This window comes from Saccoglossus kowalevskii, chromosome 5, assembly GCF_978046115.1.
Source record: "Saccoglossus kowalevskii chromosome 5, keSacKowa6.1, whole genome shotgun sequence".
In the NCBI taxonomy this organism is placed as follows: Eukaryota; Metazoa; Hemichordata; class Enteropneusta; family Harrimaniidae; genus Saccoglossus; species Saccoglossus kowalevskii.
Genome location: NC_140645.1, coordinates 18,848,731 through 18,992,909, shown reverse-complemented (window position 1 = coordinate 18,992,909; position 144,179 = coordinate 18,848,731). Strand labels below are relative to the sequence as shown.

The following is a 144,179-nucleotide window of genomic DNA, read 5'->3' as shown; positions in this document are numbered from 1 at the left end:
TCGGTTTGTGTGGTTTTCCCGGGGTGTGGGAAATGTCCAGTTATTCATGGTGGAATTCAAACAGCGGGTGACTGAAAAAAAAGACTGGTATAGTGGAGTGTGTGCTAGTAAGAAACCAAGTACATATTGTAATTTCAACATTATACTAGAGCCAGAAAAATTCTTATTGGTAATCACAAATGTTAAATGGCTGTAGTCGTCGCGCCACGCATGCGCGAGATATACGGGTCTCATATAAACAAAGATGGCGACTTGGACGAGTACAAACTGTGACGTTACCAAGCTTTAATTAGGTATATTTCAGGTGATTGGAAGGTACCGAAGGAGTCACCGGCGGTAATTAGTGCAAGTCGCGTCCAGGTCAAACCTCATACTTGCGATTCCCATTGGAAGAGCGCGTTGGATTGTGGGAAAATCAATGTTTATTGCACATGCGCAGCGCGACGACCTCTGCCCTTTAAGCACAGATATGCCCTTGCCTGTATTCTGTGTGCATGCCATAGATGACGTATTGAGGAGGTGCAGAATTTACATGTAGTGAGTGCAGAGCGAACATGTGCGTTATGCTCGTTGAAGGCAATCGAGAACGAATTCCACATTGATTACAAACCATTTATGACATATTCCTAATAGTGGCAAAATAATGACATCCAACTCAGCAACAACGATTATTAACTTTGGAAAATATATACAAAGCCAACCAAACAAGGAATGAAGCCCTCGCATGGAATTCATAAAATTAGCTATGTACCGGAAATCTGACAAAGGACATGAACTTGAACGCACTAAACGATATTATTTCTATCGGCACCATATTTGGTTGTTTACATTGCCTTATAATCCTTGAGAGATATTTGCTGACGAGTTGCAGTTGATATTATTTAAATCGTCGTCCATTTACTGTGAAGATAAACACATAGAAGGATACGAGAGCTAAAAAAAACACTAACAGGCGTGAGAATTCAACCGTTACGATATAAAAAACCCACAGGTTAAAATTGATATATTCACTCGCCACGGTATATTTTTTTTTATATCCGAGTCTAGTTTGTATCCCAGTTGGTTGAGGAAACTACAGTTACGTTTGCGTAGACATCCAATACTTGAATACTTGCAATCCACTGCAATGTGTCCCTGCCTAGCTTTCAATTAATAATATGGCATTGTGTTCTACATTTAGTACTAACCTGATTAAAACAAGGTCCTACTTTGGGTTTTATTGTGTTCATCCAAAATTTATTCTTCTTATAATTTATTATTTAATATTATTTATTTGCTAGCATTTTTTTTTCAAAAGTTTTGATGAATACGAAAGCATAAATAATACAACATATTATGTACGCAATAAAATTGCAAAATAATAGCAAATAGAATTAACATGAAATATCCAAAATTTAAAATGATACACGCTATTTATTTATCAGATTTCAATCATATCTAACTGAATACTTAACACATCATTCATCGATAGATTGTTTATTTTAAAAGGTGAATAAGGGCACTGTTACCATTTCAACAAAGGTCTGAATAGAAAAAAAAACAGCAACACATTTTTGAACCGCATAATCTTGAATGTAAACAACGCTGGTGCGCTGTTATACCTATTCCGCGAATTTGTAATAAAGCTAAACACTAATCCAATCTCTTGTCGCTGTACAACGGTGATGTATAGGCGAGCTGTCATGGGCATGGGGATTTTGAAAAAAGTAAACAGTAAATAAAAAATTTTTTTATTTTGATTGATTAAATGTTACTTCTGTATTTATTTATTATTTGTTTTTTATGAGTACTAATAAAATATAAAAAAAAAAGAAAATGTCGATCACAGGTAAATTTTAAATTGTGATTACATACCGCCGATTCATCAATTGAAATTACGCCAAAAACCCAAATGTTAGATTCCAGAAAATATTAGAAATTCACTTGGCATTCATTACCAACGAACCCAACAACAGTTGAGTTTAATACACCCAGTATACACACAGACCATTTGAACGCTTATTATGTGTACTTTAAGACCATGCAATATGGCGCGGGGCACATCCACCAATCAGCTAGCGTACTTTTTCTATTCCAGTGTTATCAGGAAGTAACTACCCAAAGTCCACTTACAAACTGGCATTTACAATTTAACCAATAATCAATGCTTATAGTATATTACAGGCATGTGAAGAAAAAATAGCGAATATTTAAAATTAATTCCAAACTTAAGATAAGCCTTTAAACTAGGAGCCTTGCGACTATAAGGTATGTCATTTGGGATAGTTGAAATTTATAGGACTCTCAAAAAATAAAAAGTATGAATTTGGTTGAAAATCTGTTGTTTTGCAGTCTGATTTATCTTTTACTTTGCATGTCAAACGTTTGAACAAAGAAATAATGTTGCTAGAAAATAATAAATGCCTAAAGTGGGGGTAATTAGTTTGATGCACCCAAAATACACACATGGGGGACCTAAAACCAACTGCATAAAAACAAAAGAATTTCACAATGTCGAAAACGGGAACTCTTTATCATAATGCTTATCATTCTGTCCAAGAACAGCGAGGTCATGGTAATTACTTAAACAAACGATCGAGCTCTATTCGGTCTGTCTTATAAGAACACGATTTGACAGAAATGAGCTGGAATTGTTCACGAACAAGTCAAACATATTCCCTAAAAATAAATAATATCTTCACGAAATTAACAAATCTAATAGAGATCTACGCAAGATTATTATGAAAATGTTATGAATTTCAAAATTATGAGATCGTTAAAAGTTTTCTTGCTAATAAGAATAACTTCACTGCTAATTTGCGAAGTCACGTGACTTTGCAGCAACGCAAGCTTCCAGCGGACATCCGACTCTGTAGCAAGACTAGAAAATGGTTTTTAAAAAAACATACAAGTTTTATAGAGTTTAAATAAACACACGTGCACAAGAAACGTTTCAGCGACTCGGGCAACAACGATGACAGGCATCCACCCTATCATATACTTTACTCACAGTCCCTGGGATAGAGGGACTGTGCTTTACTCCTCATTTAAAGCGTGGCAGTCGTCGTGCCGCGTCCTGTTCGATATGGGACTCATAGCGACGTATACAACGCGTGTAAAATACATTGTTTATTTACATGAAATTCGAACACGTGCTGCGCGACGGTTGATTTGGTAATATTTATTTTTACAATTTAGCGATTTGAATTCCATTCGAAAATGTGCTAACACTCAATATCATGTGTGTACGAAAAAGTCGTTGGAAAATACAAATTGTATAACAAGCGGTTCACAAATGACTGAAAACACGTTAACTTAGCTTCATTGATATTAAAATACATGGTATATGGGTTATTTTTACAAATGAGAATAACGCGATCATGATGGAAGCACTCTCCGACTTCAGTGAGTATCACTTATATACCTGTTATAAAACGTCGATCGTATGAAGTCATAAGACGATGTTATGTAAAAAAAAAAAAACAAGAATAAAAGCAAAAGAAATAATATCGTACAAAAAAATCATTGCAATCAGGTTCATTGTTTAATAAACATAATGACAACCTGACCACTGATACTTAAAATATCATAAAGTGTTGAATGAAGAAAATATATCAAAAAATCAGAAAGAAAGATTTGAGAGAAGTAGAAAATAAGTCAAATAATAGAGATAGTTTATAATAAATATTAACCAGTCATGATTTCGCAAAAACTGACGAATTGCATAACAGTACTAGTGTGGTCCCGTGGTGTCGCATACGACTTATTTACCACTTCCGTGTCACTGAGAATATTCTAGAACCGTACTGTGTCTGGATGGAATATTCTAGATTTTTTTTAGAAACTGGTTGAATAGGTAATAGAACACTGTAGGAGGCAATAGAAGGTAATTGAACATTCTAGAAATTTGTAGTAAGTGCCAGACTCATTATGTATGCTGATGTAATGGTCTATTTATAGACAGTGTGGGTATATATAGGGGAGTTGTTCAGCACTGATATCAGATCGGAGATCTCGTTGAATTGTATTGGAGTTTAAGTATCTAGTTATTGGAGTAGTGGAGTTTTACCGCATCATTGTACTTGATGTTTGCAGAGTATAATAATACCCGTACCAGTTGAAACCTCATCTGTTGGCTCCGTGTTCGTATTTTATCATCGCCGCCAGGGAAGTCTTTCTGTTACTGTTGCCATTTTGGTGTTTGAACCATCACACGTTGCGTGTGACACGCGGATAACCATGGAAATTGAAATACAACATTACAATATGCGAAGACAACACTTTCTCAAATTATTAGGAAATATTGACAAATGTATATACCTGATTAGACTAATGGCAATGAATACATTAGCCAATGTTTCACATTATATTCACTTTGCGTTATTCATTTTTCATTGCATATTTATGCACTAGAAAATCATATAAAAGTCAATGCTCTATCTCTATTCAGGTCATCGGGGTCATGCAAATCCTATGGAAAAGTGACGCGTCGACCAATTGGCAATATAATAATTTCAGTGAACATTGAACTTCCATGGAATACTAGTAATTTATTTGAAATTCGTCAATTCATTAAAGCGGAGGGGGGGGGGGGTCGTCACCTACGCATGCGCCAGATGGCCATAGCGCGTAGCGTGTCATTGTTTACAAACGAGCGTCTACCCATGGACCTTTGCGTATTTAGCGTGCAGTATCTATGTAGATTATTCAAATAACCATTGTCTTCTTTCGTCTTACTTTCTAACGATCTCCAGGTGCGCATAAAAAAACGGTCAGAAACTTAGCTGGCAATGTTTTGATATTCGGAGATTAACCATTATACCAAGGAATTATTTTTATTATATCATTGCACCGTGACATTTGCACCCACCCACTCTATTTTGAAAAAAAAACAAGCTTGAAGGGAGGGAATGAAAAATCCATTCCGTTTTAAAAAGACAGTAATTTAAACTGGTATATGATATTGACAATATTTGCATGGCAATGTGACATTTACTGTCTTACACTTGTGATTTTGTAATTGAAGCGTGGCTCCGCAATCCCAGGGATTGCACCATGTAATTTGCATGGTCCGCCCAGTTGTTTACTTAGTACACAGCTGTTATCATTTCAACCGAAGGTGTTTTTTTTTTGTTTTTTTTCGCCAGTGCGCCCAGCTACGCGCTTTGAGACATTCGATCTGCGATCTTGACTGGTTCCCGCCTCAAGTGTCATGGCGTACCAAGGTAACCAAGCCATTCGCAAAGGACGCCGGGAACCAGCGAATCTGCGATCGCGCAGTTCGTCTCCCTAAATAAAATTGAGAGTCGTGGACTTTGTCTTGTGATGGCGCTGTTTTGTTTGATTGTGTTACGTGCTTTGACAGTATAGTCTTTACTAGACTCGTCACATCCGACAATGTACAACACACACTTACATATCGTAAGGTTCATGCGCATGCCAGGTGCGGCCACGTATGTGCAGTCGGTCCGGCGAACCATTTATTTAACAAAACACACTAATAAAGCCGACCAAAAACGGCTGCCATTACATTGCATGTAGTGTTCAAATTGAAATAAACTAAATGAGAGAAAAAAAGACTTGCATGGACTGCAAAAAAGATCGACTATTGATGCTCGGCAAATGGCATTAACATTACTCTGTCAAAGAAACATTTAAAATAACTGACAAAAACATCGACAAAATAGTAACCCCCGTTACTGGCACGCCGACCGCCCAGGAAAAAACAGGAATAAAAACCCTCTGGGGACAAAAAATACTAGTACCTGGAAACCTGTATCCGTCGCACTGTCGAACGTGCACGCGGTTAACATTATTTATACACAGTATATTTGTTGAAAGAGAATGGTGTTGACATAAACCTATACTCAAGCAGTGCGCAGCTCGTTTCGAACTGGAACGCAGTGTACTCTATAGCTGCACACAGGATTTCCGAAGTTGTATGAAGTGAAGCAGTAGTAGTCAATTATTCCTTATTGATTTCGCAAATGGCCACCGACATCTTATTCTGAGCGCCTAAAAAATCATTAATCTAGGGGGTCGGTTTTAACAAAGCTAGAATGTCAATTATTATTATTAATTTTTATTATTAGACGGTTAACCAATCTCATAATGACTTACAATCGGTATTGTATTACCTTTGTTCATACTTGAGTGGAAATAAGTGGAGTGGAAACAGTCTAACACACCTGTGTTTTAATGTCCCCTGGAGGTAGATAAGTCATCTCTCGAGCTCGATTAAAAAATCCACTGTATTCCGTCAATTTATTAAACACAGAATACCAACCATCCGAGACATGATTACCACAATAAACCACGCTAGTTAGTAACATGTGAAGATCTAAAAATGTGTATTTAGCATTGGCGGGGGGTGGGGGTGGGGTGGGGTGGGGGTTGTGACTGATGCAAACTAAATTCGAACGCGCTGTGTGTGGTGACAACTACTCGTTAAAAGCGGGGAATCGTCACCTGCGCATGCGTCAGATGGCGATAGTGTGTCATTGTTTACAAACAAGCGTCTACCCATGCGCTTTTGCGTTTTTAGCGTGTGTTGTAATCGTCGCTTGGGACTCAATTCCCGCGCGTGCGCAGGTGACGACCCTCACGCTTTAAAATTAAACAGACGATACCGGGTAAAAAACGCTCAAATGGCATATATCAAAATTTATAACTGAGTGTCATTTTTGAAAATAAAAATTGGTACCATTTCAGGTCAAAATATCCGCGAACAATCTTCACAATACCTGAGATTAGTCAAGTGAGAAACCTTTTCACGCGAGTACAGCATTATGTTTTTTCTCATCAATTAGGTATTCTGACTGTATGTACCCCGTTTTTTAAAAATGTTTTATTTATTTTTTATATTATAATTATATTTATAATTCCTGGTGTATTAATGTATAACATCTATAACCTCCCCATATTTCCAGAATACGCTCAGAATTCTTTCTCGCAAAAATTACCATAGTATATTCAAGCTTACTAATATATCGTACCTCGGCTTTGGGAGTAATAACATATAACTGTTAATTTTACTTATGTAAATATACTTTTAAAAAACAAAACAGAATAATGTTTTATATTCGGAAATGCGTCAAGTGGTTTACAGTAGAACACTGCAAAATGTTCCCCCAATGATCAGACATAGATTTTCAGATACTTTCTACAAACTGACATATGCACAATAGGCGAGTTAATTTTTTTCTTGATTCCGTGACAAAAAATACAACTATCGGATGTGATAATAGTGTACAGTCCGTCATAGGAGTTCACATTAGATTTTTTAGGGTATTGCAATCTCAATCTCTTTATTTGTTATGAATATTTATAAATTTCAACGGCAGTTGTAACCGAACCAGCCAATCAGTGCGTAATGACTTCAGTTAAAACAGTTCCGATGTCATTCCATCGGCCAATAGAATCCTTTCATTTCAGTTTCAAGTTGAATTGTGGAATTCATAAATATTGTAGAAAAAAATACCGGGCGTGTGCGTGTATCGATCTAAAAGAGGAGTTCAAAAAAAAACAAAAAAAAACAACAAAAAACAGTAATGTTACATGTGGTACTGAATATTTAGACAGTGCCCTGAACTTTGTTTAGGGAACTGACATCAAACCAATCCGCCACCGTGACACCACCTGAGGGCGATGGGAGTCAATTCAATTCAATTCAAGTCAATTCCTACTGCTATAACAGACATTCAAGACACGAATTATTCACTTCACGGTTCTAACTTTTTATTGAATAACACCTTACTAGATAAAATACTACAAGACAGTTCACACAAGTAATAAATGGGTAGAAGGGAGTAACTCTCACCACATGATTCAAAAGACACAGCAATGACACCATTCAAATAATTGTTGACTCCTCTTTCAGTCAGAGATTTCAACTATAGTTTCCGCTTTAAGGTATAATCACTAGCAATTCCCGTCCAAGTACACCTCGAAATAGTGCTGCGTTACGTGGTAACAGTCAGTCGTGGATTAGACACTTGACGGGCTTCGGACTGAATTTATAATGAGCTTGTGACGATGGTTATAAACGCTGTATTCCAATTGGCTATTGTAATATCGATCACGTGTAACAAATGTGGCCGGCCCTGAATGGAATGCGTCGCCTTCCGATCTTAGTTCCTGCCACTCACAGAAGGATGATCATAATTTTACGAGCACTTGGTGGCATGTCAAAGCATAGTTTCTATCTCTCACAATGCATATACAAATATCACAATTTAAATAAACTGAGCAATTTGTGTGATTCAAGACGCTGTCTGGCCAATCGAACGAAGTCCTGACAAGATTCAGTGAAATCGGTTTGCGATCCGGCAAGCCCCCGCTCTCCTCTCGATTTTATTTATATACAAGAAAGCACCACGTTGCCTTTTTTCACGTATACGCGGCGTGACTTGTTACCTCAAAACTATGACGAAATAATTCAGGACTCCTTGAGTAGTCACCACAATTTCATGGGACGTACCTATAGGAATGAACATAAATGGTGTTGCTATTTTTCTACAATATTTATAGAAATGAAGGATATGTCGATAGTACCAAACAAGATATAAAATATTGCTATTATGTTGTTATGATATTTTCATTTGCGGCATTAAAACATTAGTTCATACATAATTGAAAACACCGTTCTCGTGAGTAGCGCCCCCTTGCGATGACGGGTTGTTAAGGCGTAAATTAGTCGAATATTACCCCCAGGTTGAAATGAAGGCCAATCTACAGTCATCAGAAAAACATGGTTTGAGATATTTCTTATAATTTAATTTTCGAATGGCTATAACTTCAATAAAATGGTAGTTTTGAGCAACATAACATCAACATGTTACGCTATATAACCACTTCGCCGCAAGAGGGCACCACTTCTACGAAAGGTATATTATTTATGGTTTTCCGGTTGTCCCGCTGTCGTATTCGTGTGTGATGGACCGCCTTGACTGAAATCCAAAGTTCCGACTTTAAATTTGGACCTGCAGAATATTACTACAATTCCGTTTCGAAAAGATTTGTTCCAAACTGTGTAAATAAACGGATTAAGACATGAGTTGAGGCCAGCTAAAATGCGAGTAAAATTATATATGACATCGCTAACGTCTGTATCTGGCTCGATATTGAGAATTAGAAAAAGAAATTGATTGGGTCCCCAGCAGAGTAAGAATGATAGGCAAACAACTATGAACATCTTAATAATTTTTTTCCTTGTACGTATCCTGCCTGGTGTTGCGTTACCGTGAGCTGCGGCGCCTTGTACAACTTTACGTTCACTTTCACGGAGAGCAAGTAGAATTCTAACAAACGCAACCAATAGGATAGCCCCTGGAACGAAGTATGTGGCGAAGAATAAGCCAACACCAACGAACGTTTGGTACCAGTCGTCAAATGGCCACTGGTAGCGGCAATTTTCTCTTTCGGGATCGTATGAATTGTTGTAGACATTAAAACTCTGCACGGTGAAGGCTAGAAGCCAGACACACACGATGACTGGCAATGCCGACATCTTTCCCTTGTATCTGTTATACTGCAACGGATGAACGATGGCAAAATATCTTTCCAAGGCAATCGCTACTAAAGTGTAAGTAGAAGCCACAAAACTCACCCACAGAATCATAGCTCTGACAGTTCGACAGTAAATCTCACCAGCTATTCCAGACGGTACAGCGAAAAATCCTCGTAACGTTCGCGGTACAAGAAAGGCGGAGGCCAGTAGGTCTGCTACAGCCAGTGACGCAGTGAGCCTGGACGTGAGATGTGATCGAAGAGACGGCGTGCCAAGCATAACGATAATAACCATCAAATTGCTTAGAATCCCGACGACAGCGATGACTGTCTCAGTTGTTTGTACGTAAGTCCATGCCGGACCCAATGATAAACTTGAATTCGTCTCTTCCGTTGTATTGTCCGGTGCTGTAGTATTCATGGTGAAAATGCATTAATTATATCATACACTGGCAGAGTACGTGTGCACTCTAAGCAGATATGGTAGCTCACCTTATTAGAAAATAACCTGTAGCGTAATTTCTGATTGGTTGATTGTCCAACGAGAACTGAACGCGATTTGAATAGTGGGTTGGACAGATGTATGATGGTATACGACTGTGACGGGGGGGGGGGGGTATTTTCGTTCAACGTACATGTAATTGCAATATTTTTTTGTTCGTACAACGTAAATTAAAAAAATAAATTCCGTAACTCTGTAATCACAGGCTAGACGTACAACGTAATCAATCAAATATTTTTTTCGTACACTGTAAAAATGTGTCATTTTTCTCGGTACGTACAAGAATTTACATCCAAATAAAACAAATCGTAAAGAATAATCCAGGGAAATTACATTTTAGAAACTGTAAAACGACTAGATGACACAATTCACTGCAAAATTGAATGTCAAGACGTAAAAGACCCTCTAACCGAATGAAGAGCATTACGAGGGTACTATGCGCATGTGCCTCTACACACGGCGCAGCAATGGCGGAGAATTTTAGTCGGAGAGCTCTTCGGACCATTCAATGTTCCATTTTTTATCACTGTAATCTGTAAAAACGTCTTTTTTTCCTTGTAAATTGTAAAAAGCCCGTTTTATTTCCCGTAAAGCTACCAGCTACCCCCTTGCCCCCCCCCCCCTTCGACTGTATATGTCACCTAGCAGCCCTGGGATGAGCTCTTCTTTGACCGGGTATGACCACAGACGATTGTTTTGACCAATAAAACTGTTATATAACTCGAGTCGGACATTATGTGCTGACCCATGAAAAATAGTTAGGAAATGATACGCCATATTTTGTCCGGGTACCCACCAAAAAAAACCCGGATGTTATTATATATTATCAGAGGTACATTACTTGGGGTTTGCAACTCGCATAGTACTGTATGGTGACATCATGTCAAGATCCCATTCAAGTCTCTTCTCGTAGATAGCGAGACTGAGGCTACGACCTTCTGACATGACGCATATCAATGTTCAAGGTTTGTAATGAAAAAAATAAACTTTTCTTGTCACTATCATAGTGAAAAATGTAATACATCGAAAATGTACAGAAAATATAGTTCTCGTAATCCGTCATATCGTGGGCAGCTATTTTGATCCACCTGGACATCCCAGTATCCTAGTTACCTCGGGCATGCGCATTCGCATTTTTTCTGAGTTGGAACGCTTATGCGAGAGCGAGATTGTGACGGGATCTTGGTATCATGTCACCGTAGTTACAAACCCCAAGTAATGTACCTCTGATATTATATATGTTATTATATATGTTATGATATCAACACATCGATATACCTCGTTTGAACTTTTTGAAATACCAACTCAGCTTGAGTACAATCGTGCAAAAGTGGACAATATTAGCGGATTTTGGCCACCACTGTGACAAAACGATGTTATGACTTGGTATATAAACAACGAGCGCGACTAACTCGAAGTAACCACAGATTTATCTGACATCACAGTTGCCGCGAATTCTCAGGGCCGGACATCCATCACAGTGAAAACAAAGGCCGAAAACTCCCAGAAAACGATACTTTGGGATTGGGATTTGGTTGTTGAGACTCCCCTGAACAGCGTAACAACATATATAAATTTGGTTGCTCAGGATTACTTCAAAGTTGACTTTGTGCTGTTTTCTCGACTTGAGCTATTTTCACCGGCTCTTCGACCGACGTTCCACACCAGATCGCGCAAAGCCCATAGAAATGCATGGTACAATGGTGTCACAGTCACTTTGGGGCTGAAAATTAATAAATACTAATTATTGTTTTAATCTTCCGCAAGTTAAACAAGTTGTGAAACATGGCATCTAGTAAATCGACACCTCGTCGGTTTCAAATGTTGATTTCTTACCTTAAAATGCGAAACAACAAGTTCAGAGGGGATCGGGTGTTACGTTAATAACCGTTGTTCATAATCGCTAACTTGTTTTTATTCAAAACTGCACAAATACCGCGTTTTCTGGTGATATCCGACGATTTCTTGAACGAAAATGGACAGCATCCAAAATCATGGGGGATTCGCACAGAGTTCTGGGTAAATCAAGTGCCGCAACAGCGAGTATTTCCTTGATTGTGACTATGAGTGGTGCGCGTCTTAGCAACATGGGACAACTTGTGACGTAGCTCCGCCCACGAGAATTGGATATTTTTCGACTAACCCGTGTTTGTGAGTAAACGAACATAGATGCCAATTTGAGCATATCACATATACATGTAGCATACCATAACCTGGTTACGTCACCTACTCACGGAAGCTCAAGAATACACACTAACCAATTCAATACATGCGTGGTACGGCGGCAAAAAATGTTGCACGAGGCCGCGAGATCTGCCGCGAGATCTGAAGTCATATGTAATTTAAAGCGGGAGGTTCCAAGCCTTCCCAAGCGACGATGACAGCACACGCTAAAACGCAAAGGCACGATATGGCCATCTGACGCATGCGCAGGTAACGACTCACCTGCTTTAATTATATTCTGAATGGTTATATGAGCAGATGTTGTCAGAGGTTCTGCTATGAATATGCTAATATGCTTCATTACCGTAGTTGTATGGTACTAGTAATATATGCAAGCGCGTACATGATATCTTCTTTCATTGACACCGCAGGTAGTCGTCCACTCTGCAACCGTCAGGGTCTGGGGCATATCGAGCAAGGATTATGTACTTGTTATTGTACTGACTGTTTTGAAAATTACTTTGCGCTAAAATATATCGACTTTGTGCGCAGCATTCTTTTCAAATTCCCACACAGCATTTCTGACCTTCGACGTAAGTTTACTGACTTTGCTCACAACTTTACTGTATTTGTCTTGCGAACTTTGCATTCAACTCTGCAAACTTTGCACTGAGCATTACGGAATTTCACATATCTTAAAGACTTTGCACGTAACTATGCCGTCTTTGCACATGACTTTATAAGTTTGCATTTAGCTTTACGGACTTTGCACCCAACCATACAAACTTAGAACGTATCATTGCAAGTTTTACATGTAACTTTACCGTTTTTGCACATCGTTTTCGCACGAAACTTTACTTACTTTACCGTCTTTGCACATCGTTTTCGCACGAGACTTTACTTACTTTACCGTCTTTGCACATCGTTTTCATACGAAACTTTACTTACTTTACCGTCTTTGCACATCGTTTTCGCACGAGACTTTACTTACTTTACCGTCTTTGCACATCGTTTTCGCACGAGACTTTACTTACTTTACCGTCTTTGCACATCGTTTTCGCACGAGACTTTACTTACTTTACCGTCTGTGCACATCGTTTTCGCACGAGACTTTACTTAGGTTACCTTTATACGTCGCATTACAAATATCTCACTCAACTTTACCGTCTTCGCACTCACGAACTCTGCACGTATTATTACGTACTTCACGTGCACATTTTCAGTCTTTGCTCACAAATTTACCGTTTTTGCACTTAGCATTACGGACTTTATATGCAATCTTATTATAGAACTTGTTTAGTTTACGGACCTTTCACACACTTTTACCGACTTTGCACGTAATACTATCTGACGTAACTTTACCGACTATGTACGTAACCTTACGGGCATTGGATTTAGAATTATAAACTTTGTATGCAACTTTACGGACTTTGCACGTAATTTTTCCCACATGCATGGAGCAACACGGGCCTTCCACATAACTTTACATGACTTTTCACGTAGCATTGCCGAATTTGCACGTAAGTTTTCCACTTTGCATGGAGCATCATGAGCGTTCCGCACAATTTTACTGACTTCGCACGTAGCATTCTTTGCACGTACTTTTTTTCCACTTTGCATGGACCATCACGGACCTTCCACACAACTTTACTGACTTTGCACGTATCTTTACCGACTTTGCACGTAACTTTACCGACTCTGCACGTAACTTTACCGACTCTGCACGTAACTTTACCGTCTTTGCACGTAACTTTACTGACTTTGCACGTAACTTTACCGACTTTGCACGTAACTTTACCGACTTTGCACGTAGCATTACGGACTTTGCACGTAACTTTACCGACTTTACACGTAACTTTACCGAATTTGCTCGTAACTTTACCGACTTTGCACGTAGCATTACGGACTTTGCACGTAACTTTACCGACTCTGCATGTAACTTTACAGATTCTTCACGTAACTTTACCGACTTTGCACGTAGCATTACTGACTTTGCACGTTACTTTACCGACTTTGCACGTAACTTTACTGACTTTGCACGTAGCATTACGGACTTTGCACGTAACTTTACCGACTTTACACGTAACTTTACCGACTTTGCTCGTAACTTTACCGACTTTGCACGTAGCATTACGGACTTTACACGTAACTTTACCGACTTTGCACTTAACTTTACCGACTTTGCACGTAACTTTACCGACTTAGCACGTAGCATTACGGACTTTGCACGTAACTGTACCGACTTTGCACGAGACATACGTCACATGCCTTGCACGTAAATTCACCGACTTTGCACGTAACTTTACCGACTTTGTACGTAACTTTACCGACTTCGCACGAAACATACGTCACACGCCTTGCACGTAAATTCACCGACTTTGTATGTAACTTTACCGACTTTGCACGAGACATACGTCACATGTTTTGCACGTAAATTCACCGACTTTGCACGTAACTTTACCGACTTTGCACGAGACATACGTCACATGCCTTGCACGTAAATTCACCGACTTTGCACGTAACTTTACCGACTTTGCACGAGACATACGTCACATGCCTTGCACGTAAATTCACCGACTTTGTACGTAACTTTACCGACTTTGCACGAGACATACGTCACATGCCATGCACGTAAATTCACCGACTTTGTACGTAACTTTACCGACTTTGCACGAGACATACGTCACATGCCTTGCACGTAAATTCACCGACTTTGCACGTAACTTTACCGACTTCGCACGAAACATACGTCACACGCCTTGCACGTAAATTCACCGACTTTGCACGTAACTTTACCGACTTCGCACGAAACATACGTCACATGCCATGCAAGTAAATTCACCGACTTTGTACGTAACTTTACCGACTTTGCACGAGACATACGTCACATGCCCTGCACGTAAATTCACCGACTTTGTACGTAACTTTACCGACTTCGCACGAAACATACTTCACATGCCATGCAAGTAAATTCACCGACTTTGTACGTAACTTTACCGACTTTGCACGAGACATACGTCACATGCCTTGCACGTAAATTCACCGACTTTGTACGTAACTTTACCGACTTTGCTCGTAACTTTACCGACTTTGCTCGTAACTTTACCGACTTTGCTCGTAACTTTACCGACTTTGCACGTAGCATTACGGACTTTGCACGTAACTTTACCGACTTTGCTCGTAACTTTACCGACTTTGCACGTAGCATTACGGACTTTGCACGTAACTTTACCGACTCTGCATGTAACTTTACAGATTCTTCACGTAACTTTACCGTTTTTGCACATCGTTTTCGCACGAAACTTTACTTACTTTACCGTTTTTGCACATCGTTTTCGCACGAAACTTTACTTACTTTACCGTTTTTGCACATCGTTTTCGCACGAAACTTTACTTACTTTACCGTCTTTGCACATCGTTTTCGCACGAAACTTTACTTACTTTACCGTCTTTGCACATCGTTTTCGCACGAGACTTTACTTACTTTACCGTCTTTGCACATCGTTTTCGCACGAGACTTTACTTACTTTACCGTCTTTGCACATCGTTTTCGCACGAGACTTTACTTACTTTACCGTCTTTGCACATCGTTTTCGCACGAGACTTTACTTACTTTACCGTCTTTGCACATCGTTTTCGCACGAGACTTTACTTACTTTACCGTCTTTGCACATCGTTTTCGCACGAGACTTTACTTACTTTACCGTCTTTGCACATCGTTTTCGCACGAGACTTTACTTACTTTACCGTCTTTGCACATCGTTTTCGCACGAGACTTTACTTACTTTACCGTCTTTGCACATCGTTTTCGCACGAGACTTTACTTACTTTACCGTCTTTGCACATCGTTTTCGCACGAGACTTTACTTACTTTACCGTCTTTGCACATCGTTTTCGCACGAGACTTTACTTACTTTACCGTCTTTGCACATCGTTTTCGCACGAGACTTTACTTACTTTACCGTTTTTGCACATCGTTTTCGCACGAGACTTTACTTACTTTACCGTCTTTGCACATCGTTTTCGCACGAGACTTTACTTACTTTACCGTCTTTGCACATCGTTTTCGCACGAGACTTTACTTACTTTACCGTCTTTGCACATCGTTTTCGCACGAGACTTTACTTAGGTTACCTTTATACGTCGCATTACAAATGTCTCACTCAACTTTACCGTCTTCGCACTCACGAACTCTGCACGTATTATTACGTACTTCACGTGCACATTTTCAGTCTTTGCTCACAAATTTACCGTTTTTGCACTTAGCATTACGGACTTTATATGCAATCTTATTATAGAACTTGTTTAGTTTACGGACCTTTCACACACTTTTACCGACTTTGCACGTAATACTATCGGACGTAACTTTACCGACTATGTACGTAACCTTACGGGCATTGGATTTAGAATTATAAACTTTGTATGCAACTTTACGGACTTTGCACGTAATTTTTCCCACATTGCATGGAGCAACACGGGCCTTCCACATAACTTTACATGACTTTTCACGTAGCATTGCCGAATTTGCACGTAAGTTTTCCACTTTGCATGGAGCATCATGAGCCTTCCGCACAATTTTACTGACTTCGCACGTAGCATTCTTTGCACGTACTTTTTTTCCACTTTGCATGGACCATCACGGACCTTCCACACAACTTTACTGACTTTGCACGTATCTTTACCGACTTTGCACGTAACTTTACCGACTCTGCACGTAACTTTACCGTCCTTGCACGTAACTTTACCGACTCTGCACGTAACTTTACCGACTCTGCACGTAACTTTACCGTCTTTGCACGTAACTTTACCGACTCTGCATGTAACTTTACCGACTTTGCACGTAACTTTACAGATTCTTCACGTAACTTTACCGACTTTGCACGTAGCATTACTGACTTTGCACGTAACTTTACCGACTTTGCACGTAACTTTACCGACTTTGCACGTAGCATTACGGACTTTGCACGTAACTTTACCGACTTTACACGTAACTTTACCGACTTTGCTCGTAACTTTACCGACTTTGCACGTAGCATTACGGACTTTACACGTAACTTTACCGACTTTGCACGTAACTTTACCGACTTTGCACGTAACTTTACCGACTTTGCACGCAGCATTACGGACTTTGCACGTAACTGTACCGACTTTGCACGAGACATACGTCACATGCCTTGCACGTAAATTCACCGACTTTGCACGTAACTTTACCGACTTCGCACGAAACATACGTCACACGCCTGGCACGTAAATTCACCGACTTTGTATGTAACTTTACCGACTTTGCACGAGACATACGTCACATGCCTTGCACGTAAATTCACCGACTTTGTACGTAACTTTACCGACTTTGTACGTAACTTTACCGACTTTGCACGAGACATACGTCACATGCCTTGCACGTAAATTCACCGACTTTGCACGTAACTTTACCGACTTTGCACGAGACATACGTCACACGCCTTGCACGTAAATTCACCGACTTTGTACGTAACTTTACCGACTTTGCACGAGACATACGTCACATGCCTTGCACGTAAATTCACCGACTTTGCACGTAACTTTACCGAATTTGCACGAGACATACGTCACACGCCCTGCACGTAAATTCACCGACTTTGCACGTAACTTTACCGACTTTGCACAAGACATACGTCACATGCCTTGCACGTAAATTCACCGACTTTGTACGTAACTTTACCGACTTTGCACGAGACATGCGTCACATGCCATGCAAGTAAATTCACCGACTTTGCACGTAACTTTACCGACTTTGCACAAGACATACGTCACATGCCTTGCACGTAAATTCACCGACTTTGTACGTAACTTTACCGACTTCGCACGAGACATACATCACATGCCTTGCACGTAAATTCACCGTCTTTGTATGTAACTTTACCGACTTTGCACGTAGCATTACGGACTTTGTACGTAACTTTACCGACTTTGCACGAGACATACGTCATATGCCTTGCACGTAAATTCACCGACTTTGTACGTAACTTTACCGACTTTGTACGTAAGTTTACCGACTTTGCACGAGACATACGTCACATGCCTTACACGTAAATTCACCGTCTTTGTACGTAACTTTACCGACTTTGCACGTAGCATTACGGACTTTGTACGTAACTTTACCGACTTTGCACGAGACATACGTCACATGCCTTGCACGTAAATTCACCGACTTTGCACGTAACTTTACCGACTTTGCACGAGACATACGTCACACGCCTTGCACGTAAATTCACCGACCTTGTATGTAACTTTACCGACTTTGCACGAGACATACGTCACACGCCCTGCACGTAAATTCACCGACTTTGCACGTAACTTTACCGAATTTGCACAAGACATACGTCACATGCCATGCAAGTAAATTCACCGACTTTGTACGTAACTTTACCGACTTCGCACGAGACATACATCACATGCCTTGCACGTAAATTCACCGTCTTTGTACGTAACTTTACCGACTTTGCACGTAGCATTACGGACTTTGTACGTAACTTTACCGACTTTGCACGAGACATACGTCATATGCCTTGCACGTAAATTCACCGAATTTGTACGTAACTTTACCGACTTTGCACGAGACATACGTCACATGCCATGCAAGTAAATTCACCGACTTTGTACGTAACTTTACCAACTTTGCACGAGACATACGTCATATGCCTTGCACGTAAATTCACCGACTTTGTACGTAACTTTACCGACTTTGCACGAGACATACGTCACATGCCATGCAAGTAAATTCACCGACTTTGTACGTAACTTTACCGACTTCGCACGAGACATACATCACATGCCTTGCACGTAAATTCACCGTCTTTGTACGTAACTTTACCGACTTTGCACGTAGCATTACGGACTTTGTACGTAACTTTACCGACTTTGCACGAGACATACGTCATATGCCTTGCACGTAAATTCACCGACTTTGTACGTAACTTTACCGACTTTGTACGTAAGTTTACCGACTTTGCACGAGTCATACGTCACATGCCTTACACGTAAATTCACCGTCTTTGTACGTAACTTTACCGACTTTGCACGTAGCATTACGGACTTTGTACGTAACTTTACCGACTTTGCACGAGACATACGTCACACGCCTTGCACGTAAATTCACCGACCTTGTATGTAACTTTACCGACTTTGCACGAGACATACGTCACACGCCCTGCACGTAAATTCACCGACTTTGCACGTAACTTTACCGAATTTGCACAAGACATACGTCACATGCCTTGCACGTAAATTCACCGAATTTGTACGTAACTTTACCGACTTTGCACGAGACATACGTCACATGCCATGCAAGTAAATTCACCGACTTTGTACGTAACTTTACCAACTTTGCACGAGACATACGTCATATGCCTTGCACGTAAATTCACCGACTTTGTACGTAACTTTACCGACTTTGCACGAGACATACATCACATGCCTTGCACGTAAATTCACCGTCTTTGTACGTAACTTTACCGACTTTGCACGTAGCATTACGGACTTTGTACGTAACTTTACCGACTTTGCACGAGACATACGTCATATGCCTTGCACGTAAATTCACCGACTTTGTACGTAACTTTACCGACTTTGCACGAGACATACGTCACATGCCTTGCACGTAAATTCACCGTCTTTGTACGTAACTTTACCGACTTTGCACGTAGCATTACGGACTTTGTACGTAACTTTACCGACTTTGCACGAGACATACGTCACATGCCTTGCACGTAAATTCACCGACTTTGTACGTAACTTTACCGACTTTGTACGTAAGTTTACCGACTTTGCACGAGACATACGTCACATCCCTTGCACGTATAATCAGCGACTTTGTACGTAACTTTACCGACTTTGTACGTAACTTTACCGACTTTGCACGAGACATACGTCACATGCCTTGCACGTAAATTCACCGACTTTGTACGTAACTTTACCGACTTTGTACGTAAATTTACCGACTTCGCACGAGACATACGTCACATGCCTTGCACGTAAATTCACCGACTTTGCACGTAACTTTACCGACTTTGCACGAGACATACGTCACATGCCTTGCACGTAAATTCACCGACTTTGTACGTAACTTTACCGACTTTGCTCGTAACTTTACAGAATTTGCACGTAGCTTTACCGACTTTGCACGTAACTTTACCGACTTCGCACGAGACATACATCACATGCCCTGCAGGTAAATTCACCGTCTTTGTACGTAACTTTACCGACTTTGCACGTAGCATTACGGACTTTGTACGTAACTTTACCGACTTTGTACGTAACTTTACCGACTTTGCACGAGACATACGTCACATGCCTTGCACGTAAATTCACCGACTTTGCACGTAACTTTACCGACTTTGCACGAGACATACGTCACATGCCTTGCACGTAAATTCACCGACTTTGTACGTAACTTTACCGACTTCGCACGAGACATACGTCACATGCTTTGCACGTATAATCAGCGACTTTGCACGTAAGTTTACCGACTTTGCACGAGTCATACGTCACATGCCTTGCACGTAAATTCACCGACTTTGCACGTAACTTTACCGACTTTGCACGTAACTTTACCGACTTTGTACGTAAGTTTACCGACTTTGCACGAGTCATACGTCACATGCCTTGCACGTAAATTCACCAACTTTGTACGTAACTTTACCGACTTTGCACGTAGCATTACGGACTTTACACGTAACATTACTACTTTTGCATGTAACTTTACCGACTTTGCACGTAACTTTACCGACTTTGCACGTCACTTTACCGACTTTGTACGTAAGTTTACCGACTTTGCACGAGTCATACGTCACATGCCTTGCACGTAAATTCACCAACTTTGTACGTAACTTTACCGACTTTGCACGTAACTTCACCGATTTTGCACGAGACATACGTCACATGCCTTGCACGTAAATTCACCGACTTTGTACGTAACTTTACCGACTTTGCACGTAGAATTACGGACTTTGCACGTAGCATTACCAACTTTGCTCGTAAGTTTACAGAATTTGCACGTAGCTTTACCGACTTTGCACGTAACTTTACCGACTTTGCACGTAGCATTACGGACTTTGCACGTAACATTACCAACTTTGCACGTAACTTTACTGACTTTGCACGTAGCATTACGGACTTTACACGTAACATTACTACTTTTGCATGTAACTTTACCGACTTTGCACGTAACTTTACCGACTTTGCACGTAACTTTTTCCCCTTTTCCTAGAACATCACTGACCTGGCACACAATTTTTCGGACTTTGCACGTAACATTACAAACTTTGCACGTAACTTTACCGACTTTGCACGTAACTTTACCGACTTTGCACGTAGCATTACGGACTTTACACGTAACATTACCAACTTTGCATGTAACTTTACGGACTTTGCACGTAACTTTACTGACTTTGTACGTGTTTTTTACGGCTTTGCACGTAACTTTACCGACTTTGCACATAGCATTACCGACTTTGCACGTAACTCAACCCCCTTTGCACGTAACTTTACCGACTTTGCACGTAGCATTACGAATTTTGAACGCAACATTACCAACTTTGCACGTAACTTTACCGACTTTGCTCGTAACTTTACCGACTTTGCACGTAGCATTACGGACTTTGCACGTAACATTACCAACTTTGCACGTAACTGTACCGACTTTGCACGTAACTTTCCTGACTATTCCTAGAGCATCACTGACCTTTCACACAACCTTACGGACTTTGCACGTAGCATTACTAACTTTGCACACAACTTTACTGACTTTGCACGTAACTTACCGACTTTGCACGTAACTCAACCCCCTTTGCACGTAACTTTACCGACTTTGCACGTAGCATTACAAGTTTTACACGTAACATTACCAACTTTGCATGTAACTTTACCGACTTTGCACGTAACTTTACCGACTTTGCACGTAACTCAACCCCCTTTGCACGTAACTTTACCGACTTTGCACGTAGCATTACGAATTTTGAACGCAACATTACCAACTTTGCACGTAACTTTACCGACTTTGCACGTAACTTTACCGACTTTGCACGTAGCATTACGGACTTTGCACGTAACTTTTTCCCTTTTCCTAGAGCATTACTGACCTTCCACACAACTTTACGGACTTTGCACGTAGCATTACGGACTTTGCACGTAACTTTACTGACTTTGCACGAAACTTTACTGACTTTGCACGTAACTTTACCGACTTTTCACGTAGCATTACGGACTATGCACGTAACTTTACAGACTTTGCACGTAACTTTACCGGCTTTGCACGTAACTTTACCGACTTTGCACGTAAATTTACCGACTTTGCACGTAGCTTCCCCGACTTTGCACGTAACTTTACCGTCTTTGCACGTAACTTTACCGACTTTGCACGTAACTTTACCGACTTTGCACGTAACTTTACCGACGTTGCACGTATCATTGCTGACTTTGCACGTAGCATTACGGACTTTGAACGTAACATTACCAACTTTGCACGTATCATTACGGACTTTGCACGTAACTTTACCGACTTTGCACGTACCATTACGGACTTTGCACGTAGAATTACGGACTTTGCACGTAACATTACCAACTTTGCACGTAACTTTACCGACTTTGCACGTAACTTTCCCGACTTTGCACGTAACTTTTTCTCCTTTTCCTGGAGCATCACTGACCTTCCACACAACCTTACGGACTTTGCACGTAGCATTACGGACTTTGCACGTAACTTTACCGACTTTGCACGTAACTTTACCGACTTTGCACGTAGCATTACGGACTTTACACGTAATATTACCGTCTTTGCACGTAACTTTATCGACTTTGCACATAGCATTACTGACTTTGCACTCAATTTTACTGACTTCTCCTAGAGCATCACTGACCTTCCGCACAACTTTACGGACTTTGCACGTAACTTTACCGACTTTGCACGTAACTTTACCGTCTTTGCACGAGACATACGTCACATGCCTTTCTCGTAAATTCACCGACTTTAATGTGTACGTATTTTGGACGCATTGAAAATACACAACTTAGTATAACACAAAAGCAATGTTCAAGCCGGTTCCAAATTGTACGCATTTCAGAATAAATGAAATTGTCAAATTACGCACTTTAGTGACACAAAATACACGTACTTCCGGTATACCATATAAGGCTAGTATGCAAAATATTTGTACGTAACTTTACCGACTTTGTACGTAACTTTACCGACTTTGCACGAGACATACGTCACATGCCTTGCACGTAAATTCACCGACTTTGCACGTAACTTTACCGACTTTGCACGAGACATACGTCACATGCCTTGCACGTAAATTCACCGACTTTGTACGTAACTTTACCGACTTCGCACGAGACATACGTCACATGCTTTGCACGTATAATCAGCGACTTTGCACGTAAGTTTACCGACTTTGCACGAGTCATACGTCACATGCCTTGCACGTAAATTCACCGACTTTGCACGTAACTTTACCGACTTTGCACGTAACTTTACCGACTTTGTACGTAAGTTTACCGACTTTGCACGAGTCATACGTCACATGCCTTGCACGTAAATTCACCAACTTTGTACGTAACTTTACCGACTTTGCACGTAGCATTACGGACTTTACACGTAACATTACTACTTTTGCATGTAACTTTACCGACTTTGCACGTAACTTTACCGACTTTGCACGTCACTTTACCGACTTTGTACGTAAGTTTACCGACTTTGCACGAGTCATACGTCACATGCCTTGCACGTAAATTCACCAACTTTGTACGTAACTTTACCGACTTTGCACGTAACTTCACCGATTTTGCACGAGACATACGTCACATGCCTTGCACGTAAATTCACCGACTTTGTACGTAACTTTACCGACTTTGCACGTAGAATTACGGACTTTGCACGTAGCATTACCAACTTTGCTCGTAAGTTTACAGAATTTGCACGTAGCTTTACCGACTTTGCACGTAACTTTACCGACTTTGCACGTAGCATTACGGACTTTGCACGTAACATTACCAACTTTGCACGTAACTTTACTGACTTTGCACGTAGCATTACGGACTTTACACGTAACATTACTACTTTTGCATGTAACTTTACCGACTTTGCACGTAACTTTACCGACTTTGCACGTAACTTTTTCCCCTTTTCCTAGAACATCACTGACCTTGCACACAATTTTTCGGACTTTGCACGTAACATTACAAACTTTGCACGTAACTTTACCGACTTTGCACGTAACTTTACCGACTTTGCACGTAGCATTACGGACTTTACACGTAACATTACCAACTTTGCATGTAACTTTACGGACTTTGCACGTAACTTTACTGACTTTGTACGTGTTTTTTACGGCTTTGCACGTAACTTTACCGACTTTGCACATAGCATTACCGACTTTGCACGTAACTCAACCCCCTTTGCACGTAACTTTACCGACTTTGCACGTAGCATTACGAATTTTGAACGCAACATTACCAACTTTGCACGTAACTTTACCGACTTTGCTCGTAACTTTACCGACTTTGCACGTAGCATTACGGACTTTGCACGTAACATTACCAACTTTGCACGTAACTGTACCGACTTTGCACGTAACTTTCCTGACTATTCCTAGAGCATCACTGACCTTTCACACAACCTTACGGACTTTGCACGTAGCATTACTAACTTTGCACACAACTTTACTGACTTTGCACGTAACTTACCGACTTTGCACGTAACTCAACCCCCTTTGCACGTAACTTTACCGACTTTGCACGTAGCATTACAAGTTTTACACGTAACATTACCAACTTTGCATGTAACTTTACCGACTTTGCACGTAACTTTACCGACTTTGCACGTAACTCAACCCCCTTTGCACGTAACTTTACCGACTTTGCACGTAGCATTACGAATTTTGAACGCAACATTACCAACTTTGCACGTAACTTTACCGACTTTGCACGTAACTTTACCGACTTTGCACGTAGCATTACGGACTTTGCACGTAACTTTTTCCCTTTTCCTAGAGCATTACTGACCTTCCACACAACTTTACGGACTTTGCACGTAGCATTACGGACTTTGCACGTAACTTTACTGACTTTGCACGAAACTTTACTGACTTTGCACGTAACTTTACCGACTTTTCACGTAGCATTACGGACTATGCACGTAACTTTACAGACTTTGCACGTAACTTTACCGGCTTTGCACGTAACTTTACCGACTTTGCACGTAAATTTACCGACTTTGCACGTAGCTTCCCCGACTTTGCACGTAACTTTACCGTCTTTGCACGTAACTTTACCGACTTTGCACGTAACTTTACCGACTTTGCACGTAACTTTACCGACGTTGCACGTATCATTGCTGACTTTGCACGTAGCATTACGGACTTTGAACGTAACATTACCAACTTTGCACGTATCATTACGGACTTTGCACGTAACTTTACCGACTTTGCACGTACCATTACGGACTTTGCACGTAGAATTACGGACTTTGCACGTAACATTACCAACTTTGCACGTAACTTTACCGACTTTGCACGTAACTTTCCCGACTTTGCACGTAACTTTTTCTCCTTTTCCTGGAGCATCACTGACCTTCCACACAACCTTACGGACTTTGCACGTAGCATTACGGACTTTGCACGTAACTTTACCGACTTTGCACGTAACTTTACCGACTTTGCACGTAGCATTACGGACTTTACACGTAATATTACCGTCTTTGCACGTAACTTTATCGACTTTGCACATAGCATTACTGACTTTGCACTCAATTTTACTGACTTCTCCTAGAGCATCACTGACCTTCCGCACAACTTTACGGACTTTGCACGTAACTTTACCGACTTTGCACGTAACTTTACCGTCTTTGCACGAGACATACGTCACATGCCTTTCTCGTAAATTCACCGACTTTAATGTGTACGTATTTTGGACGCATTGAAAATACACAACTTAGTATAACACAAAAGCAATGTTCAAGCCGGTTCCAAATTGTACGCATTTCAGAATAAATGAAATTGTCAAATTACGCACTTTAGTGACACAAAATACACGTACTTCCGGTATACCATATAAGGCTAGTATGCAAAATATTTGTACGTAGTTATGCACGTGTTTGTAAATCCGGGCGCATGCGTACTATCGTTTTCTATGTAACATAGCACACATTCATCATCATCATAATATACAAATTACTGAAAAGTGTAATCTTTGTCGGCCAAAAATTCTATTTCCAGCTGTCAAGTTCTCGTTAGCTATGTTTATGTAAATCGATGATTGACGTCTCTGTAATATCAGTTGTTATTCGCCCTCGGTGTCCGTCAGTGTTCGATCATATAGTAGAAGTTAAGATGTTTAAAACAGAAAGGTCGTCATATGCGCACGCGCGGGAAATTAAGTCCCCTTTTCCTAGAGCATCACTGACCTTCCACACAACTTTACGCACTTTGCACGTAACTTTACCGACTTTGTACATAACTTTACGGACTATGCACGTAACTTTACAGACTTTGCACGTAATTTTACCGGCTTTGCACGTAACTTTACCGACTTTGCACGTAGCATTACGAACTTTATACGTAACATTACCAACTTTGCATGTAACATTACCAACTTTGCACGTAACTTTACCGACTTTGCACGTAGCATTACGGACTTTATACGTAACATTACCAATTTTGCATGTAACATTACCAACTTTGCACGTTACTTTCCTGACTTTGCACGTAACTCAACCCCCTTTGCACGTAACTTTACCGACTTTGCATGTAGCATTACGGACTTTGCACGTAACATTACTAACTTTGCATGTAACTTTACCGACTTTGGACGTAACTTTACCGACTTTGCACGTAACTTTTCCCCCTTTCCCTAGAACATCATTGACCTTCCACACAACTTTACGGACTTTGCACGTATCATTACGGACTTTGCACGTAACATTACCAACTTTGCACGAAACTTTACCAACTTTGCACGTAGCATTACTGACTTTACACGTAAATTCACCGACTTTGTACGTAACTTTACCGACTTCGCACGAGACATACGTCACATGCCTTGCACGTAAATTCACCGACTTTGTACGTAACTTTACCGACTTTGCACGAGACATACGTCACATGCCTTGCACGTAAATTCACCGACTTTGTACGTAACTTTACTGACTTTGCACGATACACACGTCACATGCCTTGCACGTAAATTCACCGACGTTGTACGTAACTTTACCGAATTTGCACGAGACATACGTCACATGCCTTGCATGTAAATTCACCGACTTTGTACGTAACTTTACCGACTTTGCACGAGACATACGTCACATGCCTTGCACGTAAATTCACCGACTTTGTACGTAACTTTACCGACTTTGCACGAGACATACGTCACATGCCTTGCACGTAAATTCACCGACTTTGTACGTAACTTTACCGACTTTGTACGTAACTTTACCGACTTTGCACGAGACATCCGTCACGTGCCTTGCACGTAAATTCACCGACTTTAATGTGTACGTATTTGGGACGCACATACAACTTAGTATAACACAAAAGCAATGTTTAAGCCGGTTCCAAAGTTTACGCATTTCAGAATGAATGAAATTGTCAAATTACGCACTTTAGTGACACAAAATACTCGTACTTCCGGTATGCCATATAAGGCTAGTATGCAAAATATTTGTACGTAGTTATGCACGTGTTTGTAAATCCGGGCGCATGCGTACTATCGTTTTCTATGTAACATAGCACACATTCATCATCATAATATACAAATTACTGAAAAGTGTAATCTTTGTCGGCCAAAAACTCTATTTCCAGCTGTCAAGTTCTCGTTAGCTATGTTTATGTAAATCGATGATTGACGTTTCTGTAATATCAGTTGTTATTCGCCCTCGGTGTCCGTCAGTGTTCGATCATATAGTAGAAGTTAAGATGTTTAAAACAGAAAGGTCGTCATATGCGCACGCGCGGGAAATTAAGTCCCCTTTTCCTAGAGCATTACTGACCTTCCACACAACTGTACGCACTTTGCACGCAACTTTACTGACTTTGCACATAACTTTACCGACTTTGCACGTAACATTACGAACTTTGTACGTAACATAACCAACTTTGCTCGTAACTTTACCGAATTTGCACTTAGCTTTACCGACTTTGCACGTAAATTTACCGACTTTGCACGTAACTTCCCCGACTTTGCACGTAACTTTTTCCCCTTTAGAGTACCACTGACCTTCCACATAACTTTACCGACTTTGAACGTAACATTACCAACTTTGCACGTAACTGTATCGACTTTGCACGTAACTTTCCTGACTTTGCACGTAACTTTTTCTCCTTTCCCTAGAGCGTCACTGACCTTCCACACAACCTTACGTACTTTGCACGTAGCATTACGGACTTTGCACGTAACTTTACCGACTTTGCACGTAACTTTACCGACTTTGCACGTAACTTTACTGACTTTGCACGTAGCATTACGAACTTTACACGTAACATTACCAACTTTGCATGTAACTTTACCGACTTTGCACGTAACTTTACCGACTTTGCACGTAACTTTCCTGACTTTGCACGTAACTTTTTCTCCTATTCCTAGAGCATCACTGACCTTCCACACAACCTTACGGACTTTGCACGTAATTTTACCGACTTTGCACGTAACTCAACCCCCTTTGCACTTAACCTTACCGACTTTGCACGTAGCATTACGGACTTTACACGTAACATTACCAACTTTGCATGTAACTTTACCGACTTTGCACGTAACTTTACCGACTTTGCACGTAAGTGTTCCCCTTTTCCCTAGAACATCACTGACCTTCCACACAACTTTACGGACTTTGCACGTAGCATTACGGACTTTGCACGTAAATTCACCAAATTTGTACGTAACTTTACCGACTTTGCACGAGACATACGTCACATGCCTTGCACGTAAATTCACCGACTTTGTACATAACTTTGACTTTGCACGAGACATACGTCACATGCCTTGCACGTAAATTCACCGACTTTGTACGTAACTTTACCGACTTTGCACGTAGCATTACGGACTTTGTACGTAACTTTACCGACTTTGCACAAGACATACGTCACATGCCTTGCACGTAAATTCACCGACTTTGTACGTAACTTTACCGACTTTGCACGAGACATACGTCGCATGCCATGCACGTAAATTCACCGACTTTGTACGTAACTTTACCGACTTTGCACGAGACATACGTCACATGCCATGCACGTAAATTCACCGACTTTGTACGTAACTTTACCGACTTTGCACGAGACATACGTCACACGCCTTGCACGTAAATTCACCGACTTTGTACGTAACTTTACCGACTTCGCACGAGACATACGTCGCATGCCTTGCACGTAAATTAACCGACTTTGTACGTAACTTTACCGACTTTGCACGAGACATACGTCACACGCCTTGCACGTAAATTCACCGACTTTGTACGTAACTTTACCGACTTCGCACGAGACATACATCACATGCCCTGCACGTAAATTCACCGACATTGTACGTAACTTTACCGACTTTGCACGAGACATACGTCACACGCCTTGCACGTAAATTCGCCGACTTTGTACGTAACTTTACCGACTTCCGTCGCACGAGACATACATCACATGCCCTGCACGTAAATTCACCGGCTTTGTACGTAACTTTACCGACTTTGCACGTAGCATTTCGGACTTTGTGCGTAACTTTACCGACTTTGCACGAGACATACGTCACATGCCTTGCACGTAAATTCACCGACTTTTAATGTGTACGTATTTGGGACGCACATACAACTTAGTATAACACAAAAGCAATGTTTAAGTCTGTTCCAAATTTTACGCATTTCAGAATGAATGAAATTGTCAAATTACGCACTTTATCGTTTTCTATGTAACATAGCACACATTCATCATCATAATATACAAATTACTGAAAAGTGTAATCTTTGTCGGCCAAAAATTCTATTTCCAGCTGTCAAGTTCTCGTTAGCTATGTTTATGTAAATCGATGATTGACGTTTCTGTAATATCAGTTGTTATTCGCCCTCGGTGTCCGTCAGTGTTCGATCATATAGTAGAAGTTAAGATGTTTAAAACAGAAAGGTCGTCATATGCGCACGCGCGGGAAATTAAGTCCCCTTTTCCTAGAGCATCACTGACCTTCCACACAACTTTACGCACTTTGCACGCAACTTTACTGACTTTGCACATAACTTTACCGACTTTGCACGTAACATTACGAACTTTGCACGTAACATTACCAACTTTGCTCGTAACTTTACCGAATTTGCACTTAGCTTTACCGACTTTGCACGTAAATTTACCGACTTTGCACGGAACTTCCCCGACTGTGCACGTAACTTTTTCTCCTTTTCCTAGAGCACCACTGACCTTCCACATAACTTTACCGACTTTGCACGTAACATTACCAACTTTGCACGTAACTGTACCGACTTTGCACGTAACTTTCCTGACTTTGCACGTAACTTTTTCTCCTATTCCTAGAGCATCACTGACCTTCCACACAACCTTACGGACTTTGCACGTAGCATTACTAACTTTGCACACAACTTTACTGACTTTGCACGTAACTTTACCGACTTTGCACGTAGCATTACAGACTTTACACGTAACATTACCAACTTTGCACGTAACTTTACCGACTTTGCACGTAACTTTACCGACTTTGCACGTAGCATTACGGACTTTGCACGTAACATTACCAACTTTGCACGTAACTGTACCGACTTTGCACGTAACTTTCCTGACTTTGCACGTAACTTTTTCTCCTATTCCTAGAGCATCACTGACCTTCCACACAACCTTACGGACTTTGCACGTAGCATTACTAACTTTGCACACAACTTTACTGACTTTGCACATAACTTTACGAACTTTGCACGTAACATTACCAACTTTGCTCGTAACTTTACCGAATTTGCACTTAGCTTTACCGACTTTGCACGTAAATTTATCGACTTTGCACGGAACTTCCCCGACTTTGCACGTAACTTTTTCTCCTTTTCCTAGAGCACCACTGACCTTCCACATAACTTTACCGACTTTGCACGTAACATTATCAACTTTGCACGTAACTGTACCGACTTTGCACGTAACTTTCCTGACTTTGCACGTAACTTTTTCTCCTTTTCCTAGAGCATCACTGACCTTCCACACAACCTTACGTACTTTGCACGTAGCATTACGGACTATGCACGTAACTTTACCGACTTTGCACGTAACTTTACTGACTTTGCACGTAACTTTACTGACTTTGCACGTAGCATTACGGACTTTACACGTAACATTACCAACTTTGCATGTAACTTTACCGACTTTGCACGTAACTTTACCGACTTTGCACGTAACTTTCCTGACTTTGCACGTAACTTTTTCTCCTTTTCCTAGAGCATCACTGACCTTCCACACAACCTTACGGACTTTGCACGTAATTTTACCGACTTTGCACGTAACTCAACCCCCTTTGCACGTAACCTTACCGACTTTGCACATAGCATTACGGACTTTACACGTAACATTACCAACTTTGCATGTAACTTTACCGACTTTGCACGTAACTTTACCGACTTTGCACGTAACTTTTTCCCCTTTTCCCTAGAACATCACTGACCTTCCACACAACTATACGGACTTTGCACGTATCATTACGGACTTTGCACGTAACTTTACCGACTTTGCACGTAGCATTACGGACTTTGCACGTAAATTCACCAAATTTGTACGTAACTTTACCGACTTTGCACGAGACATACGTCACATGCCTTGCACGTAAATTCACCGACTTTGTACATAACTTTGACTTCGCACGAGACATACGTCACATGCCTTGCACGTAAATTCACCGACTTTGTAGGTAACTTTACCGACTTTGCACGAGACATACGTCACATGCCTTGCACGTAAATTCACCGACTTTGTACGTAACTTTACCGACTTTGCACGTAGCATTACGGACTTTGTACGTAACTTTACCGACTTTGCACAAGACATACGTCACATGCCTTGCACGTAAATTCACCGACTTTGTACGTAACTTTACCGACTTCGCACGAGACATACGTCACATGCCATGCACGTAAATTCACCGACTTTGTACGTAACTTTACCGACTTCGCACGAGACATACATCACATGCCCTGCACGTAAATTCACCAACTTTGTACGTAACTTTACCGACTTCGCACGAGACATAAGTCACACGCCCTGCACGTAAATTCACCGACTTTGTACGTAACTTTACCGACTTTGCACGAGACATACGTCACACGCATTGCACGTAAATTCCCCGACTTTGTACGTAACTTTACCGACTTTGCACGAGACATACGTCACACGCCCTGCACGTAAATTCACCGACTTTGTACGTAACTTTACCGACTTCCGTCGCATGAGATATACATCACATGCCCTGCACGTAAATTCAACGACTTTGTACGTAACTTTACCGACTTTGCACGAGACATACGTCACACGCATTGCACGTAAATTCCCCGACTTTGTACGTAACTTTACCGACTTTGCACGAGACATACGTCACACGCCCTGCACGTAAATTCACCGACTTTGTACGTAACTTTACCGACTTCCGTCGCATGAGATATACATCACATGCCCTGCACGTAAATTCAACGACTTTGTACGTAACTTTACCGACTTTGCACGAGACATACATTACATGCCTTGCACGTAAATTCACCGACTTTAATGTGTACGTATTTGGGACGCACATACAACTTAGTATAACACAAAAGCAATGTTTAAGTCGGTTCCAAATTTTACGCATTTCAGAATGAATGAAATTGTCAAATTACGCACTTTAGTCACACAAAATACTCGTACTTCCGGTATGCCATATAAGGCTAGTATGCAAAATATTTGTACGTAGTTATGCACGTGTTTGTAAATCCGGGCGCATGCGTACTATCGTTTTCTATGTAACATAGCACACATTCATCATCATAATATACAAATTACTGAAAAGTGTAATCTTTGTCGGCCAAAAATTCTATTTCCAGCTGTCAAGTTCTCGTTAGTTATGTTTATGTAAATCGATAATTGACGTCTCTGTAATATCAGTTGTTATTCGCCCTCGTTGTCCGTCAGTGTTCGATCATATAGTAGAAGTTAAGATGTTTAAAACAGAAAGGTCGTCATATGCGCACGCGCGGGAAATTAAGTCCCCTTTTCCTAGAGCATCACTGACCTTCCACACAACATTACGCACTTTGCACGTAATTTTACCGACTTTGTACATAACTTTACGGACTATGCACGTAACTTTACAGACTTTGCACGTAACTTTACCGGCTTTGCACGTAACTTTACCGACGTTGCACGTAGCATTACGGACTTTATACGTTACATTACCAACTTTGCATGTAACATTACCAACTTTGCACGTAACTGCACCAACTTTGCACGTTACTTTCCTGACTTTGCACGTAACTTTTTCTCCTTTTCCTAGAGCATCACTGTCCTTCCACACAACCTTACGGACTTTGCGCGTAGCATTACGAACTTTGCACGTAACTTTACCGACTTTGCACGTAACTCAACCCCCTTTGCACGTAACTTTACCGACTTTGCATGTAGCATTACGGACTTTGCACGTAACATTACCAACTTTGCATGTAACTTTACCGACTTTGGACGTAACTTTACCGACTTTGCACGTAACTTTTCCCCCTTTTCCTAGAACATCACTGACCTTCCACACAACTTTACGGACTTTGCACGTATCATTACGGACTTTGCACGTAACATTACCAACTTTGCACGTAACTTTACCGACTTTGCACGTGAGCATTACTGACTTTACACGTAAATTCACCGACTTTGTACGTAACTTTACCGACTTTGCACGAGACATACGTCACATGACTTGCACGTAAATTCACCGACTTTGTACGTAACTTTACCGACTTCGCACGAGACATACGTCACATGCCTTGCGCGTAAATTCACCGACTTTGTACGTAACTTTACCGACTTTGCACGAGACATACGTCACATGCCTTGCACGTAAATTCACCGACTTTGTACGTAACTTTACCGACTTCGCACGTAGCATTTCGGACTTTGTACGTAACTTTACCGACTTTGCACGAGACATACGTCACATGCCTTGCACGTAAATTCACCGACTTTGTACGTAACTTTACCGACTTCGCACGAGACATACGTCATATGCCTTGCACGTAAATTCACCGACTTTGTACGTAACTTTACCGAATTTGCACGAGACATACGTCACATGCCCTGCACGTAAATTCACCGACTTTGTACGTAACTTTACCGAATTTGCACGAGACATACGTCACATGCCTTGCACGTAAATTTACCGACTTTGTACGTAACTTTACCGACTTTGCACGAGACATACGTCACATGCCCTGCACGTAAATTCACCGACTTTGTACGTAACTTTACCGACTTTGCACGAGACATACGTCACATGCCTTGCACGTAAATTTACCGACTTTGTACGTAACTTTACCGAATTTGCACGAGACATACGTCACATGCCCTGCACGTAAATTCACCGACTTTAATGTGTACGTATTTGGGACGCACATACAACTTAGTATAACACAAAAGCAATGTTTAAGCCGGTTCCAAATTTTACGCATTTCAGAATGAATGAAATTGTCAAATTACGCACTTTAGTGACACAAAATACTCGTACTTCCGGTATGCCATATAAGGCTAGTATGCAAAATATTTGTACGTAGTTATGCACGTGTTTGTAAATCCGGGCGCATGCGTACTATCGTTTTCTATGTAACATAGCACACATTTATCATCATAATATACAAATTACTGAAAAGTGTAATCTTTGTCGGCCAAAAATTCTATTTCCAGCTGTCAAGTTCTCGTTAGTTATGTTTATGTAAATCGATGATTGACGTCTCTGTAATATCAGTTGTTATTCGCTCTCGGTGTCCGTCAGTGTTCGATCATATAGTAGAAGTTAAGATGTTTAAAACAGAAAGGTCGTCATATGCGCACGCGCGGGAAATTAAGTCCCCTTTTCCTAGAGCATCACTGACCTTCCACACAACTTTACGCACTTTGCACGTAACTTTACCGACTTTGTACGTAACTTTACCGAATTTGCACGAGACATACGTCACATGCCCTGCACGTAAATTCACCGACTTTAATGTGTACGTATTTGGGACGCACATACAACTTAGTATAACACAAAAGCAATGTTTAAGCCGGTTCCAAATTTTACGCATTTCAGAATGAATGAAATTGTCAAATTACGCACTTTAGTGACACAAAATACTCGTACTTCCGGTATGCCATATAAGGCTAGTATGCAAAATATTTGTACGTAGTTATGCACGTGTTTGTAAATCCGGGCGCATGCGTACTATCGTTTTCTATGTAACATAGCACACATTTATCATCATAATATACAAATTACTGAAAAGTGTAATCTTTGTCGGCCAAAAATTCTATTTCCAGCTGTCAAGTTCTCGTTAGTTATGTTTATGTAAATCGATGATTGACGTCTCTGTAATATCAGTTGTTATTCGCTCTCGGTGTCCGTCAGTGTTCGATCATATAGTAGAAGTTAAGATGTTTAAAACAGAAAGGTCGTCATATGCGCACGCGCGGGAAATTAAGTCCCCTTTTCCTAGAGCATCACTGACCTTCCACACAACTTTACGCACTTTGCACGTAACTTTACCGACTTTGTACATAACCTTACGGACTATGCACGTAACTTTACCGACTTTGCACGTAGCATTGCGGAATTTATACGTAACATTACCAACTTTGCATGTAACATTACCAACTTTGCACGTAACTGTACCGACTTTGCACGTTACTTTCCTGACTTTGCACGTAACTTTTTCTCCTTTTCCTTGAGCATCACTGTCCTTCCACACAACCTTACGAACTTTGCACATAACTTTACCGACTTTGCACGTAACTCAACCCCCTTTGCACGTAACTTTACCGACTTTGCATGTAGCATTACGGACTTTGCACGTAACATTACCAACTTTGCATGTAACTTTACCGACTTTGGACGTAACTTTACCGACTTTGCACGTAACTTTTTCCCCCTTTCCCTAGAACATCACTGACCTTCCACACAACTTTACGGACTTTGCACGTATCATTACGGACTTTGCACGTAACTTTACCGATTTTGCACGTAGCATTACTGACTTTACACGTAAATTCACCGACTTTGTACGTAACTTTACCGACTTTGCACGTAACTTTTCCCCCTTTCCCTAGAACATCATTGACCTTCCACACAACTTTACGGACTTTGCACGTATCATTACGGACTTTGCACGTAACATTACCAACTTTGCACGTAACATTACCGACTTTGCATGTAGCATTACTGACTTTACACGTAAATTCACCGACTTTGTACGTAACTTTACCGACTTCGCACGAGACATACGTCACATGCCTTGCACGTAAATTCACCGACTTTGCACGTAACATTACCAACTTTGCACGTATCATTACGGACTTTGTTCATAACTTTACCGACTTTGCACGTAACTTTACCAACTTTGCACATAACTTTACCGACTTTGCACGTATCATTACGGACTTTGCACGTAACATTACCAACTTTGCACGTATCATTACGGACTTTGTACATAACTTTACCGACTTTGCACGTATCATTACTGACTTTGCACGTAACATTACCAACTTTGCACGTATCATTACGGACTTTGCACGTAACATTACCAATTTTGCACGTATCATTACGGACTTTGTACATAACTTTACCGACTTTGCACATAACTTTACCGACTTTGCACGTATCATTACTGACTTTGCACGTAACTTTACCGACTTTGCACGTAACTTTACCGACTTTGCACGTAGCATTTCGGACTTTGCACGTAACATTACCAACTTTGCACGTAATTGTACCGACTTTGCAGTGTTCGATCATACAGTAGAAGTTAAGATGTTTAAAGCAGAAGGGTCGTCATCTGCGCACGCGCGGGGAATTAAGTCCCAAGCGACGATAACAACACATGCTAACAACGAAAAGGCTCATTGGTAGACGCTTGTCTGCAAACAATGACACGCTACGGCCATCTGACGCATGTGCAGGTGACGACTACCCCGCTTCAATTTCAAATCAGGTGAAAGGAAGACATGTAGACTGGCACAGTCTGGGCGATTTATTTCATTTTAAATTTAAATTAAATAAAAAAAATAGCGAAATGGAGGTGTTAACGCGAAACCACCCAGACAGAATAACAGGCAATAACGTTATCCAATCAGAGTAATTTGACCTTTAAACTATATCCAGTTAACCTTAGTACCTGAAGACTTCACTTTTCTTCAAGTTTCTCGATCGTCAATTAGAACAAACGAATTAGTATTTATAACGTTCCGTACAAATTATTCTAATGGAGAGAAGTAGCCTGCGTATAGCTTTATCTCGCCTGGGTTACAATGAACCGCGATCTGCACAGATAAGAAAATAATTTCGTTGCTTTTCCGACCGGAGGCGGCAAATAGTTTGCATTTGAAGTTGCTCCGTTCTGTTTAGATGAAAAACAGTTTGGCACTGTCAACAAGTTGACCATTAACGCGACCCATTATGTTTACCTCATTTTGCAGCGCGCACGCCCCCACTCCTTTTCTATATCCATCAGTGATGTCACTGCATATCATGAATACATAATAGCAACAGATTAGCTGCAAATAAGACCAGTCTGTGGTGGTTTCGCGTTCACCCCACTTTTTGCGAAACTATTTTTTTCGATTTTTTTTAAATCACCACAGCTGGGCCAGTATAGAAGACATGATAAACCGACACAGTAGCACGCCCCCAGCCACGATTGCGGGGAGATGAATGACGTATGAAGTAGTATAGAGCACTTTCCCGCAAGTAGCAAAACTGAGGTACACAAATACTTCTGCTTTGTCATGGCGGAAAATACAACCATGTCAGTTTACTGATAGTCGATAGAAAATAATTTTATTTTTGTTACGTCAATTGGTACACCCAGAAGCACAAGCCGTATCTTCGACTTCCGGGAAAGTTGTCCATGTATAACAACGGTATTAGAAAGTAATCTGGACCAGAAATTGTTCATTTGGCTGTGCTCAAGTTTTCAACATCTTAGGACATCATCAAGTCCATCGAATCTCACGTGAAACTGATGTCTCTCCTCTGTAATGCAACAATTCTTGAAAAGTTGTTCGTTATCGAAGCCTTGGTAAGCGACGAACACCGCCCTCTACACCCGGTAGTCTCAAATCTGCATGTATTTTGAGATCTCTGGGATATGTACGTTATTGTTTTTTTGTGGGGGGAGGGGGTATCAATGGTAAATTTGTTATATTTTCGGAGCTTTTTAGAATAGTTTGGTATATACTCCACTTATGCCAATCAGATTTTTGTTAAAAAAGTCGGGTAGAAGTCCTGATAATTTTGTAACAATCAGTTTCATGTCTTACAACTGTCTTTAGACAACTAGTCTAATTTATTACCTGCCTGAGGGCGGTCTAATCCCATACGTACGTCGTAGTTGTCATGACTACGAGGTTTAATTCGGATATTGAACATCAATAATATATATGATATAATCATGACGTTATAACACAACAGCAACGGCAGCGTGGGAATAGCATTCCGGACGTCACAGCGCGTTTTTTCTAAGCAAAATCAGTAAGTTGTAAATAGCGCCACCATCGGTCAAATTGAGTAATGCTAATGTACCGGTGTCATTCGAGCCCAGTGGGCGGACCAAAACGAATCGTTTTAGGAATGGAGGCGTGTACACTAGAATTAGAACTTGTTTCAAGGTGTGAGGTCGCGAGACATAGGCAGCCTTAACATGTTAGGGGAAGAACATTTAAAATCATGAGGGGTGGAAAGCTGGACAGCAATAGAAAAAAAATTGCATGCATGGTGTTGCAGAGAAAAACATGTTGCTACATTCTTGAAAAATAAAAATGCTCGAAAAGGCATTGTTGAAAAAATTGCACTGGTTCAGCCAGCATCCTCTTCCAGCCCCACCCCCCGTGATTTGAAATGTTCGTCCCCTAACATGTTCAGTAGTGTAAAATTTCAGTGATATCCATGTGGTTTTGAAATGGGAGGCTGACAGAGTTAGGATGTGTGCATCGTCCGCCTGCACGGCAGCGTTCCGTTCGGACATTCCTGATAGTGGAGTGCTTCGCTGGAACATTCACCTTGAATATTCAAGATGGGATGTGTGCTAAGATTGGTAAACGTTCAACATTAACAAGGTTAAATCTGTTTTATTTTGAGGACTTTCAGGTATTGTGCACCAGAGCACAGCCAAATCTAATCTGACAACAAGAACAAGCCAGGTGGCCCATGTATTAAAACTCCACACAACCTTCTCTGCCGTCTCTTAGCAATAATTTGTAATTTATGAAACAGTTACCAAAATATCACAGATTATATTGTTTGAATGAAAAATAAATTTTTCACATTGCATGGGAATCAAGTCGCATCTCACTCTAAAAACACAAAAGCAAACAGAAATGTTCGTTCATAAAGCACAATTACACAAATACCGTGCACACACTTGTAATTTTAAACATTTCATTTATTTTATAAGATTTTTCAAAACCTTTCTCTATAGTTTACATCAGGGATACAAAATCCTCATGTACAAAATGAATTCTTCTTCTTCTTCAAAAAAAAAAAAAAATTGATAAACATAAAGTGGTGAATAAACCTCAAGATTTAGGCAGCCATGTTGGATTTAAAAACTGTAGTGACCTTAAGTTCAAAGGTTAAATAATGTATACTGGGGTGACAAATCCAACATGGCCGCCACCAACTACCATTTTCAGCGTTTCCTGTACAAGCTATGCTAAATTTTCAGCACACAATAAATATATTACAGCTAGAAATTTGTTCTAAATTTTAAAAAAATACAAAATTTATTTACAAAAAAATGTCATCTTGTATATAGCACCACCAAGTGGTGTTTTAAAGAAATTTTTCATGCTAAACTTTACTTGTAATAAAATAATATGTGATTGAATACATTAGCATTTCGAGTGGGTCATCCATTTGACCTGGGAAAAGAGCATTTTGTAGAGGTGATAACCCTCTACATATCATATCATATGGTTTGACCCTGAAAATAACATGCCATAAAACAAGATCATAGGAACAACGATTAGGATAAACATTCCAATAAGGATTGTTTAGTTTCTTTTCTTGACTATTTATTGTGTTTATAACAATAAATGGTTGTCATGGCACCCCAATTTGTCAGTATGGAGCAAATATTTTCACACAAAAAATATTGGCTTTATCGTCATGGATATGTTTGTCAGCCATGATAAAAATATGTTAATATTTAAAATTGACCTTTACCCTTTGACCCTGGTACTACCATTACAAAAACAATTTTTCTGAGAAAACACAACTTGTAGGCAATATATACTCTTTTTTTAAATTAAAGCCCTCAAAATGTTGTTTCCCGAACATTTAATTTTCACAAAATACTACCTATATGACCAAAGTAATAAAGTTTATGTAAACCATGAATAAAATAAAAAATTGATTGTGATCAGCTATGTATTGTAATGCAATGAGATAAATGTTGTAAATTTAACCAATCAAGCACATTACAGATGTCACATGATCCAATTTAACCAATCAAGCACATTACAGATGTCACATGATAAAATTTAACCAATCAAGCACATTACAGCTGTCCCATGATTGTCATGTGACTAAACCTTATAAAATAAGTGTTTTCAGCCTCATTAAAAGTTTGAATGTTTTAGTAAAAAAAATATGCCTTTTTTTTTTTTAGCTTTTTGAACCATATAGTTAGATGTTCTAGAGAAATTATTTAAAAATGAAAAAAAAATTGAAAACAGCTGTGCAAAAGGCAGTTCCTATTAGTAACTAATTTCCGGCAGAATTTTTTCTGATTTCTTATAATTTCAAATCTACATTGTGTTTCAAGAATATAAAAATCAAATAGATTACACAACTTTATAAATAGTGATGCAAGTTTAAGTAATATTTACAACTTTTTTGAGAAAATATTATAGATCGGCAGGAAATACAGCAAAGGTGAGAGTTACTAGCAATGTCATTTGACGGCTTGTAAACTTGTAACATTGTTTCCAGTTTTTAATTATGTAAAAATTTGTTGAAATATTCCAAGTAAGCATAGGGTTGACAAGGTGAAAAAAAAATGCATCAATAACACAAAACCACCTAACTACATGAAATTATTTAATAATGAGACCACTTAAGTACATGGTGATAATGTACCCAGGTAGATAAAAACAACATGCCGAAGAGAATTAATTAATCTACAATTTTGTTAATTTTATTAACAATACATTTCATTTGAAAAAAAAAAACTTTTGCAGATTATCACAACTGCATCGTGGAAACCCACCTTGTCCCCCCTATGTAATCATCAATGGAACATCCCAAACACAGGAAACAATGGGTCATAGCAAATTAAGGCATTTCAAAGGTAAATACATCCCTACACATAGACCCCTGAATTTGTCCTGTATGGGGAGTCTTTTGGAAGGTTTTCATCACTGATTCTGATTGGCGTAAAATGTAGATTCTCATTGGCACTGGACGTTGACGCGGACGGGGAATGGCTGCTTGTTGACGGTGTAGGCATTCGATCACGCATCATATTTTGGTAGGGTTCGCCGAATCCTCTTAGATCCTGCCAATCAAAAACAATTAAAAAAGTGGAGTTAATCACAGTGGAAAAAAAGTCAACTTATAGCCGAAACATACAGATTACCCTAGATTCTTTGTGAGTTTTCAACATCTTAAAAAGACATCATGTCACTGAATCACACACAGAATTTTCTGATCAATGATTAAAAATAAGCATATCACCAAATCAAAATTCAATCAATCATAATTACAAACTTAACATGATGGGGACAAGCATCAGTAAATTTGTTGTAATTTCCACGGTCGCTAATAACTGACACTTGTAATGGCGAAAACACAGAATAATCAAGGTACTCAAGGTGCCGCTCAATTTTGATTGGCAGATATTGTACAACATTTACGAACACAATGACTGTTTTTTTTTTCATAATGACATTTCTGATTTCTTTGCTAAGGAAGGGGTTACAGCCAAGTTCAAAATTGCGGCAATTTCCTCCTTAAACCATGCATATTAGTTGCGCTCTACTGAATATTAACAGGGAACAGGAAATATTAATAATCTTATCCTGATAGAATTTATGTTTAATAATCAAGATTACATTGTCACTACAAGAAGCCTGATTTACAGAGGAACCAAAGGGACCAATAAATCAGAATGTAGTTCCGAGATTTGTATGTGCTATATTCAGTACAATCAACAGGTGTTTGAAAATATGGATGTGTATCTGACATGGTGATCATTTTTGAATTTGCAGTTTTTTTTTTTAAAATAATTCAGATAATCTAATGCGAGTTTGTTCTCCCAGAAAGTACCAGGATGTGTGACCTTTAGGGGGGGGTCATGAATAAGTACCAGGATGTGTGACTTTTTGGGTTATAAATAAATACCAGGACGTGTGACCTTTAGGGGTCATGAATAAGTACCAGGACGTGTGACCTTTAGGCGGTCATGAATAAGTACCAGGATGTGTGCCCTTTAGGGGTCATGAATAAGTACCAGGATGTGTGACCTTCAGGGGTCATGAATAAGTTCCAGGATGTGTGACCTTTAGGCAGTCATGAATAAGTACCAGGATGTGTGCCCTTTAGGCAGTCATGAATAAGTACCAATATGTGTGACCTTTAGGGGTCATGAATAAGTACCAGGATGTGTGCCCTTTAGGCAGTCATGAATAAGTACCAATATGTGTGACCTTTAGGGGTCATAAATAAGTATCAGGATGTGTGACCTTCAGGGGTCATGAATAAGTACCAGGATGTGTGACCTTTAGGGGTAATGAATATGCCTATATGGTGCGTGATGACAATTTCATGTTTTTCTGCTGAATGCCCAAACATTAGTTAAGTGCTTATAATACATGCACATAATTAGCATATCAATTTCAGTCACATGATGCGAAACAGCCAATCACTGCATGTCAGATCCATGCAAATGAATCATGATTACATGGGTTCAGTTCATGCATTGAAATCTTTAGAAAGTGTTATATTTATATATATATGAATAAAATAAATTATCACTAACTTGATGAGGTAATTGGGGTGAAGCATTCTCATATGGGGGGGTTAGGTTACCATACGATGGTGGTGCCTCGTCGTCGTCAGGCAATTCACGTTGGCCGGGCACTTCACTGTACACATTCTCTGGGAAGCAAAAATCAAGGTGCAAAAAGACAATCAATGCATTGTTAAAATATGTGCAGGGAACATTATTAACGTGTTAGTTTTTAATCGCACCCCTCTAGCACACGAAAGTTAGTATGGCCCAACTGACAGTTATGAGTGGGTGGGTTATACCATTGTTGCAGAAAGGGGAGTCAACAAGTAACTGTACAGACAAATTTATGAATGAGATTTGTGACTATAACAACATAGACATAACAGGGATGATGAAGAACAGAAATACAACAAAAAGTTAAATTTTATGAACAAAATCAAAATAATGGTTCAATTCTTACCTTCTTCGTAATTTGAATTTTTATGTTGTCTGTGTGGCATCATAACTGGCTTGACTTCATATGCAAGGGTGTTTGGTGTAACTGAAACTAAAACCAGTGAAGATACAGTCAAATGTTATAAACAAACAATGTTGAAATAGCGCCCTCTAGTGATGGACATGAGGCCCTCTGGTGGTGGGAACGAAATTATTGATTTACAGCATGACATACCTGTTCTTAGTGGTGGTTCCGGTGGCATAGACCGTGTAAAGTAACTTAGTGATAAACTGGAACAAAAAGAAAATGTATCATTATTATGTTTTCTAATTGACAAATTGGTAGCAAAGTTAACTCATTTCGAGAGAATCAATCTTGTTGGTCCAGCTGTAACTGCTAGAAATTAAATACTAAATCTCACTAACAGCAAAAAAGTGGCATTCTTTCACCTTACTGTCACACTTTTTGTCTGTATGCTTTTCAACATTATATTTTTTCTGTAACATATTTTGCACATTATTCTGTATTTTTTAAGAATACTAGTCTTAATTTTGGACTAAATGAACATAATTTGGTATTATCAAAATTTTTGAAACAAATATGAAAAAAATTATGTTTAATTTTAATTTTGCTAAGGGTTAATATATTCAATATATTTGTAGCCCCAGAATTCCATCTTATATGATGTTATTAGTACTACGCCCTCTATGTCCATTTTATGTACGCAAATAACATTTGAAATAAATGACTGTAGCTACAGATGATGAAGTTTCAAGTTTTGATTGTATTTGGAGATTTGTTTTCATACCAATTTAATTCAGTTCTGTATTATTGTAAGTATTTATCTAGGGGTTCTATAATTGTTTGAAAACATTTTCTTGTATTTTGTGTATGATAAATAAAATAAGAAAAATAAAAAAAATGTCAGCATCGTCCGGGAAGTCTGAGCAGGAATACTTATGCTGAAAACCACTATAATTTCATAAGACAAATTTCCAGGTGTTAGTGAAATTTTGTAGTGAAGATGCCGAGTATTGGAGACCTTCATTACAATGTATGCACTATATTCTTACTGATACCTTTTTTCAGCTTGAAACAAAATAGTAGTTTGTACATTATTTATTACCATATCCTCATCATGCATGCGAGATGGAAAGTTTGAATTATTATCAATTTGGAGAATTTTATAAAAATTACTTATAAAAGTTCCTTGAAGGCAAAAACAAAATATAAGTAAGCACCACTAGAAACAGTAAATTGTAAATAAGTAAGTTTAATAGTTAGTATAGTTTTTCCATCACAATTTGGTTTGCTTATGCAGTTGGGAAGTAATCCCAACTATTTCTTACTCAGGGAAACCTTTTTAACATTAATGCATATGTAAGAGTTACAAAATACTATTACTCCTTAAGTTAGGGATATTATTTAACATTACTGCATAAGTTAGTGATACTAGATACCATTACTGCATAAGTTAGGGATACTCGATACCATTACTGCATAAGTTAGGGATACCAGATACCATTACTGCATAAGCTTTTTTACTAGTTTTTACACATTAATTGTCATTTCCAAGCAGAGTTTTAGATCATTCTAGTGACATTTGCAAAAATGGCTTTAACACTTTAAACAAATTACTATTTTCTGGCAAATTGTGCAAAAAAGTGCAACTTTTAGCATAATTTTTATGTATTTATCTATAATTATTAATTTTGATCCGAATTGTCATAATTTTCCACTGCCAACACAAACTAATCAAAATTTTTGAATAAATGACTTTGGTTTTGGAATTCAAAGGATTAATTTTGACAAATGCCTGAATCTTCCAATTAGACGAAAAACTCTGGTTGGAGAATGAAAACTCATATTTAGAAAAAACAACATTTTCAACCTATTGATGATTTTTCAGTTGTTAGAATAGCAGAAAATGTCTCTTTTTCAAATTTTTTTTATAATTTTGAATTTACTTACTCGTTTTGGTCTATTCGCCGGTCAGCTGCATTTGAACTCACTGAAAAAAATGTGAAATCTAAAACAATGTGAGTATATATTCAAAAATAATTACATTTTTACATTACAATTATTTTCTAAGATTATGTTTTCCCAAAGCTACTTGTCTATTAAAAATGCAAGTCTTGTTATCTCTTTGTTTATTGGCTAGAAGCCACTATAATGTACATTATTGACCAATCACATACAATTTAACAAACCCACCTGCAGATGGTTTTTCTGGTTTCCTGATTGTTCTACTCCTGCAGACTATAACAGTTATGATAATGACCACTATGAGCGCTGCGAGCACAGCGACGGCGACACCGATGGCAACACCAATCTGGGAAGGATCGTCTCTACTGGGACTGCGTGTACCGACCGTTGTAATCACTAAAACACAAACAAATTTTTTCTCAAATTCAGAAAATTGTTGCCAGGGTAACAGACAACATTAAAACACAAACTCAACATTAGACAACATGATCAACAACAATGTTTGAATTGTCAAAATATTTCCGTTTTATGAAAAAAAAAATAACTGCAATTTAAACAATTCTGAAAATCAGTTCTGAAAACTTGCTAAGAAGTAATGTCTCCATAATGAAGGGATGACTACCACAGAACTTCCATTACAGAACAGTTAACAACACTGACAACGACAATGGTATGGACAGATGTCTACAGAGAAGACAAATAATGGAACCTAATACTTACGCGTTCTTTTTTGTATTGCGTAACTTTCAGTTCTTCCCAAGCTGTTCTCACTCACAACTTTAATTTCATATAGTGTATCTGCATAAAGTCCTCGTATTGTTAGCGGTGGGTCAGTCGACTCCAACGACATCAACCAACCGCTATCATCTCCATCGTATTGACCTATCTGTCGATATTTTACATAATACACTGCTTGTTCGCCGCCATTGAAACCTGGCGTCCAGGTAATCATCATCATTGAATCAGACTTGTCGGTAACGTCAATATCCGTGACTGAATCGGGTTTCCCTGGAAACGCGAGAATTGAAATGATGCATTTGGATCTAAAATCTACAAACCTATTGTATGTCTACACTATATGTTTTATCTATTTTAAAATACCGGTACTTTATTTTACCTGGAATTAATTTTGGCTGAAAAAACTTTTTTGGGAGTTTGTAGAAAGATTATTTTCACTGATTTTTCATTAGTAAAAAAAGGGAAAATGTGTATATACCAGATATATATATATATATATATATATATAAAGATATATAAAGATTTTATTTTAAATGAATCATTCTTTCAACAATATTAGCGAAAATAAATTAAAAAAAAAAAAAAAATTTACAGTAATTTGCATATTTTATCAATAATTTTCATCAAGATTTAAAAAAGTTAATAATCCAAATTAATCAAAAATTTAAATAAATTTGTAGCAAAATGTAAAAAAAAAATGAGAAACAAAATTTCAAGGGTCAGGTTGAATTGAAATACGGTAGACAAATATGGATTGCCTGGTATAAATTTAAATATCCACAATACTAGATTAATTGTGTGAAATTTGATTGGAATTTTATAATTAAACAACAGAACAAAATTAATTTTCAAACAACATATGTTGTTATGATTAAACAAAATGGTTATTAAACAAGTGCACACACTTCACAAAATACATCTTTGTAAAAAAAAAAATAGTGTGCTTGCCCTTGATAGCAAACAGAAATAATAACAATAATTCTATAATTTTGTCAACAAATAAATACAAAAATAAAGAAAAAAAATATTTTTAACAAATTTGTGTTGAATTTTTATTTTGAATTGATAAAAAATGTGTCAAAATGAACGATTTAAACATGTGATGGGAATCAATTTTGTTTTGTTTTCTGTAAAAAGTGAACTATAAGAAAATACAAAATAAATAATTCTAATAATATATAAAACTACTTCACTATTCTAGAGAAGTCTGGAAAATGCATTATAAAAAATAAATATCTGGTTAACTATATTCTCCCGCCAAAACTGTAGTTGACCAACATGGCATTTTTTTTTAGAATTTCAGTAATCGGTTCCTCACTAAATAACAGATTGACCATACTTGGTAGTCATCGGTTTGTGCTACCCAAACATGCACCGAACGTCAAAAAATATCAAATATCCAAACAGAAATTATTCAAATATTTAATATTCAACCAAATTGTCAACATACACAAAATTTGAAAATTTACTCAAGATAAAAAATATCACTGACAATATTTCTAATTCTAAGTGTTGAAACTGATCCAAAAAACTTCAAAATGTTACCACGGAAACCAAAGCCATATAAATTTCATAAATTTGAAATATATCAAGATAGACATATTTTGGCGGAAGACTAAAGTTTGGAAAAATTGAGAAGAGTGGAAAAAAAATCTAAAAAGATAGATAGTTATTTACTTACACGAGATGACAGAAGAGAATTTTTTCTAATTTTACTCTACTTAAGGGGTCCAAACTGAAACTAACGTAATTCTGTCATGATTTTTCACTTACACTTACTTTTGCCCTCCAAAAAAACGTTCGTACTGTCCATACCCATCGTATTATTGACAGTACAGTTGTAGGTTCCATAGTCCCTCAACGGTTCCACACTATTAATGTATAGCACGCTGGTGGTGATGGAATCATCTGTTACCATGGTGACCGTGAAATGTACTCCATCACTTATGATCCGTCGGTTGCCATGGAACCAGTACACCTGCGGAGCGGGATTTGAGTTGGTCTGACAGATCAGTCGGGTTTCCTCACCGCTATTTGCTGCCGCCATGCGGTTGAATTCAGTGTTGATGACTTGCGGTTTATCTGAAAGTAAAATCAAGATGTAGAAATTAAAAACCCACAATATATAAAAAAATATATATATAAAAAACGGATCATCCAAGATTTTTTATCATATTATTAATGCAATTTTTATTGATAATTAAATTTTTTAATTACATTGTTTTATTTTTTCATTTATATGAGATTACGGGAACTAATTTTATAATTCCAAAAATCTGCAGCTGCAGTAGAAGCAACGATTTAGTCATCATGAAATCAACGTCATATACCGTGTACCGGTAATATTACACCGCCATATACTATAATGGTGATGAAGGATCAGAAATTCCAAAAAAATGATAAAATAAAATGCGATGATTTTTTTGTTGAATGTCTGGTCACAAATGACATACACCTTCACATAATACGCTCCAAGACAAGACTAGGTAAATTTAGTTAATATTGCTAGTTAATAAAAATTGATAACTATTACAACCACTTTGCCTGGGTAATAATTATCAATCGATCATTATTATAAATTTCAATAAAACATAAATTTTGTTAACTTCACAGGGCCTGCCATACTAGAAAATCATAGAATATTTTTTCAGATAATTTATTTCGGCAGTTTATTGTAATGTATATTATCGGTAGTTTGTGACATCATCAAAACTGCATGCCTGCAACTCACACTGACTTCAAGATGACAGTTATCATGATTGCAATTTTGAGAGAGTCGTACTCCAAACAATCACATCAAATGAAAAAATAAATCAAAACAAAGACGCTTTTTACTTTGGTTGCTCAATAATGAAACTGCGTCTTTTTTTAATCGTAACACACTGCCAAATTTTAATCCTTAGAATTATTTTTTTACGACAACATTTTGGAGATTTATTTTGCCAATTCTAGGCATTTTCCATAATTTTGTTGTCAATTTTGGATAATTATAAATAATTAATGGTTGTGATTAAAAATTTCAAAAGATTTAGGTTTTATTTTGTGAGAGGCAACATGATGCAGCCTCCAGATCAAATAATTTCAAAACAGCAAAAATATACATCAAATGTTACAACTAAAGCTCAAATGCAGAACATACAGTGATATACCCCGGTATAGTGTGAATACAAATTTCACCAATTTGTGTACATGCCATATGGGACCCACAACAACCGGATTGTGGTGCAATGATCATCACACCAAAATTAAATTAAAACATCTCGAAAGGTGGAAACCAAATTGACTAATTGCACAATTCAAACAGAAATGTTTTCCCGACAGGCAGAGCTCATATTTATTCATAAAAGTAGCACATGCTGTAAATTGTGTTCGTCGGCACTTCTTAGAAGTCAAACTAATTGTAACGCTTCTCCTCATTGGGTCATACACTCAGCAATACTATGAGAAAGAAATTCTCAGCCAATCAGGACAGGCGAGATTTGAGAGAATAGAGCAAAAGTTTAAATTGCTAAATTAACAATACACGCAGATGTCGAGAATGTCAATATGCGTCAAGCATTTGACACAAAATAACTCTTCCTAGCCAAGGACACAGCTTGAATTTAATCAATATTATTTTGTTTAACACTACTCCTACCCATGTGTTACGATAAATTAATGTTTTTTTGTTGTTTTTTTCATGCTCAATGTACCATCTTGCGGTAAATGTTTGACGCCATATTGAATTCTAAATTTCGTATTGATTGCATCGACTTTATTTCAATTACATTCACTAACTTCTACCATAATCTATGAATCTGCAATGCATTTTGGGTAAATTGAACAATCTGTAAATCTGCTCAAATTGAATACAGTGCCCTCTGGTGGTGGGTGGGCATAACACCTTAACGCTATAGTCTTCATGCAGTTCGATTTGTGGCGAGTTATGGGAGTGATGTTAACACATTACCTACTGTCTGTGGTGCTTTGAGGCATGAGTGAAGTTTTTAAGAAAAATTGAGGGTTTTTTTAGCTCCTAAAGCAAAATTTTGTTTGACCAAATTGGTTGACTTAAAAGAAAAAGTTATCTTACAGAGACACAAGGCAGCTGCTCTAAAAGTAACACTAAATACTTACATTGGACTTGTATCTTGACGGCCTCGGACGGAGCCGGTCTGTTTGGCACCATGTTGTTGAACGCACTGCAATGGTAATCGTGATTGTGGTGCTCGCGAAACACAGTCAGCGTAATTTCCTGAGCAGTGACTTTCCCACCAAACAAACCGCTAGTCAGCATGTCCTGGTTCATCCCCGGGATCTCCTGACCATCCCTGTACCATCGAATGCTAGCAGCCGGACTGCTACTACAGGATGTGCACATTAAGGTGAGACTGTCACCTTCACGGAGGGAGCCGCGATACCCAGTGAGAGATGTGATGCAACCTTCTGGGTAGGTTGGTGGAACTGAAAGTAAAACAATATACAGTTTTAAATATTTGTTTTTTCAGTGGAAAATGATAGGAAACTACATAAAAAAAAATACTTAATTCTCACCACTAGGAATTTTGTTATTGGTTGATTTTATGACGTCTGTGAAGAAAAAATGTTGCGAGAGTCGACATTTTCACTGTTACAAAATTTCACGATCTTAACTGACTGAATTCCCAAAAAAATTCTGTTGTGAAATCGTAGCACTTTTATTTGTACCCGTTACTTAAAATGTTGTGTTATTTTTGCACATTTTGGATAAAAACACAATTCATTCATCCCTTTACATTTTATCAATGACCAACACGTACAGGTGAATGAAAATGTAGCATATGAGGGGAAGGAGAGGGGATTTTACCCATCACACCCCTATAAATGTCACACACTTTGAGTTAACCTATTGTGATCAATGGGCATGGAATATTCCATTACAAAAACAAAACAAACTCCAGGGGTGGCTGATCTATTCAAATTGTGTAGAGAGTTGCATGTCCTTCACACTTTGGCAATGGACGTGGTCAATATTGGGTTTGTTTTTTCAACAGTGACTGTTTGCCCTGGGGGGCCATGAACACTCATGTATAAAATAGACTGCTTTTAATGTTATCAATAACAGTCGAACACTTTCAAACTCCTTGGCACTGAAAAAAAACAACACAAAACGTTTTTCAAGCCCCAGTAAAAAATGCTACAAAATGTACTTTTACAAAATTTTGAAACTATTAACATATACATTGATTTTTTCTTTTCGGCAAGTCAATGTCAACATTTATTTATTGGAATGAATTAATTAAAAACAACAACAACAAAATGTTGGAAACAATTACATTGAACTCAACAGGAGGACTGTGTTAAACAAACAAAGTAATAAGTTCATTGAAAATAGTTTGGGATAGTTTCTTGGTAGCTGAAAAAACAGAAATAAAAACTATACAGACTATTAATTAAAAAAAAATATTAAATTTTTCGTCATCGCAAAAACAAGTCATTTGAAAATTGCATTTTCCAAAAATATAAAATATTGTTATTATAGCCTATATTTTCATTTCACTCACAGTACTAATAAATAGCCTAACTGACCATCAGCTGAGTTCCTGCCAAATTTTTTAAATTCATAAACCAAAATTACTTTGTTGAAGTAAATTAATTTCTTAAGTTATTTCTCCATTCTGCAAACCATACTTGGCAATGAGGCAGTTTTTTTCTCAAAAACAAAGACATTCTTTGAATCTATTACAACGCTTTAAATATCAAGAGAATATCTCCTAATCACATGTATCAACTATATTCTATGTATTCCTGTATGAAAAATAAAAACAAAATGACAATTTTTTTTTTTTCAAACATTGGACACTGTTGAAATGAATATTAAATACACAAGAACATCAGAAATTTTGCTTTCTTTAGTCTAAAGTGTCTCCTAACTTGCTCGTTTTTTTTTCACCTCATCAGGTGAATCCTCAATTTAAAGATGGTCTTTGTTTTCTTTCGCAAAAGTTCCTTGCCTTACCCTCAATGTTTAATAATGGCATTTGTCTCAAATATCCAGAGGTTCTTCCGATGATATCCCTCGATAATCGGTGATTGTTTTTTTAATCTCTGAGTAGAATTTCAATAAGACTGTCAAAGTGAAGGACAATTAAAGAACCAAAATATTGCAGCTATCCATGGCTTACTACCTCAACTTGCTTGCCTGCTACGCGAGTTATTTATAAGCCAAGATGGAAATAAAGTTGGTTAAGTATCTCATGAAAACAAAAAGATATTTTTTTGAATCAAATTGTGTTGTTCTTTCCCATGATGCAGTGCATGGAACCGAGTGAAAACATTGCAAAATGACATGTTTATACAAAGTCTTTGGTTTATATTCATTAGATTAAACATTTTCAAAGTTTGTTCGAAGCAAGTGTCTATTTTCGCCATTTCCCATGATGCAATACAGTGAAAATATTGCGAAGTGACACATGTTCGTATTTGCAAGATTAAAAACGACGACCACTTTGTTGTAATTTACAATGAAAAGTCCAATTTGAAATTTATTGTCCTCTGGTCCTACCACTAAATGGCGATCTAATGGATAGAAAAGGCGATGACAATAACCGACTAAAAAGCTACAAGATAAACACGACATACATTTGTATGACTGTCAAATTTATCACATCACAATACAGGACTTAATTCCGTATTTGTCATTTTCGTTAAAAAAATGATGATATCGACCAAACTGAAGCATCTGGTACTAAAAGTACACATGCTGGAGGGGGTATCAAGTTCATGAATGATTTAGGCTTCTACGACAATTATCTATTCATAACACTGATTTTATCTTGACATGTTCATGATTAAAATTAATTGCGATAACAATGAAATCAGCGACACATGTCGCTATTTACGGATACAGTGCAGTTATTTTTTCTGTATTTCGGATTAGTATATTCGCAGAAATGCAGTTGAGTTAAGCGTATACACAAGGCAAAATCTGACACATTGGAAAAAAATACTGTCATTAAATATGCTATTCTCTGATTGGTCTGAGTGAGTGTAAGGGTAGCCAATCACGCATAATCTTGTAAATAGCTTTGCATGGACTCAGCTAATTTTAGAATATATCTGATTTTAAGTTTCATCATCATTGGTTGAATTTCGTCTATGCTAATGAAGTAGTTTTACATGTTTAGCACGGGATCCATATCAAACATAGCAATAGATGACTCTAATTATTAAACTTTGATGATAAATTAGTTATGATAAATAAATTTTTATCTTTCACTGCCAGACTTTCGCACCCAAATTATTCTGCACTTTTTTCTTATATTCTTCAATATTTCTGGAAATGAACCCTAATTTTGGAGCCAACGGACAAAATTTTAGTGACTTTTCAGTTTTTACTCAAAAAATTTTGCCATTTTTGCCCCAATCTTCTGAAGAAAAGTTCAGACGTTAAACAGCCTATTTTGTGAATTTGTGATAAAAAGGTTAAATCAAAAAGTAAATAGAAAATGACGTCTATCTGGATCAAAATTAACAATATTGTATAAATAAAATAGAAAAAAATGTTTGCTGATAATTTGGCTCCTGTCATTTGACAAAAGAAGAAATAGAACAAGAGTAATTGAACCTAGCGGGTCAGGAAGAAAAAAAAAAGATTGTCCCAGAAAGCTCAACAAGTGAAACAGCCATTTAAGAACCGAAGAGGTCAAAGTTCAAGTCAGGTCTTCTTGTCCAGTCCAAGTCTCCTTATAAAGTACCGGAGGCCAAGACATAAACTACACATTATAGTTACAAAGCAAGCTAAGTTTTTTTTTTGTTTTTTTTTCACTTTCACAACTTTTGTTAGAAGACTTTTTAGTGGGAATTGATTGAGGTCATGTTATATCATTGCATCTCAGGTGAATGTCTTGTATAAAGTGTATTTTGATAATTTACACACAGATCAGTACACAGAAAACACAAATTTCAGCAACAATGTGGTTTTGATCGTTTGAAACACTCACCTCCAGGCATTTAATCCCATGTTGTTTGTCCCCCCCCCAGTGATCTGCCTCAATAAAGTAAAGAAAAGCGGACTATCTCATTTAAAATAGGATGGGAAGGTACATAAATGAGGGGGTGGTACTTACAGAAGACTACTACAGGTACTTTCTGAGATGCCACTTCAACATCGCTGAATTCCAAATTTCTCCCAAAACACTGAATTTCCACGCCATTGTACGATGGAGACACAGTTATTTCTAACTGTTGTTCGGTCACTTCTCCATTGTCCTCCCCTCGCCTGTAAGTTGCCCCCTTAATGTTTTCAGCCACGCTACCACTGATTATGCTGTTCCCTTTTTTCCAGATTATGCTTGCAGCGGGATTGCTGCTGCAAACTGAACAGGTCAAGGTGAATTTTTGGTTTGCTACTACAGCGCCCTCGCCAGACAGAGATGCACATGATGGAGGAACTGAAAAAAAAGGACAAAGTCAAAAATTAATGAGATGCATAAAAAATTTTATGAAATGTTAAAAAGGAAACCTAGAAGCAGAAAGCAAACAAAACAAAAGCATTTTTTCTACAACTTTAAAAAAATGACAACTCTAAGACAAAATTGGATTGTGGAAATGTCTATCACCTTCTTGCAGCACAAAGTGTTTATTTTTTCAGCTCTACCCTAAAAATACTTGAAACACAACTACAATGCTTAGAGGCTATGATTTAATTATTCATAAATAAACAATTTGGAACGAATAACAAACTTTGAACTAGTGTACATTTCATCGATATACATGTACATACGCCATCACTGATTGGATAGCTTTGTAATTTTTTTTTTTTGAAACAGCAATGCTTAAAAAGTTCACATCAGAACCATCAGTAATTCTCACAATCTTTTACGATATAATAAAGTTGTGTTTTTTTTTTTGTCAAAGTTGTCAAAATTTAACAAGAATAACATTTCTCATTTTTACAAAGAATAAATTATTAAAAGGTTACAATGTCAATGTACATAATTATTAATACATTATAGTTAATTAATAAAAAACCGTAGCTGCATTAGGCAGCCCAATATGTCAATGTGAACAATTCCAAAAATGCAATAAAATTTAATTTGGCATGTTCACTTGCTTTTCAGCTGACAAGTCATGGAACATTAACGATAATGAAGACAACATCAATATAAACTTGTATGGCAAAAAAATGTTGATGATTTAAAAGCTAATTTGACGAAAGACGACGAGATTCCTCGACTGAAAACACCTGTACAATTTGTACACATAGTAAATTTCACTGATGAAAGAACATAATTTGTCTTGCGGGGAAATTTGAGCAGTTCACAGAACCCAAATTTTTATAACAAAATTTAATGAGATCATATGCGTGTTTTGAATCATGTTTAATATTATCTTTTTTTTTTTTTTAAATATTTCCCAAGAATGTTTGTATGTTCAAAGACAAGATGAAAAACTCTGCTACAAACTTATGAATATCAATTTTATGTCACGTGAGCAATTTTCAATTCAAAATGGCTGCCAAGTTAGAGCTTATAATGTTGTAGGGAAATCACAAAGTTATTGTTTCCATGGAAACACCTTTGAGTCCCCCTAGTTTTCATTTATTTGTTGGTTGGTTTCACTCAACAAAATATCAGGAATTTGTAGTGCTTTGGAAATTTTTGTATGTTTAGACGTTAACCACATCTATCCCATAATATATCATTTTGAACAAAGTCTCCATGTTGAGTTATTTTCAAATCACGAAAAATAAACATCACTCCAGACTTTGCAAGCCCTTGGTTATACGCCCTTGTTTATAATGGTAGGAGTCTGTAGTGGGTCAGAAAACAGTATTTTTTTTTTCTGTACATGCGACATACAAAATACAAATATAGAAAAGGAATCACAGCTAAGCCTAAATCTCCGGCTTGGAATCGTATGTTTGCATAATGCGCACGTGATACGAAGAAAAAAAAACCTTTAATAGCGTATTGTTTCGGGGGTATTGGTATTTCTCTTCTAATAAATCCACAGAAGGTTCCACATCAAATCCGGTATATTTCATGCATGCCGCACTGAGGAAACGTGTCCAGAAAAGTTAAACAGGCGCAGTCCGTGCCTCAGTACAGAAAAAAAAAATAACTGAAAAAACCCATGTTATGCTTCAGTGGAAATCTTGGCAACAATGTTGTAACAGTGGGCCAGTAATCAGGCGCAAGGAAGCATTGTGACCGAGAATAATACACCGCACGTTGAGATGAGTCCCGATCAAAAACAAGAGTACCACAGCTGCTGAGTGGTGGGTTGAAGTGTACATAATTTTACGCTTGAATGATTCCCCTTTGTTGTGTGAGGGTCGGTACTTTTAACCAAGGGAGGTGGACCATTATTTAGTGTTACCAGCACCCAAAACACCTTAATTAACATTTAATTTGGTTGAAAAAAAGTCAGTGTCATGGTAACGCATACTATTGAAAAGATTTCTTGAGTATTTGTTTACCACGTTCCAGCACTCACATTCAATCAGGTGATCAAAGAATTAGAAGCCTCAGAATGGGAAAAACTTTTTTTTGCTCTGATGTCTATTCCTGAAAACGTGACATTTTTTGTTAGTCCAGGGACATACCAATGCGTACACATTCGTGATTGTTTGGTTGTTGTTTCAACATATTTTGTCAGGTTTTCTCAGCAAACTGTTACCATGGTGACACTGGCAAGAGTAAAAAATGAAAAAAAGGAGGTGTGGAAGTTAGGAGGATTGATCAACTGCATTTAATTTCACATCCTTTGGAAAGATTACTGTAAACATTTCAATTTTCATCGCTGGAACTTTTTGTGATTTCAGAATTTTATGGTTTTTTTGAAGACAAGATTTTGTGAAAGTCTCCGACACTATATTGTAAGAATCCATAGAAAATATTTTTTACTGTTAGAAAATTTAACTCGCTAAAATTTGTCTCTATATTATAACAAAAGTCACAATCATCAGAAATGCAGTAAAAATACCAACCAAAATCATAAAAAAAAACACTTGAATATACCACATTCTGAATAACAGTTGTTAAATTAAAGTCCCTCACATATTAGGACCTTCTTCTCCCCGTTCATAAATGCAGGTGACCTTCTCCTTATAACTGACTTCTGATTATAACTGATTTTACATGTGAGTAAAATGAGATGATCCCTTACTCAGGAGTGAACTCTCTCCTTGTCACTTATGGGTCAATTAATAACACACAAACATGGTAATATTATTATACCATTATACCCTGCACAGTAAGGGGCCATCTCAAATTTTTACAACTTTTTTGATAGTTTTCCAAATAATTACACAATATGGAGTCTTTCATGCTTAATTTCAGATGAATATTAATTTTAGTATGCCAGTGTTTATGTTTTCAGACTGGAGAAATAATCCCCCCCCCCCGAGTTTCATAAAAGTGTTTTATTTTGTTTAAGAGGCAGTGGTAGTCGTGCAGCACATGTAGGAATTTCATGTAAATAAACAATTTGTTTTGAACGGTCGTATTGTGTACGTCGATATGAATTCCATATCAAACAAGATGCGAAACTACGACCACCGCCTTTTAACCAAGGTGGCCACCATTTAGAATTTTTTTCCACGGTAGGTAACAACGAGACGAAAATAAAACCCAGCGAATAAATAAGCTCTATATACTATTAAAATGTTCACCTTACAGTGATTAAAATGAAAAATCAGTAATTTGAGAATCAACAAAAAATTTAAATATTTTTAAATTCCATGCTGGAAAATATTTAATGGTAAAAATCAGAACCGATCAATTAAGTAAACTACAATGTATTGTCATAATTATAGGTTGATGAAAATATTACACATTCTGGCACCATGGCAACAGATGTTTTACTAAAACCTATATTTTGTGATTGTTAGTGTGTAACAGATACATTAATGAGAGGTGCCCACACTTTACAGGGATCACTGTAAAATACTTTATTTTCGTTTGAAATTAATTTTCGCCCAAAGGAATGATTCAGTTAAAATAAAACCCAGCGAATATACCTTTTTTCCTATATTTTACATTCAACTCGTGAAAATTATCGATTAAAATAAATTCCATACAAAACACCCAAAACGTCTATTCAGTATTTATCAGTACTCTGGATTATGATAATTAATAACATAATTAATGTCTAGGAAATAAATGTGTCAACAAGAATTGTTACACAAGTTTATGAGACAATTACCCATCTATACTGACTTGAGACGGGCATTTTGTTCTTCATATCAAGAAGATAAAGTAGAGATAGAGGAGATGAGGAGAGAGTCCTCAAAACCCACAATTTAATTCATTAAATTTTTTTGTTGTAAAATAACAAAACAGATTGCTATCATAAAATTTTTATTTTTTATAAATTGTATTTTCTTACTTTTTTGTAATACTGGTTATTTCATCAGAACAAAAAAAAACCTGCGACTAAAAAAATCATGAGGCAAATGTCTGTTGTCTATTGATAACACAGAATTTTGATTTTTCTACTTTTAACAAAAAAACACTCAGTTACTCCTGTTTTTGAGAAGTGCCCTGATAACTGAGCAGCTTGAGTGACCAAAGCGAGCAGACTGACCACACACAATGACATGTGAAGAACAGACATAAAACAGTAGAACACCATATTGCAGATGTTCTTTTGTTTCAGCCAGTCTAAATGTTTTGTTAAAAGACCACCACAACAGTGCACCATCATTGTAATGTTGTTTATCACTGCCCTAATTTACCAGCCATAAGATTATATTTTCTCCCTATAATAGACCGAATAATTAAAACATGTGCACTGCGAACGTAATTTCTTTGTTAAACATTCATTTTTAACTTCACCTGTAAATAAAGCTTTGCAAGAGAAAAAATAACTGAATTTTGGACAGATTTATTTTTCAGTACCATGGGAATTGTGTTTTATTTTTCTCTCTATCTGTTCATCATTATTCTAATTAATTTCCTAACCCTTTGTGTGCAAATTTTTTTCCCGCTCAATTTTGGGTAAATTTGTTCACATATTCTGTAATTTTCACTGAATTCAATCTTAATTTGGGATAAAACAGACAAAATCTAACATTGCTTCTAGTTTTGATCAAAAAGTTTGTCAAATTTTCGCAACAGCGAGAAATATAAATGAATATTTTTTGAACGTGACTCAAAGTTAACTTTATAGGGTAAACTACTACTGTATATTACTTTATTTTCACTTGGAATTTATTTTCACTGAAGGGATGCTTCAGTGAAAATAAAATCCAGCGAATATACTTTTTTTCCTATTTCTCACATGCAACTAATCAAAAATCAGTGAAAATAAATTCCATACAAAACACCCAAAAAGCTTTTTTCAGCGATAATTAATTCCAGCTAAAATAAAGTATTTCACAGTATTCCGTAATTTTTCACTCTACTTTCTCAGTGAGATCACCAAGTTTCACAGCGCAATTCAATCATTTCAACAAACTGTTTTCCCATTTGTGATCCATCCAATACACTTATTTTCAATCTGCTTCCACAAATATTTAGTTCTTCCATATACATATGAGAATTTCTTAACACCAAACTAAGCAAAACACATCCACTACAGATCAGAAGATTGCGACCAAAGCATTACTTTAGTAGCCCAATGGGCAAAAAAAAAACACAAAAAAACTGATTGCACAAAAACCTCCTTCAAAGCCGCGTCATGAAATAAAACAGACCACCTCAAGGAGTGAAACGTAAAGTAAAACATAATCTCTGCTGAACACAAGATTTGTTCAACTAAACAGCATAAAAAATTTGCGGCCTTAGTCAAAGGCTTGTAGCGGCAAGGGATTGTAGACGAGAGATTTCAGCTCACACCCGATGACGGACAAGAGCCAGTGAATCAACAACAAACTTTAAACAGCTCTTTAGTAACTAAACCAGAGGGTCTACAACTGCCTTTAAAGTAGGATAAAACTTCAATAAATTTTCATTTTTTTTTTTGTATTAAACAAAAGCACTCTTGTTGCAAAAGATGTACTCATGTTGTCCTTCGTTTTTTCCCTCCACATAATAGTCTTGTTATTGTTGGTACCCTCTGGGGGGGATCATTGGTAACTTTAATTCCAATATACAGCATTAATTTCATTGACTTCGCCTCACATTATTAGTTCCAGATGAGGTTGTTTGATGGTTTTCAGTGATTTGTAAATAGTGTCTGCACTTTTCCCTTGCAGGCAATACAACATTTTTGGTCGTTGCAATACAGTATTATTAAGGGGGATCAACCACAACAATATCTAAGCTAACAGTTGTTGTGTTGCATTCATTTTCAAATTTGGTAAATTTCTATCATAATACAGTGAAGACTACAACGCTTTAACCCTTTTAGTGGCAGATATTTTTCCCGCCCAAAATTCAGTGAAAATATTTTCACATTTTGTACAATTTTCACTAAATTTCATCATCATTTTGGATCATACAGACAGTTTCAGATATTGCTTTTAGTTTTTGACCAAAAAGTTTGTCAAATTTTATCAACATTTCATGTGGACTATAAAAAGTCATTTTGTAAATTGTGCCAAAAGTTGGCAGCATTCCATACACAATCCGCATTACTGATCATTACAAAATCGCTCCAGAATTTTGACTGAAACTAGTTTTTTTTTTTTAAATCCTTATTAACATTTTAGAAAAAGTACCCGGGAGTTACCCTGTTTGGGGACTTGTAGAATGAACACAGAGCCAAGGGGTAGGCTCCAAATTAGTTAAAATCAAAACCGATCCCGCCTAAAACCCGGACCAAACTGTGGATGCCAGCTGCTGGAGGTGCATTGTATTCTATGACCAGCTTTTTAGAAAATTTCTGTATTGCTGTTCTTTTTTCAGGTAAGCTTACAACAAATAAACTAAAAAAAAATGGCCTAAAAGCGAACACCTACATATACAAAACATTTTCTTCTTTCATTTTTATGTAAATGTTTTTTTCTTCTTTTAACAATTGCGATATACAGTTATCAAAAAACAAAAACATGATAATTATTATGATAAATTGGGAATTTAAAATAATGTAGCTATTACTGTTTTACAATCAATTATCTTTTCAACATCTAATTATCCAGAATGATGTCGCAAAACATAAATTACCGTAGTAACAAAATCTTGTAAGCATCGAAGAAATCATATAAACATACACAAACTTTAACAAATCAGATGGGAGTATAGCCTCGCCGTAAAAACGGAATCCATTTCCTGACATTTCCAATAAGTTGGATCAAAATAAGACCAATTAAATATACGCTAAAAAACTAAAACAAAAAATCTACACAATAATGACAGTCAGGCTTTTACCCAACATATTGTTTACAGGAACAAAATGTCATTTGACAGACAAATTTTTTTACAATCTGTCCAATTTCGATTGAAAATCGGTGAATTACAAAATAACCATAAATAATCAAAAAATTGGTTACAGACTCAAAACTGCTATCTTTCATTTCGACAACCCTGACGACAATAATGAAATTAATTTTATAATTTGATCCGAATCAAAATCAGACCATGAAAACATCTGATGTGATTTTTGGAAATTTTGCTTGTCTAGTACAAAGCAGCAATGAAAGGGGATAGCGACTAACCCCGACATCGTAATGGCATCTTGGAATACATTTGCTAATCAAACCCATAAAGATTTACTTCAAGCTGTTACGAGAAAACAAACAAATAACCACCCTCCCCCGCTTTCCTGTAATCCTGCAGTGTGATGCATTATGTAAATAGACCTTGTGAACTGACACAGGATGATTCCCTCAGTGAGTTTGTTTTGATATGTAGATTACTGGGGATCATACAAGTTTTATCAAAGCTGACTGACACCCATCCATCTGAGATTATTCAGAAACAAAAGGGAGCACCCCACATGTGTGGCTGTGACAACAATGAGCCAATGACAATGCTAAAAGTAATCCTCGTTTGCGATGCCACATATGACGCGCACATCTCTTGTGTTTTTTTTTTGTTCAGAAGAGATAATGTCAGTAAAGTATATGCCAGACGAGGAGTTAGATTAATATGCCTACTGATGCATTGTTGTCAGAACAGTGAATTGTGGGTAAAATATGACTGAGCGAGGCAATGTGATGAAATCTTACACGACGACTGAAATATTGCATTGTGGATGTATTTATCACAGCTATGAGTCATGGATAACTTCATACAAAGATTAATTGTGGATAAAGTGTGAAAACAGTGAATTGTGGGTAAATTGTGAAGGAATGATGAACTTTGGTTGCAACAAAAGTTGCGGTGGTCATCAATAAGTGTGATGTGACATATACAATGTTTGTAAAACATAAATGTTTACATCAAGTTTGAACGCTCTTCACAAGGAAATGGAGAAAGAAATGCTACTACTCAAAGACAGCAAATATTTTGTGTTTGTCAACGTCTTTCCCCACGATTTTATCTTCTGTTGCCTTTAATCCCCACCCCCTGGGGTCATTACAACTCAACAATTAAGCTTTGCAATGAAACATCAGTTCATGTTAGCGGAACAGGAAAGGCTTGGAGGAGAGATTGTCTCAACTAAAAGAGTAAATCCTCCCAAACACCAAAGTCGTTTATGACGTAAACATGTATGACGGCGTAAACCCGGATGAAATCGTAAATACTTGTAAATACCAAATTTTATAAAAGATTTACAGAATGTAAGTAATGTAATTCCCCTCACGATCTCCCTGGAGATAAAAAAAAAGGTCCAAAACATGATGGGGAAAAGAAAGACCGAAACACGTCAGTTAGTTGTTAAGTCGCAATTGTAACAATGGCAAAAGACTATCTACACATGCTGAGAAAGAAAAGTGATGTGCCCTCCATCTTGCGAGAATGGAAACACAAGACGGCCAACTTCAGACAGGCCTTCTGATTACATGATTTAAATCTACAGTCTTTGAAATAGACGTACCTAAAATTGCGCAGATTTTCAAGTGCTTTTATGAGGCAGAAAAAGATGTTTTGCCAAATACACACATACTATGTACATTTAATTTCCGCTGTAAGGAACTATCCCAAATGACTTGATAGCTCTAAGATTTACTTAAAAGATGATAATATCATCCAAAACACAGAACTGACTGGAAGCAATTACATGTATTTTTCCTGTTATGCAAGAAACATATATGCCAAAATGATTTTCAGTTTTCCGTCATTTTAATCCAGCCCACAGGTTTGAAAAACTAATCCTAATGTTTTGTGCCAAATGTTGGTTTAAAAGTCTAAATTTAGATCCCTTGTTTTCATATTTGCATGCAAATTTCAGTCTTGTATATTGTGAACAGCTAATTTTTTGCGACACAATATTTTGCAATTTGCGGATGATTCTTCAATGAACCCCAACAAATTTGTTCGCTAATACAAGATTTTGCAGGGATTTCAAGAGCGGGCTACTGGCTAAATAGCTGTCTAGTTGGTTTTTTCAGTCGGCTACTTTGTATTTTTAAGACTCGCAACCAACAGAGAATTGTCACATGTTGGGCTCCTACTTTCTAAATCTAGCAGCCTCCTCCAGAAATTAGCGAAACACATGATTTCATAAATTCACAAAATATTCTCTCTTGGGGAAAATGTAGGCAGTTTCCATAACAACAACCCATCTAAATAGTAAAATGTACTTGTGCAGGCAACAGACAGCCATATTTATTCTAGTTTGTTTTCACAATAAAGCCAAAAACTTTCAAAATTCTGCATTAAGATGCTAAATTTGTAAAACTATAGAAATTTCTAAATTAATCATTTTCAATTTATCAATGTGCCTGCTTATTATACTTTTCTCCATATTTATACACAAGATAAGGAATAAAGAAGTTACTATGATTTATTAAAAATTTAGCATTTTGTAAATGTCATATAAATCATGTAGCAAATCTCAAATGCACGATGAACTCAACAAAATGTGTAAAGCGAGGTTTATAAACGACACAACAACAATGGCGATATCTTCGTTCCCAATTGATAATGTCACTTATGATTTTATATTCTTTGCAGCTATGTTTCCGCATTATAAAAGAATTTCAACCAGAACATCACTGTTCGGTTTAATTAAGTTTCATTTTTTTGATAAATTTTGATGATAAGACACCAGGACTGGTATAAATGATTTACGGTTCGGTTGACGTCTCAGATCTGGTGATATATATTCCGGTTATACTCTACTGAAATAAACGCAGCTTCTGTCCCATTACTGTGAAGGGGTTAATTATTCACTGGGTTTTAATTTTGCTTATTTCATTAACTGGAAAATGCGCTAAATTAAAACCCAGTGAATAAGTAAAATTTAGCATAGAACACATTATCTAAATGATAAAACCTGTGAATTTGAAACCTACTGAATATGCCTGAAATGGCAAATCAGCGAAATTTAAACTCAGTGAAAATTAGTCATTTTACAGTATATAAAATGAATGAAATTAATTCTATAAATTTCTGACAATTATTGATTGCGTACTCTAATACAATATTTTACAAAATTTTAAAATTTTGTGAAGTTAAAATATTATTCAATGAATAATTTACCAGGAGTTATTTGATCTCACTCAATTTTTCATTCCGCAGCTACTCCCCTTTCTCTTAAAGACAACAAAATGTCACAAATATCTTACGGCAATAATTGAAATTTCACGTCATAGGCATTGTGTTACAACAATCTTTGCATAATTTATAAGTTTTAGCAATTTGCCAATTTTGAGCTGTGTTTTAGGAAATCTATAATCAAAATTGTCAATTTAAAAGTTAAAATAATCGAAAAAAAAAAAAAAGTTAAAATTTTACATCATTTGTAAAAAGTGAACTTATGTCACCCTTCAAAAAACCTGCATGCTTTGTTTCCATATTTAAAAAAAAAATTTGATCAAAAGTAGTAACCAAAACAGTTGGTCAAAAATTAACAAGATTATAGAAATACACAAGAATGCACAAAATGTTGCAATGTCTTAAAATAGTTTCTTGCTTGACAGACTATAAAAAGATCATTGATTTGCAAGAGAGAGAGCTTCCAGAAATCGTATTGCAGCAAATAAAATTTCTAAAGAACCCATGTAGAAAAACTGGATTAATACTACATATTAGGTTAAATTATTCAAAAGTGCATTGAATCGCCCACTGTTCTTTCGCTTTTGGGTACTCAAGTTTGCTGTCCATTAAGGCACAAACGTGCCGACACTTGTCATCGATTTTGAACAAAAATTAATAATGTTGGATTTCATGAAGAAATACTCATGAAATCAGGTTAATCTTCTTCGTGTTTTTATAGAAATTCAACATAATCCTCATGCTGATGCCGGTGATATTTGGCAACCAAGGGGAGTACTGTGTAGGATGGATTAGGGCCCCCTAAGTAGTTAGATTATATCACTTTGCATGCAATGGCTGATTTTAGGACACCCTAGGCAGTTAGATTCATATCACTTTGTATATAGACTGAAAACAAAGATTAAATATTCAATGAATATTATAAATAAATAAATTTCATTTATGAATAAAACATGTTTTTTTGTGTTTTTTTGAGGAGAAATTATTAGGTACATGAATAAAATTATAAAGTACCATTTTGTTAATCATTGATTGTTTGTTTGTTTGTTTGTTTGTTTATGAATTCTGTTTGAAGCAAATTGATTTCAAAAATTTCATATCAGGATATTGTTATAATTTTCTGCCCTCATTGAATAGCAAAATTATATGATTTTTTACCATTCAAAACTTGTACTTACAGAGAACGTTCAGCGGCGCTGTATTTATTTTTAATGGGTTTCCAATATTAGCATCATTACTTGAAACGCACGTGTATGATTCGCCGTTATCACTGGCTGTCATGGCGATATTGAGGCGATTATTATTTAAAGTTCCGGTCACTTTTTCCGTGGTCCCTTTCCACCAACTGACTCTGGCTCCAGGTTTTCCTCCGGAGCTGGAACATACCACTCCGATGGCAGGCATGCCAGCTTTGAAGTCGGCCGTGTCTCCAGTTATCTGTATATCGGTTGGTGGATCTATGTAAGAATGAATAGTAAAACAATATTATTACCCCATATGTTTCTTCATCTTCAACCTGAGCATCGCACTCAAAACCCAATAACCTATCTTGTCTCCAGATAGGCACTCCAAATTTTAGACAGGTATATGTACAAAATTTTATTTGACTGGCTAAATTTCTTCATAGCTGTTCACTTTTGGTTTAAAATTTCTCGTAATTTACAAAATACATCCAAATAATCACCAGAAAATGTCTGAGGCTACGGACTAGTTTTCATTTTCATTTTTTAGACAGGGAATTTTCATTTTCTGACAATGTGCTTTTCTTATTAGCGATGTACTAGGGGGCCCTTGATCATAAAAACTGTCGCATAAGAAACGTATTTCATTCATGCACACAATATTGCACACACGATAAAAACAGGTAACATACAAATTGGAATATGTACGCGAAAGTATGTAAATGGGAACTGAACTAGTATAAGGGTTTGTACATTTCACAATTTTGCATTAACACAATGCTTAAAGTCTCCATGAATACTCAAAATTAATAGGAATATACGACAGCAACAGACAATGTTAGGAATGACTTGTGTTTCCATGCGTTAGTTTTAATGATCGACAAGCCCTAATAGAGGAAATATGGTACTCCATTTCCAGGTTATGGTATTTTTTTTTTACAGATGACCAGGCACTATCCCCATTCAAGGTCTTGCTGAATGGAACCAGTGGACCACATTATCAGAGTAGACTACCAATAGAAATCCTGGTATTTGAATATCAGCTACCCTGGTGGGATAAGGCCAGGAAAAAAAAATTCTCTGTTTCTCGTTTTATGGAAATTTAAAAATGAGGCGGCGAGGCGATTTAAAATGGACGGAATTTGAGACAAGTGCAAGTACAAGCGCATTTTGGAATGCTTTAAAAGGAGAAAATACGTCCGAGGCGCATAGTTCAAAATGATGCGTGCGAAACAGAGATATTTTTTTTCTCAGCCTAACTGTGAACATGCAGATAATCACTACAGTGCCATCAATTCCATTGATCATGAAGAAACATTCCACCATTTGTTGTTTTAGTTGTCGCTGATATTTTATTTTTATAGTCTCATGTTCACTGAAAATAAAATATTGTTGGCTTCGAAAACCTACTTTAATCACCTACGTGCGAAAAATCTACGGCTACTGTAAAATATTTTATTTTTGGTTGGAATTTATTTACACTATTTTCAGTGAAGGAATGATTCAGTGAAAATAAAATTCAACGAATATACACTTTTTTCTACATTTTACATTCAACTTGTCAAAAATCAGTGAAAATAAATTTCATACAAAACACCCAAAGAGTTCGTTCAACAAAATTAATTCCAGCTAAAAATAAAGTATTTTACAGTATATTTGGTACATTTTTATTGATTTTTTTCAGTTTATTATTATTGTACAAATTGACAGAAACTCCCAATAATTTAGCAACAGGTTTTTGATCAAAGTTGACAAAATTCAGAAAAATGGTTAAATTTGTGCGAAAGGGGAAAATAGTTGACTTTGGAATCCAAAGGGGTGTAACTTAGCCTGAGAACATGTGATTATAGCCATAACATCACTGGTGAGTGTATGTGACTGAATCGATCCAATGAATATTCCATAAAAATCATTTTAGCAATATTGTGGTGTTTTTTTTTAATAAAACTACTTCTAACAAACTATTTTCAATAAAATCAAAGTATAATCTATGAAATTTTAAACCAGTCGATAACAAAGAACTATGCAAGGCAAATCAAACTCTTATATTTGGCCGGAAGACAGAAGTGAAATTCAATTTTACTTAAAAATGGCTGCCAATGGTATCCGTGACGACTTATCTAAAGCAATCAGTAGCAGATTATCTCATTCAATGTCATTATCGGCTTTAATCATCTGTTGCAAATAGTCTGTGTGTCTATATTAAAGACATCATTCAAAATCTATAAATATACATCATTTTGCTGTTCATTTTTTTAACATTTTAATCACATTTTCATTTTTCACTTTTCAGGGCAACTACATTGCTTTACTAATTTCTTGACCAAAAATCTGAAGAAATTACATGTTATAAATATTCATGGGAGCAATTTTGGCAAAAACTGTTCCAATATTGTTTTCAGTTCATCATAATACATGTCCACGGTGGCTTCCACATTGAAAACCAACGGCAAATTCTGTCACCTTCACACAAAATTTGTTACTTATTTTTTTCAAAAATTCTGAGCAAGACTGAGATACACAATTGAAAATAATGCCCATTTGGTTCAAAATAAATAAAGAAATTATTTTTTTCAAATACTAAAAATTGTGCAAAATGTTGGGCAAAAAAAAAATGATTGTATTCAACGTGTTTATCGACCATTTTGAAAAAGATGCTTATTAACAAAAAAGAGACTAGCATTAACTTACATAATATATCTAGTGTTACAAACACCGTGCTGGACAGCTTTAAAGATTCACCGCTGGCTTCGCACTGAATAGTCGATCCGTCATCGTTCTTTGCTCGAGTTGCAATGTATGTCCACGTACTGACTACGCTCACTTTGCCATCTTCTGATTGTACATTGTTCGTCGTAAGTCCAGTTTCAATCTCTTGGCCGTTCCTGAACCACCGTAGCCTTGTTACCGGGTAGCTGTCTTCAGCTTGACATGACAATGTGAACACCTGTCCCTCGATGACAGGTACCGCATCTCCAGCATTGTAACCAGCAATATAGTGCTCCCTTGGCGGCACTTAAATGAGAAGGAAAAAAACGTGGATGAAAATTTATCAAAAGTTTGAGAACAAACAAAAAAAAATTGATTTCTATGCAAATTAACTTTCCAAGCTGCCTGTTGAAAAATTCTAAAAAAAAAACATTAAAAAAAAACGTATTATTTCCTTTATATATAGCTATGTTTTTAATAATAGTTAATTTTTTAATTGAAAGTGATAATTTATCTTAGCATATTAATATCTGATTGAAGAAAAATTGTTTTCTACGTTATATCTTCAGTTTTTATAAGGACCATAAGATAATATAACAGGAGGTAGAGGGGTATTGTAGTGATTTTCAAAATACATCCTCATCACAGGAAGTGACATCATATTTATTTTTGTAATCCCATAATCCATGCAGACAGGAAATGATGTCAAAGGGAGAAAAAAAGGAGTATAATTTGACTCCAATTACAAACTCTAGAATGAAATATAGAGGTGCATCCAGACAATAATTCACAGAAATCAATTATGTCGTACATTATTTTTAACAACTAGCTTTACAGATGCATTAATGTTTTAAAAGTGGGTTTGTTTTGATTGGATAATAATAGGGCAGCACTATGACACTGATGTTCAATATCTATACTCATTATCTCAATCTTTTCGATGGAATCGGTAAACTCTTGAGGACAAATGTCAAAGGATAACCCCACAAAATTGATGTTTCAGTTTGTTATTCGATTGACAAGGTTACAGCATGCAGAATCAATAGAAAAGCTGCCAAGTTCAATAAGCCCCACACATTGGATGCCTTCATTCCCATCGCTACAATGGAATATTCCATCTACAGATGTTCACTGAACCATACGGTTGATAATTGCATTCTATCGGCATGGCAATGTGAAAGAAACTTTTTTTTTGTCTCAGCGTTGCTTTGTTAATACCAATGACCTCCAAATAAGATTTAGAGCTAGACATAACTTTTATTTACGCAGCGTTCGCTTCGCGGACTATTCAGATATGGTCACAAGCTCGAACAAAGAACAGGTGATAAGTTTTTACGTCTGCAGTGGTATTTAATGGATCTAATCTAAATAGGGTTAAAAGTTGGCCTTATTGACAGTAAACCCCAGTCAATGGAGCTGTCAATTACCAATGAACAAACCACCAGTCTTTGGTGATAAACAAATTTTTACACATGATCGAAAAAGCACAACATTGCGGGAATATGGATTGAAGTTTAGAAAAGCTGGAAAGATTATCAACAAATTTAATTTCAAATAAATTCATGAAATTCAAAACATATGTTGGGAGTATTTTTTTTTTTTTATTTTTGATGCAGATCAAAACCATTTCAATACAGAATGAGAAGTTTTGTCTGTATAGTCAAGCTATAGCTCTCAATGTGGTTGGTTCCAAAGAATGTAGTTGTTCATTTTGCAGAAATCAGCAACTGATTCAGAAGATGATGATGATGATGATGATGATGATGCAGGAAGTCTTTTATAGTACACAGAGGATGAAGAAGCACATGAGGATGAGAATTCATACTGTCCCCCCAACCGATAAAAAGCAATTCTGACTAACAGAAAATAGCATGTAAGGTGACCAGTATGCATTTACTGCCGAGTGAGAAATCAGCTTGGGGGATCTAAACCGCAATCTGTTGCACGGTGAGCACTGCTAACCACTGTCAAATCAAGTCAGATCTTGATTGAACCTAAAATCATGATTTTTCAAAATGCATTGTTGTCATAGCAACCAGTTCCAAAGAGAGAGCCTGTACCTCCTTAGCTTCCCGATCGATGAGTATTTCCCATCACGCACTTGGATAAATAATGGTCACCTCATCTTTAGTACGAACACACATACAAAACCAAAATAACATTGCAATGTTTCGTTTCTAACATGCACTCCAGCTTCTACTTATAAACTCCATTGTTACTCACAAGTGAGGCAAAAAAAAAGAAAACATTCTTGGATGAGAATTAATCAAGGTTTCCCTGAAGCAAAAATGATGCAATCAACAAACACCAAAAGAGGAGGAGAGATGCAGATTCTCAAGTTGTGCATGCAACAATAGAGAGGCTTAATGTGAAAGACCAATTTTTCGCTTTACCAGTTTCTATAAGAACCAGTTGCCAGGCAGTGGCTTTATGTTTTATTTGGCGATATCGACAGCGAATAATTTCAGCTTTGACACTTGCGCTATAGACGATACCGGTCATGCGTGTGATGTAATTGGCCAATGACAATGGAGACCCGACTAAATCCACATGACAGAAGATTCTCACACACTGAAGTTTTGTTTCCAGACGTACAGAGAAACATCTAAATTCCCACTGAGCATCTCATTCATTTTTTTTTAATTTATCGTAGCTTCTTTATATCTGTGTACTTGTTGTAGTCGGTGCTGATCAAAGAGATATAGTGTCAGGGTTGTTTATTTAAAAAGTTTAATGGAAATACCCCGAGGGAGGACTGGATACCGACACCACACAGATTGTTAATCACGAAAAGTAATTTTCAGCCAGGGAAAGTTAATGGGATCTAGTCAAGGCTAATTACCAGTGATGACTTTCCAGATACCAGTTCTATTGACTAGAAGAATCATCGCCTAAAACAGATGTCAGTCAGCTGCTGATCCCAAATTACTGCTAGATCACTGGGTTTTATTGAGAAGGCCAAAATTGGAGTAAAGTATTTACAACAATCACAATCTTGATTTCCACAGACTCAACTTGAGTGAAATGTCCATTATGCAAATTATGTGTAGCTATCACGTCCCATGCCTGTCTCCATGGAAATGAAAAATTGGAGTAAAGTATTTACAACAATCATAATCTTGATATTCCACTGATTCAACTTGAGTGAAATGTCCATTATGCAAATTATGTGTAGCCATCAAGTCCCAAGCTTGTCTCCATGGAAATGAAAAATGTTGTGATTTCTGGAATCCATTTTGAATTTCACAATTCTCATGTGGTGTAATTTTGATTTAATGTTTACAGTTTCAGTAGTGTGCTTCTGAAACACCGTTTTTTTTGTGGACATGATTGACAGAATCCACGATATTTTGCAAATCTGGTTTGCATTTTATCTACGGTAAGAGAAAGCTTGCAATTTAATACCTCTATATGTACATAGAGTAAAAGCACATACTGTAGAATACTTTATTTTCGCTAATGAGATGAATCAGTGAAAATAAAATCAAGCGAAAATTAATTCCAGCTAAAATAAAGTATTTTACAGTATGTATTAGTATTGAAATTGTAGATCAAATGCACTGCTGGACCAGCAACAAACCTGATATAACAGATGAGAAAAAAATGGAAAAATTCAACTTTCAACTAAGATATATAGCAGATAATAATTGGTAATCATTGTCCTGAGGAACTATTAAAAATAGCTAGGCAAATGTTTAGATCTATATAGCTATATATTGATAGCATTTTATTCTCCTATACTATCGATAATGAGCTACTGTAAAATACTTTATTTTCGCTTGGAATTGATTTTCGCTATTTTCGCTGAAGGAATGAATCGGTGAAAATAAAATCCAGCGAATATACCTTTTTTCCTATATTTTACATTCAACTTGTCAAAAATCTGTGAAAATAAAAAATTCCATACAAAACACCCATTACGTCTTTTCAGCGAAAATTAATTCCAGCTAAAATAAAGTATTTTGCAGTATTGTTCAAAACCACTAGCAATCTTGAAATATTAATCAAATAAACCAAATATTAACTACTATATATTATATTCATCGGCCCGAGCAGCATTTATTAGTTGACAGGTTTCAACTATATACTTAATTATTTTTCATGCAAGTAAAAACTGTCTTTAAATGCTGTATTTCCCCCACACAAATTTAGCACCGAGAAACGCCGCTATTTTATCTCCAAAATCAAGCTGAAGTGCAATACAAAATATGAATGAAATGTTTCTCAGACCAAATTTCATTAAGAAACGATAACACCTGCCCAAGGTAATTTTGCGAAAATAATGTTCCAAAGAGCACTGTATACTTGATGTCTGAATTGTTGGCAGAGACTTGAATAGATCCATGTGTGTGTGTGTATGTGACTGCGCATATTTGAAAATACCATTAGACCATGATACAGGAATGCCATCATTAGATGAAGTTCTCAAAACAGACAATAACACCTCCCAAGATGATCCCAATGCATTCATTGCCAAGGTAGAGGAATTTGGCATCGGATAATGTCAAAAGATATGACAGTGAATCCGTTGTTATACAGATAAATTACAATTTCTTTTTTGTGTGTGTATGTTTTACACCATAACAAGATATGTTCATTTCCATTGAAATATACAATGTATTTTTAACATTTTCGTCTTTTATTGGCAATATTGATCGATATTTATCGACAAAATTAATAAACTGTTATTATATAGTTACAGAGATTATTTTATTCAGATAATAGGGGTGGAAACATAATTTTAATGGTGGTGATCATGCTTGGGATATTTTGCTGAAAACAGATCTGATTTAACCATAAATTATTGCATAATATGTGATCAGATTAAATGCAAACAACAAGCGTAGATGACTTAATGTTTTCAACTCTTAGACTACGACTAATTAAAAAATGATTTCAATACTGCAAAGCCCATCACTATTTTAATTATTTTTTTTGTTTATTATTGTACCTTCCTACCCATACATGTTATCTACCTTTCCATTGTCGGCGGTCTTTGGGGCATAATGTTTATGCCAGCGATACATGCATTCGCCAACCACATGTTTGTCATTAATTGAAATTTGTTCAGCAGTTCCTGACTGAGAAACATACTTCTCAGTGTCCTGTGTATTATTTGACACCCTGGGCTCCCAGGCTCGGTTAGACATATTGTAAAACATACAAAATTCACAGTGATACGTATACTTACTTAATGCATTTCAATTAACTCACCTAGTACCCGTGGGTAGACGCTGAGCGTTAGTTCGGAGTCCATCACAGCGTTAGTTCCCGTGCACATCAGTACTTTACTTTGATGATTTAGGAATGATGGCGTAAATGTCAACTGGCTCGCCGTATTGAGCCGATTATCGCCAGGTTGGTCTACCTCTTCGGTGAATGAAACGATGGAAAATCCTGGAATACCGTTAATAATTTCCTGACCTCCGAGATACCAGTTTACGGTAGCAACAGGATTCGCCTGCTTCGCCCAACAAATGATCATGATTGGTTCGTCTTCAATCATCGTTACCATGTCACTTTCTCGAACAAGGTCTACTTGACCTTCGACCTCCATCAGCAGTTCCTGGATCGGGCCTGATTTTGAAAACAGAAAACAGATCATTATATTGGGGAAATTACATTTTTATCCTTTTATATCTCAATTACCTTAACCATGTTTAAATTGGGGGAAAAAAAACTATCCACCAAAATCAATTTGTTCAGTTTATAGACTCTATTTTGAAAAAAAAATAATTCTAAATATGTCTGAGCATGAATCAAGATAAAAAATGAAATTAAATTACAAGTACAAACACCTCAGTTTTATTTTTTTAATTTTGTAGAAAAATAAATATTGTATCAGAGTGCCACACTAACACATTTTTTTCTGAAGAACGTATAGCATTAATTTACTCATTTTTAACCAACTGGTACGTGGCTTTCCTTTCAGAAAAGCAAGTTTTGATATATATCTTGGTAGAACTGTGAAATCCAAATTTAGGATTATCTAAAATTATTTAGTCGAACTATTAATGTAGCTAAGCATATCATAGATTTAATAGCACAGATACCGAGTAAATGATTATTACCAGTGTGCCACCATTTTACTACTGTGTGGTCCGAACGGAATGTCGTAATTGTGGTTAATTTTAAGTTAAATTCTAAGTTATTCATCAATGTTTTGAAAGAGAATTGTTGTTTTTTTTGAAGTCAACATATTTTTCGAGATACGATACACGCTAGTATTTTAACACCGCTGTCAAATAGGTGCAACATACTTTTAAAATATTTGATATCTGTTAATGAGGTACGAAAGAGTTTAATTTCACTCAGGCTTGTCTGTAATAAGCGAGATGGTCACGGTGAAAATCAAAACAAAACAACAAGTATTTGAGGGCCATGTTTTATAGGCTGCAACAAGTAAAACCGGACATGGCTTTGTTTTTGAAAGAGAATAAAAAAGCAAACATCCGAGAATTGTGTCCCTGAATTTCATTTGATAGATTTGTTGATAGATATTGATTATAAAACCTGTTTAAATGTAAAGAGCACAATTAGCGCCATTGCGTTAACACCTGGCTTGGAAACATTAAAACTCACAGATGCAGACAGTAAAATTTATATCTGGTCCTGAGAAAAAAATTGTCAAAATGTTCATCACTGCAGTATGTTATTACAACCAGACATTTTCCTGCCAATACACGGATGCAACATTTCTAAAATCTCAATATTTTTTCACAAATTCTACCCTACTTTTGGACAAAATACATAGAATTTAACATTTTATGAAAGTTTTGATCAAAATCAAGTAAACAAAATTGGTTATTTCGAGACAAAAGTTGATTTTTGTTGCTGAAAAGATCTACTTCTTGACGCTGACATGCTAAGGACAAATTCTTTTCAAAACAGGACCTAGAATGAAAGAAATACCACATATCTGCACCAGATGAGTGCCTCTTCTGATGTTAAAAGGACAATAAGCAGAACCTTACAAACCTCCGCTATTTGCAAGCTTTTAATTCCCCTTAACATTTTGGGCATGAGTTACGATATCAGGTCAGGACAACAAATACTGACAAATCAAAAATGGCCATTATAGCTACAAAAAATACTTTTCGTGCTGAAAGAATACATATTTTTTGGCATTTTTGTAAAAGGTGCTAAAATCTACACAAACACCACTGGAAAAAAATTTTTCTTTCTAATCATTTTTTTTTAAATTCCCAAAAAATTGCCTAAAAAAAAGCAGTTTACAATTACTGCTGTATTTTTTTTTAACTTTCTTAAAGAAAAAATGTTGCTCAGCATCAAAACTACTTAAAAAGAGAAGTCTGTGATAAATATATCTAATATTTGTTTTTTAAATATCATAAGAACTATTTCTTTTCTCAATAAATGAATTTTATTTCACATGTAGAAAGATCCATCAAAAGAAGAAAAAAACATTTCTAAAAGCTGACTTAAAAATGTTTATGTTTAAAAACACAGTTTCAAATTAAAATTTTACAAACATGAAGACATAAAAATTCTTTGGTGAAATAAAAACAAAAGAATTAACATTTTGATGACTGGACCCTGAGTTCACAAGTATATGTTAAAAACTATCTGCACAAAAAGACAACTTGTTGGCTTTGATATGCAAATGATCTTTATCCAATTAAATCGACACCATTCACAGACTCCTATTCAAAGCAAGGAAGGGTAAGACTTTAATTAACGCTTTTAAAACGTGTACATGGTGCTTTGTTGTCGTTCACTTCAGAAGTTGGCGGGATCTCCCAAGAGAGAACAACTAAACCAATGAGCACAATGCATATACATGCAACCCCACTAGTCCATTAGCACACACCCGCCATGCATGGACGCATGTACTACCCCGGAAAGAAAAGAACATGATGTCATTTACAAGGAATTCACCATCCCATTATTTCAATACTTTTAAAGTTGGTTGTTGTTTTTATAAGCCAATCGAACTTTTAAGACAAACTCACCATGAAAACATCACGGTACATTCTGTTAGGTCAAAACGGTTGAATATGCACGCGATTCCAGCATTTATGCTAATGGAAAGGGAACAACTGTTTGGTACTTGTATGGGGAGTTCAACAGACTGTGCGTTGTTGTTTGTTCCAACTATTTACAATGAGAAACTGTTATTTTAGAATCAATTAGGCGGTACTTTATAAACGTGGCGATTGCCGCTCGATTCAGTAATGAGACAAACACCCCAAAGTTGGTAACAAAAAATTAAATTTATACAATTCCTTCAGAGTAGTTCTCCAAAACACAAATTAATCATGTTCTTCCAAGCATACTATTTACCTCCAGTCATAGAAGTGATTATCTTTTACGAGCTCTAATTCTGATTTTCGGTAACCGCAAAAAAAAAGTTTGCTAACTTCCTCTCATCTGACGACCAATCTACGAAAATCCAATGCCATCCTCCAAAATGTTTATTGTCAGAAGATAAGGAAGAACGTGATGATTTTGTAAATTGGCAGTTAAGTGTCAATTTCAATTTTAAATTGAAGTCCTTGAAAGTTCCACGCCCATTGAAAATCTGCCCTGCTCAATGAAGTGGATAATTTTGCCCGAAGACAGTGCATATCATCCTGACCTCAATGTCCTCTCGCTAAGAGAATATAATGTTATTTTTTTTTCATTAACTGTAACACCTTCCTTCCTGCTGCTGACTAGAAACACTTTTGATAAAAAGTTACAAAATTCCATATTGATGACAAGTCAAACAACTTCCCTAACTGGTCCACCGTATCTCCACCACCCAGTGCGTGTGCTCATAAATTTACTGAGTCACCTTTGTTTCCTACGACGACAGCGTGACCGTCTTTTTCATCGTCAGCTGAAAATTTACCAATTAGTCGGTCAAAGACCTATATTAATACATGACGCAGATTCGTCATCAGATTTTCATCAAAAATCGAGTCGAACCCAGTTTGAGAAAAATTAACATTTGCAGAAACGGGAGAGGTAGGATTTTTAGGTGGCACATTAAAACTTTCGGATTGCCGATTACGTGCGTGTGTGAGGAAAAGGGGTATGTTACACGAGTCTTGTGTTCAATTTTACTGATTGCCACATGACCTTGCATATAATTAACCGACCAGCACCATACAAAAACTTTTGATTAAAAAATCACAGTAACAAAAGCTAACCAAAGTGTACTTGGTCTCCAGTGCACGGTACACCACTTTTTCAATGACCAAAGGCAACCCAATCCTGAAATAAGTTATAGGAGTCCTTGGCATTTTGAAAATCAAACAAAGTCGTATTTGTCGAGGTCTGGTTCATTTCAAGTAGAGGCCTCCACTTTAGAAAAATGTTCAAAAAATAGGCAAAAACAAATTTTTTCTTCATATTTTTCTAAAATTTTGCTCAAGAAGTGTGGCCAGTATGATATATTGTTCAAAATTTTAGAAAAATATGAAAACAAATTTGTGTATTGGTGTCAAAATTGAGTTTCTTGTAGTTGTATCCACGTTTTTGCCTATTTTTGAACATTTTAAAAAAAATAGGCGAAAACGTGGATACAACTACAAAAAGCTCTCAATTTCGACACCAATACACAAAATGTTTTTCATGTTTTTCAAAAATTTTTCTCAAGAACTGTTGCCAGTATGATGTATTGTTCATTTGAACCAAAATTATCGAAAAAATTTCCAAAAAATACCTAAAAATCGGAAAAATGTTGCACAAAAATTTGATAATATTTGCAAAAAATACAGTTCTTGATAAATTTGTTGATAACATTTTGAGGAAAATTTGCAGGTTTTATTCAGTGAAAGATGTGACAAATTAAACAGCATTTGTCACGAATACGAAATCTTGCTGAAAATAGAACTGATGTCATAGAACACCATTCATCACATGAAATGAAGACAACGTGCACAGACAATAATGACAATTTCGTCCCGAACTGCAATACTTTGCTGTGGCTTTTTGGTAATTTGCTCTGATTTCCCCCCAAATAATTATTGCTTTAACAGTCACAGCAAAATTATTCAACACCTGCCCATACATCTACCCATATTTTAAATTTATTTTTTGGCCAATCAAGCATCTTCATGAATAATTAATCACATGATGTAATGCTTTATAGTGACATCACTGAAACAAACGCTATTTAAGTTTTCAAAATGTGAAAGAAACTATACTAAAAAACTAAAAAAAGTTCCAGAAAATACCACCACCACTTCCCTCTCTTCACACTCCCAGCTTCTGAGTCAAACATTAAGTCTGGGAAATTTTTTGGGGTGAATCTAATTTAAATCTTTTAAATTAATGCACTCTACTGGTAAAATTAAATCACTCTCCAGACATCTCAACTTAATGGATTGACAGGTCTCCAAGAACGTAGGCATCCAAAACAAAGACTTACACACATAGCTGACCTTAGCAACTATATTGACCATTAAGCAAAATAAAAAAAAATAAACACTGACCAATCCTGGTCAATCTGTCAGGAACTCTGGCCAGTCAGGCATGGCCCATATCTTACCCATCCATCATGGCCCATGATTGTCCACTGGGCCAATACTATTATAAAATAAACTAATATTAGCTTTATCTGTTTAGATAGTAATCATATACAATCATTACCAACAACTTGACAGATATCAACAAACAAGACTTGTTGACGTATCATCTTACTAAATGCCTGGTGACTGGGCCCTGTCTGGTTGTTATGGAAACAAAAGATGGCTGCCAAGTGAAGTGAAGTTCAGCTTGCATACACATGGTAGATGCAACTTATAACATACATTTTCTTTTCTGACAATTTTTGTATTTTCATTTAAAATTTTTAATTTCAGTTTTAAAGATTTAAAGAAAAGGGAATTTTCCATCTGACATAGTCTTGTCATGATGGAAATTTTTTATAAAGAAAAAATCAAGCAAGAGAAAAATTTTCCAGATACACATTTCAACACCACCAAGAAATAAAGATATGTCAAACAGAAATTCTTGCAAGTTTTTTCGCGAGGGAACAAAACTGACGTGTAACGAGAGGAAGCGATGGTATCTGATGAACGTAAAATAGTAAGCGTTACACAATTAGTACCACCCACGTTGTGCTATTAAAGACGCCAATTAGTAGTATTCAAACATTCTCGCGAGTTAAAAAAATAAATTGTTATCGAAAATATAGTTTTATCAAATATTTGTCATCAGTGACCTACTGGGAATGATACTCGCAAAATCCTTTCAGTAAATTATAGTTCTGAGAACGCAAATTTTTAAAAAGTTGACAAGTTACTTAACACTAAAATTTTGTTCTGATGTTTTTAAAAACTGACGTATTAAAAACAAATACTTGACAAGAATTGAGAACCATGATCAGTTAATTAACTCCCAAGGTCAACATGGTCAACATGTTGACTACGAATTGATATCCAAACACGAACTTTATAACTCATTCTTGATTCTAGCCTAGCTCCAAAAACTGGTAAAAAAGTTGACAAACAAGTTGACACAAGTCCAATTCAGCATACGAACAAGTTTAGAGAAAGGAATTGAAAAAAAGATTTTAAAAGACTGGGTCAAACTGCTCTGAACCGATCGGCGGTTATAAGTGGGTTATTCACGTTGACAGTAAGTGTGCTATAATGTGGCTATCATTTACACTGCCAACAGGGGGGAATTGTAAGACGTACTGTGTAGAAAAATGCCAACATCGATAATCATCAATGTTAAAAAAAAAAGTCTGCCAGTATTTCTGTTCGAGTATGTTTCATCAGTGGAGTGTTTTTATATGCACTCACTGTCGATGACTACTTTCTGAATATTTTAGCCATTTTGGCAACAGGCTTTTTTTTTTTATTCAGCGTGAACTGATGTCTGCAGTTGGGTGTTCTCTTTTACTGATTGAACTATTGCTGTTAAATTTGTTTTGAAATTTTCTGTATTTTGTTATCTACACTCATTCAGGTGTTTCAAATTTAGCTCTAGCACATTTTTGTTCAAACTGGCAAAACAGTTTGCCGTATTTTTGGGTAAAAACAGTAAATTTAAAACTTTTAAAAAAATACCAGCAAATCGCTAATGTCTTGCTAGCTTCTGAATCACAGATACTTTGTTAATATTTAATCACTACATTGTCAGAATTGGGATTTCAAAATTATTGCCAGGTGCTGGAAATTGTTTTCTTTTGGCAAACGATACTTTTTTGTGAATTGCTAAAAAATAGGAAATTTTATAGTTGTTAAAAATTCATTCTGGCATTAAAGACAGATCTTCATGGTGACAATCAAGGAATTTTATCCTTTACTTTAAAACAGTTTATAGTTTTCTGGGTGGTTATTTCAAGGCAAAATTTATTTTCACTTTTACCTATAATTTTTTATGCTACCATATAAAGGAAACACTTTCAACTCACAAAATTTAAGAAATATAATATCCAAAAAAATGAACTAATCTAGAAAAAAAACACTTTTATAGAATTTTTTTTTGAAATTCTAGAAAAAACTGTTATGCTGTATCACTAACAGCTCATTGCAACAAAACACGCCTTGACAAATAGGAATTTCAAAATTTCAATAGAGTTCCTTTTTAATTCATTTTCGTTTTTTTCTTTCTTTTTTCAAAAATCAATATTTACTTCAACATCAAACATCTTTTCATGGCTATGGAGCCACAAGACCAACATCAAAGACCTTTCACTCTTTTTTTTTTTTAAACTTCATTTTCAATTTCCGAAGCTTTCAAAACATCGCACAAAGCAATTTTCGCCGCAATGAAAAGAAGCAGGCGGCCAGCAAAGCAGTTTTCTTGCTATAATAGCCAACGAGAACAAACCAGACTTATTTCAGCCCCCGAAAATCAAAACACCATAAACACCGTTGGGAGCTGTGTACACAATAACCTCACCAGAAACAGTATACAATTGTCCCAGTCATTTGGGGTTGATATTACACTGGGACAAAGACGCGGTATTTAGTAAATTATTGTCGCATTCCAGTCGCTCACCGAGACTATTAAGTCGGCTTTCATCACAGTGGATAGGCAAAGAATAACATTTCTGACTGCTCACCGAGCACACTGAAAAACATGCACTATAATATATTATCCCCCCTAATATTAGTGGGATGTTCCATTATAGTAAACAGGGAGAACCAGCCAGTCTTTGATTTCAACACTGGTTGGAAATTTGAAAGCAAATGGGAGATTCTATTATTATATAGTAAATGGGGAGATTTAGCCTGTTGAAAAAAGGGTTTTAATTTCGTTATTTTTCAGTGATAAGTAAAATCCGTTAAATTAAATTTACGTGAACATGTAAAATAATATCTCTACTTTCACAAAGTTTAAGATGTTTAGTTTACAGTGCAACCTGGTGTTTTAATAACACAGGTCATTTACAAACTTATATTAGTCGCACTTACTGTTCACGATTAGTTCCACGCTCGCTTGACCAGGACCGTTTTCACCGACACCAAAAACTGACACTTTACAGGTATACCTCCTTTCATCATCAATCGTGATTGGTCCATCTATTCGTAAGGAGGCCTGTTCTTCAATACTATATCGACCAATTTGTTGCGGGTACCCATTGAACTGTTGTATTAGAAAAATTTTCTGTCCTGTGTTTTGGTTTGTGGTTTCCCACGTGATAATTGTAGAGGTCGGTGTCCCGCTAACGCCGCTGTACGTACACGCAAGTAACGTGGAGGTGTCACTCTCCGTGGCAGTTTCAATGTTATTTACAGCGACTTGTAATAATGCCGAGCATCGACATGCTGGAAAAAAATAAAACAGAAAATTATAAATAAGTAAATATGTATTTTGTTCAGCATTTTCAAAGCATTATTTTCCGCAAATGTATAATCGACTGTGATATGTATGGTACACGTACACTGATCAAAATTCGATAATTGCATCATTTCTAATATTCATAAAACATACGCAATCACACACGTAATCTGATTAAAATCTGATGTAGAGAAGAGGAGCCATACAGTTTAAACTTTTCACCATCAGAGTTTCTCGCCCAAATTATTAAGCACTTTTTCTTATATTCTTCAATATATTTCTGTAAAAGAACCCTAATTTTGGTGCCAACAGACAAAATTGGAATCAATTTTCAGTTTTGTCTCAACAAATTTAGCTGTTTTTGTTCCAATCTTCTGAAAAAAAGTGCAGACTATAAACAGAACTATTTTGTAAATTTGTGATAAAAAGAGGGAACTGGTGGTGAAAAGGTTAAAATGCTAGTTGCAGATGTATGCCACTATTATATTCGACCAAATGACATTTCTAAGCAAAATCAGGCATTTTCTTGCCTCTGCTAAAAAAAAAGCTTGTTATACAAGTTCTGATTGGTTGTTGATAAAACAAGAACTGAACATGATTTGGATTGCCTTTCAGTCAAATATAGTGTAGAGGCGATATGCACCAGCTACTTGGATTAAAATTGAAAAATGCCCCTAGCAACATCAGTTTTTAATCAGAATGAAACAAATAAAATATGGATGATGTAAAATCAGATATTTTTAGGATTTCTACACTGAAATCTTTCTCTATTTTATCGGCAGCAGAATTTCCGAAAAATTTTCATAAATCGATTAATTTTTTTCTAAATGTTCATAATGTACATCAATTTTTGAAGAGAAAATCATGCTAAAAATGTTGTGGCATTCTCCCTAAAATTCCATTACTCACGTTTCACCCAGATTTGAATTAAATTTTTTATATTTTATCAACAAATTTCATGAGCTGATTTTCAACAGAGCTATTTTTTTGGAATTTAACAAAATTTAACAATGGCAGTTTATTTATGAATATTTGTATATTCATTCATATCACCACCACAGAAGGCTTGATTAATTACAGTATTGTCCATGATTTTAATTTCTGGTGAATTCAGCTGATTAATTGGGGTTTAAGCAGTTCCTAAATGTAGTATATCCACGGCAAACGTGTACAGTTCGGTAAGTAAAGGTCAACAAAGATCAAATTTAGCGCTAGGGAGATACAATTTAATTAATTCAAACTTGGGTGATTATGTCATCATATGAATGATATGGTTTATAAATAAATTATTACTCTATTATTGTATTGTTCAGTCATAATATAATATTTAATATTTATTAGTTTTATATTTTTGAATTAACATTTTTCGTAGTAGGAATTTTTGGTACCAAAAATGGTGTTTAAAACACATTGTGTTTATATTTTTACATTAACCATTTTAGCACTATCATTTTTCCCGCCAAAATTTAGTTGCAACACTTTGCCATTTTACATATAATATTTTGGATTATTTTGGAAGAAATGGACACACTTTCACTAATGCGTACAAGTAATTATCAAATTTTGTAAAAAATCTGAAAAAAAAATTTATTTTGTGAAATGTGACAATAGTAGAAGTTGGCGGCATTAAGGGGCTATTAAAATGTACAATTTGAAAGAAAAATGATTAAAAAAAGGGTGAAAAGTGATTGAGAAAAGTATGAAAATGAAAAAATCTGTAATAATATCAAAATGATTAATGATCAAATTAATTGCATCTCTAATTTAGTTTTTTGGGCGATGAGAAAAAAACAAAATCTAATATTTTTATATTTTTCAAGAAAATAGACCAAATATATTGAGTTATTGGTCTTTTTAATATTGTGATATTAATTATCACACCAAGAGTTTATAATTAAACACAGCAGGAAGCTGCTACACGAACTAGAAACAGGGTAAAGGTACAACACACCTGTGAAAACACACCATGTTTAAACATGACAAGTGTTACTGTTTTTTCAGAGAGAAAAGAAACAGGAACAAACAAACAAACAACAAAGTAATCAACCAACCATATTTGTTTGATCATTTACACATTGTAACTTTAAAAAATATTCAACCGTAATTAAGAACGCCTGCTCGTGAATCTGACTCGCGTGCAAAGAAAACGCCAGACGCATGACAGCTTTCTTTTAATCAAGTCATTATTCAATTACAAGTACACGAGTTACAATAGCCGCGAAGTGATCCATTGCAGGTGACGATATAATGTTACTTGTGACCAATAAATTAAGTTTCAGTTCAGCGGCAGTACATTAGCATACAAAGTATGAAGGGGATCAAATACTTGGCCACTTCAAGTGAAAGACTGGCGCCTAAAACGACACCACTACTTTCCATCATTAGCATCAACGAAGCAGGAAGAACTATGTTTCGTTATGCCTCCATAGAACGTTATTTGATTTTATGGGTTATTTTAAGTGTTTTTGGAGTTTGTAAAAATTCCATACATTTTTTTAGGTGGGTCTGAAATGCATTAAAAATAGGTATACTTCTCTTTTTTTGTCTCGACTACAAATGAACCTTGACTAAAGTAAACTCTGTGAATGGACAAGTTTCCTCAATGGAAAAAAACAAGTATGCTGTGAGTATGCTGTGAATATTTCTCAAGACACAGTATTTGAAAGACGAACAAGAAGATGCGTGATATACGATACTATCTCGACCACAAACCCATTCCCTTGATTTTTATGAATATTTTTAATTTTCATATTTCATACTGAATCAAGTGGTTTTTATTGGTCAATGAAAAAACACTGAAACAAATGATGTCATTGTGCCCTGTGCTTGTTGATTGGCTGATTGGATTCAATCAAAGACATGAGAAATTACATTTGAAAATGCATTTTCTATTATAATCTTTGATTCAACTCCCAATGGGTTTGTGTTCATGAGAGTACAGTATATGCTTTTACAAAACTTATAAAATAAAAACAAAATTTTAAATTATTATATAAGGTTTTCTAACAATTCACTTTTGAGCTCTGATTTTTCCTCATCTTAAAAGATTCTTACTCAGTAGTTTAACCTCTGAAAATCTGCATTTCTAAAAAAGCAAAAAAGACTACTTGAATGCTAAACATCAAAAGAAACTGTAATTAAGCGAGAACAATACAAGTTTTGAAATATTCTCGTTAAAGTTCCAAGATACAATTAGAGAGATTCCACACAACGAATAAACACAAAATAGGTTTATTTACTCACTGTAAAACACAAAACACACTAGCCATACAAACCGGCAACTTATCTGACCCCTCTGAGTCTGAGATGAAACAACAAATTTGATTGGCTCAATACTGCCATCAAAGGATAAATTTCTTTTGTAAACCAATGAGATAGGGTCTTTCTATAAAGGAATGGCCAGTAAGAACATTCTTTGTTTTATAGCATACATTGGTGCACAACCAACCGTGATGACAAATACCTGTTACGCACACTGATCATCATTATGTCCGGCCGTACCTGTTTGTGTCTCATGTATACACGTAGTACTAGCATAAATGAAACTGACGAGTCCTGATGGAATTCTTTTCTTTTCTTTTATTTATTGCTATTATTCATTTATTTCACAATAATATTTAAGCTATTTCAGACAAAAAAAAATGTTATACACATCAGAAAATATATGTAACAGAGTTTGTGTGAATTACGAGCCAAACAACACCGGCGGAACTTGGAGGACGATTTAATTTCCTGTCGTACCCCGATCAGACGAGCTCACATTGTTACATAATACAAAACAAGTGTGACGGAAACTGACTTTTGACCTGAGCTGTCTGAATCTTTTATATTCTTGTTTTGTTCAAACAGGCTGAACGACGCTACGCTTGCACGCTAAAAATACCTATGAAGTAATAAACGCCCAAGAAGGACTTCTTTACACTGCCACTATATTGGTAGCTATGGTTACCAAGTTTTTTTTCTACATTTTGAAAATTGTCTAAAATAATTTTAATTCCCACTGTTTCATTTGAATTCTCTAAGTTTGCTGTCATCAAAAGTTGCAAAAAACTAATATTTACTGATTTTATATTCTATAGTAACTTTTTGAGAAAGGATTTTACAAACAAACAAAAAAATCAATTGAGCTCAAAACCAAAGAGATTAGGAGGAGGTTAAGCGGGAGGGGTAGAATCTTGAACGCAGTCAACCAAATTTACATCCAATAACCAGAGTGACAGAAACCAGGGCAAAAATAGGTTTCGGCTCTACTAGTAAAAGCTTAACTTAGAAAATTGGATGTCAGGGATTTTTCCCTTTGAAGTTTTAAATTTTTTTATCACAGGTCAACTCTAGTTTGGAAAATAGAGAGCAGGACACAAAAAAGTCCATGTTTACGCCGAATTTGACAGTGTAAATGAAAGCCTGGGAAACGATTGTGTCTTGTCGGCATAGGAGACACTCGACCTGCTATAATCAATGAATCATTATTCTTGTCCAGTCATTGGTTTAACTTCCGTGTCACTGGACATGTATGGTTGCAACGCTTGTCGTTTCTTTAACGGCTGATCCAATTTTGAGACTGAGTCTTTTGTGGTCGTCATAATGGACGACTGGAGTTTGCAAAAAATGCCACAATAGTTACTGGTATAGTGCACCAGCTAGCACTTAAACAGGGACGGGTACTATTGAGTGTCAATTTCAGGTGGAGTACCTTACCGCAATGGGACGCTGAAAATCACCACTGAATCGTGAATAGCGAGACGTGCAGTACTCTTTCATCAGGCCGCAAATATCACCATTTCAATTTGCGAAATGTTAGATGCTTGCTTAAAACAAAACAACAAATAAACACTAGTTTAATCATGAAATGAACACTTTAAAAAGCAGTAATAAAAGTCCCCTTTTTGAGCAGACATGTGCTGACCAGAAACAACAACATTTTTTATTGGTATTAAAGCTATATTTGAATTGGGTAGTTGTCTTGTCTTCTCCCCTCCCTCCCCTCCCCTCCACTCCCCCTCCCCTCCACTTCTCTTCCCTCCCCATTACATTAAGGAAACCACTTCTCTTAGCCCTGCTGTTGTACTGTACAGCCTCCACAACACAAATGAGAAAAGGTCGGTAATGCTGAAAACGCCAATATTTGTTTCTCGGCTTTACAACCTGTATAAATTGTTCAATAGACAACGCACAATACGAAAAAGTTCACACCTTTCAGAACACGGTTCAGTTTAATCTTGTTTTTTAAGACGCTTCACCCCAAAGGATTGAAAGGTCATTTCAACAGCGGATAGGATATCCTAGCAAACATACATGATGAAACTTACTAGGGAAGGGTGAGGTGGTGGAGGAGGGGGGGCACAAGATTTACAAGGTGCAACTACAAAAATATGTGAGATGTGGGGAGTGAACATTTATCATATATAGGCCCTTGCAGACTAATAAGGTTAAAAAATAATTGCAAACAGAAATATTCAAAACTTTGTAAATGTGTAAAAAAGGCCAGCTTTCCAGTATTGAGCCCAAAGTTATGATTGATGATATATTATGTTAAAACAGGATGCTATTGTAATGTATCAGCACATCCCATCCACCCACACTAAGATGACGTAATCTGAATTGTTAGGATAAAAATGAGACGTCGATTTCAGAATATAGTAACTGAAAATTCTCTAAGGCAGAACATCAAAATCAGCCAGCACAAAGTATAAGCATGATTACACATTAGAATTTTTGGATTTGCATCTCAGATTTCCTCCACCTAAATCGATTTCCTCCTTCACAAAAAATCTATTGTTGGACGCTTCTTACTTCCTGTTCGATTGAATAGACATTATACCATGATCAAGTATTATTTTAGACCTTATCCTGAATTGCAAATGACAACGAGAATTGTGATTATCAGAATCATCAGAAAGCAAAATATATTTACTGGTTTGAAAATGTCATTGATGTACAAAAGTACAGACAACAGACAGCCATTGTACAGATATATCCCACAATGCATTTGTGGAACCCCAGGAACCTCTACTTCAACGGCAACAGACAAAGTACAAAAGTAGCATTATATGAAAAGATTTGCAGGATCCAAATAACCTTCCATGTAACTCCATCAAGGTTTGTGTATTTAATGCTGGTATTAGCTTTTTCTTTTTAATCCCCGGTATATGCAGTTACAAGAGGTAAAACAGTTCACAAGGACAGTAAGACAAAAGCACACAGGTTGTATTTTGATAGTGTGTTCAGAAGTACCAGATTGGCAATTCCAAAATCCTGAAAAGTCCTTGTCGGGAAGGTACTTTTAGGGAATATACAAACAGACTTAGCTGCCAGATAAAGCTGCGTATAAGACAACAACCACATTACGAGGATTTTAAGTATGTTTGTCATTTGCTTCACTGACTTTTTTTAAAAAAACAAAAAAAAACTGAAAACGGTATCACCACTTTTTAAGCCTATTTAAAAGATTCAGAAGGCTTTCTCTTGTTTACTCATGACACATTAAAGCATTTTGCCGATGGTAAACAACAGCATCTGGTGGCCATGTACATGTTCTGTTTGATTTGTCAAGTTTAGCAAGCCTCCGCCCAGCATGCTGTAATTCCCCAATCGTGAAACTACAGAGCAGTAACCAACATCTGCAATATGCATGTGCAATATTCAGTCGGGACTGATTCAAACATGTATCGTAATTCCGATCGCCAAACACTGCGACAATAACCAGACAAAAGCAGTACAGAAGCCCATCCATTTCTCGTTTTTTTCAAATTCTTCCCAAGAGAGGTAAATGTATCCCCCTCGTTTTTCTTGTTCATTATTACTCTTTCTTAAAAAAACACGAGGAATGTTTATTGTTTTGCTATCGTTGTTTATTAATTTGCTGTCCTTGTTTATAACTTTATACAATCGTTGTTTATTATTGTTTTGCTATCACTGTTGCTAATGCGGTGAACTTTGAATTTTGTTTTAAAGGTTGGTATGGATAAAAATTATTATATACCCACACTCACACATAAATCATATTAATTATTTTGAAATATAGAAACATTCAGGATTCAGTGACTCCCAGTCACGTTAACTCGCACGTGATTTTAGTAAAATTCTTTCAAGATTCAAATATTAGAAGCATGAGTTGATGAATTATTGGACCACATCCGGAATTCACCTTTCCATGGAGTTCCACCCACATTTTTCAGCCTCATTCTGACCATAGAGGCAGTTATCACAAACCTCTGACAGACTACATGTTGCTCTTGGCCATATAGTACACTAAAGTGCTCTGAATATGTGCACCTTACGTGAAGTATGAGAAACAGCCAATCATCATTTGGCAAATTGTATTTAGAAGAGAGACGAGCATGAATGACAAGCGTCGGTATTCTAAATCAGAAGACAAACTAGAAGATGTTTGATAAAGGAAACATTGGTTGGTCGTCTTTCAAAAGGAGAGTATATCCCCTTGAGCAAAAAAAAAAAAGCAAACTCAGTGATATGTCACCACATACCTACTACCAACAAAACATGCAAATCTATCTACGTCGTGTTCACATCAAAAAAATCAACGTGCAAAAATTTTTATAGGAATACAGAAATGAAAACCAGGGACAAATACTTGACATATTTTCCCACAGAAAAATCAGAATCATCTTTTTAATGAACAGAATAAAAAAAAACATTTTCAATACAGCACTTATTTAACTTAAACCGAAAAATCAATATTTCATTGAAATGATATCGGCTCAATGTTTTTTTTAGTGTTTCTGATACAGTGTACTGTATTAATATTCTAATGACAACAAAAAACAATAAAAACACAGAAAAAATATAGAATTTAAAAACAACGAATGATGGCAACTAATAAGTATTACCAAAGGCTTACGAAAAGTAGACGCATGGTTTCTTTCCATGCTGTATAATTTGTTGATCAAACCTTTAGGGAATCATGAAATATGAAACTTGATACTTTTGGTTCAACAGTTGTGCCATATTTCAAATAAAAATAAAATCATTTTTCGAAGTACTTAGCATTGCAAAAAATTTATATTTCAAAAAATTTGTGAATCGGAATCCCATCAAAATACAATAGTACTATGAGCAGATACGGCATCCATATGGTCGCAAATTTTATTAATTTTTACTCGCTATTGACCTTGCTAATTTATGCTTACTCCGCGCATATCGTAAATATGGTCGCTGAATCAGAGCACAACCTTTCTATCAGTAGTATTTGTTATATCTTGTATTCAATTACACGGTGTATAATCGGATCAGTGCGTCAATGTTTAGTAACGGAAATATGAACAAAAGTGACACGCAAGTACATCGGTCTTTGCTACACGACAATTATCAGTTATTTATATGTAGGTGTAATGTTTTAATTTGCGACCCAGTGCGTTAAAAATTAAAGTCAGCTTTTGTTACTTTTTGCAAAATAAAATACGTATGGTACAAGTTTCTGATGTTTGCACTATGGCAACGTATTTCAATGTCTCGGCTAAAAATCAGTGATTAACAGCTTTTGTCTCAAATTAGACCAAATCTGCAAATTTCAATTAATCGTTGTCTCAGTTTCACAGAAAATATTTTTATCACAGTTTTGAAAAAGCCATTTTCGATTGAGTCTCATTTTTTTTAATTTTTGTTAAGTTGTGTTCAATTTTGAAATATAAAACACATACGCCATGATTTTTTACTGCAAACATTTTTTGAAAGCTCATTTGCGCTAATTTTCTTTTAAATTTTTTATCAAATGGACATAATGTTCTTATACCTACAGGTCTTCATCAAATTTTTGGGAAAAAAAATTATGTAAATTGTTTTTTGAAAGAGTTTATTCAAAAGAATATGTAATCTTTGCATTAGCTTTGAGTGTGATCGGCCGCATTACTTAAATTCAATGAAATCAATTCCTAATGCAACTATCATTACAAATAACTCACTACAGAAGTGTGAACACAGTGGCGAAAAACACTATGACTGAAAAGGTCATTTTACGACCCGCCTGTTTCCCACCATTCAACACCTGGGCTTGTTGAGAACCGTTAGACTAACAATTTCTTCGATGAGACAAGTAGAAAACCGACAGGTATTCACACAAAACATTAGACGGCAACAACAACAACAACCGTGTCAGTCGGAAAGAATGTTGAAACGAATATAGCAAACAAGTGTGTGTACACATGAAAGAGGGAAGAAATCCCCGAGATTGTTCACCGTGTTTACTTTCTTTTAGTGGTGAGCCATCAGTGCCGAGAACTTGTCTCAATTTTGGAAATCAACAAGAACAGGACAGCCCTTTCCTTTATCACCTGTTCATTCAGTGACACGTTAGATTATCGGTGATCATCAAAATTCAATATTATTGCACGTTTATTTAGGGTTCTTAAACACTGATTGATTTCGAGTGGTGACGGACATTTACGTTTTATCCCACGCTCAATTTAACAAGTATACGGTTTTTGGGGGTGGTTTTCATTGATGCGTGTGCATTTCATTTCTTAAATAGGCCATCACATCAAGAATTTTTCAACTTCCCACGAAACAACACTTTTAAAATTGCTGGATTACCAGCATGCAAAAATACACATGAAAGTTTACTATACACATTACCATACAAAAATGATTTTTCTTATCGAAATGTTACTAAATTTTGCATTTTTTATAAAACTATTTAATAATTTTGGATCCACAATCAAATGTTAGAATACGGTTGCTATGCCAACAATTTGTGGTGGTTTTCTCACTATTTCTACATTTCTCGCAGTGTTTTTGACACGCCAAATAAAATATAATGCCAATCGACTTTTTCTGGCTGTATGATAAATCAAAGACGCACATATTAAGTTTTCGGAAGTATATTCTCTGACTGAATATTTACTAGCAATCGGCAACAGTAACATGTCGCTTGTCGGGTTTTGAGATGAGCAGATGCAACACTATTGGTCAAAATGCTGTTCGAATGATGTGCATGGAACTACGTGGAAACGTGATTTGCTAACAAGTCCTTGATAAACAAATTTGAAAAAATATGAAAAAAAAAATTATGCAGATTTATTTTGTGAAATGTGATAAAAAGTCAACTTTGATGGCCACAGGGTTTAGTCAATAAGGAAATTATTTATCGATTACAAGACAAATTTAAGAAATAAAAAAATTCTAAAAGCTAGAAATGTTCATGCAATTAGGAGTTTGATCACAACAGAAATATGGCATTTGATATAGGGGATTAAGATCAATTCAAATGAACTGGGTGGTATTAACCTTTTCACAACCAGTTCACTCTTTTCATCCCCGTTTATAGGCTGTATTTTCCTTTATAAGATTGGGACAAAAATAGCCAAATCTTTTGAGTAAAAACTGAAAACTGACTCAAATTTTGTCTGTTGGCTCCAAAATTAGGGTTCATTTCCAGAAATATTGAAAAATAGAAAAAAAATTTGCAGATAAAATTGGGTGAGAAAGTCTGGTGGTAAAAAGGTTAAAGAAGCCTCGCCCACACCAACGTCCCATCACGACACATCAAGCACTATCAATAACATCTCCACAAAACTATAATCATATTATTTGAGTTGACATTCTGAGAAACAATTTGGATATGAGACATAAATCAACACTACCCGCATAAATAATAGTGCGACAAACGCTACCTGTATGTCTGCGTGACGAATACGATGCAACTACTAAACCAAGCCTTGGGGGGTTTATTCTAATGAAGGCGTTGACGAATTACATCATGAACTATATGACAAGTGTTGTACCCTCCCCTGCAGCAAGGAATTAAACGATTGACATTTCAGAGATACAACGTGTTTAATGTTGCATTTAGCGGGCCAACAATATACGGTATATTTACCATACAGTTGTCGTATAACCTTCTCAACACAAGATTAACCTTCTCACCATCAGTGAAAATGTTGTGACCCTCCGCAAAATAGTCCTGTGATTGTATTTGTCAAAATCATTATTAAAATTAACGAAAGTAATCCCGAAAAAAAATAATAATATATCTGTATCAACATGATTCCAGTACGAAAAAAAATAAGACGGCGTGTTCAGCAATGTTTCGCTCTTTTATGAAAATCCCTATAGCCTCGAATAATAACACAGTACCAGATGGTGGATCCCATTACAGAGTCCATGACTGAAACCATCTTGCAAATGTTGCCTTGAAATCCAATTTCAACAAGTTTACACAGAGTACACTGCAGACAAACACTTTCGAACCTCATATGTGCCAGATGCGTGAAAAACGATATATACAGTTTAAAAAATCAAGATGGTTTCACTTCTCAGACCTGTAAAGCTATATATTTATAAAAGAAAGCTGATGATATCGAACACCGTCCGAAACTCAGAGCTGTCACGAGCTGTACTTACAAGAAGCAATTTACAAATTGACATTCATTCCAAAATAACATACCAGAAAAGTTTCACCCCATGATTATACACACCGAACCAATTTCCCAAGGAATGCTTGGCTTTTTTGTTGTTACCGATTTTTATTCAAGACTGCCAATGATTTGGGATGAAAGAAGAAACTGTTCTTTTGATTACCCAGCATGCCCTCAGGAAATAATGCCCACTTTCAAAACTTTTTGGGTGTTGAAGAAAAGAAAGAATTAGTTGATTACTTGTTGTGATGACAAGACAGCTATCATAAAACACTTTATTAAAGTGAGGTTAAACAAACTGATCCTGAGACGTAAAAAAATAGTGTAAGAAACACACCTCATTTTTCGCCATTGTGTTTTCCTTTTAACAATATTTTGGCAAAAGTGATGCACAAAAGTGATGCACAAAGTGAGTGTTGAACAAAAACACATCTATTTTATTTATTTTTTATATATTATTTTTATTATATTGTTGGGTTTCTGCACTAAATGTCAAGGTACCCAATTCCAGGCAATGAGCTTATATAAACATTTACCTTATGGTCTTGCAGTTTTAATGAAAAGATACAATTACGAATTAAGAGTTCTCGATATTTGTATGAGGGAATTTTTTTTTTTTTTTAGATCTAACTTAACTCAGGTGGACTGCTTAAATTTATATTCCGGAGCAAATTTCTCATTATTCCACAATATCAATATTTAAATTGACGGTGTAAATATTAGACAGGGAATGGCATCTCGCTGATTCGCGAAGCGGAATTACAATTTTAATTAGCACATTTTTGCAATCATAGACTGAATATCGAATATGCAAATTAGATTTATGCAAATATTAGTTTATCTGGGAATGATTTTCCGATAAATACCACACAAACTAATCAATTTCAAATATTCATAAATCATAAATTTTCCAATGAATTTAGTATTGTTATGATTATTAATGAGATTTAGAAATTGTTATGCATATTTGCATAGTATGTAAATAATAAAACTCAACTAAATTGTTTCTATACAATAATAATGTAACCTGAAAACTTAGTTGAGGAATTTGAAAACTCTGCAAGTGTAAATATTAAACCAATGTTTCATGTTATCTATGACACTGCCAGTAGTGCAATTAAAATTTGGAAGTTGTTACGATTAAATTTTAAATAATATAATATCATGAACTGCAAACAAACGACATTTGCAAATGACGCGGTTAGAAGCGTAAAAATTTACATCAATCATATCTATTTGTGCCAGTTTCTTAAATCAAATATCACGGTTCTCATAAAATTGTTGTAACAATGTACACGATAATAAAATTTACTGAAAATGACAACAATGAACTGGCATTGTGTATTAATTAATTTACACGTCCAAAAGTAATTCAATAAACAAAAAGTTTGGTACACCATCTAATAAAAGTAAATACAGTAGACAATATGAAATTAATTCTCAGCGTACTAAAAATAAATTATTGAAATGCTATTCCAGCACGTAGAGCCTCATCTTTTTATTTATTTCATCAAGTGAAACTATGGGGGGTTTTGATTAAAAAAAACAGATACTGTTAATTATTAATTATTAACGACTGATATGGAAAGCCGCCTGATAATGGTATGGTATGCGTGATGAGAAAATGATGACTGATCGTAAAAAATACGAAAAAATACATTTTTTTATGACTGGAGAATTGTTTTGATTTGTTTTTGAAATGAGTGTTCTCATAGTTGATAGTCAATATTGAAACGGTACGCATCGCACAAAGTTGTACATGACATTCGCTTTTTGAGTGAAGTGCCAAGTTTTGTGACGTTAGCCAAACTTGGGGCTTTTGGGAAACCACAACATCCTAAAATACCCAAAAAAAAAGTTGCTACGAAACCACGATATATATTTTTTTTAAAGAACTTCCGCCATCTTGATGAATCACGAGTGGTATGGGTCTCATACAACGATTACAATGAGTGTAAAACTCATTGAAAAATTCGAGAGCATGCCGCACAACAATCGCAACATGCACTTCAAAGTCAAAAACTTTAAAGAATTCTACCAAACTATTCATTATTTTGTCTGGGTTTGTATTGAACAAATTTTTGAAAAAAAGGCTCTTTTATGAAAAAAAAAAAAAACATTCGTGTATTTAATTAATTTCCCCTGAGTGGCCTACATGAACCCCCGCAACTTCTTTGATCCTGGTTTACATTTTAAATCACATATCCTCAAAAACTGACTTAAAAATTTATCAAATATTTGATATCAGATATTAATAACAGGAGTTGCTATGACGATCTGTAAGCCAGACATGCATGTCACCTACTGTTCTGTAGTTCAGTAAAAATTAATCTGAAGCTACTGATGTCATGGCAACTGTTTTTCAGTAAGGTAGGTTAAAAGTATCTAGAAACATTTGACTGCGTTCCTATTTTTCACAAAGATTTGTGGGAAATAAAAATCTAAAAAATGCATGTTTATTACCCCAGACATGCAAAAACATGCTTATATGTAGGACCTCCGCCCGGATAACGCTCTGATGAACTAGAAAACTATACTACATGGGCCGCAAGGTAAAGAAGATCCCCTCTGGGAGCCACAAATCACGTAAATCAGACAAAAAAAATCCACACTTCGTGTTTCAGTAAGTCACAAATTAACTCAAGAGTAACATCATCGCTGCAAATACTCCGTAATTTCCCACCGGCGAATCTCCCAGGTGTGAAATATTTAACAGAGAAACAAATATAACCCAATCAGCTCTGTCTCCTTCCTTCCCTGTTTCCCCTTGAAATAAAAAAAAAAAGATTTACAAAATCATCAGCACTGTTGGTCTAAAATGGTCATGTATTTCTACGGTGAATTAGTTATTTTTGCTGAACTTTTATTTTTTTTGAAAAACAGCAAGACAGGCTGAAATGGGTAAATTATTTTAACCTCCACCACTTTGAAGCACGAATTTTTTTCAACTTTTTTCTTATACATTTTTTTGTATATTCTTCAATATTTCTGGAAATAAACCATACTTTTGAAGCCAACAGACAAAATTTGAGTCAATTTTCAGTTTTTGCTCAAGAAATTTGGCTATTTTTGTCCCTATCTTCTGAAGGAAAGTGCAAACTATAAACAGGACTATTTTGTGCAGTTGAAAAGAGGGAGCCGGTGGTGAAAAGGTTGACTTATTATAACTGATACATGTACCGGTATAAGCAAGCCAGCGGAGAAAAAGGATTTTCCTTGATCTTATTTTTCTTGACTGCCTCAATCACAGATAATCATAAAAATACCGGTAACTTCCAAAAAAAACTTGTTTAACAGAATCTAAAAAAAATCTTAACATTGTTATCATAAATAAATATAAATATTCATGAACTACTACTGACATGAAACACTGACCATTCTAAACACAGAAAACTCTGATAAGACCGGCAAAGTTGTACAGATGGATTCGGCCTGGGGCGATAATGCAGGATCTTTTCCCTAATTATTGAAGTAATTACTTCAAAATACTTTTGAGTGGTCACTGAAGTATGTGGAATCCAATCTACCAATTTCAAACGACACACTTGAATGCACAACGACAACGAAATCAGACATCAGCCAGGCAAGATGTCAAACAAAACTGACTACGCTCGGTCCAAGCTTTTTTTTTTTAAAGACAAGGTAATAGCGCAGCTAAATATCTTAAGGTAGCTAATTTGGTCAGTAATGGATTCTGAACTGAAAATGTGTAATTTATTCAGTGGGTGAAAATAGAACTCTATAGATCTTCCTCTCATTCATCACATATTGTGTAAAGCTGCGTTAAAAGAAACGTTTTCACAAAAGGTACAAAGAACAGGATAATGGCCATGTTTTAGTGTGTTACAATTAACAACTAGTCCCCCCTTACATACACGCACTTTATCATTATTTTCGGCGCTATTATACTCTCCCAAGTTCCAGAGAGTTTTGGTTCGGTTGCCGTAAGAACCGATCATAAATATCTCCCTCCCAAATATATGCTATGAAGCGTGCCGTTTTCACCATTTAAAAAAAAAAGAAATGACGTAATCACTAAAGTTTTGTTTATTTCACCAACAAAAAGTATCAAATTTCAACTTGGTTGATTCATCAAATCCGACCTGTTGATACAGACAGAGACGAAACCATTAAGCAGAGGATCAGGGTCTGTGAAGTACATTTCAACAATAAATATTGAAACAGATACTCCGGTGACGTGCATTAAGACCGGCCGTCCGGGAACATTGATACAGAGAATACCACCCTTACTCAAAGAATACAATGAACAGACTTAAAGTCCCACTTACGTCTGGAATGAGGCCTCGGCAACAAAACAACTGTAATTTACGAGTATCGAAACAGACGCACTCATGGACGCCCAGACTAAGCAAAGTGTTAGAATAATGACTAGTCTCGCTAACCCCTTAACAACGGCTTTGTTTCATTTTTTGCGATTCATTTTTTTATAAACACAACCTCCAGCAATGGTGGTCGCCAAAGTACTTTCATGTTGTAGATCTTTCAATGATCCAGACACATCGATCGCGGACACCATATGTCAACAAAAAAGCAAATCTAATACTGATACAAGATGTTCGTATGTTTGTACACCGGCGTATGTAATGTGTAATCCACAATTTTAAAACGATTAAAGGTAGTTTTTTTTTTTTTTACCGTATTTATTTTCTCTGTACAGAAGGACCAATCTAAAATGATCACCATAGTTGTACTTTTCACTGACAAGTTTTACTACTAGTAGTATCTATTAGTATTTTATGTACACAGAAATCTGTCTAAACCAAACACGAAACGATTGCAGCGTTGGAAGAGCATTGGTTAAGGTCTGCAGGCATTTGTGTTTGACTATACATATGTACCTGGTCGACACCGGGATAGCGAATTGAACTGCCGTAAAGCCATTATGACTGCAAGGGGATCACACACCCAAGCATGCAATATGGTGATTCTATAGCAAAGTGTACAACTGTTTATACCTGCACTATCAATTTGCTCTTGAATAGAAAAATCAGAGATAACACTGGCAACAAAATATTTTGTCATCTTATAAATAACTTTTCTAAATTCATTTATTTTATTTTGAAAACTGTTGATATTTTTTTGTCAGTGTAGTGTAAATAGGTAAATGTAAAGTTTTTGTACAGTGGAACCTGTTTAGTTTTCTAATGCTGCCACTAAAATATAAAATGGGAATAAAACAGATTTTTCAAAAAAATTAAACTACCAAATTAATCATGGGAAAATGTACTACAACAACAACAACAACAAGAGGACATTATGAAATATTTGACAAGATTTTTACACGGCTTAAAAATAACAATTATATTTATTAATAATTATTTCATAGTTCCAAAGTGAAGTAACCAAGAACCCACGACAGATGTTTTCCAGTTCTCTCGGAATCCATTTGTCAAGCATCCCACTTTGACACTGTTTTTTCACATCTGCATTAAGATGTCTTTATAATAGACGTGTGGCGTCACAGGTACCATACCATGTATAGAACATGTATTAAATACACATGGTTTATGGACATAAAATTCAAACATGTTGCCATGACAACTGCAATGCTTCAATACAGCATACTGCAAAAAGTTTCGAGGATAGCGTTCAAGCACCGTAGGCGGAAAATGTACACGTTGTCGAAATATGATACTGTTGAAAAAGATATCTATGTCTATGAAAGCGGTTGATTTCACTGTTGTTGTTTGAAAAATGCTAAAGTTGTTAACGATCTCATCCGGAAGTTCACCAATTATTAGCTATTAGCTATCAAAATTGCGACTATCCGACACGGATTTACGAAGCAGCAAGTTCGGGTCACGAAATTTGCTGTACAGAAGTGAATTTGAGCCTGTAACTAAACTCTATGAATGGTTAAAATGTGGCCATTTCGACGACGTCCTATAACCCACCCCCCCCCCCCCCCCCAATGGACGTTATGGTCAGGTTAGGTTTTAGAACTACTAGTACATGTACATGAATGCATGTAGTTAGATTATAATTGTTTTTTCTCTCTCCTGTAATGAGGTTCAGTTATGCACAGCAGGTGACATTTCCTACAAGTAAATTGTACATTATAGTTTAAACCAATCACAAATAGTTGAACATATGGTTGGAAATTTATACATACATCCTTCTGTGCATTAATGCTTTGGCTTTTTGTTTGTATGTTTGTTTGTTTTTTGGATGGGACTGGGAGTGTAGCAAAGGCTTTATCTTATAAAAGACTAGTAAGGCCAGACTTTTTTATTCCTTGTTTCTCAAGTTTTTATAAGGCAAATTTTTTGATGAGGGCCAAAAAATAAATTAAATTAATTCTTTTTTTCCATTAGATTTGTGTGATTCTCAAAGAATTGTAAGTGAGATCATTGATCGGAGAGAAGAAATGGAAAATTTTATTCCATGTATAATCTTGTTTCTCATCTGTGCGAGACTTCGGTACTCTGATCATGATACTCCCACGAAAATGCAACTTGGATTTGTTATGCGGCGAGCGGTAAAAAAGTGAAGATAAAAATAATTTGCTTTAGTAAGTTTTTGCACTCGCAATTTGGCGGGCGAGAGAAATTACGCTGAAATAAAATTTAATTTTTAATTCATTTTCGGCTACTGTTCATTCAACGGGTTCGCGAAACAAGGGATAATAAAAGTCTGGCCTAATATTATCAGATTGAATTACCAGGATTTACAGACAAATGTTGGGAAAAAAGTTTTGACCCTAATTTTCAAGTGCTCTCACTCGCTCTTGTGAAATCCACCCTAAATTAAAAATGTTCATGATGAGAAGACAATAGATGAGCTTACGCTGTTACCATAGAAACTTGCACACGCTGGTGTAAAAGTGTTCCAATTTCGTCTGCTAACTGTAACAAAACAAGTAACTGCCATCTAATGGTTGGACAACGATACAGTTGGTCATGTGTGTTTCATACTATCCAGGTTTCTGATCTACTTAAGTTTTCAGGGATTTTATTTTTGCTCCATTTCTTTTGTGCAATTTGAATTGAATGAAAACAAATTTCATCTGTTGAATATGTACGCTTTGCCTTTTGAAAATGTCCGGGGAGTGAAAAATAGCTGTCCTAACGGCACTAACGCAAAAGTGATTTTGACGTGTTTAAAAAATAATTTTACATTTGTAAAATAAAAAAAATAAAATAAATAAAATTATGCTTAATTTTGCTTGCTAGCATTTAAAGGGATGGTCTGAAAATGATAGTAATTGTTATGCAGTTACCGGTAGTTACGAAGTGCATCAATGGTCAAAATAAACCAGTATACAACAAATGTAATTTTTGCTTGTGTACTTTTCTATTAGAGATGCAATTATAATAAAGGAAATACGGTAAGTGTAGAATTCTTCTAAAAGTAATCGTAATGTTCTTTTTGCTGAAGACAATGTTCTGTCTAATAAAATGATGACATCATCATCAAAGCAACAGTGAAAAATTATCAGCCATGAAAATATAATACAGGTAAAAGTCGGCAAGCTTGGACTTAACAATGGCCGCCATATACAGGAAATTATGTACATGTAGTATATATGAAAGCGTTTTTTTTGAAACTTGCTGGGTATTTTTGCTATTTAAACTTAACAGACCTTGAAGGGAGATAATTCTACTGAGAGAGCAATGCCAGTAATTACCAGAGTGGTAATTTTGTACAGGGTTGATTACTGTGAGTGGACATTCAGTAAATATACTTATATGCCGCTACATCATATTAGAAAACAAATTGGACGCAAATTCACATAACCATTTTAAAGTGTTTTAATGCTATGCGGTTTAAGATTCAGAATCTAATTTTGAAACACTTTCATCATGGTTGAAACTGTTGTCGCCTTCCACAAACTAGTACTTGTACTTGTATTTGAATAATAAACATTCAACAAAACTTTGATCAAACCATATATCGGTAATCCATGGTGTTATTAAAACTCCATGGGTAATCTATATAAGACTGTCTGTTTGGTTTAGAAATAATTTAGGAAAATTACAGGAAAGTTCAAATATTTGTTGTTATCTAGGGGAGAGAATAAAATTTGGGAGTTAAACCGGATTACCATAATCTTATACCAGTATATTTATTGGGCAATTCACAAAGTATGGTAAATGCCGATTTTCAATTTTTGAGAGGAAAAAAGGAGCAAATAAATCTAAACAAACATACAGGATGACTCCATGTACTTGAAGATCATTTTCAGCCTTGAAGAATATGCAAATTAGTCACCCTATGAATTATGGGAGATTACATTGTTCAACTCTCAGTTGATCTCATATTAATACATCAAGTTCATATTTTATTATTCTTAAAATTTGAGATTTATTTTGCCAGTCAGAAATTCTTCTGCAAAACATTTGTAAAAACTTGTTATTGCTTTCAGGTTGAAACCAGAATTAAGAAACTTATGCATAGTTGACACTGGTTTGCAACACTTGGAATGCCTTTTGCACATACATTTTTGCACAATTTTCGACAATTTGTTTAATTTTTTTAGGTCTAATGAACATAATGTCCTGTTGGCTACAAATCCTGATCAAATTTTTTCCCAAATATAGAAAAAAAATTATGTAATTAATTTATTTCTGCAAGGTAAAGACAGTTGACTCCCGTGTTATCTAGAGCAGACAGAAGTTATAATGAATAAAATTATTTTTATGTCAATTTTTATAGCACTTATTCATACTAGACTATATCTGGTTACCGTTGTCCAATTTTAGTGGAATGGTTCGTCTGCAGTGAGTCAGTGACCTTTTTGTACCCAGTCAGAACAGTATTGAAGTAAAAATCTCACGTGAAACAGATTACTTTCTTGGGTTACAACTAATTTGAAATATGCATGTACCGTACACTGTGTAGTCTCTGGTTACGTTCTTAACTTAACCAGCGCTACATCAGGTGTGCATAATCTATAAGTTCACAAGAGTTCGTGCAAACCTTAAAAAAAAAAAAAAGAGGGGAATTCTGTGTTTCTTTTTTGTCGAGTCTCTACTGAGCCAGAAAAGTAGGGACCAGAATGGCGTGACTCCTCAGTAACAATACTCGGTAACAATAAGCGGCGAACATCTCTGTACTTGTCCTAGCTTTGCCGCCATGTTATTAACCATGGGGGTTTTTAAACTGGATCATTTCCCAAGGCGTACATCGCACACGCCTGTCTCCCGTACGACCCGTAGGCGTAAATTCGCTTCTTTCCATGACATTTACAGCCATCGTCTGTCACGAAGCACTTTTAGCAGGTGTTCTCTGCCTTCTCAGTATATTTGACCTTTGACCCTCAAAACAAAGTGCTGTATACAGTACTACATTAATTTCACTCCATGTTAAGATACAAGATGGATAAATCATTTTAAAAATGGAGGGGGGGGGAGATGTGATAACAGAATCACTATATTACAAACTGAAAGGGAACACTGGCCCAGTTTTTTCACATTTACTACACCCCCACATACCACACTACAGTAACAACAATGCAACACCCCTTTTGATCAAAAACTAAAAGCAATATCTGAAACTGTCTGTATGGTCTAAAATGATGATGAAATTTAGTGAAAATTTAACAAAATTTGAAAATATTTGTACGGAATTTCAAGCAGGAAAAAATATCTAGTACACATGCTTTTCCTTCTGAAAGTCAAGTTTTCTTTCTATAAAAACCATGGGAAAGATTGGTCTAACAATTACCAGTAAAATTTCTCAAGACAACCCTAGACCTTTGAAATAAGAAATAATTTCCAAGATAATTTAAGGTACAAAATGGTCAGAGCACCAAAATATGTTTTTTTAATACATGACATTTTCCAGGCCGTACATTGTACGTTCATGACTATGCAGTTGTAACACAGGGCAACAAAATCATGTATCTGCCGTGATGTTGCATTTCAAAGAAATAAAAAAAAATTTCTCTCCTTTGGTTATGCTAAAAATAATAGTAATGAACCCAAAAAAATTTCCATGAGATGGCAAAAGACAGAATGGATATAACAATATCAGTTTTTGTTGTTTTGCTGCGTAGCAATAAGAGGAGCGAGTTACTATTATCGTGAACCTTACAACAAAACATCATGTCAAACTATACAGTCATACAGAAAGAGTTTTCTTTCAAAAGCACATAATTTATTGCTCACTCCCCTGGGATGTGTTCCCTTAACAATTTTGACTATTCTGGTCAATAATTTACTAGTCTTGGGGCCAGGGGACCAGCGTAGGAGTCAAACGTTACTTTTTTTTTCATACATCTGTTTGTACGCTGTTCAGGAGGTACATGACTAACGGAAAACAAACGTAAAAATTGTTGAAATACGAACAATTTTAACATCAAGAATAAGCCACAAGAGTTGAAGTACACAAATAAAAAATAGTATCAGGTGGTACATAAGGTAAACCTTTCGCCCATTTTATTGCAAACAAACATGTCGCCGAGTGCAGGTTGCTCCTTTCTCAGGCGGCCATTTTGAATTGAAATTGGTCAAGTTATTAGAATAACGTACAGTTGAGCCTTATTATTCAATCTTTCATTTCAGTTTTCGAAATAGTCCGTCAACATTGCTGATATTTTAGGTTTCGGAACAAGATTGATTATAAAACTGAAAAACATTGCAGACTTCAATAAATATAATAATACAGACATGATAGCCTCCGATAAAACAACAGACGTCAATAAAACCGCGACAGCAAACATACAACCCAAATTAGCAATCAAGTTCAATTTCACGAACTTAATTCCAGTAAAGGCACGTTTATATTATATTAGGCAGGGATTTGAAATTTCCTGTGCGTAAATAAACTGACAGTAAAAATCCAATTTCTCAACATTAATGCGAATACAGGTCAACGGGAGCGCCCTGCTGTAAAGCTCATTAGAGCTCCCAATTACCTGCGTTACCAGGTAATATCGGACCTATTGAGAAGCGCAAAGTACATACGGTGCGATACAATGGAGTCAATGTCATTACAAACACTGAATGATATCGATAGCGATTACCAATCGAGTTGATCACTCAGCTATTTAGTTTTAGCATACAGGTGAAGCCTAAAAAGTTATAAGCATGCATTTTCTGTAAGAATCAAGGGAAATTCTCAAAATAACAATGAACATGGCTGTAATGAAGTAGAAGCATGACCCCCCCCCCCCTCTTCCTCTAAGCTTTAGTTTCTATTCTATTTGCTTGGTGAAGTAAAATGGGTTTCCAAGTGCATTTCCATCATTGCGGTAACTAATTATTTAGGCTCCAGTGTCTAAGCCTTGCATTTTCACTCTTCTTGTTTTGATGGATAGAATCTCCATGCAATGACATCCTTTCAACAAACAATTCTCTAAGTATTTTCACACTGACTTGTTTTCAGTCTACTTTCTCAAAGTTTCCCAATCCAAAGCCATCATTACATTATACGTTACTGTTTGTGTAAATCTAAAACTTATTTTTAAAGTTTGTTTTAAAGTACGATTACATCATTTCAGCACAAAAAACTACAGGCCTAATAGGAACACCAGAAAGTTTATCGATGCAATTTCTGCAGCTTTTTTTCCAATATAAGCACACACAATTTTTCACCTAAAAATAAACATTCTCATAAACTGACAGATTTAATATAACTGCAATCCCTCAAATATATCATGTGATATTTCTGTTTTGTTTGTTGATAAACTATTCCTTTTTGAACCCAAAATTTATTTGCGTGCTATTTCAAATTGTCTTTGTTGGTTTTATTAAGTACAGCATTTTTAATCCAAATAAAAGGATGGTTAGCAAAACCAGCAGAATTCAGCAAATTTACATTCTTCAACTTACAACCACGTTAATCTTAGACAAAATCTTTCTGCTTTCGTAATTTACATATATTCACATGGAAGTTAATCAAACTGCAGAAAATCACTTCCAGTTCACTAGTTCTGTCACTCATAAAATTAATATCATTTTATCAAAGACAACAAGGTCACTGACTACCAGCATGATGACTTTGACTGACTGCGGTGACTGTGAAGTTCGTCAGAAATAGATTTCAATAGATACTACATGCAGTATGGACAGGGGGTGTAATTAAATCTGCCTTAGTTGTGATCCTTGATGATTTAAATAAAAATAATGTTTATTTAGCGATTATTTAAAATATCACAGGATCAGATTTATATATTTTATTATTAAGTTATATACGACTGAAGCGCGAGATGCATGAAGCGCAGATAGGGGTTAAATCAGTACGCGTCTAATACGACAAAATTAATTCAGTGTCAGCTGGGTGAACTTAAATGTGTACGAATAATTTCTGGGGTCAGCCTGATGTCACTAATTCGAAAATGATTATTTATTTCGTCATCTCATTATTTATATTTTCTCGTAACAAGAGAAGGAAATTCAAGACTCGTAGCAGTCAAAGAAAAATTGGAGAAGCTTAGCTGATTGTTTGGATTTTTGTATTTGACCGATACAGAATTAATATTCAGGCTTAAACAATATCGAAGGGAGGGGCAATCGGACTTAAATACCATAAAATCCTGTAATTTATGGGGATTTGGACTTTCCCTTCTGCATGACTAGATAAAATAATGGAAACAATACAACACACTGGTATTTAGCAAGAATACGTCAAATGCCAGGCGGCCTGGTGAAAAAAACCACATCAGTGAGCAAGCTTTACAAGTCCATATTCACACCTGCTGCAACCAAATAATGGACGCAGAGAAGTGGCAACGACACCTCCCGTATAATCACAATGCTCCACCTTCCACTCACTGAGAACAAATTCCCAACTGAAGAAGGGTCTGAACAGAAAAATGGAGTTACCGCTACTGCACTCACAGCACAGAACCACTGCTATTATTAACATGCAGTTCTGTGTAAGGTAGAAAGTTAACTAGCCGCTACTCATAATCAGTGCTTGTTTCAGATATTTCATAATTGTTGGTTTAATGTTTTTGAGATAAAATACTTTTGTAACACACAATTAATGTTGACCATATTTTGTAAGGTATCAATTCTAAACCATCCGTTTTCTATGTATGTAAATATGTACACTCAAAAAGAGTATCAATAATGACAAATAATTTTAAAACTAAACATCAGCATATAATGCATGATAGAAGCTAACTCATAAATAAAGAATTCATACTTGAGTATCTTTTAATATTTTTGTTTTGTTTTTCAAAACTATAAATCTTTATTTTAAAAACAAGAGTTAGGCAAAGAAGAATTGTTTCTGCTCCAAACCATGGAATTTTTTTACTACAAGCCGTAGGTCTCGGGTAGGCCTGTGAATAAATCATCTAACTTTGACTCAAGAGGATGTCTGATTTTTATCAACAATAAAAACTCACCTTGGTCCAGCAGGAAATTGTGAGTTTTATGTTTTGAAAGTGAGATAATAAAAAAAAAAAACTTCCAACTGAATAAACTGGGAAAAAAATCAATTGGAAAGTTCAACTCTGGTTTCTTATTTTAGTCAAACAAACAATATAATCCACTCCAAAATACAAAAAAACAAAAATCCTAGAAAGAGACTCCATCAGATTTCCTTCCATCAATAATAAATTTATGTTTTACTTTTCACTCTACATACTCGGACTCACCGCATCACATATTGTAATGATGTATACGTAAATTACAAGAGATTCACTTTTATTTAAACATGTCGAGTGTGTTTATAGTGAAAACATGTTCTGGCGGAAAGGTGGTGATGTGTCCACCCAATAAACCCATGCAGATGATACATTGCTATTGTTTCGTAGTGTTTATATTTGAGTCATTTTCCAGGATGCTTTAGAAGGACATCGCGTTTTACTGCCAACAACTAATTTGTTATTTTTTTACGACCACTCGAAAAATCTAAAGGTTGTATTTGTAAAACCGGACACTGGCCCGGGAGCGTTCTTGGTTGGTGATATTTGTAATATTTGAAAACTTAACACAGTCAGTTTCGAACGTAACAGTAACAATCGCAAGGAAAACTAGACCTCTTATTTACCGTGGAACTGCAACTGACATAATAAGTTTCGTGGTTTGATTTCACAAACGCTGTGGTCGTTGTTTTGTTTTTTTCATTTCGCCCAGGGTCTCCATCAATTGCTCCACTTTGCAGTTAATCCTATGTAAAATGGTCTATACCGATTTCTTTGGACGCTTTTTGTAAGCAGTATTCAAATATATCAATGCCTTGTAGATTATGTTATTGGCTGGTGAGTTATTGTTTGAAACATTTGAGGTAATTTCGATCAGCAGTTAAATGTGTAGATTTTCAGTTCTTAGTAACTCGTATGGGTACAATGACTCAGACATGTTTTACCGTAACGTTTGTTCACCCACACACCTTTTCTTAAAACGCGCCGAATGTTTGAGTGGCATTGGGAGAGAACTCTGCGAACGTGAAGTTGCCTGCCAATGTAAACACTAATCAGACTTCAGTGATCGCCGAAACGCATAATCAACAAGTTTGTAAAGGTGGGTTTGGGCCGCTCATCGAAAATCCCATTAAACCGAGAGAAACTAAAATAAAAGAAATCCTTGAACAAACGTAACTGATAAAAGCATTAGAAGCCGATGATCTATCTGTCAATGGCTCTGTGGTATACCGTATTGATGGATTAACAATTGTTACCAATTCTCGAAACAGTCGGTGGTGTTTTGTTGTATTATGATCTGTTGATCACACCTTCGTCAAGTGAAACCAACACCACTACAGTGTATGGTGGTATCCATGATACGATCGAGACAGAAACAGCTTGATTAAAGTACTTGACAGGGGTAAGGAGCCATCTCCAAACAGAATATGGACATATTTCGTGGTTTATCAGTGGTTATTGACTACGTTTTGTTTGTAAGCGTTTGCATATGGACCAATATATCGTATAATCGAACGTGCAATTGTGCCGACTTGAATGGGGAAGATACTCGCATCAGGAATGAAAAATAATCTGAAAATCGTGCCTTAAAGACTTACCTGAAAATGCAGAAATGATAAATCCTATAGTTAAAATATTGCACCTGGACACCGATAACGAGTCCATCTTTCGGTATATTCACGTTGAGGCTACCGATCGGAAGTTTTACTCAACCACATCAACACTCAGTAACTGTCTGAACTAATCAACTACGAAACCTCCATGTCGGAAGCCTTTATACTCGGGTCCCCACTTCCGCATTCGCCGCACGCCTACAATGTGGCGTGTACGTCCGCACATCGAGGTAAAGTAGTTCTATACGTTTTTGCAGTTTTAAGCACACTCCGTGCAAAATAACGCATGAAGTTAACTTACACGCTGATATATTATTATTTAGTACTAATTTCTGTTGCGTAAATCATTAATTTCGCTATGATTATGGATATTATTAATATTCAGTCCTTCTGAATACGTAATGAGACAATCGTGCTAATTAACATAATATATACAGTTGACCTCATCTAATTTGAATATGTAATGAGCAGATGATTGACACTGGTGGCGCTTGTTTATTTACCAATACTTTACATGACAATCACCACCAAGTCCAGTTTTCAAACAAAACGATCTGTCGTACATCAGCTCTGTAGGGCGCCCTGTACGTCCGTTGCGTCGCGTGCTTCGGTGTTTTCATCACTTTTTGGGTGACTACAAGAAAGGCGACACAGCTGTGATTGAGATCATTTCTCGAGTTGATCGTCGGAGAGGCGACATATCGCGCTGACCATGGAGCTACTCCAGTTGCTTATACTATCGCTGCTAATGTTCTACGGTAAGTAACTAGGACAGTCGGCGTCGATCAATATCGCGCTGGTTTTTTTCCCACTTTATGGTTCCCTACGCTGCATTTGTTGTAGTGTCACCTGGTCGCATTCGCGACCATTGCTTCCATTTCACCGATCATCCATGACTATAGTGCGGTACACACATTTCCTAACTTTTCGTCCCAGTGTCCACGATTCCTGTCCCAACTTCACCTTCGGTGGTACGTTTGTCCGTTTCTGAGTGATAGGTCATACTTAGCGCCAACGTATATTTGTTGTACATGCTTGTATGTACACACAGTCTAAATAATGTTCATCGGCACCGGAGGAGGTCAGGTCGGTGGACATCATATGGCCGATTGCCGCTGAATCAAAGTATTCACTTTGTCGCAGTGACCCGGGTTTCCACAACACTAGGAAACTAATAACCGGGCTGTGTTAACATGTCCCCCGAGGACCACTACCGATGAAAAGCGAATACACAGACGCAACATCGACTGCAAAAAAACGTCGACATTGTGCCCTGGTACTAGTAGTGGTACTACTATCAAACCATGTGTAACTCTAAACCGTTATCGGAAATCTTGTGGGTCAGACTTCACGATTTGTTATGGAGTTCTCTCAGACCGTATCGTCGAGGTGTTCTGCCCCAAGCACATATAATTATAAAAACCGTAGAGGTGAAACAAACAGACATTTTAAACGACGCGAAACGATAAGTAGTCGTACACTACAACTAGAACCAAGTTTTCTTTCACTATGTTAGCTTTCTGAATATGCTAAACGGTTTGTTTTAATTGAATTTGTCCTTTTGTCAACCTTTTTCTAAAAACAGTTGTACTGTTGCTAATTACCCTTTTTCTTGTAAGAGTAAGCGAAAACGTTATCGCACCGACTAACGTCTGGCGGCCTAGTTCACAACTTCCACTTCAGGGCGACATTTTTGATGCCGGCAGTTGATACATATTCCGACGTCGTTCACCCAATTCTTCGTTATTTACGTGACGATTTTACGACTCAAAATAAAGACTGCTGTACTTGCCAAAAAAGAGAGATTTACGACCGAAAACGTAATCGACTGCAATCTCTCTTACTTCATGCTTGACGAGGTAAGCCATTGTTATTTAATCGATGCGCGTTTGCCAAGTAGATGCTAAACTTTTCAACTTTAGTTTTACGTTTTCTGCATTGCATCAAGTTCAACAGGTACATCGAAACAATTTCGCGGGTCGTTTATTTTCGGTAAAAAAAAACTAAAATGTTCCACTGATATCAAACATTCCATCATTGCTGTGACCTATCCGATAAGTGAAAGAAACCAACAAGGATTGAACCGCATCTGACCTCTTATGCGTTCGACATACAATCGTCATTTCGCCGTCTTTGTAGCTTTTTCTCACGTTACCGTTGTCGTGGAAATCAATGAGTTCGCCGAGATCTACCTAGTGCCAATAATAAAGACCAAAGCAAGGAAGCAATTTCACGCTCTTTGCATAGTAGACTTGGTTTTGTATAGCATATTCGAACAAAAAACAGTTCGATTACATGAACGGTAATCAGTCACCCAATGTCCGAAAAGTTAAGCAACTTCATATGCCTATTGTCGTCGGAGAGTGGAATGTGTCATGAAATACTATAATATTTTTGCTGACAATATCAGGGTAAATAATCACTGGATTTTGTATTTTCACTGATTCAGTTCCCTTACAAGATTAAATTCCATTAAGAATAGCAGATTTATTATATATTTTCAACTATAATAATAATAATAATTATTAGTTTCACCGTGAAATCCAGCTGAAGATTATTATTTTTAAAATTTCTATTTATACAAGATTTTCTCCCGCTGCTGATTCAAAAAAGAATTATTTTTTTTTAAAAAAAAAAGAAACAATCGTAAAGTAATGAATCCTAAACAACCACAATATTTCCTGCTTGAATTACGTGAAGCTTTACGTTTTAGTAAACATGCATTTCCATGAGGTAGGCGTCGTTGAGATATTTTCGAGTGCAAATGAACGAGGAGAGGAAGTGTTCTTCCTAAATATTTATCCTCCCTACCTACCTGTTCGAGTACTACCGAATTCCTCGTCTGTATCTGCTTGTGCTAGCTTGAGAAACTGAAAAAATGTTGGTAACAATGAAGTGGCAATTCTTCGGGTCATTTGCGTAACCTGTATGAATTTCTGTCACAAGACGTGTACTGTATTCAGATTTGTTATCGTTAGATAACCGTCTGTATTTACTTTACTCTAGTGCCAACGTACTTCAAAGGGGTAGTACGTACGCAACTTCAAAACTCACTGTAAACAAATTACCATTTTTTTTTCAAATTTTCCTTTTTATAGCTTATGGTTTAGCTTCATATCATGAAATATTGTAGAATACTTTATTTTCGCTTGGAATTTATTTTCGCTATTTTTGCTGAAGGGATGATTCCGTGAAAATAAAATACGGCTAATATACTTTTTTTTCTATATTTCACATTAAACTCATCAATAATCAGTGAAAATAAAGTCCATACAAAACGCCCCAAAAGCTTTTTCAGTGAATATTAATTCCAGCGAGAATAAAGTATTCCACAGTATTGTTGTAGTGTAAATTTCAGGAAGTATGATTTTTACAAATGCCAATGTACCCTCTGAAATCTAGTTAGGTCAGATTGCTGAGGAGAGGGTAACCGGTACACAGAAAAAAAACAAAAAAACAACAGATGGTGTGGGATGTAGATGATTAGTAATGATGCAAACAAAAATGTTGCAGCCTTTGATTTCCGGAATTTTCACACATATTTTGTTCATACATGTGAATAATTTTACCCAAATTACAAATTTCTCATTTTTTTTGAAGATAAATTTTCAATGTATGATTTTCTATTCTGGAAACTTCTTAGCTGTGTGATTGGTTATTAAATTTGTGAGTGTTTCAATTTATCCATTTATTCGGGTATCCCACCTGTTGCACATAGTACAGTCTGTCTTAATAGTATATTTAGTTTTAGTTGTTTTAAATTTTATTCATAGTTCATGTTTTCTCAATTTATTTCTCAATAATTCATTATTGATATTTATTTACGGCATGTCATCTGAAAGTCTTAATTCGTGTCATTAAATGATTTTAAATGTGTTTCGACAAAGATAGATGAAAATGTCAACAAAGTATTCATAAATATTCTTTTTTGGCGACTAAATTTTTTATAATAATGAATATTAGATTATGTTATTTGAAAGTAAATATAGTAATTAATGCACCCATAAAGTGAATTCTAATGTTAATCTGAATAGGAAGATAATTTCATCAAATATTATTAAACATTACAAGATCACCAAGGAAGAATTAACTTCACCAATGCGTGACATGACGAAAATTAATAAACTATTACATCATTTGAAAATGCACGGTTTAAAAAAATTATCTCTAAGCTGTTGATACTGAGTAACCTCGTTATAACTTTTCGTTTTCGTTATGTATAAACCAGTCCTAACAACAATGGTGCAGTCCGAGTTTGTTGTTTGAAAAAACAACACTGAGGTCTTGCCGATAAACCTGATAAAAGCGCAACCATGCCTTCTCTGGTCTTCATCGCTTGTAATGGTGATTGAATAAGAGCATCTCTTTGTATGTTTTTTTTTTAGAGAGATCAAAAGAGAACAATAGACAAATAAATAAACAGACAAGGTGAAAAAAAGAATCAGGCTGGGGGGAGTGTGTAGTCACGTTCGCTTTCAATTTCTAGCGTCTAGGTAGAAAAAAAGTACTGAGGGGATTTCAAGTGGTGTTCACGATATTAATCAAGGGCGTATGGGTGGCTGTGAAAGTCAATACCAATGGCTGGTTGAAAGGCATATATTGTCTGAACAGACTCAATGAGTTTAAGAGAGAGGTCTTTTTATGGCTGACTTGATCAAAGGGACCTGAATGTTGTACTCACAATAGACTTCATATTGTTAGGCTGTGTTTACCCTCCCTCCCTCCCTTTCTTTCATGCGCCCTGTTTTTCTGTGCTGTACCAAATTTATTTCCTTGAAAAAAAAAAAAAAACTTTAGTAAAATTATTTTCGCAACTTTATTCCAGAATTTTTTCTTCTTCGATATGGAGTACTGCTTTATATTTGCAATTGCCTGATTTGGTGCAATTAAATGGAATTCATTTCAATGAAATTTACATAGTAATAGGCTCATTGGATTTGTCGGCTTTGAACAGCTTTTAGTTTTGGGTAAAGTCATGCCTAAAACTCTTTTGTCGTTCCAGAGAATGTTTTTTCAAGTTGGGACAACGAGTAGTGCAAAATACTGGTGTCAATCATTCATACGAACAAGAGTTAAAATGGCGTCTGTTGGTGTGAATTATCAGCGGCCTTAAAGATTAAGTATAAAAATTAGTAGTTCTTGTGGACGAATACTGGCCGTAATGATCATAGCGAAACATCAACATCGTAAATTGATTTTATAAAATTTTCTTTCTCCTTTTCTGTAGTCAGTTGAATTTTGACCGTTTCGTAATCTAATTTTAGTGTCAACCGCCAATTTGTTGGTAAAACGTTTCAAATAAAGGATAAAAAAAACACACCTTGACACTGTTAGAATCGGTAATCTGTTCCAATTTGTATATGTACTCACTGATCGTGGCGAAACCTTGTAACTTTGCTTGGTTTTGTGTATTGACAAAAGTACAGTGAAAGCAATTACATACCACAAGAATCGAATGAAAAGAAAAGGTCGCCAGGAAACAAGCTAACAGGCTGTTGAAATGCGATACTTCTTTTTTTGTTGAGTTCACTTTTTTGAATTTCAAAAGAAAGGTATTTTTTTTTTTTTCATTAGAAATTAAACATGTTTTGCCCCTAAATTGTGTGCAGTTTGTTAGCAAGTACGAAAACATGTACTCGTAAGTCAGGTAAATCACAAAATCTTATATAGAAATTGTCACCGCGGTCATATCGGTAAAGACAAATAGTCACATGACTCAATGTAGAATAGGTATTACAACATTGAACTATTAAAAAAAAAATCAAGTTCAAATTCAAATCATTTGTTTTTTGCAGATGTTCAGATTGCTTCTTTCATGCGTTACGCAAGATTTCGCATTGAACTGAAAATCGTCATAATGATGCAGTTCGAAAGTCATAAAAGTAAAAAGTTCACCACCATCCCAACATCCACAAATTCACAACCATCCTAAGAAACTCAACATCAACATACACATTTACAGTCGTTCATTTCCTCGAAGGTCGGCGTTGATATGTAATACGTAAAATGATATCTCTGTAAATTTAAATCGGATGAGGATTTCTGCAATACCTTCAGGCTAATCCAGTAAGATTATCAGAACTTCTAAATTAATCATATATTTTGACGAAATCTGGAGAATATATATGTATGAAAAAAAAGTAAGTTTAAAAAAGAAAAGATGAAAATAATCAAGAAAAAAACACATTTCTTTTTGCATTGTGTTACAAGGTGGGGTGGATTGTTTTAGTGTACATAAATACTATATTTTACACTATGTGTTTTAATATACCGTATATCTCATGGGACCCATATAAAATGCGACATAACAACCACTATCCTGTAGTTTTTAATGTAGATTATTTTTTAGGAGAAAAAATTAGAATTTTGAACAGATTTTTTGGCCAGGTGGCTTCTACTGCTTGTTCTTGTAGGCTATTTAGGAAACGGTTTTCATCAATCACTCACGCTTAATTCATCCAGTATTTATAAACGTACTAAAATATTATACTTTTAATTGCCTTTATCGAATTACAAAATAATATTACAAATGACTTGCGTTAATTATTAAAACACTAAAATATTTTCTTTTTTTCACCAAAAAAAAAAAATAGCAAAATAAAATGGAATTTATATGTTTGATTTAAGAATAAAAATATGTTATATCATAAACATATTTATTGTTTTGACACGATTACACAACATGTGCAATGTTATTTACTGTATTCTATTATTGTAGGTTCTTTCGCAATTCAAAATCAATATTGTCGCAGTGTATTTTTTTTTTTTTGAGTATTTTGTTAAAGATTTTAACTAAATGTTGCATGCTTATTAATTGATAATATTCTCTGTTTTCCGATTAATTTTTGAAAAGAATAAAACTACCTAATTAATTTGCTGTGGTGATGATTAAAATTGTTGATAAAATGACTAGATCATTGATAAGTCAGGGGTGAAGGCAGTATAAAGACAGATTCAAACAAGACTCCACGTTTCCCCATGTTTGAAATAACTGAAATGCACACTCAGTCTTTGTCGATGTAGCTCAGTCGATAATTTGAGATTATTTGGGTATAAAAGCAGTCTGTGTGTCTATTATCATTATTAGCGTTTTGTTGGTTCTTACTGGTTTATGATCGATATACGTTCTATGTGTTGTGGAACAGTGCAAAGGGGTCATTCCTCGCCCAGGGTGAGAGTGCCTGGGAATCGGGTGTGGTGGTTGAATAAAGCCACGAGCTACGAGTAATGGATACAACCTTGGGTGTATTAAGGTTGACATCCACAGGTGTCTGTGTTCAACCCTGTCTGAGTAATGATGGGATAGAGCTTAATGCCATTATGATAGAAAGAGGGTCTCAAAGCAGTCTTACATACATACGCACCTACTCGTGCTTATTTGCGCATACAAAAAAAGTCTAGGCAGACAACAGTGACAATCGATGTCGAAGTTTGTGAAAATTTAACAGAAAATAATACTCTGCTTGATAAACAGGTCTTTTTATACATCTTAAAAAAATGATAATATCTGAAAAGTAATTACAATCAAAATTAACCTGTTATGATCAAAACAGCATTTTAAAATGGGGTAAAACCTGATACAAAAAAAAACACAGGTAATATGATCTGTTAAAAAAGGCTTCAACCAAACACAATAAAAACATCTGTAAGTATATAAATCATTTTTCAACAAAACAAAAGAAAATTATTTTATTTTTTTTGAGCGTTATAATTCAATACTTGTCAGTTATTTGGTTTTGTACATTTAAAAAAAATGATTTGTCAAGCATTCGTTTCCTACAATGACCTGTACTTGATTTGAAGCAAAATATGGTAGATATTTTATTTGCTGTTTTGTTGCTGCGAGTAATCTGATTTTGAATTGACTGACATCTTTGAAATCAGCGTATTTCCTTTGACAAGATCAATAAGCTGGTGCTTAGTGTTTCACCATGACCTTACCCTCACAATTGTCATTTTGTATTGGTATTCAAATATTTGTTAATTATTTTTCTGGAATGTATCAGTTTTGAGTTGCATATTTTATCTAAAAAAAAAAAAAAATTTAGAACTTTTTTTCAGTCTTCAATGTTTCAATTTACCGGTGTATATATGCCATGAAATTAGAACATTTTTGAGTTATGAACAAAAAAAACAAAAAAAACAAAAAAATGCTTTTCAGTCTCAATTTTTAATAGCATTCACTTTATAATTTTATTTTACAATGACAGTGCTAATTTAATTCTTAGTCATTGAAAAGAATTTTCCGAGCTAAAAACTCTGGGTTCCAAATTGTTCAACGTCATTGTCGACTTCTGTCAGTTTTCACAATGTAAAATCGCTATAACATCTGTCTGTTTTGAATAAATGTCAAAATACAAATCCGCCAGTAATAGCAAATATTGTTAATTTGCCACAAAACGACATTCTAACTTGACAGATGATGAATTTTTGAACCTTTTTTATTGCTGACTTTATCAGGAATAAATTATTGAATCTAAATATCTTAAATATGAATATTTTTTACACTGGCAGAGATTTATTCAGATTGTATGACTTCAGAGGAATCTTAGTTACGGTGTGGATTGTTCGACCAGGCCGGATGAGATAGAACACTGAATTAAAATAATATTATTATTATTATAGAAAGGTGGCCATACATCCCTGTTACATATTCCCTGTAAACATGTGGCAAAGTGAACATGCAATTTTTCAAATACGTATAATCAAGTGGGACAGAGGATGAGGGAAGTGTCCCTTAGCACAGAAATATATTTAAAATAACAATCTTTTTGAAGAAAAATCTTTGGCTGGATCGAGGAATCATTTTATTGGTGTTGATCATGAATTGATAGTATTATCTTGGCAGATTATGTTTTCCTGAAGGCAATTAAATATCGTCATGAGCTGACCAATGCTTACATCGATATAACCAGTGTGTTTGAGCCTGAGGGATAGTGTGGATGATGAAATGTGTGAATATACACATCTGGAAGATTAAACAGATTTTTGTATCAGTATTAACATGCAGTCTGAACATGGTAAAAATGGCCAGAATGAACAGCAATCTTGAAAAAGTTAGTTTCAATAAACCAAACCTGTTGCACACAATCCTGTCAATCAAATTTATTCTCAAATGCATTTAGACTATTGGCTCTGTCTCTAACAGAAGTGCACTTTAAACCTTTTCGCTACTGGACTTTCTAACCCAAATTTTTCTGCACTTTTTTCTTCTATTCTTCAATATTTCTGGAAATGAACCGTAATTTTGGAGCAAACAGACCAAATTTGAGTCAATCGATGGTTTTTACTCAAAAAATTTGTTATTTTTGTTTCAATCTTCTCAAGGAAAGTGCAGACTATAACTGGGACTATTTTGTAAATTTGTATAAATTAAGAGAACTGGTAGTGAATAGAAACAAAAATTGCATTTACCTGCATGTCTTACATTTGTATCATTTGGCCAGAGATATGGTTCCATCATTTACATAAGCATATGCACTACTAATAGAGCAACTATGGTATATCGTGTTTTGCATAAAATACTAATTACTGTGGTGAAAAAATGTCTGTCTCGTTGCTAAATATTTGTACTGGCTACAGTAGCGATCGTGATTGTGTTAAGTGGGGTTTTGTAAATTCATATTCAAATTTAACAAACCTGGATTACAATTACTGTAAAATCTGTATTAGAAGCTGCGGCTTCTATTAAAATTGGTATAAAGCAACAGAGGGGATGCGGCTTATATTAGAGCATCTACACATATGAGAAATGATGAATTTTTGGTTCTCAATTGTACAAAAAGAATGGGTGCGACTTATATTAGGGATGCGGCTTCTAATACAGATTTTACGGTACTTAAATTTCATATCAATCTTTTGGTGCAGGTATCTAAAACAGAAAAGGGTAGGGGTAACAGACTTATTTGGTTGGGCTTGTTATTTATCCAAGGGAAAATACCAATGAATTTTTTTTTTTTCAGAATTGTCGGTCATTACAAGTTTTTCATCTGTGGCGGCTGTTGTTAAAAAATGAGGAAATAATGGCCCCATTGGCCGCCACTAATGGCACCAAAATGAGAAATAGACACATGGCATCTGTCAAATAGCAGAAAAAACTATGTAAGAAAAAAGGCAAATTATTGTGATGTATAGTCGTATCTGACAGTTGGTAATAGGTCGGCCCGTTACGTTAGTCTGTTGCAGACACATTAAAATGGTGTACTTTACAATTTTAGCTAGAATTAATTTTCGATGAAAAGTCATTTTGCCGGTTTTCTATGATGATTTTTTTATTGATTTTTGATGAGTCAAATATTAAATATATGAAACTGCATTTTAACTGGACGCATGCATATAAATTTTAACTGAATTAATCGGCAAAAATACCAAAAATAAATTTCTAAATAAAGTATGTACTTTTAATACAGTAATTTATTATGACCCACATGATAGATTTTTTGATTTTTTTTTTTTTTGAATATCTTCATTTGTTTTGTACTTGATAAATGTTTTTAAAATTTGTTAATTTTTTTTTTTTTTTTTGTGAATGAAAAGGTGAGTAAAGATCATAATGGCAGAGAAGAGGTTAAACAAGCAATGTGTTCCAAAAAAAGAAGGGGGAGGTATAACGCCAATAAATAACATCGTCTGTGTTGACCACAGTTTCTTTTGTCTGGATAGTCTTCATGACAATTGGGAAATCAAAACGTCCCATATTAGATTGTTTCTGGATTTGAATAACTTTTTTTTTTCCTGAGTATAACAAACTTATCCCCCAATTACTGTTGTATTCAGCTCGTACCATGAACCCGGTTTTTCTTTTGCGAGAAACGTTTTCGTGAAAATTCGCGAAGGATAATGTTGAAATTTTGTAGTAGTAAAAATTTAGCTCAATTTCGAACTATTAGTCTTTCCTTAAATGTTATAGTGCTGCCAGCAAAACAGGTTACGATATTTCCAGAAAATAATGTTTACGAAAATTTTTTACGGCTAAATCATAACGCAATGTTATTAAAATGTGCATATATTTACATGGCTTCCAATTCCAATTCCAACTTAGATTTAATTTTATTAAACCATAGACCTTAGAAGGTCCATGTTTAAACAAGGTCAATCCAGAATCTTTTTCTATCGGGTATCAGCAGACAAATAAGGACAAGCTGATATGCAAAGCTATGTTGAATGAAACGTGGAAATTTGTGTTTTGTTTAAATATTTGTTTGTTATTTTTAAAACTGTCACTCGATTCTGTAGAAAACGACACCAAAACAACTGAAAATTGTACGTTATGTGAGCAAGACTGGACAAGATGTTTGGTTTTTAGGCTGAATTAGTTTCTGCAGGTTTTTTTTTTTTTGTGCCCGGTCGTAGCATTCCCCACTTTGTACGATCTGCATAGAACATATCTTACTGATCCCTGTAAGGGACAATGGCCTTGGGGTTTGAATGTTAATGAGAAATCTTATCTTGAAAATCCTGAAATCAAATTTTGGAAGCATGTCCTAAAATGAAGTGGAGTGGTGTTAAATGTTTACAACAATGAAAACTATGTTTGTTTGGTGATAAGACACCATGACCTTGTTTCTGTCAAGTACAGGCTGGTTTCATTGCTGGAATATTTTTGGATTTGTTGCCATGCCAACCGTTTTTATCATTTCAAATAGCATTCACGATAATCTAAAATATCTTTAATTGGGTGGGTGGGGGTCCAAAGCCACATGGCTTTGCTGAGATTCATTGACCAATGAATTTATAAACTTGGGGGGGATGGGGGGGTCCATAGGTGTTTGTGTTCAACCGGGCCTGGTTGTCGTCGTTAAATTGCGATAATGTCATTACGTTTGCAGGATTGGTCACATAGCCCTGTCACGTACTTGAAATCCCAAACATATAAAATATATCGTTTCTGTGGCGAAGGCAAGAGCGACAAAAGTGAAATGCAGCCAAACGGCTGTCACCTAGCCCGAAAATATTTTTTTGCCTATAAAATGCACTGTCCATATGTAATACCATATTTGCTCTATTAGAAGTGCATCTCCAAAAAGACAAAAGACAAAAATGTCATTTATTGTATGCTAGGTCATTTAAATATGATTTATTTTTGCCTATTAGGAAAACCTGTAGAGATGGAAAATACAGCAGCCAAACATTACACAAATAACAGAATATCATTTGTAGGAGTAAAAAAATATATGAATGATTTCTTTGAAAAATAACAACCCTTATGAAACAAGCAACAAGATTTCTTATGGCATATTTTTTTTAACATTCCCTGGTCGTTTTGAGTCGCAGAAGATGGCATTTGTTTCAGCTTTTAGCTGATGTATTTTCGCTGTGATCGTCAAGGCATGTTGTGTATTGTTTTGCGTCAGTCTGGGTTCTGTAATAAAATATACTTACTGAATTAGAAAATAAATTGAATTTTTACAAGATTATATCTTATCTAATGGGTGAAAAATTAATCCTGAATGGATGCAAGTTAATCTGGGTTTCTCTAGCTGACCGTATATTGATTTGGGATAATTATTTTCCCGGATTTTCCAAGCTAAAAAAAAAAAGAAGAAAATCTGCAAATGCACTAGAAAACAGTAATAATGAAAAAAAATAATGTCACACTGCCTTGTCGTTTTTTAACCCCATGATAAAAATTGATTTTCATCAAACACCTACAGTGTAGGTACTTGAGTGTTGGTAGGTAAATGACCTTTGTCAAAATCAAAATCTGCAAAATTGCGAAACAAACCAACAACAGTGTAAAATACATGTTACACCAACGGTGTTTTTAATCCCACGATGGAAATGAGTTTAAGCAAACATCCAGGTACTTGACCGTTGGTAGGTAAGTAACCTTAGTTGAAATTCTCGGGTGCCAACGCCGACACAACTTGATACAACATGCATTTCTGATGACATCACCAGGAGTAAAGTTTCACAGGATCAACAAAAGGGGGATTTGTCGCAATTCTCTCGACAAGTTAGTGACCTCGGTTTCGGTCCTAATATATCCTGTCTTTTAGCAATTAGTACAGTGGTCCGAACACAAACAATTGGTATCAAACTGGACAATGGTCTTTTTATTCTGGCCATTAGAGTAATGATGACTCTCCCTAATTCAAGTGTCCATTTTGGGACCAAATGGAACTGTTTCAGTCTTTGTTGTCCAGCAATTTAAATCAAGCTGAGTGCCAACTATTGTGTACGAAATTGAAAAGTTTCAAAACATATAATCCTCCTCCTCCCCCCTTAAACAACCTTCTGAATGTCATCTTAGTGGGTTTTTTTTTTTTCTATGCAGCTTTATCAGGCTTTGTTACAGTTTGGTGTCATTATGTAATTTTTGAAGTGTTTGTCAAATAGTATGTCAGCTCAATGGTGGCACAGCCGTAGTTGTGTGTAACATGTAAATACAATTCTTTTTGTGTTTCACAATGTCGCATGTAGCAAGAATGTTCGTTAACACATGTCTAGTTTTTTTTTTTTAACAAAAATAGGATATTTGATATTCTGGAAATGTTTTGACTAGAAGTTAGTTTTAGATTTTAGCAAACGTCGACCTCCACATTAAAGCAAAAGTCCAGAGTATTTCCTTCGGGTGTAGGGACTTTTGGTTATAAAGTAAATATATGTATATTTTCAATCATGCCATTGACCCACGCTGTTTCATTGCTCAAACATATCAAATTATAAGTGGAAGTTTACTTGTAGTTACTCAAACTATAAAAATTTAGGCAGGAAATGCTGTATCCCAGTTCATTTGTGTTCAAACAAACAGTTTCAGTGGTTTATGACTGTTTTGTTGACATTATTTGGCACAGTTGAGTGAAGTGTGTCAAGGTGTAACCATAGACCCAGAGAACGGGAAAAATCGTTTCATATACTTGTACGACATTGTTTTAGTAATGACCATTATCATTATAATAATAATAATAATAATAATAAAGTTTTATTACACCGTAATGAAATTACAAATTCATTTTTGGCTGAAAGTAAGAGAAAGGTAACAAGTAAAAGTAGGTAGTGAAAATGAATGCAGTTTGTGTTTTTCAAAATTCACTTTCAGATACCGTGCCACTTGTCTAATCAGTTTATGTATCGTACATGTATCGTAATTAGATATAAACATAATAAATCCTTCAAGCAAATTACTGTTATTTCTCACTGTGTGAATATATATACTGTAAAATGACTAATTTTCACTGTGTTTAAATTTCGCTGATTAATCATTTCAGGCACATTCAATTGGTTTTAAATTTCACAGTTTTATAATTTAGATAATGTGTTCTATGCTAAATTTTACATATTCACTGGGTTTTAATATAGTGCATTTGACAATCAGCAAAATATGCAAAATTAAAACCCAGTGAATAATTAATCATTTTACAATACTTTAAAGTCTGTTAACAGACTATAATGGGTTTGTGTAAGCGATATATGCACTTACGGTGATGCGCGAATGGCGAGAAATCGTGCTGTTAAATTTGTGTATGTTCATCACATTTTTCGACTACGGTAAATTACAAACTACTGTAAATGCATTATTCCCTGGTTTTTAATTTTGATAATTTTGCTAAATTAAATCTTATGATATTGTAAATATCATTAGAACTCATTGTATCCCTGCCAAGAAAATAAACTTAAAGGGCGGCAGTCGTCGCACCGCGTCCTGTTCGATATGGGACTCATAGCGACGTATACAACGTGTGTAAAGTACATTGTTTATTCACATGAAATTCGAACACGCGCTGCGCGACGACTACCGCGCTTTAAAACCAAGTGAAATTGCTCAAAACATCAAAATAGTCAAATTAAACACCAGTGAAAATAAATGGTTTTACAGTATTGTCATTTTTGATTTATGGACTGAGTAAACATGTGTAAACAAACATACTTGTATTTTGATAGGTCTCATTTAGAACCTATTACAGAATATGAGGTCAGTAGTAAAAGATTATTACAAACAAACTAATTGGCAAGTCGTGGGTCACCGACAGAATTGTCTGGGCAAGTATTTCAAATTTTATAAAAATATCTGTAATTTCGGGAATAATTTTGAATAAGTCAGACATAATCTGACTTTGTCGTCTCATCTATGTCAAAGTTCGGTGTAGTTCGTTGACGTGATGAACATCAACAATGTCGGTGGAAGTGCGAGTCGTTTCTGTAAATGTCGTCTACTTGTGGGGTTCCGTTAAAAGATAAAGACCTGATTGACAGAAAAAAAATTCTCTTTTGTCAGCTTTTTCATTCCTAAATAGCCTACTTGTTTGCTTTCTTTTGGAATTGACTTATTTTATTTCGATCAAAGAATACCCCAAACACCCAAATTTAAAGTAGCGCTAGTCTTTCCTTTGCACTTGAACTATGAGCAAATACTCCCATGTGGGGAAATAAAAGCCCGCTGAGTAACTACCGTGGCATCTGCATAACTTTATATAAAGAATTCCAAGCACTTCAACTTCAAGCATTTAAGTTTTGGGCTGGTAACCGACATATTTGAGAAATCCTTCTGTGTGGCTGTGCAAACGTTGTAAAAAGTAGAAAATTCTTATTCTCGTCTTAGCCCACACACTAATTCGCGACATTTTTCGATCGTCTAACGAGAACAGGATTTTTTTTTTTTTTTAACTTTCTTTAATGTTTACATTTCATATGATTAAAAAGAACAAACAAATCAAATAAAGAATTCCATCGTAGATTTCGTTGATAGTACGCTGAGAATTTTAAAATAACAAAATAAAATTTAACAGTACACTGAGACACATCAAGTTTTGACCACACATACAATTACTTTTTAATACCCCCCCCCCAAAAAAAAACAAACTAAAAACTAAGAGTCTGTTCACTTACCTCAATTGAAATGGGAATGCTTTGTGTTGCTTTTGTTACTCTCAGATTGAGACTAAAAACAGCAGACACAATTCTAAGTTGTAAAAAGTCTTGCTAGAATCATTGTTCGAAAACTTAAAAGTTAGCGACCTCTTGACATGTGCAGACGTTGTGAAAAGATTGTTATTCAAAAGATTGGTAACAGGGCACCAAAATTTTATTTTTGTGACGCAGTTATTTTAGACAATTGCCCGAAATCTATAAGAAAGTTACTAACTACAGGGTACAGTACAATTTTTTTTTTTACCAGGTGTTGGTGTCTGAATTTTTTTTTTTACTTGAAAAAGTCTGCTGCTCGTTGAAAAAGACAAAAGACCAGTTTCTAGTTTCTGTTTAAATTAGCATAAGATCCCATAACATGAACGAAACGCTTCTCATGCATTCACTATGATTTGTCCTTTTCACCACCAGTTCCCTCTTTTCATTACAAATTCACAAAATAGTCCTGTTTATATATGTAATCTGCATTTTTCTTAAGAAGATTGGGACTAAAATAACCAAATTTGTTGAAATTGAAAATTCATTCAAATTTTGTCTGTTGGCTTGAAAATTAGGGTTTATTTCTGAAATATTGAAGAATATAAAGTACAACAAAATTTGGGTGAGAATGTCTGGTGGTGAAAAAGTTAATCAAAGTACATGTACATGCGTTTTCATACGGGACCATGGCATAAATACTTGTAATCAGTGGATGGCAAATGTGCACACACTCGCACACACTCACATTGCAATGCTTTATCAACTGAATTAACCCCAGAGATGACGAAGGACAAATTGTGAGTCTTTTCAATCGACAGAGATTCCGATGATCTATTCTTTATCAGAGAGCTTTTAAGAAGAGTTTCTTTGTGTTAGAAATGTTGAGCTCATCATTGCGTGCAGTGAGAAGGAAACTTAGTTTCATTCATTCCATTTGTCGGAGCAAGTCACCCCGATAATGTGCCTCGGCCTCCTAGTGTACATGGAGACAAATAAACTGAAACTGTTTTTGTGTTCCTCGCTTTTAACTGTTTAAGGTTTGGGTGCATATGCTTTATTTGGGTTGTTCCTTACAATGACTAACTTTCAGTCAAATGTACCCCAATTGTTTGCCGTGATCAGCTGTCTAGGTTGTATTACCTTGAATTTTAATTAACAGTATTTTTCTACTGCATCCAGGATGACAGACAGAGAAAAAAAACTTTGGCAAAATTATCAGAAAAATGTTCATTTGTACAGTAGATGTATGTATAATGGCTTTGACGTGGTTACTTAAAACAACCGCCATCTTGGAAAATGCATAATCCTCATACTATCAAGTGTTTTAATCCTTAAATCTCTTTCCTGGACTCTGTTTCTCGTTTCTAGTAATTAATTGCCATTAATTAGTCTTTATTAGCTTAATTAACCAAGCTAAATATTCTCAAAAAAAGTAAAACAAAATGTGGCTTTTTGTTTCGCTATCAACTCGAAGTAAACAAGTTGGACTGTGCATACCAAAAAGAGTACAGTATATTTTGCTCGCGGACATGCTCGTATTGATAAGGGAATTTAAGCGTCGGTAAATTGACCTCGCATAATGGTGCGTTACTTTATCTAGACACAACAGGAAAGCGGGTTATCATTTATTCATTTTCAACACTGAGTGGCATTGTAATGTAAAAAACAACCTATAACCATACATGTTTATCAGACGGTATGAGGTCTGGTATGAAGCTGTTACTAGAAATGATATTCCGTAACCATGACAACTTCAACATACAGTCTGATTATTCAATAATGATTCCATATGGTTATGAAATTTTCAAAAATCAGGTATTTGTAATTTATGCAAATTATCTTATAAAACCGATTTTAATTAAAATAAAGTTTGGTGAATGTTGGTGAAATTTTATTAATTTTTATACATACATTAGATGTACCAAATTATTGTTATCTGATTGGTGGATAGCCTGACAAGGTCATGTGATTGCATCATCTGTGGTTCTCCAAACCCAACACACGCCTGACAGAACGATTAAGTTTTTCACTTTCCTCAACGATTTTTTGGCAGTACCAATCAAATTGCAGGAATGTTAGATAGTGACAGCCATCAAAGAGTAACCATTCACGGCAGAATTTATTTCTGCCCAATGTTTATCATCTTGTGGAAACAATGCAAACACGTCTTTGATTGACGGTGTTACCATGACCACCAAAATGAATATTCATTTAAACTCATTGCAAGAAGGCGTGAACTTCGCGAATTCACAGTATTGATACATACACTATTCTATCAGACGTTAGCGTGGTCTGATGCAGTTAGGCCAGCTAAGGCACCTCAAATACATGTAGAAATGCAGTGCAACTTTAAAGGCACATGTGCAGTTAGTTCAACTTGTATCTTCAAATAAGGGAATCATTACCATATATGGTCAGTCCTGGAGAACTGAACAGCACAGGGTCCTCACTGATTGGATGATTATGCAAATTTACAATTAATTGTTTCTCGTTTCTCAGGTCTGCCACAGGGGATACCAATTAAAATAAAAGTGGACGGCGACAAAAATGCTTCGGTTGGTGAAGATCAAGTTAAACTCTTCTGTGAATATACCCTACCAATTTTGGAAGCAGAGATTCAGTCGTCCTACGTTGAGTGGGAAAAATGCGATAACTCAAATATGGATGAAGGATACATCATAGCGGTGATCGTCAATGGACAGGTAGATGTGTTCAAACCAGATAAATACAAAATCACGGAAACGTTGCATCTAAACCAACCCTCGTTATTGATTTCTAACGTTGATCTCTCGGACGAAGCCACGTATTGGTGTAAAGTGAACTTTATTTTAAACACAGCGGATGGGTCGCCACAGCTTGACCAGGATACGCAAAGTACCGTGCTGACAGTGCAGAGTGAGTATATCTCTTTATTTATCCAACCAAAATGTTTGGCAGTTGTATGTAATGAGCTTATTGCGTGCAGAAATTGTTTTTTCATGGTTAGTGATTTGTGAAAAATTTGTAACTTTTATTGATAATTTGATATTGCCTGTTGTAATGTAGCTGTTGTCAAATAGATTGTTTTTGCATAAATTGTGTTACTTAATGTCTGTTTTATTCTCCTTGTGAAACATGTAATGATGATTCAGGAAGTCATTGTACAAAAAAAAAAATTGACATTTAATTTAGCTATTTTCAGTGAAGTAATATAGTTTTCCGTTTATACAAATTTTAAATTCTCTCCCATAATGCATTGCACATATGTGAAGTAACATGCTCAGATGTAAAAAAATTCGAACCAGTTTCTTCTTTTCAACATAACTTCTCAAAATAGTCCTGTTTATAGTTTGCACGTTCCTTCAGCAGATTGGGACAAAAGTAGCCAAGTTTTTTGAGTAAAAACTGAAAAATGACTCAAATTTTGTCTGTTGGCTCCAAAATTAGGGTTTATTTCCAGCAATTTCGAAGAATATAACAAAAAAAGTGCAGAAAAAAAGGTTAAAGACATTTAAAGTATAATTTAAGTGTGCTTCTAATAAAGCTAACCTGAATAGATTTTGTACATGTACGATATATTAACACAAAGTGTCACTACCTTGTCTTGTCTTCCATTTATATTCGAATATATTACGACAAGATTTCGACCACACCTTAGAAAAACAATAAATCTAATCTGCAGTGAATTCAAGAACACGGGTCGGCCATTCCGTGTGCATACCCCGTCTGCAATAGTTAACACCCTGAAAATTCATTACTTGTGAATATTCTTGCAAAAAAAAACAACATGATTACGCTGTGTGGACATTCTTACTAGTCTATGACAACAAAACACACAATGTGGCCATACAGAAGATAATGGACTAGCCACCGTAAATTCACAACTTAATTTAAAATAAGTAATTGTTGAAAAAAAACTTAAGGGATAAAAAGGTCATGGGGGTGACTCACAAATCTTTTTGTCGATGAAAAGTTTTTTGGATTAGGAGGCTGATTATTAAAAAGGATTTGAGTTCCACTGGCGGGATGGTACGTTTGTTGACTGGCCGGTCATTTGATGGAGCTAGTTTTCTTCCATGAGCATTCGCTTATAGCCACAGGCATACCGATTGTAAAGCGTTTTATGACAAGGGGTGTCCCCATCCCTGGCAGACGTTTTTTTACAGGTCATTGGTTTTTTTTTTTTCACGGGATAATAAAACCTATTCTTCGTTGACCTTGATTTTGTGTTTTCAACTATAAAGACCCCACAATTTGATATATATATGTCGTCTTTGTCATATTGCAGTATTTTGCAAGGAATTTTTTTATTATCTTCGCATCTGTTGTCTGTGTTAATCAAATACAATATTATTAGCTGCTTTTTCAAAAACATGACTACAAAATGTGAATGTACTATTCTAGATCAACGCTCAGGAATTCAGTTAGACATCGATGTTCTTTTTGTGACATTTGCTACGAGTAAACAAATATGTTTATGGTAGTCACATGACCTATCACATGACTTGATGGTGAATATATAAATAAGTATTATTACAATTGACATTTAAAATGTGGTATGTCTCCATCAATGCCTTGTGGTCGACCACAGTATACCATTTCCCGTTCTCTGTGAGATTCCGCGTTATGCATGAAATCGAACGTAAAAACAGGACAAACAAAGGTCATAGCGTCGTAGTGGCATCAAACGTCGCGTGGGATTCAACAAACACGAAAGTATTTTGGGAGATATTTCCATGCTTAATAATGTGCTGTACACATTTGATGATGGTCAATTTCGATTAAGTAAGGGTATTCGGAAGTATTTGGGGGGCATTTCCATGCTAAACGATATGCTGTACACATTTGATGATAGACAATTTCGACGGGGCAATATTCCGATGTCAAAGATCAGACTTTCGATGTGGGCTACGAAATTCACGTTCAAACAAATCGTTTGATTTTGCGGCAGAATTTCAGCTCACGTTTTTCATGCAACTCATGAGACCTCGCAGTTGAACGTAAAATCACCTATTCCTATCTTTTAACCATAATGCATCGCTATAGACCATTTCTCGACTAGAGTTAGAATTAGTGAAATTCATAATTGAAAAAATAACTTGTTGAGGGAAAATCTTTATTCACTGCGTTTACTAATGACAGACCTTATAATGCATTGGTGCACAATACTGTAATGGGAACATAGAATTGTAACCAGAATCCATTGCAACTACCCATGATGCATTGCAATTTGATTAACACTGAAGCTACTTAACAACAATATAATCGTATAGGGGGAAAATAACTTCAGCAAATTTTTTTTTTTTGACTCCCGTGTGCGAAGCACAAAAGGGAGTCTTTGCAGTTACCCTGTCTGTATGTCTGTATGTCTGTATGTATGTATGTATGTATGTATGTATGTATGTATGTCACTTTTTTTGTTCCACAGTTATCTCAAGAACCACTAATCAAATTTTTGTGAAACTTGGTACATAGATGCTCTGGGATAATGTGCAGAGTTGATTAGGTTTTGGTAAAAATCTATGAATATTAATTACCTAATTTGCATGATAATTAGCTGATTTTTAGCTCTTCCAAGACTGCTCCACTGATATCTGAAGAACCACTCATTGGATTTTGATGAAACTTGGCACATGGATGCTCTGAACTAGTGCGCAGATTTGATTAGTTTTGGGTAAAAATCTATGAATATTAATTATCTAATTTGAATGATAATTAACTGATTTCAAGCTGTTCCATGACTGTTCCACTGATATTTGAAGAACCACTCATTGGATTTCAATGAAACTTGGCACATGGATGCTCTGAACTAATGTGCAGATTTGATTAGTTTTGGGTAAAAATCTGTTAATATTATTAATTACCTAATTTACATAATGATTAATCAATTTTCGGCTTTTCCACTGATATGTCAAGTACTAATCATAACATTTCAATAAAACTTAGTACATAGATGTCATATGACACTGCACAGACCTGATAGTGTTTAGGGTAATATCAGTACATATTAATTACCTAATTTGCATAATTAATTAATTTTCAGCTTTTGATATTTTGAGTAGTAATGATCACATTTCAATGAAACTTGGTACATAGTTACTTGAGGACTGTGCAGAGACCTAATTAGTTTTTGGGTAAATATTTGTGCATATTAATCACCTTATTAGCATAATTAGTTAATTTTCAGCTTTTCACCTGATATCTCAAGTACTAATCATCACATTTCAATGAGACTTGCGACATTTTCTAGGACTATGCAGAGACCTGATTAATTTTGGAATAAATAATTGTGCCTATTAATTACCTAATTTGCATAATTAGTTAATTTTTTGCTGTTCTATGGCTGTTGCACTGATGTCTACAAACCACTCATTGAATTTCAATGAAACTTTTAAAAAGTACCCATCACATTTCAATGAACCTAGAACTATACACCATATTAGTTTTTGGTAAATATGTATGCTTCTTAATCACTTAATTAACATAATTAATTAATACTGATATCTCAAGTATTGATCATCACATTTGAATAAAACTTGGTACATAAATGCTCTAGGACAATAGACAGCCTGATTAATTTTGGGTTAAAATCTGTTCATATTAACTCTCTAATTAGCATAATAATTAATATTTTTTGGGTTCTAAACACATTTCAATGAAACTAGGTACATTGTGCAGACCTTATTAGTTTTACACTTAAATCTGTTCATATCAGTTACCTGATTTACATAATTAGTTTTCAGCTATTTCATCAATATCTCAAGTACAAGTAATTTTGAATTAATTTTTACTGTGTCTTCAATACTCTCAGCACACAGGAGTTCTTTCTAAGCTTTCTTTGATTTAATTTTTTTTCTTTAATTAAAAACCATTTTTTTAAAAATCAAATCCACACAAATGTGGTTCAATTAATATGCTGCAATATAATCCATGTAAACTAAACACTATGTAAACCGTAAAACCTGAGCTCCATTTTCAATTTCCTCAGTATACCAAACACTCTCTGTTTACCAAACAATAATCTCTTTGCGGTTCATTGTTGGAGATTTCATTGTATACCATTGAAAAGATAAAATTACATTGCTCACATAGCATCAACATTTTATTTCATGTCAAAATCTGTCTACCATTAATCATTTTAGTCTCAATCAACAGTATAGTACACTTTTCAATAAAATAAATAAAATAAAATAATATGCACAAAATGGCAATTTAGAAACAGTTACCAAAGAAAAAACAATTAATAATACTGCTAGACACCAAAAAATACCTTGGAATATGCAACATATCACTGAGCGACATTTTGAGATAAATCCTTGGGATATGAAACAATGGTAAAATTCCCTAAAACAGAAAAACCATGCTATTTTCATTCCATTTGTTATGTCAATTTTCTTCGAACTGAGTAAGGTGACCTAATTTTCCTCATCTTTGTAACCTATATATCAAATAGGTAAAGAATAAAGAAAATATTTTTACTTTTTGTGTGGCGTTCAAACTTAACAAATACATAATTTTATATTCGAAAAGTAATTTGTGATGATAATAATATTTTAATAATATTTTATGTTGATTCTCGCCAAGTATTTGGTAGCAACATGTGCATAGATCCACCACTAATTCTAAACCAAGTGAGTCGTGATCGCAAATACACCAGCCAGTTTTAAGTAGATCAATTCGTTCCCAAGACCTTGTACGTATGGCACGGATGAAGTTATTATTATTTAGGGCTGGTGCCCCCATCACCATCGTGGCCATATATCAACCGATCTCGGTGTTAAAAATAAAACAAAAGAAACACGCCCATTGCCGTTATGCCTGCGTATAATTAGATGTTTCGTTTTTACGATCTTCAATACATTCTAGTCTGCGTACCTGTGATGTATGTGTTGTGCTATATGCATGTGGAATGCCATTCAACCCAGCTGTTTCACATGAAGGCCGCAGCCTGCCGTAGCATTGCGTTAAACCACCAGCCCATGTAGATATCGACTCTTTTTCGCCTGAGCAAGTCGATCGATAGAAATAAAACGGTGCAGTAACTTCTGACAAGCCTGTGTTTCTTTTTATACTAAAACGTGAGAGTTAATCCTTACTGTGTCCGTCGTTGACTGCCTGGGGGCTTGTCCAGTTTTTTCATTGTGTATAGGTTGATTTGCATATTGCGGCATGTCATCTGCTTTCAGGCATTAGTACTGTTGCTTCCATTGTCAGGTTTACTTTCTGTTTTGAGGAGTGGGTAATTTTTTTTGGTGTTCACACAACTGGTCTTGTTTCATTGTCCTATTTAGGTCCATTATCGTATTTTTTTAATGAAAAATGAATTTTATCAATCAATCAATCAATCAATCAATAATACAGACGAGCCAAAATGTCATTATTATTATTTATCACCAGTGTGTCCTATAACATGACTAAGTCAAAATGGACCCCCCCCCCCTCTCTCTCTCCCCCAAAAGTCAAATTGAGTTAATAGCTTGACTGCTGGGAAGCTCAGATTTTAAGAAAATATATTGTATATGACTATATACGTAAACTCGAAGCACAAACAAAAAATATTGTGTCCCCTGATTCCCTTAAGTATTTACTTATTTTGTTTATAAAATGTGAATTTAATTTCACCAAATTCTAAATGCGATAACAATAGTAGGGTGTTTTTCAAGATACTGTAAAAGGATTAATTATTCACTGGGTTTTAATTTTGTTTATTTCGCTGTCTGGAAAATGCGCTGAAATTAAAACCCAGTGAATATGTAAAATTTAGCATAGAAAACATTATATAAATGACAAAACCGTGAATTTAAAACCCACTGAATATGTCTGAAATGGTAAATCAGCAAAATTTAAACTCAGTAAAAATTAGTCATTTTACAGTATCGACGTATGATTCCCTGTTGCCAGCTATGAAGTTAAATCGGGAGGGTCATCACCTGCGCACACGCGGGAATTGAGTCTCAAGCGATGATAACAACACACGCTAAAAATGCAAAGGCTCATGGGTAGACGTTTGTTTGTAAACAATGACACACTATGGCCATCAGACGCATGCGCAGGTAATGACCCCCCCCCCTTAACTTATGTTTAAACTATACTGTAATAGCCCCACCCCCACCCCCACCCCCACCCACACCTTCCGGTCAAAATAAAGAAGACAAAAAACAATATTTACACCTGCAATTTTTGTTATATTAGTGTATACATGTAGTATATAAAAGTTGACCCTTTGAAATCCGAATTCACTTTTGCCACCTTACACAAAATAAACCTGTTTTTAAAACCATTTTGTTTAAACACTGTGACAATGGGAAATTGTATGTACTTCCATTTTCTTCAAAATTAACAAAACAGAAATACTTAAATACTTTTAAACATTTGAAAAATCAACGGAATTGTTTTACCACCTGTGTGTTTAGCGCAATGCCAGTTCATTTCGTTCACCACAAATTGATTGACTGTGTTTTAACATACAAAGTAGTAACATGACTTTTCTAATGTTTTAAATCAACAACTACACCCCCCCAGCCAACCCCACCCATTGTAGTATAGTAATAACAACAATTCTGCATTGTCTGTGAATATAAACTACATAATATATTCCATTAATTAATGAAATTAGATTGAATTACATGTATGTATCTGCATTCCATGGGATTAAATCAAGGTTCCCGATCAAACCAAGGACCAGCATTAGTGGCATACCCCTGGTACGGATAAAGCCTGCAGCAGCTTGCAATTCAGTCATGGAGTACAGACAGACTTCAAGGCCCCTTTTGCACCTGCTGCAAACAAAAGCTACAGTGAAAACCAACGAGTCATGCTGTGATTCAATTTTCAGAATGGTCGAGCATAATTCTGCAAAATTAGTGTCGAAAAATGTTGATGCAATATAAAAACTTCATTCAGGCTGAATTTTTAGTTTATTTTTACAAATAGAAATGACATGTTTTAACGATAAGCGGCAAATTTGTAACATGATGTTACCAAGCAACAGGCTGTGTCAAAGTAAAACTGAATGATGTTAACAATATTCGTTTTCATGGAAATGAACAAAACTTTTTATTTTCTCCCAAAATTTTAATTACTTGTCTCATTTCTGCTGAAACATATATCTTGAAAAAGGGCAATCTAATAATGTACTTTCTTATGGTTTTGACACAATTGGACCACTTGTCTCCATATCGCTCTCGTGCCGCATTAAATAGTTTCCACTGTAACAATAACATCCATCGTTGTCAAGTTTCAACCTGAAATAGTATTGGAAATATTATCACATTGTTGCAGGTGTATTGCGTGATAGTTACAAAGCCACCTGGTGCCGAACTCACCAGAACGTTTTAACTCAAATTCAATACGTATTGCCAGATCGAAACTCGAAACTCAATCTGCCCCAGACTTCTAGTGGGGCTTGTTAAAACGACAACTGGAAACTCAATCTTTTCACTGATATAAGCTGAATCATGAAGCTTAAGTTTCGTCTTATTCAAAGTTGGCATTTTAGTTTTCAAGTGTGCTGAAGCACTAAGACACTCGTGAAGTGTTTGGGGTAAAACAAGTTGAGGGTGCATTGAAACCAAGCAGGTGTGTGGCCGACTCCATTTTGGTAATTCAGAGTTTTATTCACAACCAATCTCATTGTTTGTTTCATTCTATAACAACACAGTTTCATCAAATTCATGAAAATAATGATTAAAAATGTAATTTTTGTTGAAACTGATGTTATATCAAATTACAGAGCTAAAAACATGTGCACGATTTAGATAAACGCTGCAATAAAGCAGTTAACAAAACAAAAACATAGTAAATGGGCGCGATACATTAGTTGGTTAGGGCAAATATGGGAGTGATCCTGACAGTGTTTGTCACTGTTCTCTGTCGTCGCAAAAAAAAAATCCTAAAATGTTTATCGTTTTTTCTCAAATTTCCCATTTTCTCTTTCAATAAATCAATTTTTTACTAAAATATAAGTTTGGTTCAAATTGAAATTTGCACCCAATTGATGATGAAGCATTCATTTGTAAGTGATATGTTTCCTCAAGGGCATCTTTATTTTGTCTGAATACAGTTCTAATTAGCAGGGTGAAACAGACACCAAACCAAAACCTACAGTACATGCCTCACTGGCTTAAGGTGGAATGCAACACAAAAAAGTGTTCTTTATTTTTACAAATTTGATATACCACGTATAAATATAGTGAAAATAGCATGCATTTTCTGTTTTAGGGCATTTTACCATTGTTTCCTGTGTCAAGGATTTATCTCAAAATTTTGCTCAGTGACATATGGTGAAAAAATGATATATCGTGTCTTACAAGGTACTTTTTGATGTCTCGAATTTTTAAAAAATTTACAATTTCTTTGATGGATTTTCAAGGAGGAAACATGTTTTCAATCGAAACCACTGCTAAAATGGCATGTTATTTGTATTTTACCATTTTTCTCAAAAATCAGATTAACAGTGAATCAAGAAAGTTCACATACTGTTGACTAAAATTGAAACGAATAATTTTAGACATAATTTGTCAAAAAATATTGCTACTGCTACCGTATATGCGCTAAAATATACTGGCAAGTAAAAAAAAAAAAAAGTTCTACCTTAAAAAAAATTCTACCTTTAAAAACTAAAATGTTGTGTATTGTGTGGTACAGCTACAATTTTTTAATGAATGAGAAAAAGGTTTCATTTTGGCATTGTTATAGTGATGGAAGTTCTTCCTAAACATTAATTCCCAGCTTTATTTTAGCTAAATAAAGTCACTCTTGTTGATAATGTCAAAAATAATTTACAATCACCTATATATACTGCAAATCAAAATGGCTGCTATGCAGATTTAGGTTACAATTTTGTAATGGTTTTTGGAGAGCAATAAAATGGCTATATATTTTTTACTGCAACGTGACTAATTTGTTGTGAAATGGAAGAACAAAAGCCTATACTCGTACTAACCACGTTGTACGAAAAAACAGATAAAATTATATGGTGCTAGAAATATTTCACAGATCATCAAAGCTATCTATACCTGTGTTTCCATGGTAACAAAAAATTTTGCAGCCATTTTGAATTGTTAAAATTAGAATACTTTCAAGCAAATAAGAAATTAGCGATACCTTCTTCTTCTTATATTTTGTTTTGTTCCTGATTTTAAGTCATGATGTGTCTTTACACTTACTAAATATTTGAGTTGATTTCAGTGTTCTCATGCTACCTGATAGAACACAATTGGTATCGAACATTGTGTTCTATTTGATACTATATTTTCATCTACTCTATGATGCCAAAGCAGAGGATCCTTCGAAATTGAACACTAGCTAGAAAAAAATTAAAAGATTTATGGATATAAATTTGCCAAAAAAAAAGTAACTTTCATGCGTTGCATTTTATGTTGCCTGCTTGAATTCAAATGGGGCGGTTGTGCATACACGTGAGAAACCATCACGGTTGGTGTAGGTTTCGATTTTGTGCCATTCCCAGATCAGCTCCGTTGATTACTTTCAATACTGCCTTTTGTTTATTGACCGAAAAAAAAGTTTTAAACCATCTCTCTTCAAGCCCCTATAAGCACCAAGTAACAAATTCTTGCAATACCCATTGGACCGATGCCAAATCTACGGAGACAGGCACGTCTTAAGTTGGAAGGTGATTTTACTCACTTTATCGAAAAACAAAAAATGTGAAATGGAACTTTGTTCGTCAACAGCAATAACAAACAAACAAAAAGTCATGAAATAGCACATCCCCTCAAGGGATAGAACTTTTCTCAACGCTCATTGAAGTGAGATATTAGTGCCTAATTGCGACACTAAAAGTTAGTTATTTGTAATCCCTTTAGATGGACATCGACACAAAAGAAGAACCGCTTAATTTTTAACTGTTTTCATTGCGTGTAATGAAGAGGAACAAAACAGTGAATATGAAAGAAGTTTGAGTTGATTCCTTCTTGTTTTGTGAAAAACATGAGAAAGTGATTTGGACGTTGGGTGTAGGGTGACTCTGTTAGAAATGTTGAAAAAGTTGTCACAAATTTGTTCTTTGAAGTTAGATAGCGATTTTAATATAGAGATGTCCGTCGTCATGCGGGAGGGAAGGACACATCTGGCTTCTGTGATTTGTACGATTAGCACTGTAAATCAGAAGAACGAACAGTTACATTCAGTGTACCAGAACGTACAAATATAATGAACTGACAATTGGTAGCAGTGGTCAAAAAAGTTCGGTCAGTGACCATCTGTCTCATATTGAGTCGGTGAGTCTACACCACTGTGTGTGAGTTCTAACTGACATGACGTTGAACTTAAGCTTATCTATAAGCCTACCTTTTACAGGCCATTAGTCAGGTGGCTCTCAAGACAGAAGGACAATCTACTCTCACGATTTAGTATCCTTCAAGTTTATCCCCTTGCGTTGTTTTTGTTGTATTCAGAGACAATGTTCGTTTCAGTTGCGGGGACATTGTTGTAAATGAAGCCATTATCAATGTTACTTTAATGGCTAGGAGTGATTTACACTCATGGTATCAACTGCTACTAGTGTGTACTGTGTAATTAAAAAAGGTAATCTGGCTCTTCTCCGTTTGCTAAGCATACCTGCACCTGTTAAAACTGTTTGTGGCATTGCTGGCTTGTCTTGCTGGGTACTGTAGAATACTTTATTTTAGCTGGAATTAATTTTTGCTGAAAAGACTTTTTGTGTGTTTTGTATGGAATTTATTTTCACTGATTTTAGACGAGTTGAATGTGAACTATGGGAAAAAAGGTATATTCACTGGATTTTATTTTCACTGAATTATTCCTTCAGCGAAAAGAAAGTATTCTACAGTATATGAATGAGACAAAAAAGGGTTGTATTAAAGTTGCAACAAGCAACATGGTGATGTCACTTGAACTACAGATCACAAATTTTAAACTTGCATGAGTTTTTTTCCATAATTTTTCAAAAGTTTTTTCAGAAATTTCGATCAAGACTTGTACCTACTAGGAAGTTATGTTCATTTGGTCCAAAATTATCAACAAAAAAATAGAAAAATAGATAAAAACAGGTGAAATATTGCAATTTTTGACAATTCTTATACATTTTCCTGTAATTTCTTTAATTTTGAATTAAATATATAATAATTACCAGTTGCCAAAAAGTCTTTATTACAATTTTCAGAAAAAAAGTCTAGAAAACATTGCGATTTATTTTTAGGAAGTTTAGTTTGGCCTTGGTGTCTGGAAGGTTTGTGCAAAAAACTTGGTAGGAGCTAAAGGTCATTGCACAGTGAATAATTGAATCTCACAAGTGGGATGGATAAAATCATATACAAGTAAAATATTAAAACCTGCTACCAGAATTAATCACTTTAGATATGCACTGAGGTCATAATTAATAATAAGTCATTTATTATGCATGCAAAGTATATCAGCCGTTGCTATGTAACCAGGTATCATGGTCACTTAGCGGCCGTACTGTGCTGGTATAAATTATTAGAGATTCAAGGATATACTGTAAATCTTCTATTAAAATGATACAATGCAACAGAGGGGATGCGGCTTCTATTAGAGCATCTACACATATGAGAAATGGTGATTTTTTGGATCTCAATTGTTCCAAACGAATGGGTGTGGCTTCTATTAGGAATGCGGTTTCTAATACAGATTTTACGGTAATACCATTTTCCCTATTAGTAGCGCATGCACTATTGTAAACACCAGGGGTCTGGATAGTGATACAGTACCGGTAGTTAGCGTGTGTGATTCTCACAGCTAACTGACTTAGTTTAAATTCAAGTATTTTTTTTTTTATTTTCAAGCACACTATATTGTAGGTTTGGGAGTTTCATTTGCATGTGTATTTGCAATTAACAGATTATCTGCTAAAAGCCTTCGAAATGGCGTCAGGAGGCAATGTGTTAATACTAATTACGATAAAAATATGACATGGGAGACAAGTGACTTCAAAGTCTGGAAATGCTAATGTTACTACCTAGCACAAAAACATTTAAAAAACAAATGGTCATATTTAAAGTCGTATTTTAATGATTAATTATAAAATAAATGCATTTTATTGATGTATGTGCGATGCATTATTCTAAATTCAAATGCTGTACTTCACAGCGTTATTGAACCGTAACAACTATCCAATATCACAAGCATTGTTATAATTACTATAAACTACAGTATTAAAATTTGGGTTACTAGAAATTTTGTGAAAGTCGTTGCTGTGCAATTTTCACTAAATTTTGTAATTCATGTACCGTACTTTCCTGAGTATAAGTCCAGGGGCCTGAACATGTAAAATCGGAAAAATTAGGGGGGGGCTTATACTCGAGGACCACCTCATAATACATAAAAATCTTAAAAGTTTGTCTCTCCTGAAATTATACTTCACTCTGTAATCTACTGTATAACTCTGCTCTTGGAACTTTGATGTGAAATTTACAATGGTATGAATATATAAAAATTGTGTGTAATATGCAATGGTTTTCTCGGCTTTTCAAGTGTTCCTTAGTATTATGAAATCCAAACATTTTGAAACACTCAATTGGGAGCTAAAACGATCAGGAGCAGTTCAGATGTGCTAAGTCTGTGCTTTTTTCACAAATCACTTTACTGTAAAACATGCCTTTGTAGCGAGCATTTTAGTTTAGCTAATTTAGCTAATCTGTAATTTCGCTAATCTGTAATTTCGCTAATTCAAGATGTCACTAATTTAAAATATTCTTACTATGTGATTGTTAGATTGGCACTTTAGCTAAATTAAGATTCAGTTAATTCATGCATGGAGTTAGATTCGCTAAAATGGCATGCAGCTATTTAAACATGTTTTGCAGTATATTCATCAGACTTATAAATATGTTGAGTATTAACCCATAAACCCCCAATAAATCATCGAATCAAGAATGATCTTTGCAGCTTGTAATCTATATCATATTATGCCATGCAGAACTAGTTTAATCTATAAAATAATTAAATATTTCTTGTTTTATTCAATCAACAGAACCACCATCACATGTTGAAATCATCGACCGTGGTCATAACGAACAGGTGGGAGTCAACTCGATGGGAGAGATTCTGCTTGAGTGTTGTGTCTACGACAGTAAGCCAGCATCGCCGATTGCGTGGTACATAGACAATCAGAAAATCCATAGAAGTATTAGGAACACTGTGGTAAAAAGCGAAAATGGCACGTGGACGACACATAGTTTTTTAACGTACGTTCCATCGCTTGAGGACAATGATAGTATTATTCGTTGCATTTACGAATCAAATACTCCAGAGGACCGTTACACAGATCAAGTACAGATCTCGTTAGTTTCGAGGCTTGTCAGCGCAGGACAACAAAAAGTTTTTTCAAGCCCAGTTACAATTATTTTTTCAACGCTTTTTCTTTTTCTTTTAAAGCATTTATAGTGCAGCCAGATTTGATAATTTATGCAAATTTTTATCGATATATTACAGATTTTACTTTTATAGTCTACATTACATCATTTAGAATTTTAGATTTGTGCAACCAATAAAAGGTCAAAGGTCAACATCGTGGTATTTTCAGGGATTCAATTTTCTTTAAAAAAAGATAATTAATAATTCATTTTTTAGACGAAATTTTAATTGAAATATACCAGGATGAATAGCCTTTTAAGGTCTCGTAAGACAGATTATGTATGCAAATGAGATCACATGATCATACATATTTAATTGGCTTGAATTTACAGGATATGTATGCAAATGAATCGCATGATAATTCAGTACATCTCATTGGCTTAGCTTTACAGGTCTTGTATGCAAATGAGATCATGTGTTTCATATTGTGTATCTCATTGGCTTAGCTATACAGGTTGTGTATGCAAATGAGATCATGTGATTCATCTTGCACATCTCATTGGTTGAGATTTACAGATGTGAAAAGAGGACAGTTTCAGGTGAAATGAATTGATAAACTGATCACACTAAACATGACAAGCAAATCTGACTAAACTTGCATGAACAAACATTTCCAGGTGATCCGAATTGAGGCGGTTTGCAGTTGACCGTTTCACCCCATTGTTAACTTAAGTTCAGTTCAGTTAATAACAACACATATTGTGTGATGTTTGCTTGTTTTGATCTATGCTAAATACAAGTTCAGTGTGAGTTTGCAGCTCAGACTATTTTGCATACAAATATTTTGGTTGGTTGAGGTATCCAAAAATAGGACAAACATGTCTGTACCTTATGGCTTTAGAACCATTCTTGATTTTCAATGCAGAATTCTCAGTATCATAGGGGGTTCACATTGCAAAATTCATATTATGTTAGAGGGTCCATAAATCCATGTCATGTGATTGCATTTGTCAACTATTTTCAAAAAACTACATTCCTCATAAGACTAGTATAATCCAGATATTCACATATTTTAAAAATCATAAAAACACATTATTGATTAAAAAACACCTGTGAATGACACTAATATTCTGCCTTTCCAAGACAATATAAAATTTTGTGTTTAAAACTGTAAAATCATTGTTACATGTAAATAAAATTTACACTTTATTTAGATCGAGGGAAATTGACAATTTTTGGGGGGGGCGTGGAGGGAGGTGGGGGTGTTCATGCTACTCAGAAGTCCTCAAGTTTTTCGTTCTATTATGTACATAACTGACTAGAAATGTGCTGATTGGTTAATGTGAGAAGTCAACAAGTCTCTTGATTGGTTATAACTGAATAGAGTAGAAATATGCTAATTGGGTGTTTCTGTTCAATTTTAATAAACCTGCCATTGGTAATGTGATTATTTAGGTGAGATTACAAGGAACCTTTTACAACATGACAAAATCATTCCAGATTTTCAATGGTAGCAGTACTGTGATGACTGCTTCATTTGGTGGTGTATAATCAAGAGTCTGATCAGTTCCATGACCAGAGTTGAAAGTTTACTTTGACTGAAACCATGGTAATGGATTTGTTGACAATAACTGAGATTTAGTTTTTCATTGTACAAACAAAAATAATCATTTCAAGTCGCATTGATAGGACTGAACTCTTTCCTGTACAAACTTCTGAGAACAAGTTGCTATGACAATGCATTATGGGAATTAAGGCTGTCTTTAGTGATATATTTGTAGACACATTACATTTAAGGCTAAATATTGAAGAAAGTCATGAAAATAAATTTATTTTATAAAGTTTTTGTTAGGATTTGTGGGTAATATGGCTGCCTTTAGTACTGGACGACTGCTGGGAGCCAAGTAAGTTTGGTTTGAGGATCCAAAAAAGGCACCGAGAGAGATTTATTTATGTATTTCAACATTCTGTATTAGGATCAACGATTCCTGCCCTGGGACACTATTGTGTTATGACACTATATATTTCTATACAGTGGTGTTTTTTGTAAATATTTGTCTTTCAGCCTTAACAGAAATTCAGTTAATTTTTGTGATAAAGAGGAATTGTAAATTTCTTTTAAATTTTTTTTTTTTTTGCTAAAAGGTTTGAAAACATTTATTTGTATATATTCAGGAAAAAAAATCACAAAAGTGATGATGTCATTGATGATGTAAATATTTGCTATTCGTGGTGTAAATGTTCTCTCAAAGAGAAGAATATTTTATACCTATTTTCAGTCATTTTAAATAAAAATTAGATTTTAAAGATGTGTTTGCTCCATGTATATGCTAGACTTGTAGTTGCTGTGTCCAACATCCACCCCCTCCCCCATATCCCTACCCTCCCTGAAAATACTAGGATACACGACTACTGGTACTGTTGAAGTCATTATAATTACACAAGAAACGAGATAAAATTTCACTCGGGTCACAGCGATCGGCGTCAAATCAAAAAAAAATCATGGAAAATAAAAATGTTTATAGTAGTGTTCTTATGGTACATGTACTTTGAATTAATGTCACATTCCCATGTTTCTATCGTATCCAAACACCTACCACAGGATTATTGTGATTACCATGGAAATGGTAAAATCAGTTGGTTTGCAAAGAAATTCTGGAGCACTAAAGCTTGCCTGCACTTGACAGAAACAAGGGTGTGGTGTCTAATTGCGAAACGAACATTATTTTCATTGTTTTAATCAGACCATTTTATTTTAAGAAATTCAATTTCAACTTGACAAAATCTATAGCAGTGATGATGCTTACCGGGTTTGCAAGGTTTTCTACAGAATGAATTTTATGATAATTTTACTTTTATGATATAATACATATCAAAAAGTTAAGTGATAGGTACTTAATAATTCTTAATCCTTTTTTGTTTCAAAAACACACAATATTAAACCAAAAGCGCGAAAGTGGCAGATTTAGAGAGTACATCGCTAAGCATACACACATATCCCACAATGTAACGCAGCAATTACGTCATTGTAGTGGTGCGTACCTTAACCATAGACGGGAACTTATCGACGAGTA

General features: G+C 35.7%; 3 protein-coding genes across 5 annotated transcripts; 1 reads left to right on the top strand and 2 right to left on the bottom strand.

Annotated features, from left to right (window-relative positions):
- Positions 1-8,869: 8,869 nt before the first annotated feature.
- On the bottom strand, positions 8,870-9,907 carry LOC102807803 (allatostatin-A receptor-like). The gene has a single exon (XM_006819586.1). It carries the CDS (start codon positions 9,905-9,907, stop codon positions 8,870-8,872), a length of 1,038 nt encoding a protein of 345 aa, XP_006819649.1.
- Positions 9,908-39,764: 29,857 nt separating this feature from the next.
- Positions 39,765-109,120, bottom strand: LOC100373872 (nephrin-like). Of its 3 annotated transcripts, none has more exons than XM_085499195.1 (15): positions 108,970-109,120; positions 82,294-82,647; positions 74,129-74,491; positions 68,897-69,220; positions 66,203-66,481; positions 54,603-54,926; positions 50,632-50,958; positions 48,289-48,597; positions 46,498-46,785; positions 46,006-46,173; positions 45,763-45,820; positions 44,026-44,081; positions 43,816-43,902; positions 43,383-43,501; positions 39,765-41,900 (listed from the first exon to the last, which is right to left on the bottom strand). In XM_085499195.1, the coding sequence occupies exons 1-15, from the start codon at positions 109,034-109,036 to the stop codon at positions 41,706-41,708; spliced, it is 3,318 nt and encodes a 1,105-aa protein (XP_085355321.1). In that variant the 5' UTR covers positions 109,037-109,120; the 3' UTR covers positions 39,765-41,705. The 3 variants fall into 3 exon arrangements, with proteins under 3 accessions (XP_085355321.1, XP_077867497.2, XP_085355322.1); XM_078011371.2 differs by having other exon boundaries at positions 45,763-45,802; XM_085499196.1 differs by having other exon boundaries at positions 48,295-48,597.
- A 448-nt stretch (positions 109,121-109,568) lies between these two features.
- Positions 109,569-141,317, top strand: LOC100374027 (uncharacterized). Its single transcript, XM_006819580.3, has 3 exons — positions 109,569-109,742; positions 127,330-127,725; positions 140,783-141,317. The coding sequence occupies exons 1-3, from the start codon at positions 109,697-109,699 to the stop codon at positions 141,193-141,195; spliced, it is 855 nt and encodes a 284-aa protein (XP_006819643.1). The 5' UTR covers positions 109,569-109,696; the 3' UTR covers positions 141,196-141,317.
- Positions 141,318-144,179: the final 2,862 nt, after the last annotated feature.

Excerpts from the sequence above, each read along its gene's own strand:
- LOC100374027 (XM_006819580.3), top strand. The coding sequence starts at position 109,697 with ATGGAGCTACTCCAGTTGCTTATACTATCGCTGCTAATGTTCTACG. Across the intron at positions 109,743-127,329 it reads ATCGCTGCTAATGTTCTACG|GTCTGCCACAGGGGATACCA; the intron begins GTAAGTAACTAG and ends CTCGTTTCTCAG. Across the intron at positions 127,726-140,782 it reads TACCGTGCTGACAGTGCAGA|AACCACCATCACATGTTGAA; the intron begins GTGAGTATATCT and ends TTCAATCAACAG.
- LOC102807803 (XM_006819586.1), bottom strand. The coding sequence starts at position 9,907 with ATGAATACTACAGCACCGGACAATACAACGGAAGAGACGAATTCAAGT.
- LOC100373872 (XM_085499195.1), bottom strand. The coding sequence starts at position 109,036 with ATGGACTCGTTATCGGTGTCCAGGTGCAATATTTTAACTATAGGATTT. Across the intron at positions 48,598-50,631 it reads CGTCAAGATACAAGTCCAAT|ATAAACCGCAAGTCATCAAC; the intron begins GTAAGTATTTAG and ends TTTTACTTTCAG. Across the intron at positions 43,903-44,025 it reads GGAACCACCACTAAGAACAG|TTTCAGTTACACCAAACACC; the intron begins GTATGTCATGCT and ends CACTGGTTTTAG.